Genomic DNA, 133,248 nt, shown 5'->3' with positions numbered 1-133,248 from the left:
CACAATTCATTTGATAGTGCGTCGTACGGGGTGGTTAAAATACAACACAATTAATTTGATAGTGCGTCGTACGGGGTGGTTAAAATACAACACAATTAATTTGGTAGTGCGTCGTACGGGGTGGTTAAAATACAGCACAATTCATTTGATAGTGCGTCGCACGGGGTGGTTAAAATACAGCACAATACATTTGATAGTGCGCCGCACGGGGTGGTTAAATACAGCACAATTCATTTGATAGTGCGTCGCAGGGGGTGGTTAAAAATATAGCAGAATTAATTTGATAGTGCGTCGTACGGGGTGGTTAAAAACAGCACAACTCATTTGATAGTGCGTCGTACGGGGTGGTTAAAAACAGCACAACTCATTTGATAGTGCGTCGTACAGGGTGGTTATAATATATTAGTTCCTCTCCGGGAACCATCACCTTATCGTGGTGGAGAGGTTTGGTTGACCCTGTGAACCTGAGGGCTGAGTTGTCCGGAGGCTTGTGCTCCTGGTAGGGCCTCCCATGGCAAAGTGGTTTCAGGTGAGGGTCTAGACTAAGAATGGTTCAAATACCCCATGGAACAACAAAATTGGAAGTTGAGAAATTTTCAACTTCTGCCGTGAGCAACGCCAGTGACGCAGCGCCGACCGAGCCACAATTCAGTTCGGCAATGCATGACGTCACCCATTCAAAGTAAATGAGAAGTGTTGATGCTGACACCCTGTGTGAATGAACCGTTACAAGATCCAGAAAATTTCTTACAGAATTACTAGTTCTTTTAAACAGCTATAGCGCTTGTGCACCTAACCGAACTTCTAACACGATACAGTCCATCTCACTCATTAAGATCACAAAACTCCTTGTACTCATGTCCTTACAGTCACGTTTTCTAAGGGATTTTGAGCGTTTTCACATCTGGCATCTGTTTGGGACCCTCTCTCTGAGTTTAAATCTAGTGTAAAGACACATCTCTTCAGTCTAGCTTTCACACAATGTGTCTTGATTCTTGCATTCCAGTTATGTATCAGAATAAAGATCAGATTCCAGTTATATATCAGATTAAACACAAATGATTCGTTTTGACTGAATTATGAACAGCAGCTATGATTATTATTCTCCATCTGTTTTTCTGTTTCTACCTTGGGTGCCCATCCCGAGGAAACTAGAGAGTACAGCAGCTCCAGTTTAGATCCAGACTCTGTGAGGACTCACTCTAGATGAAAATTGATGAATTCTACAAATATGGTAATCTCTGTGATCTCATTGCTTTAAAACATATCATTGCACATTAATTTTGTTAAATTGTTTATACTATCTGTATTTTCTGAAATCACCTCTTATAAGAGGTTTTGCCTGGTACCTTAGAAACATGATTTTCCATAAAGCTGTGAATTAAATTGAATTTAAGCCTTAATTCATAAAATAAATTATATTAGTTTAAATTTGAGTCCCTGTGACATTTTCTTCATTTTGAGTCGTTTAAAACTGATTCTTTTTTATTAACTTGACCCGTTTAAGGATACAGCAAGCACAACGTAAACAGAAGTAACTGATGATTTGTTATCAGGTTTGATGTGCCATAAAGAAAAGAAGCACTTTAGTTAACTGCTAACATTATGTGAGTTTAACCCTGAGAAACAGCAGAACATCACCCCAGCGTTACAAAGATCTCATAGAAACTTAAGTACTTCTTTTGTTTCTTCTGTGTGTAATCTAAATGTATTATCAAAATCTATATCTCTTGGCATAAAGCTCTGTATCTTGTGGTCCAAGATGGGTTTTACCCTTTCTCAACCCTCACCTGCGGGATCTAGTGATCCGTCTCGGGCCATAGAAGCCCGTGATGAGGCTTCTGCCCAAAGCGGGAGCCCAGGTCTAAACCCGAGAGCCCAGTTCTTATTCGTCACCCACCAACGAGGATTTAATGGAGGTGGTAACTAACGCCGTGGTAGTCAATGGTGTAATTAGTAACATTCTTCCAAATCTTTATCTGTGTTCATCAGAACAAAGTTATTTATACAGGTATAAAATGACATGAGGGTGAGAACAGAATTTTCATTTTTGGGTGAACTATCACTTTAAGGCGTCAGGACTTACTGTTCACAGGCAAGCCAATCGAGACCATCAGAAGGCTCATGCAAGGTCATTGGGAGATGCACGATCACGGTACTAGTTGACAGGATCTGACATTGGCAGTTTGGGGGATGAAGTCTGTTTGGTTACTGACATTTGTCCAAATATCTTTCTCTGTGTTCATCAGAACAAAATTCTTACAGGTTTGGAGGGTGAGTAAATGATGACAACATTTTTGGGTGGACTGTCCCTTTAAGCATTATTCGTGTTCATTTACCTGAATGGGTCAGAAGAAATCGGGGGGGGTCAGTTGTCCTGGGAAGATATTTCGTGAGGTTTATTGAATCTCTAATAAATCTACTCGGGAGTATAAGAAGCCTTTCGTTTGACAGCTACGTTTTATATCTTATTTCCTTCCATATCTAACAGGAAATGGTTCAATCTATAAAGTTTAGGAGGTTGCTTTAACCCGTTGCTTAGTTTAGGTTTCAATTCCGGATAGTTGTTGAAAAGCGATTAGAGACCTTATTATGAAAAATGACACTTCTGTTGTTCTGATACATCTGTAAGCTTCTTATCTGAAAATATACTCTCAGAATCCGAGAACAAAAACGCCCACAGCCACAAAACGTCATAAAACACACTGTAAGCTCCTTAACATTTTTAACAGTAGCTTATAATGATGCATTGATTTTTAACATTTGTGTCCAAGTCACATCTAGTTTATAGCATCACAGCAGTTACTTGATTCTGATTGGCCAGTCACAACGTTACATTATTGTCAATGTAGCTATGGTGAGTTGCTGTCAGTGTATCAGGCAGTGGAAGTGTATCATTTCCAACAGACTTTGAAATAGTTCACTGATATTTACATGCATGTGCCCACCATGCATTGTTTTCCTAGAAATAAAAATGCCTGTCATCACTTGCAGCTTCAGTGTATTGACTTTTGCCATTTGTTTTGCACCACACTATCTCAACCTCTCATGCCTGTTTGTTTCACATTACTTCATTTTTTCCCGAATCCGTGTTAAATGGGTAATGGGTAGAGCATTCATACTGCACACGAATGTGGTGCAGTGGTCATTTTCATCTATATTTGTGGCGTTGCACACACTGAATGGAAGTTCAAGCACATGGTTTGAGGTAAAAATGAGCATGGACTGATATAATAATTTAGTCATTTTACCACATGCGTGTAATTAAAGTAAAGAGTCACTGTGTTTTCCCAGGATAAAACAAAAAAAGCTAAATAAACTTATCAGGAGTTGTACAAATAACAAATCCAGTTGTTGGAAGCTGTGTTGATGACGTTGATGTCAAGAGATGGTGGTGTAGTTGGTTTCTAGCTTAGTTAGCTCTTAGTTTAGGTTTTTATTTCTGGTGTTTAGGCTTTAATTTTATAAATTGTGTGCGAAGATCTTCATGGACAAAACCTTGGATGTCTAAATTTTCAGAAAATGGAAAAAAAGTTTTCTTTTTTGCTACACATACAGTATGTGTGACAGACAACTTCCAGCACTGCAATTTTTATACTTTCATGTGCTGCTGCCACAGCATTTGCCATAATTCAGCTGTAATACCGATTGGTGCACTTGCAAATTTAAAATGTGTGTTCTGAGTTTGTCACACCATAGAAAAATGTGTTATAACCACCCAACCAAATTTGAATGATACAAAACCTGCCAAGTCATTAAAGTAAGTTATCAAAATCTTGCAGCATAATAGTAATAAAGTAATTTTATTGGCCGATGCCCCGAATGTGAATAAGGACAAAACAGACGATTCTCAAATTTGCATTACATTTAAGAAAATTACTTTATTTAAACACTGAAATCGCCTGGACTGTCAAATTGACAGATAAATGTTTAAGTTGTGTGATTTAAATGCTATTTTACGAGATCCATGATTCTCGAATTTGATTGGTCAAACAGTGATAATTATAGTTCATCTTTTGAAATGTTATATATTAGTATTATATGATACAGTTTTACCAGAAATATATAGGTGTATTTAAGATATGTTTTACTTGAACATTTGAAACACTTTAGTTTGACTAATTTGATTAGAATTAAATAAGTTTGTGTCTGTACGTGCATGAACTCTTGCGCCCAAAGTAAATACTTTTACTGTGTTTCTGAGTGAACACTGACATCTACTGGTTCAATCCAGTTTTGCTCGTCTCTCATATGAGGAGATCAAGCACGAGCAACCAATTACAGTCGTTTGATGTCATGATAACAGACGTGAGATCGACCTTCTGTGGAGCAGCGCAGACCAATCAGAATGCAACATCAAAATACCGCGAGAGGATTCTAAAGCAGGGGTCTTCAACCGGGGGTCCGCGGTGGAACTGCAAGGGGTCCGCTAATTACTGTTCACTCACAAGCAACTTTTTGTTAAAAATAAAGCAGAAATATTGCAACCACTGTTCTCTTTAATCCGCGCGGACTCATTGAAGCTCCCGCGCATTGCAAGTTTAACCTGCGTGCGTGCAGACAAAAACATCCATTCAGGCAGTGGAAGCAAGCAATGGAAGAAACGTTACATCTGCATCATAAAAACCGGTAGGGTTAGAATCAGTTCATTCTCTGTCTCCCTTCCGATAAAAGTACGCATGAACGGAGTTGCGTGCAAATAAAGTGCATTCTCATATGTTTCTGAACTTCTGTTCAAATGTGTTAAAGCTGTAAAGCGCTAATTTGACAGCCAAATGACACACCGCTTCTGCATTCTGTACTCTGACAACTATTAAGTTCGTCTTTAAAATCAATGAAACGGGTACCGTGTAGTAGCCTACTGATGGTGCCCGTCAAACAAGCTGCCCCGAAAATAACGCGGACTCGTTGCATCATGTTGCTCTCCTTGGTCTGATATGATGCTCTGCAGGAAAAAAAAACTCGTGTTCATTTTCGTGTACAGCCGCGACAATGCTGATTCACGAGAAAGACAACGGAGCTCAGAATTATAAAACAGCGGTATGTTCTGCAACACACAGAGAAGCGGAAGAAAAAAAGAATGACACTTAATAAAACGGCATGACTTTACAACAGAATGCATAAAATCTGCACTGATTTCTTTCGCATCCAGATACCTCCACTAGAATAGTCTTTGTGCCATTTACCAGGGTCAGTCATCTTTAATAAAAACTAAGGTTCAAATAAATGTTTAATTGTCCATCTCACAATAAAATGAAAATGTTTGATACTGCAAATCCCTTAAAATAATCAAGCAATCTATAAAAACAAAAATAATACACAGAAGAGTATTTAGCCTATGTGCAACAATAACATAATAGTGCTAATGTAATGTCTTAACATAATATTGCTGTGACAATAGGGTTGTTTCTATTTAAATAGCTCAGTTTACACAATTAGTAAAACGTTGAAGACCCCACTGTTCTAAAGCATACGAAGAAATCTGTTCTCGCGTGATTTTGATGTCATACATCTATCTAAAAGTCTGCTCAGAGTCAGCGCCGCATATGAAGTCTTATAAACACTGCATTTGTTTGATCCTCAGTGATAGTTGTACTGTATAAACCGAAACCTGTTTCGATTAGTGCTTGACAAAAGGCGACATTCAGACTGTGGACGTAGGTAAAAGGTACGTCCACTTATGCCATTCTCATAACTTTGATCATTTTTATGTTGTTTCATAAATGTCACGACATTATGCGTCAGAGACAGGCGCGCCGTTGGCACGGGGGACACGGGATCATAACCCACGCAGTTTTATTCGACTGGGAATTTTATTTAGCAGTCTCACGTGTGCCTGTCTCAGCTGCAACAAGGGTTTTTTATAGTTTTTTTTATAGACTGCCTGGCACAATCAAGCCAACTAAACAGAAATGTATTACCTCTTTTTTTCTAGAAGGCAAACAAGGTCAATTTTAGTTTATGCGTGCCCAGTCTATATGAAATGGCAATTGTCATTATTTTCCCCAGATGCCATGTAGCCATGTTTATGATGGCCTTAAATTTTAAATGATTTAATCAAGGAGATAATAGTTTAAGTAATACACATGTAGCCTATATAATATGAACATGTTCCAATATTTGATGTATATTTTAATTACTGCGACTATTTGTTGCTTTTGCCATTTAAAATTACTGCTGGTAACTGTGAAAAAAACGTTTAATCAGTCGTTCCACGAATTTCATATTTATCATTTCATATTGATCAATTTACAAAATGTATAAATGTTATATTTAAAACAGTATTTCAATAATGTACACCTAAATTTGTGAATGTCTTTTGAATGAAGTTTTTGTGAATGTTACAAGTGCCCCTTCAAAAATATGTTAGCATAGCAAGTAGTATGATGGTGGTACACAGTGAGCCAGAACTTCAGTGGTGGTCTTCAATTGTGTTAAAATAACCCAAAGCAGACTTTACCACTGTATAAATAACAAATAATATGAATAACAAAATGATTGTAGTTTTTTAAATTATCAGCAGGCGTGAGAAAGAGATGACAACATCCCCAGAACCCAGTTGTGTGTCTATGAAGAGTAACAACTCCATGATTCAGCCAATTGGTTTCAGTGATGGAGGAGTGACCTTTGAACCCAGGTGATCTCTTATTGATACACACACATACATACATGTATATGTGGTTTACGTAATGATTTTTGTCACGACTCTGCTTCATCATGTCATGTCTATTCTTGGTCTTGTAGCAGAGTCATGACAAAGCCTTAGGTTTTATGTGGAGAGAGAGATTATTGACCTTTCGTCTTTCCATACTCTCTCTCTCCGGCCGTGTCTCTGTTCCCGCCATCTCGTTTCCTCGTTAACTTTCCCTGAGTGTTTCATTACCCACACCTGCCCTGTGTATTATCCCTAGTTTGTCTTGCCTATAAATGCCCTCATGTTTCTTTGTCCTGTGCTCGTGGATTGTACGGTGTACGTTTGTTGTGCTTGCCTGCATTGATGTCTTCCTTACGTTCCATGTGCTCCATGTTCGCTGTGTCCTGTGTTCCTGTTTGCCGTGTGAATCCCCTGTCTTAGTAAGTGTTTAGTTTAGCCTTTGTCAAGTATTGTCTAGTTTAGTTTTAGTTAGCCTAGGTCCTGTTGTTCGTTTATTATTGTGTTACCTTTTCGTTTACCCCCCCCCCAATGATTATTACAGGAAGTGTCCCTGTAAACCAGGGGTCTTCAACTACTTTTCTTTGAGGGCCAGATTCCAAAAGTATAAATAGGATGCGGGCCAGTTTTTTACAATATCCTCATTTCTTCTGTTATTTTGTATTTCTGTCATATTTTGCATTTTGTTCATTTTATACGTTATGTATAGGTCATATATTAAAACATGCACAGAAATATTGCATCCGGTATTTGTACCTTTTAGTGATATTTAATTCAAAGGGATATTGTCTTTTTAATGTTATTGTATATTCCTCGTAGCGTTAGTTTACTCAAAAATAAAATTACTGTTAATTTATTCACCACCATTCCCAAGATGTGGGTGGCATTGTTTTTCTAGAACAGTGGTTCTCAACTCTGGCCCGCGAGATCCATTTTCCTGCCGAGTTTAGCCCCAACTCTAATCAGTGACTTCAGGAACACACGCATTCAACTTAATGCTGGGCTGCGCAGATTGTTTGGCATTTCGCATTAAAGTACCGCGAGAGCGATTCAAATGCGTACCGAGCAATCTGCACTTGAATCGCTATCGTGGTACTTAAATGTCATACGATGATAGATTTGCGCAGCACCGCATTAAGTTGAACGCATCTATTCCTAAAGACGCTGTTTGTTCAGGTGTTTTATATCATAGTTGGGACTAAACTCAGCAGGAAAATGGATCTCGCGGGCCAGAGTTGAGAACCACTGTTCTAGAAGATAGTCTATTTATGAAGATATTTGGTTGAATTAATGAAAGTCCAATCAATGAAAGTCAAAAACGCTAATACATTCAGCACAAAACTAATCCCTGTCCCTTGACGTTAAACTGGTGTATTATAAAGCGAATCGATTGATCTGCAAAAAACTGAACTGTTATCGCAACTTCGGGTGAATTCCAATTGCATTCATGTGCCCCAAGCACATAGAAGGGCAGATCCTTTGTAGTGCGAGTTCTGGAGGGAGATGAACAGCTGTTTTTTTTTGTAAATTTGGCTGTTTAAATCATACATAATGAATGCAGTAATAAAAACAACACAGTTTTCCCCTTATCCGAGACAACAGTTCACGTGGTGTACCCTTCCTGCATGGACTAAAGATGTGGTATCTCAGGACATGCATTTCTTAAAGCACACCGTTCTTAAAGTCTCCACTTATTTGAAATGTTAAGGCAGGCCGGGTAAAGATGATTGGCTGGCCGCCAGTTGACTAGCCCTGCTGTAAACCATGTTTACGTTGTTATACACATGTCATTACACAAACACAGACACACACAAGATTACAATATAGTCACGAACACATTTTCACATTTTCATAGTATAGTTCATTCATTGTCCCATCACATGTAAAATTACTTTGGTTATCTTTCATTTTATTTCTCTCCTTGATTGTTTTTGCAGCGTGGATAAGTCCATTTCGCTTTAGCCTCAGTGTAACTGTGTCAGGAGTTTCTAAGAGATCCAGTCTCTATCACCTGTGGACACACTTTTTGTAGGCAATGCATCAAGGGCTATTGGGACAAGTCCTGTCAGTCAGAAAACTTCAGATGTCCTCAGTGCAGAATGAGATTAAAAACCCGTCCGGTTCCACAGCCACACAAGGTCATGGCAGCACCCGGTTCTGCTGGATTGGCAGCGAATGATGTCTTGCAGAGTCAAAGACAAACACAAAACCAGCATAAAGAACAAGTATGAGAGTCTGTTTGAGGGAATCAAGCTATGAGAGAATCAAACCCTCCTGAACAGGATTTACACACAGCTGTACATCATAGAGGGAGAGAGTGATGGAGTGAATGAAGAACATGAGGTTTTACACATGGAGAAGAAAAACAGAACACAAGACACTCAGATTTTCTGTAATGACATCTTTAAACTGCAACTAGAATGCAAGGAAAAGATAAAAGAGAGGACAGATAAAATCAAGAGTGCTCTTACAAAAGGAATCGCTGGAATTGGAAAAACAGTCTCTGTGCAGAAGTTCGTTCTGGATTGGGCTGAGGGAACAGCCAATCGGGATGTAGATTTCATGTTCGTGCTTCCGTTTCGAGAGCTGAACTTGATTAAAGATGACCGGTACAGTCTTCACAAACTTCTGCTGGACTTTCATCCTGGACTTCAAGATCTGGACTCAAAGATTTATGACGAGGGTAAAGTTGTGTTCATCTTTGATGGTCTGGAGGAAAGCAGAATTGAGCTGAAGTTTGCAGACAGTGAGAAAGTTTAGACGCGACTGAGACTTCATCATTGAGTGTGTTGATGTCAAAAATAACTATCATGAAAAATCTAAAGAACATCTGTAACCATCAACATTTGTCTTGTAAATAATTGTTCTCAAAAAACAGCTGCAACAATCAACATTACAATTGCCAATGGTCTGTCAAGTAGTTGTTATCGAGTAACCATTGTCGTGGCGAAAAGTCGATCAGCCAATGTAGAAAGAATTCACGAAGACCAGAGAGCCAGGTTTCAAGAGTTTTCAATCTTTATTTGCTCGAGCAATCAGAGAGAGACATACAGAGTTCATCTGATGATGTCCAATGATGTCCAACGAATACATGTCTGACTCCATCTTTTATACATTGTTCTCAAGTTGTTATCACAGTTTAAACCAATCATGTTTTACCTGACATCATCTTCTACCAACCAGGTTTTACATGACATCACTTATTTTTATTAGTCCATCCCCTAATGACTCTTTACAGTTACATTTCAGCCTGCACCTGCTACAGTTATATTTCCGGCCTACCATATTAGGATTTAATCATAGGGAGCACCTTTCAATCAACACATACGTATATCATGTGCTCTTTATCTTGACACCTTTCCGGGGGCTTTCGGACGATACATGATTTAACATTGGTTTTAAAAAATGAACTCCGCGTCATTGGCTGTATGCGATAAGTTAAACTCCTCTACAAAAAGTGTGTGGTTTTATTAAAAATGAGCTCATTGTTTAGCGTAAGAATAAGCAACCCAGCATTCTTAATTAAACTTCTCTACAAAAGTGTGTGTGGCGTACGTGCAGTTCTTGTCTTTAGTGTGATAAGATATTTGGTGTGTACGCAGGTGTTCAAGTGTTCAAACTCATACATGAGTCCCATAGCCCTTGTTAAGATCAGAGAAGTACATGAACTCTATAACTACCTTTAAATATATTATTTTATATAAGAAAACTATTTTATATAAGAAAACTCAGTAATATATTTAGAATATAAGAAAAGTCAATAATATGTCTAGAAAAACCACCATATACCATCAAAGCTGTTATTGCCCATCAGAGTCTTGCAAATACTTTGGAGTAGTTCACTTCAACATTTGCCCCCATTCACTTTCCATAGTAATTTTTATTTCTACTATGGAAAGTCAATGGGGGCCAATTTTGAAGTGAACAACTCCTATAAAACCGACCATCATAAGTGAGAATTGGTCCATCTTGGTCAGAACAACAAATGATCATGTTAAAATGTTAACAAAAAGTTTTGGTTGAAAGTGGTAGAGTTTTAATCGTATATATGGCTGATAAAATCATGAAAAAATAAGACGAATGCTGTAAACATTTGGACTATTGTTAGAATGAATACAAGTAAATGTTAATGTAATCTAATGTAAATGTAATGGCAAGATATAAACATCTTTGTGGCATTTTCTATTCTATTCATCACCCGCCTGGTTAAGATGCTGCATCAAAGCAGCATACTCGAACGCCTTCAGTCTTATTAGGGAGTGATATGACTGCTGTAATATTCTTGCATTATCCAGAGAGACTCAGCAGAGGGCAGTATAATGCAGTATTTGAGCCCCGGTTTCACAGACAGACTAAAATAAATGTTTGAGCTGTCTGAATTTGCTCTGACATTTCTTAAAATATATATCAGTGTCATTGTTTAGTCATGATATCTTTCTTAGCCCTGTCTATGAAACCGTGTTTGACATTAATCCTCATGGTGCATGTACTGGGTTTAATGCAGCATGTTCCACTGACATGCTATATAATCTCTGCATATGTTCCCCATTCTGCCTTTGAGGTACAACATGATGTCCAGATAATTCTGTTGGAAATATGACGGGATAAGAAAATGCACATTAGGTAAATATCACACCCGCAGCCTGCTAAGAAACAGTCGTATAAATACAAAAACTAAAAGAGCCCCCAAACCTAAATACAGCCAGATATGTACTAAACTCCAACTCCTAAACAACCCGGAACCAAACCAGACCCATCTGTTAAACTATACCTGGGACCCTTTATTTCACATAAAATAATCTTTTGTTAATGGATCGCTGGACGTCGTGATAATTAATAAGTGTAATAAAAAGCGCACCAAATCCATGAAGTATGTTAAGAAATAATTTCATACACAGGCGTGAAATAACACGAGGTTGACAAATACAATGGAAGATTTTAGTTCTAGTGTGTGACCTGTAGCTTCAAGGTTAAGACTATTTAACGATCGCGTTCATATAACGTTATGTATTCTAATAAACAGAAAAGGGGCTCGTTGTAAATTAAACGACGAGTTTAAATAACGTACACCTCGTCAATATTACGGTTGAAATTGAATTCCTGTAGCATGTGTGTAACAACTTTACGCCGCCGACGTGCGCAGTTCATACGCGGGATTGGTTGACGTCATTTCCGGAATGTTGTCAGTCAGAAGTCATCACCGTTAAGCGCAGTCGTTGTACGGTTGTGTTCGAGCGTCTACATATTCGATAATGGGTCGGGAATCGAAGTTTATCGGCGGCCACATGTTTTCTGTGTAATGCGGAGAGGAGGAAGTATCGGGAGAAGCAGTTGTTTTGCTGCCGCGGGGATTCGTGTCGGTGAGGTGGGCTAGCTTACTGAGCTACGGTACCTGAGGACAGAATGATTCGCTGGATCCGACAACAGCTGGTATGACGCTGTCACTTTTAAAGATCCGTCAAAACTCACTTTTATTCGTTTGTTTCATGCTTGTCCTAGAGATGTGCTTCTTGGTTTTCTGGCTTTTATGAATCTTTTGTCAGTAAGTTAGCTGCGGGTTAGCAGCATCAGTCTGCCAATTAAGTTTTTTAACAGGTTTAACAACTAACGTTAGTTAAAGCAAGTGATAGCGTTAATCCTTTGTAAAACAGTTGCCGTGCTGGAGTTAATTTAAGTAACGTTATTAACGGGAATATTTTATTTCTGGTATTGGCGAGTTAACAAAACTGATTTTGAATTCTTTAAGTAAAATTGTAAGCGAATGATCCGCTACTTGGCTTTGTCTTTTGTGTGTGTGTGTTTTAATTGTTTTGGAGGGAAGAACGTGTGGCATTTATAGCTCGCGGACTAATTTTGGTAACGTTATGTGCTGCTGCTAGTTTCGGTTTGTTTGTTTGTATTGTTTCTCTCTGTCTTGACACTCCTGAAAAACTGCAAAGCTTGTTCTGCGATAAATATCACAGGTGAAGTCTCGTGCCTCTGACGCTTTTTTCTGGGCCAAGTTTTTGGCAACATGTTTGTTCTTTTAATGTTCACCTTACAATCCTTTGTGCTCCGAGAGTCCTCAATGTTAAACGAACTGTATGAAATTGTTAGATCTAACTAAAATGAACTTATTTCTTTTTAATATTCTGTAATAAAAGTACATTAAGATATTCTAAGATAAGCAACTGCCCAGAAATCTAAATCTCTATGCCCGTAAATGAACAAATGTGTTCATTGTGTTCAATATTTCTGAATGGACCAGTAAACAGGTATTATTTAAACTGCAGCAACTGTATATTTTCTAAGTAGGACCACACCTTTCAGGTGATTATCCAGTTAATGTTGTTTTTATTTAACCCCATAAGCACACGGTAAAGTATACATTTAAACAAACAAACAAATCTGTCTACCATAAACAATATCCATTGTACATATGGGAAATATACTTCTATGGTGTGTGCAGCAATAAGAAAATCGTATTATTGTATGTCAAGTTACATAAATTAGTATAGATGTTTTATAGCTAAATCCTCAAACGTATGTAGAATAAAACTGTTTAGGAGAAGTCATTAGCAGCAACCTGATATTTTATCGTTGAGTATGTTTTTTTGCTTTATTTAAGGTATCTGAAATGTCTGTGTAAAAATGTGAAATTGCAGAATGTGTTGTTTGGTGGTTTTAGTTAATATAATTAAAGGTTGCCATCGATCAATAATATTTACTTGAATGAAGATGATGTCATACCAAACAACTCATCTGGAAAAAATAAATTTCTTATGAGGGTTGAATCGTGGTTATAGGTTTTAACAACTTATTTTAGTTTTCTCCTTAGTTTTTCTCAATCAGATAGCAGCTGCTTGGTGTTAGTAATAGAAGATTGCAAAACGTGTGTGGTAATGCAGTGTTTGTACATCTAAAGGCTGTGTCTTAATGCATTTGGGTTCACTCAGGAAGTGTTTCTAGATCTGGTTTGCCCTCTGTGGTCGTTTTCTTTAATGTGTCTTAGACACTGCTACCCTGTGTCTGCAAGTTCATTTCGATGGAAATATTTGCTGGTGCAGAACTACATCTACGTTTTTTTACACTCATGGTGGGTTTTTTTAGTCAGTAAGGCTCCTATGTGTAATTGGGTTTGTTCTGAGTAATTGGTTGGTTTTCTAACAGAGAGGTATTCTTGAAACGGTGAAAGGAAAGCCTGCCAGGCAATGTACATCAATAGTTCCCGAACTTCCCAAATATGATTGTTTTGAGAAGATAAATTAGCTAGTGGTTTACCATTCGTTTAGTTGAAAAAAATGGAAAAAATATAAGCTCACAAACAGGTGTCAGGTGTTCCGTTGTCAAAAGAACCGGTACTTCAGGTCCAAGTCGGTACCTAAAAATAAAAAAGTTGTCGGTACCTAATTTTCATAAGACCTGGTAGCACCGACGTACCGGGTCAACCGGGTACTGCTGCTCTGTCTGACAGGTTGTCAGTCGAAAACTTTTTATAGACGCAATAAAACGTGATGAGCGGATTAAGCGCGGCTCCGATCCACAAGAGATGCGCACAGAAATACTTCAGATTAAAGTCATATCAAGAAGAAAACAAACAGAGTTTCAGAGGAAGCATCCGGATTTAAGTTAACAAGTTCAAGCGGTAAGTTTCAAATTCTGTTCGCGTTTGCATTATGAATGTTGTATCATATGTTAAGTTAAAGGTTACGTTAAAATAAACGTCCATGTTTGCGTGTTAATTTGTTAGCGCCAATGCTAATCCAGTCAAGTGTCCTTATTAACCATTTAATGCTTTTATAACTATAATGGGGTAAAATAAATGGGAGGACAGGATGGGGTTTACAGTACCTATTTTATTTAGGCCTATCTGAAATCTATGTGCTAGAAAACTATCATACTAACTGTATGACTAGCAGGCCTATGTCTTGGATAGAAAACTTTATTAGGTTTAAAAAGCCACATTTAAACTAAAGAAAAATATATCTGTTGCATTTATTATTTTAATATGCAGTTACCTTAATGTAAGTAATCTTGTGTAAATGCAGTATTAAAAACTGAGGTTTGTTTTAATATTGCATATGCATGTTTGTTCAGTCAGTTGCCTTACTGAAGTTTATTCTATTTGTCTTATACAGCAGCAGACTGAGGAGGATGTTCATCAGCATCAGCAGAGAGCACACAACAGTTTCAGCAACAATTAACTTATACTTCATGTATACAAAATGGCATTGCTTTCTATACATTTATATTAACAATGAGCTTTATTAATAAAATTGTGTTTCAATTAGCATGTGCTGGTGTTTTGCTTTGGTACCGAAATTGGTACCGAGAACAGTGGAATTTTACTGGTATTGGTACCGACTACTGAAATTTTGGTACCGTGACAACACTACTGGACACTGAAATGTTGAAATTCGGAAACAATCGAGTGCCTGTAGATTATTTCTGATAACAAGCAAAAGAAACCGAGAATAACCGTTACTTGGCTAAACTTGTCTCTCCAATATTTGGAATTTAGACTGCGATATCAAGTTCAACCGCTAGATGTCAATGTACCATAAGGTTTCTTTAAAGAGTACATAACATGAGATCATGAAAATCACATTTCATGCACTGTGTAATGTTGGCGTGTTTGTAAATCTGAAGGTGAATGAATAACAAAGTTATTGGCTTGGAAAAAAGGGAGTCGACTCTGAATCACGCAAACGAGTCGTCCCTAGTCCGATTCGCAAACCGCCGCGGATGTACGTCACTACATATAGTCCCCGCCTACGTTTTGCTAGGACTGCCCGTGAAAACTTCACTCTTCTCCCCCAAACACTGTAGCTCGTGAGCCTCATTTGCGGTAGACCAATCACAGCAGACTAGACCATCTGACCAATCACGTCAGACTAGGCTAGCGGAAAGGAGGGGGTTAAGGCGGGCATACACTGTGCGAGTTCGGTCCGAATTTGAGGGGAATTCTGAGTCGGACGACTCCTTTTTGAGTCGGGCCGAATTTATCCTTTCTCGTACGTCGTTTGTCGTCCAGTGTACAGTGGGATTCGAGAGCCGATTACCCTCTCCCGACCGGCAATCGGAAGGTCGGACGAATATCTGACATGTCAGAAATGTTGGTCGCCGCTCGTGAGTGTATCGCACTGTTGAAGCCGAGCTACGAACCGATTTTTCTAAATTCATTATGTTTTCTCTCACTGCGCCTGCGCGAAAACCAAACCATGGCTTCGCGGCGTGTGAAGTGGACAGAAGTGATGGAGGCAAAACTCGTCGAATTATGGTAGCAAAATTCATGTCTTATTGTGTGGAGTCACTTTCTCAAAGAGGAAATGAAAGTCCTCCACAGACATTCTAAGAAGGTCCCGCCCTTCGTATCATCCATTTACATTAAAACATGCACAATTTCAAGACCAGAAATGGCACAGTGATATCAGCTCAGGAAAACAGTGAAATACACGTTTGCTGACTTAAACATACAAGTGAAGCTTTAATATGATGTATTTTTTTGTAAGTAGGTAGGCGTATGTATCACTTTTTGTGATAGTCTGGCTAAAATACAAGATTGTATGTACTGTGAACAGATTATATTTAGCTTGAAGATTTTATGATGAGCCACAATCCATTCAAACGCATAATCTTTCTTCGACATAAAACGCAAAGAGTGAGGTCTGTTGCTTATCTCAAGTTCGCGTTGCAAAATAGATAAACCACATTGGCCGCGTCTTCCAAGCCACCTGCGCATCCATATATGCCGGCGTCTCTCTTTTTTTTAGGCGTTTCGACACACAGAACTGCGAGGATGGCCAAGGCAGTGCGTTTCTTCGTTGAAAGCATGTAGTAAACTGCCACACCAAGTGATCGGAGTTCCCACGTGTGTATTTTACACGCACAGCGAGAGAGCAGCAAGTCGCAGAGCGAAAATCGGACTGCACAGTGAGCACATAAATCGCAAACTTGATATTTACTTCGCATACGGTTTACTCGTACAGTGTGAGTTGGTATTTCACAAGAACTTCACTGAAATCGCACAGTGTATGCCCGCCTTTAGACCGATGAATCGCGGAACGCATCATTTGAGAGTCGGTCAAGAAGTAAGGTAAGAATAATGACCTATTATTACGAAATAATAGAGTTTTTGCACCTTCTATGTACATAAACTTGTTGGACACTCCATAAACCGAAGTAGGACCTTAAAAATCTCTAGTTATGTACTCTTTAAATGCGACAAAACTACAGGTCCCATTCAACAAATTGTTTATTTAATACAATTATCATACAATAAAATAATAATATAAGTTTATATGAACATAAATAACATAAAATATAAATAGTTATATTATAAGACACTAGCCAAACACAGAAGTTAACTTCAGTCCAGGGTGCACCAGAGCCGTTGAATATGAAATTAACGACACAGGAAGAATGGAATGCGGAAGTAACTCCCGTCATGGAGCGTCCGATAGTTCCAAACATTGCACTGAAGCACATTCATTTTAGTGTCTCATAATCCCATTTGCTGTAGAATTGGTGAAATATGTTTTTACATTTTAATGAGTTGGCAGTTTAAATTAAATGTTGAAATCAAACACAAAGACTGATTTTATATTCATAATTACTCCCAAGATAAAATGCTGCTATAAATGTAGTCAACGTTGTAATCAGTGTACACAACGTTCTAGTGTTTCGCAAAATTTATGCAGATACAGTTGCTGTTATCTCTCCCGCTAAAATCCATTTAAATAGGTTAACAGAACGGATTTGTTTGGAACTACATGTATGTCGCACATGCTACGAAACGATCGGTCTGTGCTAGTTTGGCAGGTGCATTATACTGAGCCGATTGTTTGTGTGAAGTGTGTGAACAAACGGTCTGTTTTACGTGGGACTTCTTTTTGCTGCTGCTGTCGTGATTCTGGCTCGTCGTGTCATGTCTTTCTTGATCTTGTGTTAGAGTCACGGCGGGATCCCTTGTTATGTGTGGAGAGAGTCATTTTGACCCTGTCGGCCTTCGATACTCTCTCCGGTCTTTGTCTGTGTTCCCGCCCTTTTGTATCTCTCGTTATTGGTTGTTTATTAGTTCATGCCCCACACCTGTTCCCCTTTGATTTGTCCCTCTATTTAATGCCCCTGTGTTCTCTTGTCTGGTGTTGGATCATTGTACTGTTATGTTGCGTGTGGGTGAGTTTTTGTCTTGTTAGTCTAGTTTGAAGTAGTCCTTTGTGATGTGTTATTAGTTTAGTCTTGTCAGTTTAGTTAATCTTGTTCCTGTTTCTGTGTTTGTTATTTACCCCCACGTGGGTCTTTGTTTTGAGTTTGGTGTAATTTATTAAAAGTTTGTTAACCCCTTACCCGCTGTCTGCACTCTGGGTCCTCTGTCCTTGTCTTCGTGTCCTCACCACCCACCATCATGACAGAATGATCCACCATTGGACCCAGCAGACAGAGGGATCTCAGCGGGAGGGGTCGATGCCGCCGACTCCCTTCCAGGGTTGAATCCGCCGGACTCCCTTAGGGTAGAGGCCGCCGGGCTCCAGTCCAGAGTCGGGACCGCCGGACTCCCTTCCGGGGTGAGACTGCCGGAACCCCGTCCAGGATCGAGACCGCCGGGCTCCCTTCCAGGGTTGAGGTCGTCGGATTCCCCTCCAGGGTTGAGGCCGCGGTGTCCTGTTCCCGCTGCAGATCCCTGCCGCCTCCCAGCTGGTGCCCAGGCCTGTCGAGTCGACTTTTTTGTGTTTTGTCCTTGTTTGCTGCCCAGCTGCCAGAGAGCGCTGCCCAGCCGTCGGAGATGCTGCCCAGCTGCCAGAGAGCGCTGCCCAGCCGCCGACATCCTGTCCTGTCGACATCCAGGCTGCCCAGCGGGATAGCGGTCTCCCAGCCGGCCTCCAGCCGGCGCCATGTCCTGTCCAGCCGGCCTCCAGCCGGCGCCTGTCCGTCAGCCGGCCTCAGCCGGCGCCATGTCCTGTCCAGCCGGCCTCCAGCCGGCGCCATGTCATGTCCAGCCGGCCATCCAGCCAGCGCCCTGTCCAGTCGAGCCGGCCGTCGAGCCGGCGCCATGTCCTGTCCAGCCGGCCATCCAGCCGGCGCCATGTACAGTCGAGCCGGCCGTCGAGCCGGTGTCATGTCCTGTCCAGCCGGCCTTCTAGCCGGCACCATGTACCGTCTAGCCGGCCATCCAGCCGGGCCATGTACTGTCCAGCCGGCCATCTAGCCGGCACCATGTACTGTCCAGCCTGCCATCCAGCCGGCGCTATGTACTGTCCAGCCGGCATTCCAGCCGGCACCATGTCAGTGTTTGGTTTTTTATGTATCATGTTTTTGTCATGTCTTGTATTATGGTTTTTGTCATTGTCTTGTCTTGTTTGTGCCTTTTGGAGCGTCAGGATATCGCTCCTTAAGGCGGGGGTTCTGTCGTGATTCTGGCTCGTCGTGTCATGTCTTTCTTGATCTTGTGTTAGAATCACGGCAGGATCCCTTGTTATGTGTGGAGAGAGTCATTTTGACCCTGTCGGCCTTCGATACTCTCTCCGGTCTTTGTCTGTGTTCCCGCCCTTTTGTATCTCTCGTTATTGGTTGTTTATTAGTTCATGCCCCACACCTGTTCCCCTTTGATTTGTCCCTCTATTTAATGCCCCTGTGTTCTCTTGTCTGGTGTTGGATCATTGTACTGTTATGTTGCGTGTGGGTGAGTTTTTGTCTTGTTAGTCTAGTTTGAAGTAGTCCTTTGTGATGTGTTATTAGTTTAGTCTTGTCAGTTTAGTTAATCTTGTTCTTGTTTCTGTTTTGTTATGTTTACCCCCACGTGGGTCTTTGTTTTGAGTTTGGTGTAATTTATTAAAAGTCCTGTTAACCCCTTACCCGCTGTCTGCACTTGGGTCCTCTGTCCTTGTCTTCGTGTCCTCACCACCCACGATCATGACAGCTGCTGTCTTTCCCATCCATCTTGGTGCGATCATCATTTGTGTGTCTAATTAACGGTTTAAAGCTTTACAAGCATTTTACAACCTCCTTGTGTTTGTGATTGAAGGGGATATGGTATATTCACCCGTGAATTTGTTTGTGTGCATAATGAACATGCACTGAAAAAAATTATACTTTAAACGAACTTAATTAAATTATGGACAGTGGTTCCACACAACAGCAATATGTTATTTCTACTCAAATACTTAATGTATGATGAACTAAACTGAACCGAGTAAACTTAAACAACCATGTCCAAATAATGTCCAAATAACTTCAATCAAATAAGTTCATCCTACTAAAGTATTTAAGTAGAGATAACATGTTTCCATTATGTGGAACTACTGTCCATAATAAAATTAAGTTAGTTTAAGTTAAGACATTAGCTGTTATTTTTAACACACTAAATAAGCTTAAGCTTTTATTGTTCGGAGTTAGCCAGAGTTGTTAAACTTTCGGCATACCCCAAGTACTTGCTTTTTTATTAAAGCAATTTTAAATCTGGTTAGCAGGTCCTCAACCCAAGCACATGCAACCACAATGGTAACCCCCCAAAAACATTAACATACCAGAAACTCTTTTAAATACAAACATAAAAGAGTATTAAACATGAACAAATATCCCTGTTTCATCATTTTGATAAAAGATGTATAAAATAACATTTTATTGCAACTTTTACTCTCCCTATACAGCCCTGTGCAAAGCATGATGGGAAGTGGAAATCCTGTTCCTAGTTAATAACGCTACTTTAATACAACGAAATTAATTTATGTTGTGTTAACTTAATTTATTTTATTAAATTGAACAAGCATCAAATATGATTTTGATCTACTTAACTGAAACATGTTAATTTAAAATGTAAACATTTAGTTAAGCCAAAGCATTACTGTTTTTAGTCTGTTTAACACAATGCAATTGTGATACAATACAAACCTAATACAATGGTGTTAAAACAAAATTAACTGTTTAAATAAAGTGAACAGTATCGTAAAATCATTTTTTTGAGTGTGGAACATGTGGGAATGATTAATCTTCGTTCAGTACTTCTTTTGATGAGTTCAAGACATTTTTCATCTCTGCTTCTACTTTATTCACCGCCGGTACACTTTCTTGCTCTTACCCTCATCCCAGCACTGCCAAATTTCTATTCCTGGTCAAGTGTATCTGATTATCTTCTGTCTGGAATTGTTCTGCCGGTAATGGCGTTATTGCCCTCTCTGTCTAGTACATAATATAATTGTTAAGGTCCCTAATCATTCTTTGCTCATATTCATGAGACATTAATTGTTAAAGTAATTAATCAGGGACATCATATTCTGGACATTTGGAAATGTTGTCTGTGCTGCTTTTATTGCACTTGTTATAGCATTTGCTAGTCATTTTTGTGCTCCCCCTCTATCATTATTCACAAATGCCAATATCATGTTTTACCTCAGTGCTCATCAGAGTTTTGTGCTTTAGAATGGTATATACATAGGTCGACCTATCCCCAGAAGTCACCAACAGCGCGCACGGGCGTCAATGACGCGTGGCTTTGATTTGCAGCAATAGTTTACTTTCTCTGGTTTAACAAGGTGGGTCATCTCGCAGGCTGGCAATAGGACAATCTGACTATGAAGAAGATCACCCAACACTAGTTCCTCATACCTCACCTTCTCATGTTTTATCCTTTCCCCTTCATTCACAAATTTTCTTATTCCCTATTATTGAAATATAAATAAGTTAATATCCTTAATCTGGACGGACATACTAGATCTTGCCATACTGCATTAGTTTGTGGTTACGAATTTGTTTAAAGCCTTGATTTAAACATTTGCATACGTGTTGATGCCTGCTGTCAGTTTTCTTTTAATGGGAAATGTAGACATGGTTGCGTTGTACTGTGCTGTCCCAAACCCAAACGTCTGTACCCGTTTCATTCGTGTCCCCGTGTGAATGTGAGGTGCAGGTGGAAATGTTGTTTCTGGGCTTGCCTGTCCGACACACAAACCATCTTTTCTTATTTCTTACAGGGCTTTGACCCGCCCCATCAGAGTGACACACGCACAGTTTACATAGCAAACAAGTTCCCGCACCACGGCCATTATATTCCTCAGAGATTTGCAGACAACAGGATCATATCATCCAAGGTAGGAGTGAATGTAAAAAGGTCTTCAGCCGAGCTACAGAAAGATGTAAATTTGGAGTTATTTGACTGTCACGTGTGCAGACTTTTCATACTCTGCGAGAGGATTTGACAGTAAAATTCTCCATGCTGTTGTTGTTTTCTCTTTGTAGTACACCATATGGAACTTTGTCCCTAAGAATCTGTTTGAGCAGTTCAGAAGAATAGCCAACTTTTATTTTCTCATAATCTTCTTAGTTCAGGTAAGTCCTGAATCGTGACCAATATCGATGATGATACTGGTTTCCCCATTTCCCTATAATTTATTGAACTTGAAAAGTAGCCCCCAGAAATGTGTTCCCGGATAACACAAAAGAGAAATGATAATGTAATGGTTGCTGTTTTCCATGCAAGTACAATAAATGGGGAATAAAGTTTAAGGTGTTTACTGTTTCTCTTCCCTCCAGCTAACTTGAGGGCTAGTTTTTGTGCATAAATTTTATCGGCCAGTTGTTCAAACTGGATAAATATTTGGAGAACTGTTTGAATGTTGACAATAATGATGAACAAATAGTTTGCTCTCAAACAATGATATTGATTGGCTTAGGATATGTTGTGCACGTGTCTAATAATAAACCACTTGATGATGCTGTTTTAGACTTTTGTGTATTTTTTAAGTTTTAGGTTCCAGTCCTAAATTCTTTGTAACTGCATGGAGGATTATTTATATTAGGGATGCACCGATATGTTAATTTTGGCCGATAACTGATAATTATTTAACACTGGAAGTCGATAATCGATATATCGGCCGATATACAGTATATAAATATTAATATTACATCTTCTGAGACTGAAACAAAAGGCAAAAAGTGGACAGCTGCTTTTATTTGAAAACATTCACTGCAGAAAACAAGGTAACCAATAGTTCTCTTTTTCCCAGAAAATGTTTAACTTAAAACATTACACTAATTAAAGATTCTTTAACTTTTAAATTTTTCTGGTATGTTTATTTAATAAACAAATGATAGATGTTCTTCCAGAGCAACCCAGAAAAGTGTTTTTAATAGCCACATGTCTAACATGTGTCAAGACAGAAAGCATTCAGACAGCAATCGGCTTTAAAAAATATGCTTTTATATATATTTATTTATATATATTTTGTAATGTATCGGCTTTAATTTATCGGCCTAAATTTTATTATCGCCCGATAACACTCAAAATGACCATTTATCGGCTGATACCGATATGGCCGATAATTTATCGTGCATCCCTAATTTATATGAATAGAATATTCATTACTCCATTTAAAGGAAGTCAGTACAGGTTTAGGGCAACAGGAGGGTAAACAAATTATGACAAATTAATTATGTCATTAATACATTTAAGAGCAATCCGTATACATGGATATGCATTAATGTATGTTTACACGGGAATATGTTCTTATAAACAACATTTGATCTACCTTGGTTTACTAACACATGAAAAACTGCGGTGCAGAGACTTGTTTATACATTTCATGTGTGATTATGCAAATGAGTCATACGTTTTTGCTACCAGTGTTTTCTTCAATTGAGCATTGGTTTATCAATGATGACCATTTTTGGGGGGAAAAATGTAACTGCGGATGGTACATTGCACTGTTTCATAATCAGATGTGCTTTCTCCCCCTTCAGTTGATGATAGACACACCCACTTCCCCTATAACAAGTGGACTTCCTCTATTTTTTGTCATCACAGTAACTGCCATCAAACAGGTGAGCCTTTTATCATGGCCACTGCAGAGAAAGATGTGCACACAACGTTGTGTCAGTATGACTGCAGGGTAAAGTGTTGTTTTTGTTTCAATACTCACAAATACAGGGATACGAGGATTGGCTGCGGCACAAAGCTGACAATGAAGTTAACGGAGCCCCAGTATTTGTTGTGCGCAGCGGCAGTCTGGTCCAGACGCGATCCAAGAATATCAGAGTAAGGTCCAGCTGAGGGCATGTCCTCCTTTTGTTGGTAAACTGATAAATATGGATGCGCATTCAAATGACACAACATTATTTGCTTTAGTTCTGATTGTCTGAAAATGGCACAAGGGATACAAAAATAATATTCATTTGTACATTACATGCGAAAGTACATTCGATTACTCAATATTGATTCTCACCCCCCCAAAAGTTTCTCGCAGACCACCACTGTTAATAATATATAGTACGAAAATGTTTATTTAATGACAGGCTGAAATGTGCATGTGTGCAGGTGGGTGATATTGTGAGAGTAGCCAAAGATGAGACGTTTCCTGCGGACCTGGTGCTCTTATCATCAGACCGCGCGGAGGGAACTTGCCATATTACCACTGCCAGCCTGGATGGAGAGACTAACCTTAAGGTCTTTGTTTTCATCTGCTCATACAAATGTTCTGGAAGCTCATACAATTTATTTAAAGAGAAGCAGTATAGTTTGGAAGATGTGTGGAGAATGTATAGACCAAACAGGAAGAATCTTTTTGCATTGCATGTTCTGGTTTTATAAACTGCAGTAGTGGTAAACTGAATGTATCTTGTGATGTGTAGACACACTTTGCAGTGCCAGAAACAGCGGTGTTGCAGACGGTGTCTCGGCTGGAGTCTCTCCAGGCTGTGGTAGAGTGCCAGCAACCCGAAGCTGACTTGTACAGGTATACAGCCCATAGAAATCCACTACAACAACATCGTCCCTCATGGGGAGGGTTTCTTAAAGGGATAGTTCACCCCAAAATGAAAATTCTGTCATCATTTACTCACCCTTATGTAATTTCATACCTGTATACATTACTTTCTTCCGATGAACACAGAGAAAGATATTTGGAAGAATGTTAGTAATGTTCAGTTCCGGGACATCATTGACTACCATAGTAGGAAGAGTTAAATGGTAGTCAAAGGTGCCCGGAAACTCTCTGTTTTCCTAAATTCTTCAAAATATCTCATTATGTGTTCAACGAAACAAATTTTTTTTTTTTAATATTTCTTACTATGGTAGTGGATGATGTCCCAGAACTGAAAATTGCTAACATTCTTCCAAATATCTTTCTCTGTGTTCATTGGAACAAAGACATTTATACAGGTTTGAAACAACCTGAGGGTGAGTAAATGATGACAGATTTTTCATTTTTGGATGAACTATCCCTTTAAAGAACTTTACAATGCTGAAGCATGAAAAAAATCCAGATTGGTGCCATGGTGTCAATTGTACATGCCGTGTGACTCATTATACTCTTTCCTGATTTGTTTTCTCTCAGATTTGTTGGAAGAATAACTGTAACCCAACAAGGAGAGGAGATAGTCAGGTAAGACCACTTTCTGATGTGAAACCCTTAGCAGTATCGAAACAGGTTACAAATTCTTAAGCATTTTTATTAAGTTTTAAATTCTGTGTTGATTTTGGTTTAATTGAAGAGGAGGGTTGGGGTTTGAGATTTACTTTAGTTTCTTACTTACTTTCAGACCTTTAGGACCAGAGAACCTCCTGCTTCGAGGAGCAAGATTAAAAAACACCAAAGAAATTTTTGGTACAACTTGCACAATGTTTTTTGTGTCTTGAGATCAGAGAAACCATTAAATGTTGCATTTGTGGTTATAGAGTTAAACGGAATATTCTGCATTTTGATGCAAAATTAATATCTTGCAGGTGTAGCGGTGTATACCGGCATGGAGTCCAAGATGGCACTCAACTACAAATGCAAATCCCAGAAGCGCTCCGCAGTAGAGAAGTGTGTATTTCATCACGTTCTCGTTTCCTCTTAGTTTGTTCATTGCCTGTCCTTTAATGACCATGCGTCTTGTTTCTCGTGCAGGTCCATGAATACATTTCTCATCATCTACTTGGGTATTTTGCTGTTTGAAGCAATCCTCAGCACTATTTTGAAGTACGCGTGGCAGGCAGAGACAAAGTGGAACGAGCCTTTTTACAACCAGAAGACTGATAAGGAGAAAAACAGCAGCCAGGTCACTACACACAACATTATCTCCTCAAAACACAAACAGAAATCCGGTTACATGTATTGGTATTACAAGTTTAGTTCTTTTATATGTTCACGGTGAGCGCTGACACTACTAAGAACACGTATTGCACTTTGATTGTGAACATCAGTCATTATCACATCTGCTCATTTCGCACTTTGAGACGCGTGGTTCTGTTTTCTTTACAGATTCTGAAATTTATATCTGATTTCCTGGCTTTCCTGGTGTTGTACAACTTCATTATCCCCATTTCGCTGTACGTGACTGTTGAGCTGCAGAAGTTTCTGGGCTCATTTTTCATCGGTTGGGACTTGGATCTTTACCATGAAGAAAGTGACCAGAAAGCTCAAGTAAACACATCAGACCTCAACGAGGAGCTCGGCCAGGTGTGTGCGAAGCTGTCCTGCTTATAAACAGGCCCAAATGAAATCTAACACTAACATCTGTGGCGTAAAGGATTTGAAATTCTCCAAAAGATTTAATAAACAGATTAAAAATGGAAGAGATATGGGACTATCTGTGTGCATAGATTCAGTCTCGTCCTGCTTGTTAAATACAAGAGAGGGAACATGTTTGAATGTGCGATTGGAAAAAAAAGAATAATGTTTTGTCCCAGGTGGAGTATGTTTTCACAGACAAGACGGGAACTCTGACCGAGAACGAGATGCAGTTCAGGGAATGTTCCATCAATGGCATAAAATACCAGGAGATCAATGGGAAGCTTGTCCCTGAAGGAATGACAGAAGACACTCCAGACGGACCTGTGTCTTGTCTGGTAAGGTTTAATCTCATGACAATAGCAGCATAAAGTAACGGCGCACGGATAAAAATAACCAAATATGCCATTCAAATGATAAACGTGGAATTTAGAAAACTTAAAACCTTAAGTAAATGATACATTACAACAAAAGAAATGAAATTTGTCAGCCACTACAACTCTTTCTTAACGTATCTTTCAGAACAGAGAGGAGGAGTTGTTCCTGAAAGCTGTCTCGCTGTGTCACACGGTACAGATCAGTTATGATCAAACAGATTTACCGGGAGACCCATTCTCTCACGCCAATGGCTTCACACCTCAGATGGAGTATTACGCCTCCTCTCCTGATGAGAAGGCACTCGTGGAAGCCACCAAGAGGTGAGAGCACAGCTGTTTTCATAGCTGGATCAGGTCGTGCCAGATTACTACATTTGTAAAGACGTGTAACCTCTTTTACTGATTTGAGATATTGTTTACCAAAGATAAACGTCATTATTTTATCACCTTAAATCTTGCATGTTTTTTTACTTCAGGATGGGTGTCACGTTCACAGGAAGCAGTGGAGAAACCATGGAGATTAAAACAAGTGGAAAAGCAGAGAAGTAAAGCTCGCTTCTGCATTTACTTTAGATAAATCCCATGTTTGCATGGTAGTAAATGATGTTATCGCAGCATTCAGAGTTGTTTAACAGCTGTCGCTCTGCACGCAGGTACAAACTCCTCCACGTTCTTGAGTTTGATGCAAACCGCAGGAGAATGAGCGTGATACTGCAGAAGCCCTCAGGCATGTGCTTTTAAACACGTATGTGCTGGTTATCGGATAGATGCGCCGGTTGAGGAGTTAACCTAATCCCATGATGTCTCTCAATAGGTGAAAAGGTGCTGTTCACAAAAGGAGCTGAATCGGCCATCCTCCCCTACACCACGAGTGGAGAGATCGAGAAAACCAGAGTCCACGTGGATGAGTTTGCTATGGTGAGATTGTTTAACACGCTCTCTGATTTCTATGGCTGTCTGATTCTGTCTGTAAGTTACAACACAATAATAATGGACCCAAGCACTAGGCCTGTCGTGATAGCAACTTTTTGTTTGGCGATATATTGCACCAGAAATAATTGCGATATTATTGTCATTTTATAAATATGTTAAGCCACTGCTTAATTGTAAAATAATAATGCAAGTGCACCCTTTTAAAGAACAAAACCTTTGAATAGAATATTTGGACATTGAAATTGGATTGTAAATAATAACTGGAGTGTAAATATGTAAAATATGTCAAACTTCCAGTCCTTTATTATAATTGGTTGATTTACGTTACAAGCAGTTATGATGAAGTTTAGGGCAAGCAGAGCTCTGGATATGTGAACTCTGGAGAGGGCAGCACGATTGTACTGTTTGTTATAATGTGGCCGTTTGAAAAACAATGTCTCTTTATCTCGAACGACTTTTTGAGTGGTGTTCTATTCGTGAAGTGCCCTTCAAAGGAACAAAAACGCTGTTTGGAATTCGACGGAAGGTTTTTTCGCATTCATTCATACGCATTCATTTGTCTAACGTTTTTTCACATTTGCGGAAATTGGTCTGTGCGACCGTGAAAAAAATATTTGGGCACACTGGTGCGACTGGCCCGATCTAACTCATAACCCATTGAAATACAATCAAATAAAAAACCTATGACTCCCAAATGTGCCTCCATGAACAGTATATAACGTGACATTATGCACCGCGATCGGCCGCTTTTCATGCTAGTGAACTGAGCTGCGTTTCCTGTTATGAGAAAGGAAAATACACTTACTTGTGCATCCAGTGTCCAAGCACAAAAACGCGTAAACCAATGAACAAATGACATTTTTAGTCATAGGAATAAACTGTTTTTATGTGCAATGCACCGCAACAGCCAAGTAACCTTCTCCAAATGACAGTTTGGTAACCACATACTGTGAGAGCTGGAGTCGAAAAGCGGAGTAGCCAATATGAACCCGCCCACTATGATAAATATTCTCAACGAGTTATTACAGAAACAATTTATTAAAGTATTGTTTTTGTCATCTTTGCCCCCACCACTCTTCAAAACAAAGTTACGCCACTGTTTAGTTGAGAATTGGCTGCGTCTAATCTTCCTATAAATATAAAGCGTTTTTGAAACTAGAAACATGAACATCCACTGTTAAACACCCAAAAAACATAATCAAAGCTTCAAAAACAGCAAAAGAATGTCTCCTTTAATATATTTTAATGGTTCCCTGCGTGTTTCTGTTTGTCTGTATTCTGTGGTGGACAATAGGCTACAGTATAATAAGGTTATTCAGTTAAACTTGGTGCAGTGATATGAAACTGTAATGTGGTTGACAGATCTGGAACTACTTTATAGGTGTGCCTTCCTGAAAAACAATGCACACCCTTAGTATGTTTGCCAGCCAATCACAATGAAGCATCCGTCCTTCGGATGAGACGTAACCGAGGTCCTGACTCCCTGTGGTCATTAAAGATCCCATGGCACTTCTCGTAAAGAGTAGGGGCGTAACCCCGGTGTCCTGGCCAGTTCCCCTCCACTGGCCCTTGCCAATCATGGCCTCCTAATAATCCCCACCCTCAGAATTGGCTCTATTTCTCCTCTCCACCTACAGCTGGTGTGTGGTGAGCGTACTGGTGCCGTTGTACTGTGGCTGCCGTCACATCATCCAGGTGGATGCTGCACACTAGTGGTGGTTGAGGAGAGACCCCCCTCATATGATTGTAAAGCGCTTTGGGTGTACAGCAAAACACAATAAAGCGCTATATAAATGCCTCATTCATTCATTCAACAGCAATAATAACCAATAAGCGTAGTTTATCATGCTTTCCCATACTTTGTGCATGTCATACGGGGCCAAATGAATGTTTCTTTAAAAAAAAAACTTCAATTGTCTGTGCTCCTAAATTGTTAAATTAAGGAGCACAAGTGCTCCTAAATACATAAGTTACCATAAAGCTCTGGGGTGGGAGGATTGCGGCTTTGACATCAGTCCATGACAATTCCGAACTGGCTTTATTCATCAGTAAAACACAATATAACTCCTCGAGTCTTTTCACCTGCCCCTGTCCGCCCCTTGTGTGCGACTGCGTGCGCGTGTGATTGGGTGTTTGACACAGGGCAGCGCTAATAGAGAAAGCATGATCGGATAAGATGTTAATGTCAATCATTTTTATGTAAACAAACGCATATATAAACTCACTGGCGATATATCGCTTCACCAAAAACTACCAACGTCAAGTTAATATAGCTCTCCTGTAGCTCAGTGGTTAGAGCATGGCATTAGCAACGCCAAGGTCATGGGTACGATCCCAGGGATTTCACATACAAACAAGTGTATAGTACAATGCAATGTAAGTCGCTTTGGATAAAAGCGTCTGCCAAATGCATAAATGTAATATATATCGCGACAGGCCTACCAAGCACATGAGGATTATGCTTTTTAGTTGTTAGTATTAAAGTACTTTTCTTCCCACTGGAGATTGGGAGAAATTTGGAGTTTCTAACTCAAACTCTGTAATTCCCCCGACACATTTCAATAGTTGTATATGCAACATCTTTTGTAGAAAGGTCTGCGGACGCTGGTGGTGGCCTGCAGAAACTTCAGCGTGGATGAGTACCAAGAAGTGGACAGGCGGCTCCATGAAGCCAGAACAGCTCTACAACAGAGAGAGGAACGGCTAGCCGAGGTCTTCAACTTCATCGAGAAAGACCTGGAATTGCTGGGAGCCACCGGTGTGGAGGACAAGTGAGTCATCCGATTTGTGTTCATTCAGTCTGAAGGCTGACGTCTGTATTAAAATTCATGGAAGATGTAAAAACACTACTCGAAGTTCGTCTGGAATTTTGAATGATTTGCCTCGTACTATTTTTGTTGTTGTTTACACACATTGTTTAGCTAACGGTTTTAAGTATAAAATATACACTTGTTGTGGCCTTATAATAAGCTTGTTCGCAAATGGTGACAAACTCTAATAAGAGTTTAAAAACACTCATTAAACTTCATTTAAATCAAATAATAATCAAATAGGTCAAATCTTCTAATACAATATAACTTCAAAATCCTACATAGATAATATTTTAGGCAAGGTTTTTTTAAAAAACATTTTTCAAATTTCATATGAGAACTTCGACTATTAAAACAATCATTTAAGGCCTAGACCATACGTACATGGGTATTTCCTTCTTCGTTTAAAAAAATCCCATCTACACGAAAACATGTAATGAAGCGTTGTCAAGTGCATGCCAAACCAACAGGTGGCGGTATCACCATGAAGCCGTGTTGGCCAATCAGAAGCCAAACAAAGAGAGTGCGCGCATTCTAACGATATACACCAAAACTCTGTTTTTTCTAAAAATCTTCACCCTGGCAGGAGTTTTCAGGAAAGTTTGGTTTCAGTGACTGGGTACTGCGTTTGCGTGTGGACGAACGGCTAAACCGCACAGAAAAGGCTGTGGTTTTGAAAATACCGTGTTTGTTTGGACAGGGCATCAACTTGCTCAACACTGCCAGTTGAGCTACAGGTTAATGGATGATGAATTACATTTTTTGCTTACGTTTACATTTTCGGCTAGGTAATACCTCAGTCGATATGACTGTAATATGCAAAATGTAATGACTGTGACGAGAGCGTGATTGCACGGTGAGCAGGAAGTCAGCGGTGAGTCAGCGTTCGGCTACTGCTGCTGCTAATGTAGTTTGACATGTCGTGGTGACTCATGCGGCTCTCTGTGGACTGAAGGCCAGCCATGTGAACCGCAGCACAATATAAAGTCATGCAGGGAAACAGGAGCGTGTCTGTAATCGACTGTCATTGTGATTTCCACGAGCCTTTTCACTATTCTTTAAAACCTGTAGCCCCAAAGAACTAAAGCCTAAAACACGTTCTCCACAGTGTACTCATTAAGCATCTTCAGTCGAATCTTCACTATATTTATTACAAAGCAAACACCTGTTTTAGTGACCGAAGAACCAATGAGGTCGGTTGTTATAAACGTGCCGCCATATTTAGCGAAATTGAAATGTAAACAAACAAGCAAATCCAAGTGCTCAGTCTTGTTATTTTTGTTAATCGTTAGTCAGTACTGTATTTTGTGGTTGTATGTAAAATGACCGCAATAAATCTTTCGTCCAGGCTGCAGGATAAGGTCCAGGAGACGATAGAAGCCCTGCGATTGGCCGGGATCAAGGTGTGGGTTTTGACGGGCGACAAACACGAGACGGCTGTTAGCGTGAGTCTCTCCTGCGGTCACTTCCACCGCACCATGAACATCCTAGAGCTCGTGCAGCAGAAATCAGACAGTGAGTGTGCCGAGCAGCTCCGCAGGCTAGCCAGGAGGTACAGTAGAGTTTTTTTGGGATTTAAGTCACAATCCTCCTATCTATGCAATGAAATCAGAAGCAGAATGGTAAAATTAGTTGTGGCGGTTTATTGATGTTTGCGCAGGATCAAAGAAGATCACGTGATCCAGCACGGGCTGGTGGTGGACGGCGCCAGTCTGTCTCTGGCTCTGCGGGAACATGAGAAACTCTTCATGGATGTGTGTAAGAACTGCTCGGCTGTGCTCTGCTGCAGAATGGCACCTCTCCAGAAAGCCAAGGCGAGTGACCTCGTGGACGCCCGTTCACGGTTCACATTGTTCTTTTATGGCCAGGGGTCGCGTGTCTTCGGTCTGGGCTAAATTGCCCCACACTGGCCTGTTGTTTTCACCGTGTATGGTGTTAATGGTCACTGTGTGTTTGGCAGGTGGTGAGACTTCTCAAGACTTCCCCGGAGAAGCCCATAACATTAGCCATTGGAGATGGAGCCAATGATGTCAGTATGATCCAGGAAGCTCACGTCGGGATCGGTAGGAACAGCAAACATGGCTTTTAAGTTTGAGATGGAGAGAGATACTGTTTGCAATTAAAATGTTAATTTTCCGTTAGTGAATCGCATCCTTTGGCAGTCAAGCTAACAGAAATCCATTCCACGCAGGTATCATGGGGAAAGAAGGAAGACAAGCTGTGAGAAACAGTGACTATGCAATCGCGAGGTTCAGATTCCTTGCCAAATTGCTGCTAGTGCACGGACATTTCTACTATATTAGAATAGCGACCCTTGTGCAATACTTTTTCTACAAGGTACGGTTTCCGTCAGCCATTTGCGTGTGCTTCATGCGAGATGTGATGTTCTTATGAAAGTGTTTGTTTTTCCTTGTAGAATGTGTGCTTTATCACCCCCCAGTTTTTATACCAGTTCTTCTGTCTGTTTTCACAACAAGTAAGTGTCTCTTCATCTTTAATGTACTGGTGTCCTGGCGTCACTTGAATTGTTAAATTCTTTTTCTTTCTTCAGTTGAACACAAAGAACGATTTTTTATGTACAGTTTTTATGTTTTATGTTTATGTATTGTCATTTTATGTACAGAAGTGGGTCCCAAAATGTTGAAGCTCCAAAAAGCACATCCATCCATAAATAACACAATGTAATACATTCTTTAAAAAGTTGTCTCGCTAAAATTTGTACCGTTTCTTTAAGACGAAAATCACATACATTTTTTTTTACCATCGACGGTACTCACAAAAAAAACCTAACAAATCTTTTCATACATTTCGGTATTATTACTCGTACGCAGAAATGACAAGGTACTGGCATAACACTGAGCTCAAAACAACAGTTTAACATAACAATGGCTAAAAATGAGTCGTCCAAAACTTCAGAAGTGTACATTTGATGTTTTTTTTGTCTTTTATGACTGTTACTGTCCTCACAAGCCAAGTTCCAGACGTAGTCATCCATCATCGCTTCATCCCACCTTCCCTGTGCTACAGAAATGTCTAGAAGTTTCTTACAGCGACAATTGGAAAATATTTTTTTAAATATGTGAAAATTTGTAGAGTTTTTGTTTATTCGTAATGAGGGGTGTAACGATACTTCGTATTACGATATTTCGCGATGCAAAAATGTTACAATGCGCATCGTAGAGAGATGGGGATATTTTACGATATGATGTTTAAGTGTATTCGTTGAGCGGTCAAGACGCTACCTACTCTGCGCCAGCATGTCACGTGTGCTTATCTCACATATGCGGTAGAGAAAGAAGCACAAAACACAATATGTGTCTCCAAGTGGTTTACAAAGCATCATATTTTCCTTCACAATCGCCGTTAAAACACAGCAAACTTAAAGCGTGACTGCAGGCGAGTCACCCCGAAACTCATTACAAAGGCAGCACAAACGTTTTTAAATGCCAATGGTAATTTATCCGCTAACGTGAGTTGCTGCATAACGTGATATTGCAACATAAAGTAAGCCAGAAGAAACCAGCGCTGTTCCGATCAGAGAAGCGATGAAGTGAGTCGTACTTTATATTAAGAGATCGAATGACATGCTAAAAAACAAGTATGTGATTTGCATGATTGAATAAATGTAATACAGATTATGTAATATGTATTTTTGAGAAGCAAAGACAGCGCAGCTTCAAAGAGAAATGAGCCAATAGCGCTTGAGCGTGAGCTCTGTCAGAGCGTTTCATTGGTTGAATGTACTGAATGAACACGCCCTTCACTGAACGAACGAGTCAATTGAGGCAAAATGAGACTGAATGAACTGCTACATGTCGCTCATGGTCTAATATAATCTGTGTTACAACAATGCATATACAGTAGTTACTCAACTTTTCTGAAAAATAAAGGTAATGACCAGGTTTAATTTAATTCCAAGGTAAATTATGTCGAAACAGTTAAATCTTTGTATGGAACATTTAATTACACCAATTAAATGATTTAATACAGATAGATTTTAGTACACTAATATAATGTAGATTTTGTCGACAAAAAATAGACTAAAACTATGATAAATTGGGATGACTAAATCTAAATTGCATTTTAGTCAAAAGACTATGACTAAAACTAAATAAAAATTTGCTGTCAAAATTGACACTGATCTTAATTCTAATTTCAGTTAAGCCTTAAAATGTTAAAATTCTTTATTAAGTTGTATGTGCAACAAAATAAATTACTGAAATTGTTAATATTTTGAAAATAAATGTTATTTGAATTTCAGTTTCATTTTTGAATTTTGTTCAAAATATCGAGATGTGTATCGTATCGTGAACCCAGCATCGAGATATGTACCGAACCGTGAGCTGAGTGTATCATTACACCCCTAGTCGTAATTAATGATATAAGCTCAAAATTTACTTATGCTAAACATACACTAAAACATTGATGCTACATGAAAATAAATATTATCACAATATTTAGCAACACAGAATTGTTCAAAGAACTATACAAATGCAGGGCGAAACAACAATTTGTTACACTGTGTAATCCAAATGACTCCAGTGGGTTTCAATAATTTTTTTAAAATACAAAGCTAAATTTCATCTGCAGTCCCTGGGCAGAGATACAAATGCTGAGGAACTGTAATACAGAGAACACTAATACACATATTACAGTACATTATCACAATCCCATGACTGCAAAACATTGTTCTATAGTAATATTACATCTAAAATAAAATAATCACGAAATATTCATTGATCACAAGCTTGGTTCATCTTTAACCATATTCGTTTTCTAATATGGTTAATATCTTCTGAATTGAAACTATTGGGTTGTGAAGTGTTAACTACCCAACCTACGCCACAATTCTGGTTTTAATGCTTCTACATCATAGAAAAAATACTTAAAGTACATAGATAAAGAAATATTTATTGTCATGGATAAATATTTGGATTCTGGAAATGTACATCTACAAAGCTCTGGAAGGCATCATTTATCATGTGAATGTCTTTTTACACACACACACACGTATATATACAGTATATATATATATATATATAAATAAAAGAATTTTACTGTGTTGCTTGGCTCTGCATGACTGAAGTGTGATTCTGTCATTTGCAATGTGGGTGCTTGACATGTTTGTGGTGTTTTACAGACTCTGTATGACAGCGTGTATCTGACGCTGTATAATATCTGCTTCACCTCTCTGCCCATACTGGTGTACAGTCTGTTTGAGCAACTGGTGCATCCACATGTGCTGCAGAGCAAACCAGCACTTTACAGGTACAATACTCAATACATACTCATTTACAAATGTATTTGCCATCACTGTTGAACAGTTTAAAGCCGCAATAGCCTATCATTTCAGGTCAGGTACGGTAAATGAATTTCTGTTTGTTCATCAGAGACATCAGTAAAAACTCCCTCCTCTCCTTCAAAACCTTTTTGTACTGGACCCTCCTGGGCTTCTGCCACGCCTTCGTTTTCTTCTTTGGGTCTTACATCCTGATGGGAGAGGACACCACGCTGATGGGGAACGGACAGGTCAGGACTCCTTTTAGTGCAGTTTAGTTCCTCTCTTGTTTTATCTCTTAAGCTCGCGTGTGTCCATCTCAGTTCTGTTCCGTTTCCGCATGACAGTCCTTTGATATCAATTTTTGAATTTATATCTATATACGTCCGTGGATCAAAGTAGCTCGAAGCGTTTAAGATAATAAATGCGCTTGGAGATTAATAACCATTACACAGCCTTCGTGACTATTGATCAAATCCTTAAAGTAATGACACTGTTATCTGGCACAGAGATAACGTTTACGATCTTTTTTTTTATCCATATTCTCTTTTTTCTGCTCATGTCTTTCTCTTTCTTGCCGTGCCTGCTCTCAGATTTTCTGAGCTAACAAGCAACTGGTAAGAATTGAGTAGTTTCCAGCTGATGCATGTGTCTTTTATAAATGACCAGCTGTCTGTGTGAGTGTCTCTCTCTCTCTCGGCTCTCTTTTGCTTTCTTTCCATTGCTGCCAATGCCATCCTCAATTCCGGGGGTTAATTACGACCAGATCTTGACTTTTGCTCGACAGTAAATGGCTTCCGACAAGCCAGATTTGAGACATGCTTGATTTTGCATCAGTCGAAGCACTTCAAACTTTTCAAATGCCGGTTTCTTTCTTGCAGATGTTTGGAAACTGGACTTTTGGCACTTTAGTATTCACTGTGATGGTTATTACGGTAACGTTGAAGGTAAATTGGGCTCCGGCATGGGACGTTTTTGGATTAAATGTGGGCATGACGTTCATTTAATCCGTTTCTTCACAGCTGGCCTTAGAAACTCATTTTTGGACGTGGATGAATCACTTCGTCACGTGGGGATCCATCGCCTTCTACTTCATCTTCTCCTTGTTTTACGGCGGCATCATCTGGTACTGTATGGCTATCTTGCTTCTTCTGCTTGTCCTGTTTTTTTATTTGAACTAATCGTAGTTTGATTTTCTCTCCGCGGTGTTAGGCCGTTCCTCCATACACAGGACATGTATTTTGTCTTCGTCCAGCTACTATCCAGCGGTTCGGCCTGGTTTGCCATTATCATCATGATCATCACGTGTCTGTTTCCTGATGTCATCAAGAAAGTGCTTTTCAGGCACCTGCATCCAACCAGCACGCAGAAATCTCAGGTGAGCATCACGTTTTCAACCTTAATATGAGCTCGGAAAGAGTTGTCAATGTGAATGTTGGTATATAAGCATGTGTTTATAAAAAAAAGATTTAGTTCATCTCACCACATTACTTCTTACCACACAGCCACCATCACTCGAACACGCTCATGAGCTTAATGAGACATAGGACACATCATTTGAAAGCACTGCAACATCGTATTATATGAGATCTTGGCAGTGGAAGCGCTCTGGAGTCCTGCGGAGATGGTGGTGCAGGAACAACACAATGCAAGGATGATAATAATGAATGATGACAGGTTTTAGAGCCGCTCACTGCACCTGTGTGCATCCTGTAAATTTTGTTGGAACACTTGGGAAGGATATTTCCTTACTGACATAACATTGCTACAGTTCCTCATTGGGGTGACGTTATAGTTCTTTTTGGAGTAAGATGCTTTGATTTGCATTGTGTCTGTACTCCAGATATGTGTATTGACCTAGGATCAAAGTCTACGCTACATTTGACACCTAAGCGAGACAGTAGCTGTAGTTGAGCGATTCATTTCACAGCAGCACGGTTCTGTGGCATCAGCACACGCCGTCCTGCCGTGCATTCTCTCTGCATCCGCTGCCTGTTTCCTGTCTTCAGCGCGTGAGTGTGTTTAACCGCACATGTGCTTTTCTCCTCTGTACTGACTCTCTGTGTGTGTGTTCTGTAGATGTACACCAACCGTGAGGCTATAGGTGATGACTTCATCGCACTGCAGCCTCTGTCCAGAGCCAAAAATCCGCTGGGCAAAATTAGGTAGAGTAGGACAGATACTCTCACTCTGCATGCTGCGGAAAATAAACTAACCAGCATTTGAGAGAGCAGAGAAAAGAGAGCAGTTCACATTGCATGCGTACCCCACCACCCACAAGTGCATGCAGGGCATGTTTGGAGATACCTTGTATTACAGCCTTTTAGTTGCTTTATTGTTCAAATAAATGAATGGATTGCATGATCCTTGAAACAGTTTCCTTTATTAAGCCTTTAAGAGAAAGCAGGGACAATGATTTCGAATCTAGCTAGATCAGTGAAAATGCTTGTTCTTTATTTCAGCCGGATGGAAAATGAACAATAACTTAGTGAAGTTTTTGCAATTCCTAAATGCACAACATTGTCCCCGGACATAAATCTTCCATTTATTTGTTTGGTTGGGACTTTTTATTTGAGGATGCTTTACATAGGCATCGTAAGTAACTTTCAAATAACGTTTCTTTCAAAAAGTGCATAAGAGACTTGACGCGCAAGTTTTATGTAAGCATTTTGATGACCATAAAATTAGCCATTTTTTACTTTGATATAAAATAGGTAAAAAATATTATAGCTGATATAAATAAGAGTTATTATAGTTTTGTTCTTTAGTTTTATTGTATTTTATTAATATTTTTAATTAGCTTTAATTTTGAGATTTTTTGTTTTATTAGAGATACACCAATATATCGGCAAATAATCGGATTTATAATCGGTTGAAAAAGCTTTTTTTTTTTTTCACACCATCGGCTATCCGGCGATAGTTTAAAAACAGCTGACGATCAGGGCCAATATATCCTGTCAATCAAAAGAGGACCGGAAAATGCAATGAATTTGTCGTTATATGAATTAATAACATTCAGAAAGTTAAGAAATATTAATTTAACCTTTAGAATTTAGTTCATGCGAGTTAATATAACCATCAAACTATCGGTATCGGCAGATATTACTATCGGTATATATCGGCTGTAGGTAAATGTGGAGAAATTTAGTATCGGTGCATCTCTAGTTTTGATGTTCAAATAAGTAACTTTTTTTGCAATTTTATTCTATGCTTTTGTTATTTTTATTATTTAGTTATTTTTATCTTGCTATATAAGATTAATTAATTGTGTTTTATTTTTGTTTATTATTATAATTTTAGTGCCTTAAACTTCAGTTTATTTCTGAGGCAAAATTGACATTTTTCGTTTACAAAAACGTGCTAATATTTTATTTGATTTCAGAAAACGTTTTCAGAGTTTTCATTTTAGTAAAGTATAATAACCTTGGAAGCGTGAACAAGTATTTGGCCCACTTGAATTGAGTTAAAACATTTGTTTATTTATACTTTTTGCAATTGTTTTATTTAAAATTGACGTTTCTCTTGACGTCAGATGTGTTCCTCACAGCGGACGTGAAGCATTTTAATGATCGTTCACCTTTTTTTCGAGACTTACTGCGTTGTTTGTCCTTCCAGATGGAGGAGGCTAAGATTTCAGTCAGCTCAGAATATGACACTGCTCAAATCAGGAGCAGAGGGGAGGACAATCGGCCACTGATCGCTGCTTCTCCTCCCCCCACCTCTGTTGCAGCCCGCCCCTTTCCCCTAGGTAGTACACCACCCGCTCGTGCCCCCAATCATCCTGTCATGTGACACTGCTTCTTCCTGTCATGCAGCTAGATTTAATATATTTTCATTTGCTGGAGATTTTGCTGTTCTCAAGTATGCATACTTTCATTGTCAAATAATCATCATCATCACGGATTGAATGAGCAGCTCTCATTTCCATCAAAACTGTAACATTAACTAACAGCTGGCGCTAATAGTCGATATTACGGCTTTTTTGAGTTTAAAATCATGTTTTGCCATTCTGTATGCAGTTTTTTATGGGTTATTACATTGCAATATCTACATGTCAGCGTGTGCAGATCTGCGGCAAACGGATCGTTCAGGTTTTTGTCTCCCTATCAATGCCATTTTCACCTCCAAAGCACAAATTTGTTTTTGGGAGCTTATAGTTTCATTTGTTCATTTTGAATTGGAATTCCATTTTATTTTGAAGCATAACTAACACGTACAGTATAAAAATATCAGTGCAGCTTTTAAGGGCTTTGCACTAGAGCTTTTTCTGCACCTGGTGTAAACATATGAGGATGTAATTCTAGACCCCTGCAGATATCCAGGCAGTTTTTTCCTGTTTGGACTGAGAAATGAACACGCGTTACAGATATAACTAATACAATTGTGATTGTGGATGCCAATCGATCACCAGTTACACTTTACCAGGAGGTGTGTATATCTCTTTATTTCATCATTTATGCATCAGTCTAAAACCCTCTTACAGGAGAACATTTAGTCTTTGGACCGGATTATAATTTTGCAGTGTGTGCTGATGTGGGCCTGGAGGGATGTTGGTATTGGTAGTTTGCATAATGCCTAGTCAGGGTTACTGTGAATGAGATCAAAGAATTGACTTTCCTCTAGACCCCGCGATTCTGACTGCACCCACTTACGGACCTTCCCGGATCATCTTTGGCCATTGCAGTTTTGTTTGAACCACGTAGGCCTGGTTTGCAGTGAATTAAGATCCCACTTTGTTTTCATTTACTGTCAATTAAACATAGCGATTAAAGTGGTTTTAAGCATTCTTGTTTATGGGCAGCTTCAAAGAAAAGAATGAACAATCGGAAAAAACCGCAAAAGTGAAGTAGTAGTTCAATCAGAGAGCCTCCCCTTAGTTTTTACTGTGGGGTGTAAATAGCGATGTATCTGTATACCCAAAACACATCTTAATATTACACGCAAATGCGGTCTTCGAGCTGTAATTTAAGAAACCGTACCAGCCTTTAATAATTTAGATGGAGGCCAAATCTATGTTTTTGGATTCAAAGAGACAGGATCATTTATCACTTTAATGTATTCAGTATTCATTTTTTCTTGCATGAATCCATGCCCTGCTTCTCTTGATTTTAAGCGAATTGCTTAAAGATATGCCTTCTATTTTTTGGATGACCAGATGCCCTATCATTTACTGGGATCCTTGTCCTGTATTTGAGTGCTTTTCACATGCAAAGTACAAAATAAGGGTATAAAATATAGGTATAAGATATATCCTTCAGATATAGGGCTGTCAAACGATTAATCGCATCCAGAATAAAAATTTGTGTTTACATAATAGATGTCTGTGTACTGTGCATATTAATAATTGTGTATTTATAAAAACATACATACACGCATATATTTACAAAAAAATTAAATTATAAATAAATATATATATATATATATATATATATATATATAGTAAAATGTTTTGGTAAATATAAATACATGTAAATATTTCTAATTATACGTGTGTGTTTATAAATACAAAATTAATATGCACAGTACACAGATTGGATGCGATTAACTGTTTGACAGCCCTAGAAATAAGATATATACTTATATATAGCTTCTTTTGACTCGTCTTTTCATTGCATCTACACGTGAACCAGCAGATGTCCTCGAGCGCAAGGAAATAGTGAAATGAAAATTTAGCCAAGCAACTGGTTTACGGCTGCAGCTATCGATTATTTTAGTAATCGAGTATTCTACTGATTTTCCATCGATTAATCGGGTATTTGGAAAATAAGTACTTTTTCTTTATTAGAGAGCAATACTAAATATACAAGAGAAAATAAGACTGGTCTCTTAAAATGAACAACTAATTTGTTTCCTTTTTAGAAAAATTTATATATTTATTGCTGAAATTGCATACATTCATATCTGTGAAAACTAAACCCATTTAGTACATTCCATTGCCATATTACATTCAAAATGCAATATAGGCTTAATACAAATGTATAAGAAACATTAATAAAAATAGAAAGAATAATTTCAAACGTAAACAACTAACTTCAGCTTATGCATGATGCATTTAGTTTATCTAAATTAATTTGTTTATTTTTTACTATTAAATAGTAATATATTTGTCCACATAAAAATACCGAGTTAACCGGACTTTTATTTTGGCAGGTCGTCGGAAGACGCTTATTTTTTAGTGTTGGCTTCACTCAGTAAAATGTTCTGAAATAAACTCTTCGAGCAACTCTGGAGATGAAGTTCATGTCCTCATAAAGTGCAGTTCATTCACTCAGACACTCAGAACAGACAGATGACATGTGTAAATAACATGATTTGGCATCCGCTAACGTTAGTCCGAATCTAGTTTTATGGACTCAATGCAGCAGGAAAACAAGTTGCACTCGCAAAATAGACTAAAACTAAGTAAAATAGCATTTCAATAAGCTATCACTTATTTATCAGCATGAGCCATACGTGTGAGCGTGTGAACAGACTAAAATGCGTGCGTCTCACGGTGAATGAGTGAGACTTGAGAGCACTGTAACATGAATAGAGTTTAGCGGGATGTGCGTCAGTAATAACGGTCCGTGGGGAAACGCAGTGCTCCGTGTGTACTGTAGTAAAATGGATTAAACGAGGCTTCGAGACAACAAAAATGGCCTCTGATTTTTTGTATTCGTTTCAGCCCTAAATTGGTTAATTTGGTAAATTTTGTGAAGCAATTAGGTGTAAAAATTCAATATGCATACATGAAATAAAATAAACATTATATGACACAAAATAAATCTTAAATAAAATATATACATTTTATTTTTTTACTATTTTTTCGCTACAAGTTGTTTTTTTTAACTTGTCATTGTGTTCTGAATTAATTTGTGGTCAGATTTGTCATTTTGTTTTGTCATTTTTGTTTTGCTTCCCGTCCATCTTCCTATTTTGTACTTTATATGTGGAAATTGTCTAGTATTTCATTTGTCTTGCTGAGTTGGGCGATCGACGGTTAAGCATCTTTGACACTTTTATTGAAAAAATACATTGCAGAAAAACATTTGCACAACCCAATACGAGACTGTCCAGGAAAAAGTAACCTGCCCACCCTGTCCATTACGTAGTACAGGCATGCATTTGTGTTTATGTTTTTACCTCATTCTCTCTCTCTCTGTCTGTTTTCAGTTTATTGAGGCCAACCAGGGCATCGGATGTGTGGACTCCATGTGCTGTTTCTCAGAGGGGCAAAACTCATGCACCCGACTGGGCCGGCTGGTGGAGCGAATGATGGGCCGCTGCGACCCCTCTCGGGCCACCAGGTGCGAGCTTTCTCTTTCTAGCCTATGCTGTAAGCACATCTCCTACAAGCTGGAGCGAGAAGAGCCGGCTGCACCGGACGAGTGAAGGCCGGCACCGCACTTCAAGCATTCCCTAACTGTTAAAGCATAGAGTTTAGGAAAGAAACGGGTGCATTCATTTGCCTTGAACCTCTAAGTGAGACAGTAGGGTGTAGTTATGTACGCTATGTGTCATAGCATACAAACGAACTGTTTCATAATTCTTATATTTTTGAGTTTTTCATGGTCTTTGCCTCATTTCGAGGTGCGTCGTTCTTTGGTGTCGTCGCTCTGTGTGTCTTTTCTATGTGGCAGATTATACGATTTGCTGAATATTTACCATACAGCTTGTGCCTCCATTATATATCAGACTTTGTATCCGTCTACTTATCAGACATCCAAGTATATGCTTGTGGAATGTTGTACTATAATGACCGAATCCTTGAAACATCCTCTCATTGTGTGTTCTGAGTTGTCGCATCGCAGTGTTGCATCTGTGTCTTTGACTTTGCCACGTGTGCATTTCTCTCATCGGAGGGAATTTGTGACGGCATGCTAGCTACTGTAATGCACTTTTAAGCATTTCACGTAATCATTTCAACTGTCTGTATCCGTACTTTGGGAATCACGGTGCTTCCGGCGCCACGTAGAATTCCCGTTCCAGTTGAAGCGCTAGAACACTGCCATTGAAGAGCAGGGTGTCAGAGATGACCTCTGATCTGACTAGCCAATGTCAACTGTAGATACAGCATCCGTCTACCGTTGGTCCGATTGGCTCGACTGTAGCAAAGTGAATAAATAAGAGGACCACATTATGATCAAGAGAGACACTGGAAACTGTAGTCTTCGAGGGGATTTTTGAATCATTTCTGCCGTTTTTGTGTTAAACTTTAAGCCTTACGAAAGAGAAAGACGATTTGCATGATGGCAGCTGTAGGGATGTGCTGTTGAGCGGTCAGTGAATGCCAGAATGTGTGTTTTGCAGAATATTCTTAGACACTTTATTCAGCTTTATTGCTGTTTGTTTACTTTGATCTCAAATTAAAATGTCTAGACAATGATATATGTTTAGTTCAGTGGCTTTTTGCATTTGTCCACCTTTGTTGACCAGTGGTTCTCAACTGGTTTCTCACAACCCAAATGGGTTCAGGTCCGGCAGTGTTTTTCCAGTAGCTTCCCATATTTTTTTGTTAATAAATAGTGTGTCCAGTCAAACTAATACAAATGATATTTTGATAACCAAGTATTTTAATTTGTTTTAATGGTAAAACTTTACAATAAGGTCCTATTTGTTAACAATTCGCTTATGTGTTAGCTAACACAAACTAACAATGAACAATTCTTCTACAGCATTTATTAATATTAATTCATGTTAATTTCAGCATTTACTAATACAGTATTAAAATCAAATGTTGTCACTGTTAACATTAGTTAATGCACCATGAACTAACGTGAATAACTGTATTGACATAAACTAACATTGACAAGGATTAATATATGCTGAAAAACTAAATTGTTAGCTAATGCAATTACTAATGTTAACTAATATAGCACCTTATTGTAAAGTGTTACCGTTTTAATGTTTTTACATTTATTTTAATCATAACTTGTTAGAAATTTGTCAGATTAGGCAGATGACAACATATTACTTTTTAACAATAGGGATGAGATCATGTGACGTGTATAAAACTAAATACAAAAAAAGTCAAATAATGATTTCCTACAGAGATACACTGACAATATTTATTTCCTGTTTTTTTTAAAATAATTTGAAAAGATATTATGTGAGAAAGGCTATTTAACAGTACAATGCTGTCAAAATAAAGGTTAAATATGATATCGTCACTGTCCTTCTGAAACCTTGAATGTCCAAATTTGCCGTTTTTCTGGAAATAGAAAAAACATTGAATTTTTTCCTTACTGTCTTATCCAAGTTGGCAAGCACTTTTTTGATAGTTTTTATTGGTTAGATATTTACAAAACCTAGTGACAAACATAAATTTTGACACATAGTAATGATTAATGGCAAAAAAATAAAATCACGAAATATGGAGATGGGAGGTTTCAAAAGCACAGCAGTGCTATATGGAAATAGTTTGATTTGATTTATTTCATAGCAAAAATAATCTGATTCCAGTCCGTGCTTTTTATTTTATTCATTGAAAACATAGTCAAACAAGTCACTTATTAAAATAAGCAAGTGCCGAATATCAGTATTGAAATTGGCCAGTAGAATTATAATAGTATCATATACTTCGATATTAGTATCATATCTCACAAATCATACTTGCGTTGTAAAATCAGTTGAGAACCACTGTTTTAAACAGTGATGGTAATTTATCTACTATGGTACGCAGTCAGTGGTATATAAATGCAAATACACTCTCTCATTTAACATCTGTACCCCTTCATAAGACCTTAAAACGGTTGTCTTTCTTCTTCCTTACACGTGATCCAAAGATAATCGCATTACTGTAGTTACCAATGTACACTTTCTCTTCTGTAGCATGGGTCTATTTATAATCCGGCTGTATTGTAAGGGCATTAGTCCTAAAAGCAAATAAATTGTATGAAGACATTAAGCGGGACAGGTATGGCGTTTGAGAAACTTTTGGCCTGCTCAAGGGCTGCCATTCTATTTACATATATATTATATGCACTTTATAGCAAACCTGTATACACAATATTTTTCTACAGTCTATAGATTAATGTCATCGGTTAGTTTCTATATTTACTGTAACGTAACCTTGTTTCATATAGGTACCTTATAGTATGCGTATGGAGAGGTTATCATTTCTTTAGAAGAATGTACAGTTATATATTGTCAAGCCCGTGGAAGGATGCGTTTATATTTGTGTTTGGTGTCTTAACTATGCACATTAACCCATGTTACACTAACATCTTGCATTCATTTTCCATTGACTTTGACTGTTGCTTGCTGATCTTCATGCGCTGAGTTCAAAAGCTTTGGAGGATTTATATAGTAGGGATGCACCGATATAAGAATTTTGACCGATACCGATAACCGATCGTTACTTTTTTGATAAAGATGATTATCAGTTTTATATTTATATTGTTTAGTCATGTTTATATTAAAAAGCGCTTAAAGTTGTAGCTGACCAATGGGGGTCACTTATAACCATACAATGGCCATATTTGCGTTGGCCAATACATCGGTCTACCCAATTCCCAATACAATTCCCGATGATCTGGCATAAAACAAGAGTTCACAGTTTGAATAGAAATTAAAATAAGCATTTTTCTCTGCTCCTGATATCAGCCAATTCTAACTGATTATTTCTAGTCTAATGTTGCCAATGTAGTCACTAAAATACACTGTATTGTGCATCCCTAGTATAAAGGTCTTAAAAAAGCCTTTTAGTGCCTCTCCATCTTCCACCTCTCAAATATATGTCAGATTGTAAAGCAGATAGAACAGGAATGGTATATTGTGCACTTGTCCAAAGCATCCACACTGTCCCCCCTCATTCTTCCCCATTTCCTTGATGCTTCCAGATCATGGAGGGACTCGGAGACCTTCTCCAATGACCGAAGCATCTTGACGCTCTCGCCCATGGAGGTCTCTCATTGTTAAGGACACCCATGCGCCAGCCCAAAAGGAACCGTTTGTGAAGTACGAAGACACCGAGCCGTTCCCCCTCCCCGCTCTAGTACAATCACCAGCCAGTCATTCATAGAATACACTGTCTCGCGGCTCTGATTCTCTGAGCATCAAACGTGACCAGCGACAAAGGATAAGCAGCGATTTCTCGAACTAACCAAAGGATTTGTCTCATTCGAACGATTCTGTTTCCGACGGTCGTAAACCGTGGAAGCGTATGCAAAGGGCCGCCGTCTTTCCTGAGGAAAACCAGGGGTCTGTTTGAAAGCCATAAATCCCTTTTAAATGCCTGATTTTCAAGGTATTACATGTATGTTCAGCATAAGTAGCACTAGCTCGCAAACCTGTAGCCTCCTTTAGAGTGAAGAGAACCTAAGATGCCTACCCAACCTGTCTTGGATTGTGCAGATGATGCAAGAATGTTGCCGATGGGGAAAAACTGACATATCATTCTTAAACTCACTCACTTTAATCTTCATATGCCACGTGCCTGCTTTTTATTTCTTGTGTGTCATGCACGTTTGCTAATTTTTCATTTCTAACCATTGTCATTAGTTCATTTTTTGCTTTGTTTTTCGTTTTTCCACTTACGTTGCTAACCACTCATTAGTTTGATTTTGTGTGTGTGTGTGTGTGTGTGTGTTTAACTGATTTAATGGAATAATCTTCCTACATGGGCCGTGGGTTACTGTTACATGAATGCCTAAGCATCGAGTCAACCGTTTTAAACTTGCTTAATCAACTATGCTGACGTTTTTGATATTCGACTGCATGCAACGCTTCGGTCGGTCTGTCTCTGTAACTCGCAATGGAGACGTGGGAAAACTGGACTTTGCTAATCTCAGCTTGGCGAGTGTTAACTAGGCCGTTGGGATTTGTTTTTGCTGCAAGGACCTGGATCCTTCAAATCTGGTGCCGTGACCCGTACGGCAGTTGAATGATGGGACTGAAATTTTGGAACTGTTTCGTTGTGTCATACTGTGGATTAGTTTTGTTGCTTCTGTTTTTTTTTTATGTCTGTGTTGGTTGATCGAACCTAAAATGACTCATGAACACAGGTCAGCTATTTCAAATTCTCATTTTGAAGTGTTTTGCTATGTGATGTATTGAATTATATAGCAATTCAGAATGACATTTTTCTGAAGACATTAGCAATACGACTCGATCTAGCTGTGCTGTCAGTCATTCATTTTGCAGTTTCATGTTTTTCTGTTCTCCTTATATTGCATATGTTTCAATGCTGATGTTTATGAAAGTTCTATTTACAAAATAAATACATTTTTTAATTTGTGGTGTCATTTATACTTAACAGTGAAAAGCATTGGTGGGGTGGTGCCAAGCGAATGCTTTTAGAAAGAATTGACAAAGTATGACATTGACAACACGAATGTTGTTTACTATTTACAGTACACTAAACAGCATGTCTGGTTAAACACATCACCATTGTAGTCAACAATCATTTCTCTTCCACCTGAGTGGGTTTGTTTTGTTAAAATGCAAATGCATATGCTTAAGAATGAGAGATGGAATGACGGTCTACAGTCATCTGTGTTTGACCCGGAAAACAAACCAAGCATACAGAGCGTTTTAAACAGTGGCCATACAGAAAAATCGGGCAAATACGGCTTCATCCACCAAACAATGACATCGTTGTACAAAAGAGCCACGGGACCAGAACCAAAGAAATTAAATCAGTGACTGAAATGACTCAAAAGATTGTTGTGTTAGATTAACGAGTTTATAGCTTACTATAGATTTCTTTTTCTACAAGACACCAAACAGAACAACTGAAATTTTTAGTGCTTCTTGGGGATGTGTGGAGCCAACAGTCCCAGTTTTAAACATCCATCATTTCAACATATTCCTGTGACGTCACACTAAATGTATTGCAACGTTACTCTGCCTCATCTTTCTTCTCCTCCATCTCCACTAATGCCGCGTGCCGGTTTGCTTGTGAGCCCTCCTTAAAGAACACCTTCTTAATGATGCCTGCTTTGGGCGCACGGATGGTGTGCTGTGCAGAAACAAACGAGTCACAAGTAGTGGATTATGAAATGCACCTAATAAGATATGGAAGTTGAAGCCTCACCTCCATTTTCATGGCAATCATCACCATTAAAGGATCTCCTTTCTGGACAGAGTCTCCAACCTAGACTAGGACCTACAAACAAAATACAACATCAGTTACACTAGTAAAACTGTACATCGCTCACATCTCTCACATTGTAACTGGATTGTTTTAAATTATGCATAAATGTAAAACTCATAGATACATAGATGCCTCGTGAATATGAAACGTTACTGTGCAGTTGTGTAGACCCAAATATTATAATGGCTAAACCGACAAAATACAACAAGGTGAGAGCAAACATGGCATTCACAAGTCACTATGGTTCAAATGTTGTCTGGTACGGCCGAATATGGCTTCTAGGTATACACATCTACTGTATGGTAAAACTCAGAAAACCAAGACTTTTGGCTAACTATTTTTGATACAATGCGGCAGAAATCCTGATAATATAATTTACTAATTCAGAAATCCTGCATCAAACCTTTTCAATAGTGCCTGTCATGGGTGCAACAGCACCTCCCTGTGCACTGGAAGCACTAACACCGGCCAGGAACTTGGGCACAGGGATGCTGATCTGGGCACTACCCTCCTACAAAAGAAAACATAGCAGACCATAAAAAGCCGTTCCCTCCGACATGCCACAGGTGACGAAGCACCACTGATAAACACAACCAAACCCACCATAGAAAAGATGTGTACTGTGTTGTCCAGAATGACCAGTTTGGGTCGGGACAGCACTCCATTGACAGAGCACCACAGGTAAGTCACATCACCCTCCGTCTGAAGCTCTCCTGACACATGAAACACCTGACCTTCGGTCTGACAACAAAAAACATTTATTTCTGCACGTTCATTTTTTTTAAAGCATGACACTCCTTGACTATAACTGAGACTCGGTTCTATTCCTCAAACGAGCTTTTGATTTGACAATACGGTTTTGCTAATACAATATACATCCACATAGAGGCTCATAATACATCGTCAACATTTAAAAACTGAAAATATAAACGTACCTCCATGCTGTATGTCCCATCTGGATTGTATGTAACAGATATTGCCACTTCTGCAAAAAAATCAAATGTGTTCATAAATCAACCAAGTGAAGCAAGCATTAACTTTTCTTGCATTGTTATTATCATTTTTATGTTCACCCCAAATTCTTATAAGGGGAGGTTTCTGACTTTGATTAACGATTACTAGGGCACATAAATAAAAAATGACCTACACAAATTTAAAAAATATTATAAATCTTTATAATAAACACTGCAATATTACATAAAAATAAGAACTGTCCATTTTGGTTTTATGGTGGAATAGTTCACCCCAAAATGAAAATTCTGTCATCATTTACTCACCCTCATGTTGTTTCAAATCTGCATGTATTTCGTTGTTCTGTTGGACATAAAAATATACTTAGAATAATGTAGAAAACCAAACCATTCTGGGGCACCATTGACTACCATTGTCAATTTTTATCATGATGGAAGTCAATGGTGCCCCAGAACTGTTTGGCTACAAACATTCTTCCAAATATCTTCTTTTGTGTTCAGTGGAACAATACAATGAACATAGGTTTGAAACAACAAGAGGGTGAGCAAACGATGACAGAATTTTCATTTTTGTGTGAACTATCCCTTTAAGAGCCATGACAATAACAAACTCAAAAAAGTGAAAAAAAACAAAATAAACTAAATTAAAAATAAATGTCACGACTAGCTTTGTTTTTTATCATCAAATATCAAATTGTTGGGAATTTGTTTGGCCATAATAATTGTAAATCTGATATTCTGACAGCCTGACAGTAAAACATACTGTACATTTTTCAAGGACAGCATATGTTGTACTGCTACATTTAAAAAAAAGCCCATGTAATATGAAACATTGATGCAGTCTTGTGGAAAAACTAATGAATAAGTACTTTCAAGGTGAAATATGACCTGACTCATACGCTCTGCTGGCATATTTATGCTCCAGTCTGCTTTTCTGATGATCAATGCCATCACATTACCGCTCATACATAATGCAGAGGATATGCTGCTATTTCAGGAGAATAACCTCACAGTCTTGACATGTAGAAGAATGAAGATGTGTGCTGCCTATTAATAGCCACACCCATCATGCATTCATTCAGAAAAATGTCAAATAAATCTGTGAAATTTTTAGCCGGGACATTTAATCAAAGCAAAAGAGGATCCCCTGAGCTTGGAGCTCGAACCCTGACCACACCAACAACATACAGTTAGGGCCATAAATATTTGGACAGAGGCACATTTTTTGTTATTTTAGCTGTGAATCAATATGTTTTCGAGTTACAGTTTTATAATAGATATTGTGTTAAAGTGCACACTATCAGCTTTATTTAGAGTGTATTCACATCCAGATTAGCTGAAGGATTTAGGAATTACAGCTCTTTAATATGAAGCGCCCCCTTTTTTCAAGGGACCAAAAGTAATGGGACAGGTGAATAAAACAGCTTTTTATTCAACTGTCCCATTACTTTTGGTCCCTTGAAAAAAGGGGGCGCTGTTTTATTCACATGTATGGGCTTTTCCTTAAATAATTTTGTCATAAATGAAGCATGTTAAAGGTCTGGAGTTGATTCTACATGTGGTGTTTGCATTTGGAAGCTGTTGCTGTGAACCCACATCATGGGGTTCAGGGAGATCTCCATGCAAGTGAAACAGACCGTAGTTAGATTTTAAAAACACTACACATCCGTCAGAAAGATGCCAGGAACATTAAAAGCGGCCAAATCAACAATTTGGTACATTCTAAGAAAAAAACAACACACCGCTGAGCTCAGTAACAAAACAATCCTGGGCATCCATATGAGATCAAAGTGGTGGATGATGACATTATCCTCTCCATGATAAAGAAAAACATCTTCACAACTTCCAGACAAGTGAAGAATTAATCCGGATGCTTCTGTCTTCCGTTACATCACCAAAAAAACACCAGTGACCCAGTGCCTGAGGACGTCATGCATGGAAATGGAATCACACTGCCTGAACACTATTTTACTGAAGATGTTGTATGCTCATATCATGAGATATTCCAAGCCTTCTCCATATCTTTTATTCTTTTTAGTCTTATGCAGGCTGAAATTAATTTGATCTCTCCAAAAAAATGCTTTCTAGAGCTTGTTCGGCTATTTCATAAGTCTAATGTACCCATCCTATTCTTGAGGCTTTTGCACCTTGTTGTGAACCCTCTCTATTTTTTCCTTGTATTCTCTTTATTGTTTTGATTGACAAGCATTGACATATTTACCTCTTGGAGAGTGTTCTTCACTTGTCCGGACGTTGTGAAGGTGTTTTTCTTCATCATGGAGAGGATAATGTCATCATCCACCACTTTGATCTCATATGGAGGCCCAGGATTGTTTTGTTACTGAGCTCAGCGGTGTGTTGTTTTTTTCTTAGAATGTACCAAATTGTTGATTTGGCCGCTCTTAATGTTCCTGGCATCTTTTTGACGGATTTGTAGTGTTTTTGAAATCTAACTATGGTCTGTTTCACTTGCATGGCGATCTCCCTGAACCCCATGATGTGGGTTCACAGCAACAGCTTCCAAATTCAAACACCACATGTAGAATCAACTCCAGACCTTTAACATGCTTCATTTATGACAAAATTATTTAAGGAAAAGCCCATACATGTGAATAAAACAGCTTTTTATTCAACTGTCCAATTACTTTTGGTCCCTTGAAAAAGGGCTTCATATTAAAGAGCTGTAATTCCTAAATCCTTCAACTAATCTGGATGTGAATACACTCTAAATAAAGCTGAGAGTGTGCACTTTAACACAATATCTATTATAAAACTGTAACTCGAAAACATATTGATACACAGCTAAAATAACAAAAAATGTGCCTCTGTCCAAATATTTATGGCCCTAACTGTAATACTGTCTGTACACAATGTGTGTATATATTTGTTATACAAGCAAATAACTAAAACAAAATCAGACTTCTATCTAAAGCGCCTCTACCTGCACACTTTTATCAGTATGCGTCTTTCCTGAGATGCTGTTCTTCCAACGGAGTTATAGGAACACATTTTATGCTTATGATTAGCATTGTGTGTCCATTACCTCAAGCACTTATGTGTTCACAGGAGCATATCAGTCATTGGCTGATGATGTCATCATGCCGCAGCTTTGCTTTGCTTTGTTTGTGTGTTTATTAGAGCGTAAACACTTACTGTTGTCCCCTAGCTGCAGGGTCAGGTTCCTGCAGTGCAGGACGTTCAGTCGTCTCCCGTTACTGGAGGCGAATGGAGAGTAAGTGTCTGCAAAAGGATACTACTGGTTAACAACTATCTATTTACTAGAAAGCTGCCATTATATTTCAAATACAGCTTTTAAACAACTTCAATTGTACAGGAATACTTCCTCAAGCATTCTCAGCTTATGAATCATGATTTGGACTTTAAAGGCGTTTTCTAGATGAGCAATAGACATAGTTAAGTACATTATTTTGCATTTTTTCCCAAAAGATTACACACAGCATCTTTACAGGCGTTTTCCAGATGAGCAATAGACTTCATATTAATGGGTTTACTGGATTTTAATTTCTCCATATATAACTTGGACAAGGAATTAAAACTTTCTAACATAATACATGTAGGTAAATATCTATTTGTAATGTCTCACCATTGGATTGGTTTCTGTAGCTGTCAGTGTGTTGTTTTTCTCGGAGCAGTAAACCCAGGGCAGCCTGACATAGCATCTCTCCAGACGCTTTCTGTGCTGCTGGGAAGAGCTCATCATAGTGCTGCTCAATGAAACTGGTGTGAACGTTTCCTGCTTCAAACGCTGGATGTCCTGATAGACTCAGCAGGAACTCGATATTGGTGTTTAGACCCACAATCTGTATTAAAGAGAGATCAGTCAGTGTGAGATATTACTATACAGACATTCAATACTGAGCTGAAGTCTCCATTCACACCAACTACAAAGATTAAAATCAAGTTCAGATCACAACATTAATGATAAAGATACAAATCAGTTCACTTTAAGAATGTTTTTCCAGCTGCTGACTGACAAAACATTTGTCACCCAAATCGAAATCCATTTGAATTTAATGAACTTCTGCATTTAAAGTGCAGCGTGTGAATAAACACTATAATAAACATGATCATCTTTGTGTGGACGCAAATTAAGTTGTCTTTCTTGATATGAACAAGCCTAAAAATGCCCAGTCCTATCGTTTTTATTCTTTTATTTGTTGGTGTATGTTTTGCATTTGTTGTTGTTTATGTAAATAAGTGTTTTGACCTGTAAAGGTCAACCTTATTGTTGCAGTCAGAATGTAACACCAATAATATCACTAATACCATAGGCTGAAATATAAAACCCTAACATCTAAACATTCAGTCTTTTTCGTGTTGTTTTAAATCATACGTGTTGTCACACGTGCGTATGATTTGTTTTTGAATCACAAAGGTGTCTTGTTAATGCACTTCCTGCAATATCACTTTTGGTATGTATTGTGTACAAATGAACATAAAGCAGTTTGGGTTTTTTTTGTTAAAAAAATCTTGTTTTAGATGTATGAACATATAGTTTGCTTACGTTGTACTGGCGTAAGCAGTATCTGAGTTTCTTCAGAGCAGCGGAGCGATCTTCTCCCCAAACCACCAGCTTAGCTATCATGGGGTCATAGTGGGCCGACACCTCATCACCTTAAACACGATAACAACAGATACTGTATACATTAATCAACAACTATAAACATGTCTAGAGTGACACATGTAATTATAATAATTATTAAACAATAAGGATAAACAGTTATGATATGTGACTGTACAGATGAACAATTCTGAACTATTGTTTGCATTGCAAAAATATATTGTCTGAAAAAAATGATGTGTTATTTATATTATATTAAATTTTAACGCACTGTATGTGTCATGGCAGTGTACATTGCACTACCTTTAATGAATACAATTTTAACAACTTGAGTAAAACAGTACTTACAGTTATGTGAACTTGGGAGTCAAAATGTGGGGGTCAATAAATATTGCATCACAATGCAAAAAGCTTTTCATTAAAAAAAATCATTTTGGTTTTCATTTTAGAATAAATTGTAACCTGAACATGTCTGTCTTTGTGAGTTCAACTATTGAATGTCTAGGTACATCAGATCAATAAGTTCTGTAAAAGCAATCGTTACACACAATTCAACGGGAAGTACCTTCTCGAACCCCCGTCTCTATCCGTGTGCACTGATCTCCCTGCGGGGTGGACAGGTGGAGCAGCGGCCCTGCTCCTGGCATGAAGTTGTTATTGGGGTCTTCAGCGTAAATTCTGGCTTCAAATGAGTGACCCCTCAACAAGATCTCTTCCTGAGAGAGGGGCACCTTCTCGCCCGCTGCCACCTGATGGGCAGAGCCAACACGTAACGACAACTCATTTTCATAATAACCATTTCAGAAAAGAAATACATTAGCTGCCTTGTGGAAAATAAATGTATAACTGTGATCCCTTGTGGAGAACTGCAAATAATGATAGTTTATTACTTTGCAAAGTGCTTTTTTTATTATAAGCCTATTGTTTTTTATTTTAATCAGTCTGAATGCCTACAATATGCAAATGATGCCATATTGTAGCCATACTGCCCTTCTCATACAGCGAGAAACGGGTTGCACTCTCCATCCACAACACATTAATGATCTGTGGAGTTGACGTATACGGCCATATTGTTGCTTGTTTATTGTCTTCGTTGTCAGGATGAACAATATCCTTATTACCTCCATATAATGGAAATGATGAAAATCAACAAGCTCCATTTTGTTTTACCCCAATATTAGATATTACCACAGCATAAAGCTGATTCTGTACTTCACAAATTTCACAAGAACAAAATCTGAAAATGTAGCTCTAATCTCAGAGTTTGGCATCCTGCACTATCCCTTTAAACAATGCTGCCATTTTCAGTTTGGTCTGTAGATGGCGCCATTGGCCCTTGTCTCACCCGCAGCTGCCACTCCACCAAATCGGTTCCTGTGATCATCTCTGAAACGGGGTGTTCCACCTGCAGACGGGTGTTCATCTCCATAAAGTAGAAATTGTGCTGGGCGTCCATGATGAACTCTACAGTGCCTGTTAAAATAATGTTTAAAATAGTACATACATACCATCATATTTTGCATAACAAACTCCACATGGTTCTTTAAAAACATTCAATCTTTTTTTATTATACAGTAAACAAGATCACATGATTTCCTTCATGTTTAACACTGGCCAACTGAAATGCATAAAAAATCCTCACCTGCTCCGACATAGTTGACGGCTTTAGCCGCCAGCACCGCTGCCTCCCCGAGTCTCCGTCTGACCTCGGGACTAATGCCTGGCTGTAATGACACGAACACAGCCAACAATGTCACCAGCAAAATAAAATATATATTAATAAATCTGTCACGTCACTCCTATGTGATGAATAATCGTCTCTTTGTGTAACTAACTTCTCATCTTAACAATAAGTAGAGGTCATGAGAGATCATAGTAAATATGCCACGGTTAAATATATCTAATGTATTGTACGTTATTGTAGCCTAGAAAAATCTTAAGATTTGAGAGATGTTACATTAACAAAGTTCATCCTGCCGACTACGCCAAAAAAGTCATATCAACAGGATGTATGAATGTAACTGATGTATGACGTCATTCGTACCCCTGGAGCTTCCTCGATGATCTTCTGATGTCGTCTCTGAACGCTACAGTCTCTCTCAAACAGATACACCACGTTCCCATGCTGGTCACCAAACACCTGAACCTCTACATGTCTAACGCAACAACACAAATCCTCATATATCACACTGTAGAAGATCTCAGGGCAAGAACTGTTTGGGAATTCAGCAAACAAACCAGACCTGGGGTTTTCAACAAACTTTTCGATCAGCATGACATCGTCATTGAAAGACTTGCGGGCTTCTCTTCTGGCGGACTCCAGTTGTTCATGAAAGGTTTCTTCTGAGAGAGCGATTCGCATTCCCTGCGAATCAATGAAGCACAGAGACGTCAGGAGAACGAATAGTGTAACATTACAAAATTAATCTTGTGTACAACGTCCAGCTCACTTTTCCACCGCCACCACGGACAGCTTTGATCATCACGGGGTAACCGATCCTTGCTGCCTCTTTTTGAAGCTTTTTATCTGATTGGTCCTCTCCATGGTAACCCTCGATGATAGGCACGCCAGCAGCTGACATAATGTGTTTAGATGTGCTACGACAAAAATATAGATTTCATTTAAAAGAAACTAGAAAGAAATATCAAGACAAACTTTGATGTTTAGAGCTTCTTATTTGCACCTTTTGATCCCCATGTCCCGAATGGCTGATGAAGGCGGACCGATAAAAATAATGCCTTCCTGTTTGCACAGTTCAGCAAACTCTGTATTTTCAGAGAGGAAACCGTATCCGGGATGAACCGCCTTCCCAAAAAAAACACATCTAGTTCATTTTTTTACATTTGAAGTCGACTGTAACACTTATGTTACACAACGTATCTACTCATTGAAATACCTGTGCACAGGATTTCTTGGCCACGTCTAGGATCCTGTCCATGCGTAGGTAACTTTGCTGAGAAGCTGCAGGTCCGATACAATACGCTTCATCTGCCTATTATTGCAGTGAGATTGTAATATATGACAATACTACTCTGTCAACTTCTCTACTATATAGCAATGACTACAGAAAAAAGAAAGTAACTTTTATATTTTCTCACCATGGCAACATGCATGGAATGTCTGTCTGGATCGCTGTACACGGCAACAGAGCGAACACCCATCTTCTTAGCTGTCCGCATTACCCGGCAAGCTATCTCTCCTCTGTTAGCGATAAGGACTTTCTCAATCCTGCCTATACAAATATGAACAAAGACAAATATGAACATCCTTGCACATCTCAATGACAGTAAACTAATTGGTTCCTATGTGATCTTACCCACGGATGCACATCTGACCGATCCATTAGTCCAGATCAGTTTCCTAAAGCCAAGAGAACATGAGATCTGAGTAGATCAACTTTATTTATTATATTACTTTGAGCTGTTTAGTAAACAGTGTGAACAGATTGGGTTTGCTACTGTCAAGGGCACATAGATCTACAGAGGTGACCTCTCCATTTCATGCAATGCAATGCATATTAAGCACTAAAAAAAAACTTTTAGACAAACTCTTCAGAGTTAACAATATATGTTAAATTCACTATCCAGAGTTTATCCGCATTGTAAAAATAACTGCATTTAAGTTTTTTCTGGTTTCTCATCAGATTTTTCAAAAGCTGTTTGTTTGCTTGTTTCATATAACGCAATATGCATCAGTTTTCATATGTCTAATATGACAATATGTTAAGCTCATCTCTTCAATCACTAATAACAGATCAATGAAGTATAGATAAATATTCACATTTAAGTTAGATAAAAACATGTTCTTCCCTACTTTACAATCATGTAACGTTAGGTGTGCACTTAATAATATTGTAGAAATGAACTTACAGCAGATGTTTGTTTAAAGTTCTGCTCGTGTGAGTTGTCAGAAACACTGTAGCCATGTTCACTGTGTTAGCATTTAGCAGTAACGTTAACAAACGATTCGTTCGTCTTAAAACGTCTGGTTTATTTGATCTATTTCATGAATTTCACAGCTATATAATCAAGTCAAATTAGTCAATACTTAACTGAATAATAACATTCGTTGTCATAATGAAGTAGTTTATCAATTTAATATGATATTTGTGGTAATTAGTTTAGCCAGAACAGACAGAAGAACGGTTTAACCTTAGCAGCTTGCCGTACTTTCGGCAGCCAATCAGAGCAGAGAGTTGGGAGGCGGAAACTGACGAATGTGTGCAGGTATTGTGGGATATGTAGTATGTCGAAATGCTCTAGACTAGAGGTTTAACAGTTTCTAACAGTTTTTTTGTTTTTAACAGAAAAGCAGTTAAAGAAAAGCAGATATACCGTCAAGATCTCAAACTTCTGCATTTTCACAACACATCGCTATAAAATAAGTAAATAAAATAAATACAAACAAAAAATTAAACTAGATGAATTCATTAAATTACAGCACATTAGGGAAGGTGGGTTTTATTTTAATATACAAAAAGCTCACAGGAAATAAAACATAAATTGGCCACAATCTTAGCACAGCATTCATTCACCTTTAGAGCAATATTCCACTTCCACTACTCCTATAGTGTGCACTATAGTGCCTTATTGTATCTACATTTTATGTATACATATACAGTATATTACACTACCTCTACTTACTAAATTATCCATTCGCACAAGTGTACATACAATCTGTTAATATGTATAGTCTACTATATACTACCCTGTACAATGTCTCCCATTTTCTGTAAAATAGTTTTCATTTTATATATGCACAATTTAGAATCTTTTAGACTGTAAATCGTATTATATTGTATTGTCATTGTGTTGAATGTCTGTACTAGATGCTTCCAACACCAAAGAAAATTCCTTGTGTGTGCAAGCACACTTGGCAAAAGCTCTTCTGATTCTGATTCTGATTTCTAATGACAATTTTCTTGTATATTCACATGCCCTCTTTTTTCTGTATTCTGCTCATCTCTTTCTATGCCACTGTCTGAGTGCAACACACTGCGATGAATTAAGTAACTTTTTTTTATCTCAAACACATACAGGTAAATAATTGTTTGCATACAATATGCACGTTTACTTTTGTTCTGTCAACTATTACTTAACGTTTAATTTCAAAATATCAATGTTAAATAAGGATTATTCGGACAACTGTGATATCTTTTTGTTAAACTACAAGAATGTGTTTTATTTACCCCATCTGACCACCACAGCAAAAAGTATACTGTGTTGATCATGTTAGTCAAGTCAACTAATTATTGCAAGCTTGCTTTTTTAATTTGTGCAAACTAAGTTTACTCACAAATTTACAGATACAGTCGTTTTGTTTTGCATCGCTGTTTAAGGAAGAAGTTGTGAAAAACTGTAAAAAAAAAGTTGTCATGGGTGCATAATGTAGGCTAAATAATGATAAAAAAAAAACCTTCTTGCTTTCCTGTCCTTATATGCTAAACATGAAGTTTATTAAACGGCTTGTTCTTAATATGATTTTTTAAAAGTTTCATATAATCATAATTTAATTTATTTCAGAGGCAAGGTTAAAGCTTTATAATAATTGGGTCTTTATTTCAGGCTGTCACAGAAACCTCACAGTAAACAGCAGTCTCTCCTCTCTCACCCACAGCACCAAACATGAATTTTTACATAATAAACCATTAGCTAAACAGTCTTCACGTAACATCCCTGCATGTAAACAGCAGTGAATCTCTTATCCCCCTTTAATACTGTGTCTGTCTTTGGTTTACTCATTCATTTTTGTGTTAATGCCCACATTTTTACATCTTGCACAAATGTATATTAACAATCTTTCATATACATTAAAAACGAAAATATTTAGAACATGCTGAAGGCAAACAGTGTTTCAGAGGAATCATCCAGAAATAAAGCAACACCAGAAGTTGTTAAAACACTTATATCAGCTTAAAATAATTTCAAATAGTTACAGAGCGACATTCATTCAGTTAAAAGTTATAGATTTGTAAAGGTACAGTAATACAAATTCACTTCTTAACCTTTATCAAACTATAGGTCAATAATTTGGAGTTTGTTATAAATTCAGGCTTCATAAACTTTATTACTTGGCAAAGTATGGCTGCTAAATGTGCTTTCTGCCTGCTTTTTTATTATGAAAAAATCCACAAGATTTCATTTTCAATACGTTCTTACAGTCTTTTGTGTTTATTTGCAAGAGGCATTTTGCTGATAATCCTTTCAAAATATATTTGACTGCATTTTAGTTATTTCTCTACAAATCAAAATTAGCCATCAAAGGAGGACTAGTGAGCAACAGTACTGTTTACTAAAACGATATAGTCAAACAATATAACATGATGAAATCACGAGATAGTGCTTAGTATAACGCACATATATAGAGCATCAGAGCTGCTCATAGCCTTGCCCGCGCCGCTCACGGACAAGCAAATAGGTAAGAATTGCAATGAGACAAACTGCTGCAGCTACAGCCCCCAAGATAATCGGGATCATCCGTCTGTTATAATCCGCCCAGCACTCAACCTCTGAAATAAAGTCAGAAAAATAGTGTTTTCTTTGATGAAACAATATAAATCATGCATGCATCCTACTGTATTATTTAAACCACACTGCTGAAAAACCAATGGTTCAATTGGTTTCTATTACAAAGACCATTAAAACCATTACACAGTTTCAATAGGCATCTTATTTTGGGTCTTATTTAATGGTGTGTTATTGATTGCCATCTGCCAGATAACATCCCACCAAGAAAACCCAACACATTACCAGTAGAAACCCACAGAGACCTTTAAAGTTTCTAATAAAACCAGTACAGTTCCCATTATAACCAATAAATCCGTTACAAATGTGATGTTTCTATAGTTTTTTTCTTAATGTAAATGTAAGACTTTAAAGGGATAGTTCATCCAAAAATGAAAAATCTGTCATCATTTACTCACCCTCAGGTTGTTTCAAACCTGTATACATTTCTTTGTTCCAATGAACACAGAGAAAGATATTTGGAAGAATGTTAGCAATTTTCAGTTCTGGGACATCATTCAATACCATAGCAGGAAAAAAAATGTGTTCTTTTGAACACAAAATAAGATATTATGAAGAATTTAGGAAAACAAAGAGTTCTCGGGCACCTTTGACTACCATTTAATTATTCCTACTATGCGTCACGGGAATGAAAATTACTAACATTCTTCCAAATATCTTTAGCAATTTATACAGGTTACGAAATGACATGAGCGTGAAAAAATGATGACAGAATTATCATTTTTGGATGAACTATCGCTTTAATGTAAAGTAAGAGTTTTTTAGTTTACATGATTTTAAAAATTAAATATATTTGTTCAATATTCGACTGTATGGAGGATTAAATGTACACATGCATAAAAGGATATCCACAGTACCTTTTCCAAAGGCTCCATTATTCAGATCAAACGCTTGAATCTGCAGCGGTACGAGTTTAACTCTGAAGAAGTCTGCCAGTATCAGCGTCGTCTCAGTATTGCACTTGAAGCTCAGACCATTGGTGGCTTTGAATAGCTTTTCATGATCCATAACTCCAATGTACGTTTTGTCTATTGAGTGTGTGAAAAAGGTCAATGGCAAACAGTAATTCCAAGAAAAAACATTGTTACATTAGTAATGTTCATTTCTTTTTTGATAAAGCACCGACTGATTTATTTTAACTATGTGCATATTTTATGCATCTTATTTTTTGTATTTAAAATGCTTAAAAATACATATTGTGTCTGGACGGGATGATAGACTGTAATTAAAATCTAGTAGCTTCAGTAGATTCTTTTATTTATGCAAAACATGTTTTTCTTTATTGGGACGGCTGGGGAATTTCGTGTAGTTCATACTTACTTTTGCAATTTTTACAAGGAGGGGCAGGTTTCAGATGACCTTTAATGGTATTCACATATGAGAAGCTGCCTTCCTAAAAGCACAGTTAAACACATGCAACACATAAATACATTAGCGTGTTGGGATGTTTGTTTAATAAAATAAAATGAACATTGAGATCTTGTGATGAATACATTCAGATGAATTAGACCTTCTTGAAAACGAACTGTAGATTTCCACCATCAAAGTCCAATGAGAGCAGAGATTCACTGACACCACAGTATCCCGTGGCTCGTGTTAAACTGGGATTGATGTTGAAATAATACTTCTTCTGCAATGCAAAACACAATCGTACAAAATGACTAAAATCTAAATTATTCTTTAGGGTTGCATAAATGTTTCAAAAATACAGTAACTTTGAGGCTATACTGTAAAAGAACGTCAGAAAACAGAAAAGACCGTAAATTTACTAGAAAAACAGGGAAAACATGTAATTTTACAGAAAACATGTTATTTTACAGTTTATTTCTGGCGCCCGGTCAAAAACCGTTCAATTACAGAAAAAGACAGCAAATTTACAAGATAAACAGTAAATCAATTTATTACATATCCTTATATCCTGTAATTTTACAGGAAAACAACTGTTATTTACGGTATATTTCTGTTGCTCCAGCTGGCAGAAAATTTATGTTCTTTTTACGCATTTTTTTTCAAACAGCAATAGCTGACAGCTTTTCAGAATATTGATTATATGACAAAATACTTGATACACATGAATGTTCACCGAACCGTTGGCGAACCGTTATCTGGTTTGCCACAGGGTTGTTCATAAACCAAATGTGAGTTCTCACCCCTTCAGCGTACATGCTGAGGAGTCAAGTAAAAGTGCTGAGACTTTAACAAACTTACTTTGTTCTCTCTCACAACATACTCCACTCCCAGACTGACCCGCGCACACACTTTACCCTGACGGTTCCTCAAGATGTATGTAAACTGAGGCGGGATGCTTTCTTTGGGCTGAAGAACGGGACTGATGGAGACGTTGGTGAGGGGAGGCCGTGCATCACTGGTGATGCTAACAAGACCCTCTTCTGTAGCTTCTTTAGTCATAGATTCAATAGCATTTGAGGTGGGAGGACTTCCTGTAACCACAAGGCAAAAGGCCAAGTGTTAACCAGAGATGAGCTGTCACGAGCATCTCAGACAGCTATTACTTGGGTTTAGTGTGTAAAAAACTGAACAGAGATATAAAAATACATATTAGATGCATACACTGTAAAACTTCGCTGTAATTTCGCAGCAGGTTTGCCAGTAATTTACTATAGATTTAATGTACAATTTTGTTTTAAACATAAACTTACATAGTTTATATATTTTTCTTTCATAAAACAAGACTAAATATCTTGAGTCACTTTTCTTGTTATGTACATGTATCGTAATAGAAGTTTAAATATTTTTACAGAAAACAAGAGAAACATGCTTAGGAAGAATGTAATTTTTTTGCAGTGTTACTGTGCTAATGCCAGTCTCTTCTTGCTCATTTTGAATCTCAAAAATCAAACAGAACATAATTGGAAAGTTTATTAAGTAGTAATTAAATCTACAGTAAGTTACTGTCAAACCTGCTGCAAAACCTACAGCAAAGTTTTACAGTGTAGGCCTATTCGTTTCAATATTCAATTCAGATGTTTTTGCAATAAAAAAGTAAATCAACTCACCTTGACAGTTGAGGGAACAGAGCACGAGAAACAGAAGGATGATGCGACTTGAGCGAATCATGTTGACGAAGTGTTTATGGGTTGCAGAAGCAGTTGACTAATGCACACACGTTTGTGAGGGAGGATCTGTGTGCTTTGATGTCATCAGCTACTATTGTGTGACATCAGGATAGTACTATGCATGATTACTGCATGATTATTTTACAAAAATGAATATAATTTATTATATTTTGTCAGTAAGCGGTATGCGGCCATTTAAGAAAATGCTGGGTTGTTAAAAACCCATGGTTGAGTCTAATAGGGACATTTTCTAGATTAATTTATATTTGATATATTTATATAATTTATTCATATTTTAACCCAGCCATGGGTTTAAACAGCCCGGCTATTTTTAAAGTACACATTTATTTTCAGTGTGCCCCTTAATTTTAATTGTATTTATTGAGCCAAGATGTTGCATATAGGCTACCTCTAGTGTTTATGTGATGCTGAAAAATTGGTTTAATAATGTGTAAAATTAGAACAATTCTTTGATCTGCCTGTTAAACTTTTATTGTGTTTTAACCAAAATTTGTTTATGAAGGAAGCATGCATTACAGTTTTTGTCCATTGCTTGAACACTTTTTGCAACACTTCGGCTCATTGTGTCAAAACTTTACACACAAGCACACAAGACACAACACTGGGAAGTAAACCATTCACATCTATGTCGAATTGAAACTCTGCTATCAAAACCTAACAATCCTTTGTCAAAATCTCACTCTGATGGCAAAATGATACACACTTGCATCATATGAATACACTTTCAGATTAGCAGCAACACACTAGTGTACTTTATATAAAAAACACTGTAGTCTTTAATGTTCACTGTTTTTATTCAGTTCATCAGTTATCATTCTGTGAAGCTCAATGCAACACTTACAGTTTTTGTTATGTTTCTTCTCCAACAAAGGTTTTCACAACAACCAAAAATGAAAGTACCGAAAGGTTACAAATGACATCACCTCAATACTGTACATCACAGTACTACACTTTACAGTACAGTACAGTAAATGCAGTAACGCAAAAATAAAACCAAAAATACACTACTGTAAATGAAAAACAGGCCAATTGTGTGTGGGTGGGATTATGGATCCTGCCGTCTGTTTGGGTCTGGCCACGGGATCTCATCAACATCACAAGCGATATTTTCTCCTGCTAAGCAACGGGGAAAATATCGCCTTGTGTGCCGAATCCATCCATGGATTGACCTTACCTCAATGTCTCCGCATGCCTCTTCCATTGCCTGTAGAAGAGGCGTGCGGGCATGTGGTTGGCGGTCATATACGTGCCATCTCCAAGCGGAAAAAATAGGGTTTAGAAATGGTCAGAATAGAATACAGTCTGGAGTAGAGAGTTGAGGACATACCTGTTTTCCAGTCTGAATGTCCTTATGATGGATGCAACTGTGAACCGGCTTAGATGTGGGTGGACTCTCTGCCCAGCTTCCCTCATTGTCAGGCCATGATTTGTCACATGATCCACCAAAGTTGCTCTAATATCATCTGAAATACTGTTCCGTGCATAGCCTCTTCGACCACGTCCTACTCCACTCTCTCTTTGTCTTCCTCTACCTCTTGCTCTCCCTGCCTCCATGCTTGCAAAGTTCTCAAAATGGCTCAACTGAGGCCTATTTATGGCTGGCTGATTGGTGTTCAGTTTTGTAAGTAAGATTTTTCAGGTGTGTGTCTAAGTGTTTTCAATCACCCAATGTGTTTTGTATTTTGAATAGATGTGTTTTCCCAATGGTACCCATGAGATTTCATTTATGAACGAAGTGTCTTATGTGTGAAATAGTGTGTAGTGTGCAGAAGCAAGTGTGTTGCAGAATTGCAAATAAAGTGCAAAGCAACGCTTTTGTTTAAGGTATGGTTACACTGTGTTTAAGGTATAGTAACAAAAGCTTCAAGTTTTGTTACTTTGGTCTAAGCATGTGTCTATAGTGTTCAAGCAATGGGCAAAAACTGTAAACACCTTCAAAGTACATGGCTTTAATTATATTGTTTTTCTTTTCTTTTTTTACAAAAGATTCTACTCATTCGACAATTGGGCCTTCATTGCTGGATCAGATTCAATTCATTTGTTGTCTGCTGCTTGCTGCTATTTCATACTTTTTGAACGAGACCAAAAGTTTTACTTTAAAAAAATTTGGAGAATGTATTATGAAATACATGGTTTAGCTCCTCAGTACTTGAATGAACTCCTTTTGTATTACAGTCCTTCACGTGCATTACGCTCTCAGGCGTCCTGTCAGTTGGTAATACCTAGAATTTCAAAATCAAGTGCAGGTGGTAGATCCTTTTCCTATCTAGCGCCTAAACTTTGGAATAGTCTTCCCTGCACTGTCCGGGAGGCAGACACACTCTGTCAGTTTAAATCTAGACTAAAGACGCATCTTTTTAATCTTGCATACACTACTCTTCCATAATATAAATCTTCTGAGGGTTTAGGCTGCATTAGTTAGATCAACCGGAACCAAAAACACAACTGATGTACTTGTTGCATCAAAGAGTGCAGAACAGTACTCTACTCTCAGCCAGTCTTGTCTCATTGTTCCAAGGTTACCACAGGAGCAGGATGCAGTTCATGGCCAGACCTGATGGTAGAGCGGAGAATGGGAAGCGGCGACCTGACAAGAGCTGAGATGATAGAGCTGGATAAAGAAGGACGCGGTCACCTGACACGTCTTCACCACAAAATTTCAAATGCTATTAGATTATTAATGATAATCTTAAACTATAATTTATTATTAGTAAGTTTATTTATTTTATTTAGCCTTGTTGTGCAAGCTCTTGGAGCTTGTGCAGAGGCAGCAGCTTTTGCCAGAGGGGAACTGGAATCCCCTGGTTGGGCCTGGGTTCTCCTGAGGTTTTTTTTCTCGATTAGAGTTTTGGGTTCCTCGCCACCGTTTGCATACTGTTTTTGCACTATTTGCCTGGCCGGGGGGGCTGCTTTAGAATTTTAAAGTTTTACTTAATTAATATTGCATATAGGAATTTATAGTCTGTTATATTTGACCTGTGCTTCTCTCTCCTTTATCGTAAATGTGTGCTCTCACTGTGCGTGCGTGTGTGTGTGCGTGCGTGTCTGTGTGTGTGCGTGCATGTCTGTGTGTGTGCGTACTTGTCTGTTTACGCGTGTGTGCGTGCGCGTCCGTGTGTCTGCGCATCCGTGTGTGTGTGTCTATGTCTATGTGTGTTAGTACGTGTGCATATTGTGTGTGTGGAGTGTTTTGTATGTGGGTATGTCTGTCTTCTGTGTTTTCACCCTTTTCTTGTTTTTGCAGGTTTAACTTTAATTGGTTTGCTTATAGTCAATATGTCTCATATACAGCTGCTTTGTATCAATGAAAATTGTAAAAAGTGCTATATAAATAAAGTTGAGTTGAGAATGTTTTAACAACCTCATTAGTAACTACACAACATTTCCTGTACAACACATTTCAAAACACGTTATTTTGCAATGTGTTGTAAAATGATGAAAAAGTACACTCGCCTGTTCACACATAACTGTTTGTGCTTTGTTAAGTTTTCTTACTTCCCTTCACACTTGGGTAAGTTCAAGACATGTTTTGGTTGTTACAGTTTCTTATCTCTCTCTTTTTGCTGTGCGCTTATACAATTAAATGTTTTAGAAAATGCTTAAAATGCACTGAATTAATCACTATCCATGTTGCTATAATATAAACTGACATGATCCATTTGTGGAAATATTATCTCAACAATAATCCCAGTCAAAAACTACAAAGTTTAAAAATTCACCTGCCAAACAATGTACAGTATTAATAAATGCATAAATGCACTATAATAACAGCATACATCATGACACAGGTAGATAGGCCTATTTTATTTCAGGTCTTCAGTCATCTGGGTTTGCCCTGGGTTGCCATGTTGGGTTGCATGCTACATAATGGCTTAAGGGTGTCAGATGTTCAGTACGATTAAAAGCTTAAAAACGTGCCAAGTTTTCATGCATTTTACATTTTGGGGATGGGGCGTTTCCAAGTAAGCTGTAATGAGCTGTAGCTGATTTGGTAGACCTACCTGTCAACTTTTACATCTCTTACGGTCTCAAGTATATACCTTCATAGAGTATCTTGAATCATTGTCCTCCCTTAAAGCATTGAGATACGTCAAAACCTTTGGATAAAATGACTGATATTTCTGAAGCCTTTCCACTGCCTTAAAGACTGGACACATTTGTCATCCATTCAGTCGTCTTTTCATTTAGAACTTCCCAACTCAGCAGGCACCTGGAATCTGACATTGTTTGACAGGTAGCATGCAGAGAATATACCTGTTATATATGACAAAATGGGACTTATTGCTTAAACAGTTTCTTATGTAGTCTATAATCTAAGTGGCCTACATTGGCTCATTCACCTTAGATATTAAACATACAATTTTTTACATCTTTTATCAAAAAATTAGTGTTTGTGAAGTTCTAGCTATTAAAGTTGATATGGCTGTATTATATATAGATAATGATGTATGAAGGAATTATAGCTCAACTGATTCTGATGTCACAATGTTGTTTTGTGTAGGCCCTAGTCGATAACTGATGAGAAGTAAAAGCTTGGCGTGCCACTACAAGGTCTATTGCTTTCTGTGCAGTAACACCGCCATCTGGTGGAAGTACAAACATACTGCACACTCAGTCACTGTTAAACGCTGCTGTCAAAGAAGCTGTACATTTTATATGCAAATATCTGCTTTGAATAAAATATTAACGAATTTTGTCAATGCTTACTATAAACTCTCAAAAAGTATGTGTTCATTATTAACACACTGTGTTATGCTTTTTACCACATTATGGCCCGGTTTCATAGACAAGGCTTAGCCTAAGCCAGGACTAGGCCTTAGTTAATTTTATTCAAATGCCTTAGAAAAAAATGTACTGGTGTGCATCTTGAGACAAAACAATGGCACTGACATATTTTAAGATATGACAGGGCGAGTTATTTTCAGTTAAGACAGATCAAAATTCATTTTAGACTGGAACTCTTAAGCCTTGTCTGTGAAACCGGGCTATGTGTCATTTTAACACATTATGGGGTGGTTTCCCAGACAAGGATTATCTTAAACCAGGACTAGGCCTTAGTTAAATTAGGATAATTAAGTTGTTTTAAAAAACATACTTTACAAAAAAAATATTACTGTGTGCATCTTGAGACAAAACAATCACAGTGATATATTTTAAGATATGTCAGTGCAAGTTGTTTTCGATCAAGGCATCTCTCACATTTAAATTAGTCTGAGACTAGGCTTAAACCCTGTCTGGGAAACTGCCCCCTTTGTGTTTAAATAGTGTATTAAATGAATAAAAGACAACTCATAAAATGAGTTGAAAGTAACTCAAAATTTTGTGTGTTGTCCTTAAGCAATATTTACATAATCTTCAGTTCTGCATATAGATGGAAGCAGACTTTTAAAACTACCTCTGGGTTATAAACTACTTAGTACTGTACACTACACAGAGAAATCCCTCTTATAACATGTTTGCTTTTAGCACTTTGGCACTTGCGAGAGCAATACAAAAACTGAAACACATAGGGTTCAGTATTTACAGTAGTAACATGATATTGAATATAATAAGTTACACGAGACCTTCATTCTTAAGACTTTTTAGCAAAAGAACTGGACAATCACATATGTGATGTTTGGACATTTATACTGCATGCTTTATCAGTCAATGTACATCTGACTCCTTTCCATTCATTTGAAAAAAACGTATCCAGATTTATTAAGATCACTTTGTAGGCTGCATGCCACTTCTCATCTCTGTTAATCACACATCAACAGGGCTGCTATCCCATAATTCAATTGTGTCTTTATTTTACCTAAAAACAAATGTTCCATGTGCGGACAATAGCATTCCAAATATTTTCCATTATAAATTTACTTACAGTAAATATACAATGATCATATTAATTTACATCACTTTGTTTTGTGGAAAAAATGCATTTGGATTAGTTGTGCAACAACAGGTTAAAGGCACAAGGAAAATGCAAAATGCATCGAACAAATAAACAAATGAAAGCACATTTTTAGAACTGTCGATACAATTACAAAGTCATGGTCTTTGCTGGTTGAAATAAGCAATGGTGGCTACAGTATACATGGGATTCAGAACATTGACGTTAATAACTTCCCTGAGTGTTCTCGTGATTCATGAAAAAAAAGTACATCATCAGCATACACAGTCTGTGCTGTGAATCTTTTTATGAATGAGCAGCTCATAATTAAAACAAATATTGATTCCGATCAAGATGTAGATCTCACCAAAACAAAAAAATCTTGCAATCATTTATTTACCTTCATGTCGATCAAAAACTGTACTTGACTCTTTTTTTCCTGTGGAACACCAAATAAGATATTTTGAGAAATGTGGTTTTGTCTCTATACAATGGAAGTCAAGGGGGCTAATGTTGTGTTGTTACCAACGTTTTTTAAAAAAAACTTATTTTGTGTTCTGCAGTCATACAGGTTTGAAATGACATGAGGGTGAATACATTTTTGGGTGAACAATCACATTAGAAGCACTACAACTTACTACACTTAGCTCTGGTTACTGTCTATAACCGCTGACTGTCTGAATTGTGCATCGCTCTGGAACCAAATCCTTTCCACTTCTTCTTTCCCTAGTTCCCAAAGCCGGCAGAGGTGCAGGAGGCCGGTCTTTGCTGTGGTCATCAAATACTCCTCATTCTCTGGCTGCTGTGTGACCGTGTACCGTGCCAGAACCAAAGACTGACAGAAGCGACACAGAACCAGCAAATAGAGACAGTCTCTTTCTGCTTCGTTGAGACGAAAAACACTCTCCCATCCCGCCAACACCGGCCCTCCGACATTTATCGGATCGGGGTTCTCGATCATCATGTACATGATAGAGATGGCCAGCTCAAATATGAAATACCCTCTGCTCATATCTCCAAAATCAAGAATGCCAGACATCTTGTACTTCGAAGGTCCGTCGGGTTCCATCAAGAGATTGTGGTCGTTGAGGTCTCCGTGGTTAATGCCTGCGATGGGAAAATGAAAGGAATACAAATTCAAGATCTTTTTTATATAAATACGAAGAAATGTTAAGGTGTCAGGCTCTAAAACGTACAACATCTGATAGCTTTAAATAAAACTGAAATCATCGTTCACTAATAAACTTCACACAATGCAACATTTCTGTATTTAAAAGTATACTTTAATTGAGTTATAGTGCTTTTTAAAGCTTGACAGCCTTTCCTTTAAATTGTTGTCATTAAGTTTGCATTAACTCTGGAGTGTGTATATCAAAATAAATAATAAGTAAATCAAAAGTCGTACACTTGCGAAACAATGACAGTTTGGGTACGACTTGGGTGTCGTACTGCTCCAAAACGGCTTTAATAATCTTATGTGCAGGATTCCCGTCCATCACATAAAGATACTGATTCAAGAGCGGAATACTGGATAGACTCCATATAAACCCTTCTCTCTGAAGACAACTAATGTTTGGGTGCTCCATCTACACAAAAACAACAAACAATTATCATATACACATAAAAATCCTTATATGAGCAAGAAATGACTAGTTCACGTAAAATTGATGACGTATGTCAATGTTAGAATCTACAGTGTGTATACATTTTCATTGTAATGCACACTATATTGAAATTAAATATTGTAAATACTTCGAAATACTCAACATTTTTCAACATCCATATCACAATATGGTTTGCAATAACAGAGCATTCTTTTCCAAAAAGGATATCAAACATGCTGATTATATAATGTTCAGTTTAATGTACATTTGTGGTAAACTATCATTTGAAATGAAGGTCTGTACCTGCAGTAGAATTGTATCCAATGTAGCTGCCATCTTCCCAACCTCATACAAAATCTGGGGACTGGGGGTGACTTTGGCTATTGTAGTTCCAGGCAGGTAGGTGAGCAATCGCACCAAATATTTCTGCTTGCCAAAACCACAATCTGTCAAAATGTTTTCGGTTAAGAACCAAAAAAATATACTGTAAATGACAAAACATACAATGCCTTGTTACTTTTTTTACAGTAATTGACAGGTTTGCTCTTACCAAATTCCTTCAGGCTCATGAGCTCACCCGTCAGGGTGGGCAGAGCCGTTTGAGCTGGAAGGCCGTTCTGATGTAAGAAATTCATAGAGTGAGTTTGTAGATGCATCAGAGTGACGTTCTGACTGTCTGTTGAGTTCATAACCTTCAGCACGTACTCTCCACCTTCACTGGAGTCCACATAAAAGTTCTGGTCATCATAACTGGGCAACGGGCGAATAACAGATGCGTTCAGACCATACAGCCTACGGATTACCTCTGTGACCTGGGAATGGCTGAGGTTTGGCTTTGATTCTTTGGCTAACATGGCTGAGGAGAAAAACACAACCTTACTTTTGCCTTTAATGATAAGACGAACAATACATTTATTAAGAATTTATCATGCATATTGTTGAGAGAGCAAAAGTGTGCTTTGTGTTTTAAAGTAGTACATTGTTTTGTTCATGGAGCAGAAGAAACGGAAAAAATACACTTGACTGATTTTTTCTAAAAACCTAAATCTAAAAGGCATGAAAATTGTTTTATAGATGATAATAAAATACTGCCCAGAAGTTTAGGATCATTTGAGTGAAACCTTTAACAAACCTTTTGATCGGAAGGCATTTCCCAAAATGACTCAAATGGATTTTGTAGACAAATATACTGTGCAAAATATTTGTTAAATTAACAAAACTAACATTTTATTTAAAGGCGTGATATGGCGCGAACACGTGTTTTTATGTGTCTTTGGTGTGTTATAAGTTGCCCATGCATGTATTAGACACTTAAAATTGCACAAATTAAAGTGTCGGAACCATAGACTATAAAATATGGACGTAGTGTCCATGACGTCACCCGTAGGTGTGTGAAGAGTAAAAATAAAGCCTAAAGTAGGCGGAGCCGGTCGTCGCCATCTTGGCATGGCGTGTCAGTAATCAAAAATGGGCAAAGAGGCAGGATGGAGGGGGTGGAGCTGACGTGCCTGGTTGCTGAAACAAACCACGCCGCCAAGCTCGACGTATTGGCGGTTGACATTTAAACGTTTACAGCGGTTAACAGCTTACTCTAGACGTAAATTACCTGAAACTACACAAAAAATGTGCATGTGACAGCTAAATGGACACCTGTCACTCAAGTGGCCACGCCCTTAATTATGCAGAATAATTTTAAGGCTTAATATAGTCTAAACGGATGAGTTATAAAAAAATTCACCCCCCTCAGTTGTCATGAAGGGCAAGATTACCTATATTGACCAAAATATTTTTTTGTAACAGGCTGTAAACATGTTTTATTTGTGCTGTAATGTTGGCCATTTTAACATGGGGCTCAATGAGATTCTGCTCTGTTTTGGAGCCAGCCTCTAGCGGCCAGTCGATGAATTGCAGTTTTAGTCACTTCCGTGTTGGTTTCACAAGAGAGACCGGAAGATTGCCCCTTGGTCGGAACAAAAGTACGGGATTACTTTTGTGTCAATAAAAATGAACGCAAACTTAAAAAAACGAACAAAAACATACAATGAGAAAGAAAAAAAACACTTTGATAATGAAAACAATAAACTCGATTGCAAGAATGTGACATGATTTTCAAATAAACTGCTATTTTTCTTAACACATTTCTAAATTTCGTTTTTGCAAATAATAGTTTTGAATTCACTGCTAGATTTTTCATTTGTGCTTTTCAAGTTTTCGTTTACGCTTCTCAAGTTTTCGTTTGCCTCTCTGGCACATTACTCACGTGTAGGCGGGACTTATGGCCACTTTACGCTGATTGGCTAGTGAGTTTTTGTTTGTTAGCTCCCTGACAAGGAAGTCAATACTGAAGACAGTACAGTGCAATGAATTTTAGAGAACGATCTGTTATCTTTATTGTTTGCACTTAAAACTACTTTCTTATTTACTTAGTATCAGTGTTGGGCAAGTTACTCTGAAAAAGTAATTAACTACTAGTTACCAATTACATATTCAACAGTGTAATTAGATTACTGTACAAATTACTCTCTCCGAAAAGTATTTAATTACTTATTACTAATTACTTTCTATGTCCTACATCAACCTTGATTAGTTAAGTGATTCAAGGATAGACATGAAACGGCTCTTTAATTCACTCAAATAAATAATATAAATTAGAGTATCCCCTTACTTTACTTTTTCAAAGGAAAAGTAATTTAATTACAGTAACTAATTACTTAGTAACTAGTTACACCCAACACTGCTTAGTATATTAGTAATTGGTATTTGAAGTTGGTAAGTCATGCGCGGTGTGGATCCAAGCATCTTCCTCATCATCGTCCTCCTCACCCTCAGGTAAATGAATGTAATACGCCTTTACCACACTTGCGCGTTCGCAAAGCGGAAGCTGTAAGTAGTAACCTAAAAAAACTTCCGCCTTTGTTGTTGCGTTCCTAAATGTTTGAATAGTTCGACAAAACAACCCTATATCAGTTTTCATTCTTTTCCAACTGATGAAGAAACGAAGAAAAGGTGGATTCATGCTATTCGGCGGGATGAAGGCAAAACTTTTACTGTTTTGAAAGGGAGTACATACGTATTCGGGCAACACATCACAGAATCTGACTACTCATCAACAGCCGAGCGTAAATGCCTGAAACGTGGAGTTATACCGTCCAGATTCGAATGGAACAACTGGGGGAGAATTCAAATATGGGCAAACAAAAAAGAAATATGCCTTAATGTACCTGTCACGGTCACATGTGGAGAAGAACCCAATTGCAGGCAGGCAGTGATGAAGGGGTTAACAAACAAAACTTTAATAACAAATGAAACACCCACGAGGGGAAAAAACTAAACAGAGGCCAATACAATAAAACCAAAACTTCCCACGAGGGGGCAAGACAAAACAAGGTCTAAATAATAAGAATAATATAAACAACAAATACAAACACTAGACGGGGAGCAGGAGCAGCAACAGGAACAAGGCAAGAGACTGGGTAAGAACAGCAAGCAAGAACAGGGTACAAGAACACTCTGCCACAAGACCAAGAAAACCATGACAAGATAAGGCAGAGTCGTGACAGAAGACCCCCCTTTAATGAGCAAGGGGTATACTTACAAGACAAGACCGACTGGGTGACAGACAAAACAAGGCAAAACAATGAAAACAAAATCAAGGGCAAGCATGACAGGACAACAACAGGATTAGGGTAGGACATCAAAAATAATAAACATGGGAGGGGGGTGGGACAAGACAAGGGTTCATAAGGGGAAGTCCAAAGGGGGGAGTCCAAAGGGGTTGGGACATGGGGGAATAGTCTTAGCCCCTGGGGGCGCTCGCGTGGGTGGAGTCCCCAGAGGCTTGGTTGTGGCCGACTTGGTTGTCGGCCGGCTGGACAGGGCTTGACGCCGGCTGGAAGGCCGGCTGGAAGACCGGCTGCTGCACCGGCTGGAACGCTGGCGGGGACGCCGGTTGCACCGGACTGGACGCCGGTTGCACCGGGCTGGATTCCGGACTTGACCCCGGCTGCACCGGGCTGGATCCCTGCTGCATGGGGCTGGGCGCATGACTGGACATTGGGCAGGATCCCAGACTGGACACCGGACTGGACGCCGGCTGCACCGGACTGGGCGCCGGTTGGATCACCGGCTGGGACGCCGGTTGGATCACCGGCTGCACTGGACATCAGACTGGACACTGGACTGGACACCGGCTGCACCGGACTGGACACCGGCTGCACCGGACTGGACACTGGAGTGGACACCGGCTGGGATGCCGGCTGCACCGGCTGGGCTGGATCCCGCGCCCCCCTCCATTGCCGCTTCTTCTTCAACCGGACTACATGGCCAGTAGCCGGTTGCGAGGTAGCGGCGGGGGGTGTGACTAGCTCCGCACCGGAGGAGTCCGCAGACATCTCCCAGGATGCCCTCCTTTGCCTCTTGCCTTGGAGGCCGGTAGGAGGTGCCAAATCTGCCCGCTTGCCGTGGAAGGAGCTGAATCCCCCAGGGTCACGGTGGCCAGGACGCAATCCTCCGGGACGGTAGCCAGTGGGTGGGATACCCAGTCTGGCACAGTGGGCCATGGTTCATCCCGGTTGACCACGTACCTGACCATGTCACCAAAGTACAGGGAACTCAGCATCCTCATCTCACTGGGCTTGAGGGGTTCGGTGAGACAGCCATTGAAAATTACGGTAAGTTCCTTCTTACCGAACCCCGTCTCTGCCGCCGCATCCAGGAAGGTGCGGGCAAACTCCCGTACCCCCCGATCCCCTTGGCAAAGTCCGGCCAATAAACGGGTCTGGCGGGCTCGCAGGGAACCATCCATACCTGCTGGGTTCGTAGATTGGCTCGTCCGTTCTGTCACGGTCACACGTGGAGAAGAACCCAATTGCAGGCAGGCAGTGATGAAGGGGTTAACAAACAAAACTTTAATAACAAATGAAACACCCACGAGGGGAAAAAACTAAACAGAGGCCAATACAATAAAACAAAAACTTCCCACGAGGGGGCAAGACAAAACAAGGTCAAAATAATAAGAATAATATAAACAACGAATACAAACACTAGACGGGGAGCAGGAGCAGAAACAGGAACAAGGCACGAGACTGGGTAAGAACAGCAAGCACGAACAGGGTACAAGAACACGTACAATGAATACAACGGACGAGCAACAAGACAATGAAACATGAGGACTATTTAAAGGGAACACAAACGAGGGATAATAACACAGGGCAGGTGAGGGTAATGAAACACGGCCGGGAAACAATACAGGAAACGAGAGGGGCGGGGCCAAGGACAAGACACGAGAAAACACATGGAATGTCAAAAAGATAAACACCCCATGGCTTTCTCACACTAAACCAAAGGCTTTGTCACGACTCTGCCACAAGACCAAGAAAACCATGACAAGATAAGGCAGAGTTGTGACAGTACCACCAATCAAACGTGTTATTTCTTTACTCAGTTTTTTTTTAAATGTACTAAGTTTACAGTTTAAATGGTACCAAAAAATGAAATGTGAAAAGTTGCATTTGATGTTGCAAAATTTGCTTTTGTAATGAATGTACATTTATAAGTACATATTTTATTACATGAGTTGTTTTAAATGTGCTTTAATAACAGATTTTATACAGATGTGTATGACTATTGAAAGGCATGTGACAATAAATAATAATTTTGCTACAATGTCTCATTCATTTGTACATCATCAGCATACATTTTAATAGTGTATATTTATAACAAATACAAGATGTAAACACAATATTAAACATTGGCAGAATCTTTAAAATAATAGTTGACCCAAAAATGACATTTATGCCATAATTTACTCACCATCATGCCATCCTCTAAACACATGAACTGGGGCTTAATGGCACTACAAAGCTCTAAATGGCAGTCGTGGCCTAATGGTTAGAGAGTCAGACTCGTGACCGAAAGGTTGCCAGTTCGATTCTCAAGGCCGGTGGGTAACGACAAGGCACCTTACCCCTACTTGCTCCCCGGGCGCTGCAGTGATAGCTGCCCACTGCTCCGGATGTATGTGTGTTCACGACTCTCTGGATGGGTTAAATGCAGAGGTCACATTTCGGGTATGGGTCACCATACCTGACAAATAGGTCACTTTTCACTAAATGGGTTTGGATGAAAAAATGAGGACATGTACACCTAGGATGGCATGTTGGTGAGTAAATCATAGCATAAATTGTTTTTTTAGGTCAATTATTCCTTTAGCAATAAACAATAACCATCTAGTCTAACACCTCTTAGAGGTAAGATACAAATTCATGTGTATATTAAAGAAAAACAAGTCATAACTTTTTGGCTTCCTCACGAGTAAATGATCCACTGCTTCAGGGTGGATTCCCTGTTAAAAAAATAATTATTGAGATCATTTTTATAAAGTTAAAAAGCTTCTTTTTATGCTTACAGGTCAAACTTATGCCCATGGGCAATAAAAACAAAGGACAACACAGGTTGTCATAATTCATGCATGAAGTAGTTAAAAGCTACTTATTATACCTGAGTCCTGTGCCAAGTCTGTAGAGCGCTTGTGCTGGGTATAGTGGGTGGCACCGTCTTAAGTTTCATCGTGCTATAGTGTGCACTCTGAAACAGCAAGCCAACCAAATGGTTCCATAGTTCTTTCCCAGCCACACAGGAACAGCAGAAAGTGCTGATGACAGGAGGATTTTCGTCGACTTTAAATGAAATCTAAATAAACAAAATCACATTATGAACATTATGTACCATTTAGAAATACAATATAAACGTAAAATGAACTGACTGCAATGGCAGTCCTTTATTTTTATTATTTAACCCTTTTCAAACAAACTGCAACCGCAGTTTAACATGCTACAACTATATCACAACACAGTATCACATTAAAATAAAAGGCAACGTTATTGTTTGCATCTTTGTACAGTAAGTTTTATATGTTACGCATTTTCGTCTAAAACAGTAATGGTTTAGCCAGCTAGGTAGCATGTAAGCTAATACGACAGAATAAACAAATGGTAAATTTTAACTTACCTTCATAATTAAAGATGTAATTTTCATAGAATTTATATCCCTTCTCAAGTTTGGATACCTTCGTCTGTGAATGATTTTCCACAATCTTATGAACGTCGTTGATTTGAAAAAGATACCGCAGTGATGTTGTAAACTTCAGTGAGTCCATTGCTCCCAGAAAGCGGAAAACGATTTACGCTTCTACTCACCACCGGAAGTGACGACAGGCTGACCGTGATAAAGGCCTATTCAGATAATACAGAAAATCGCTAAAAGTTTTATTCCTGTACAGTAGCAATTCTGTCTTTACTTAGGTGGTTCATTGTGTGCTTTATATTTTTGTCAGGTATTATTTTATGACTATTAAGATTATTTTCTTAAAAAGGAACGAACAACTTGCATTATAACATCCAATAAAGACACATTACAGATTATTGGGTTGTGAGAAATTAAAGTGGTAAATGAAAACATTGCTGCATAGTTACTGTACAGAGATTAAAACTTTTAGCGATTTTATTATCTCGGTTACATAAATGTACCTGAGGGTGACTTGTGTCCTGCTGAGGAGATGATGTCGCTCTTGCATAAAGTCTCCTTTTAAAGAATTAAGTCCACTTATAAATCAAGTAATGTATCTTTCTTTTTAAACTCATGGTAAATGTACAGTATTATACCCCTTTCTTTGCATTCACAGAAAATACACCTCATAAAACCGTACCAATACATTCAAATGACATTTATGTTTTTTAAACGCTACAACAAAACACATTCATAAGGTGACACAATTAGAGGCCTTTAGAATGTTTTATTAATTTAGTCTGCCTCTTGCAAACAACAATTTCATTCTGAATTTACACACCTACATAAAACAGGTTTAAGAAAAGTAGAAGAGAGACTTCTTAAAATATAAACAAACATTTAAATATAGAAAACTACACATAAAATGCCACCACGATTATAATATAATTTATAAATATAAACTGGAAGCATAACTCCTCAAATAATCATCAAAACTCACTAGGCATCTCGTTTTCCTGATATCATTGTAATTATAAATTATAGACTGCTGTCTTGACGGCCTCTAAACCAACCTAAAGTTGCATGTGAATATGGCTAGCTATCTTGTATTTAATCGACGTTGGCTTGTTGTTACAGCTTGTGATAGAGCCTGGAAGCATGTCCCACTTTTAAGTGCGTGAATGTTGGTAACCCTGCTAATATACTAACAAAATAAGAAAGTAATTTAAGTACAAACCCTAAAACAATACAATACAATACAGAAAACCGCAAGCAGGTTGCTCGCTAATCCGGGCTCTCGCTAAATCCTTGGTATTTCGAGTCTGACGTCATCACGCAACAGTGTTTTTTTGGCGATTTTAACAATCATAGGCACTGTCTTCAGTATCGACTTCCTAGTCAAGCAGCTGTCAATCCAAATCTCACTAACCAATGAGAGTAAAGTGGCCATAAGTCCCGCCCACACGTGAGCTTTGTGCCAGAAAGGCGAACGAAAACTTGAGAAGCGTAAACGACAACTCGGAAAGCACAAATGAAAAATCTAGCAGCGAGTTCAAAACTATTATTTTCAAAAACGAAACTTAGAAAATTGTTAAGAAAAATAGCAGTTTATTTTAAAATCATGTCACATTCTTGCAATTGAGTTTATTGTTTTCATTATCAAACTGTTTATTTTTCTTTCTCATTGTATATTTTTGTTCGTTTTTTCATTTTTATTGACACAAAAGTAATCCCATACAAAAGATGCGTTCTATCTAAAAGCGAATGCACACCCAGACCTGCCTGAAACGCCTCCATCAAATATCACCAATTTATTTTAAAAACTACAAAATTATTTTAATTAATTATTTGATGGATAAGTTGGACCAAATTGTTACTTCCTTATTCATTTACATTACTACTACTACTACTAATAAGTAGTAGTAGTAGTAGTAGTAGTAGTAGTATTAAAGAAAGGGTTGGTGTTTATGAATTCATATACACATTTGTACAGTAGGCTATATCAGAAAGAAATATATGTACATCACAATATTCTGTACACCCCCCCCCCCCCCAACATTTCAATCTTGTGTAGCATATCTTATCCAAAGCATGACATGATTTATTATGACTGCCTGCAATGTGCTCATTTAGATTCCTAAACACTTTAAAAGGTTACACAAACTTTTTTAAACTTTTACTTTAACAAATCAAGCATGCAGTCATGTGCAAGATACATTATGATTCCAGTTGTCCTGGAAGTATTGCAAGGTAAATGATTGATTAAATTGTTTATAAAAGTGTTGTTGAACTCCTGTTCCTCTGATGAACATTCATTCGACACGAACCGCGTACAGTCAGTGCATGTAATAAGAAATAATAGTAATAAATAACGGACCGGTAAAAGAGTTAAGTGCATTTATACCTGGCAGAGGAATATTTCTCGGCTGGTCGCAAGACATTTTGTTGGAAGTCGTACTGCACTGAATATGCCAAAACTGAAAATCAAATCATATAGCAGTGCTTTTATTATAAATGGAGGAAAAAGCAACCATCACGCGACGGAAGTCCCGCCTTCTAGTAAAAAGAGCCAATCGTCAATTGTTAAGGCCTGACGATTCTCTGGGGGGAGGAGCTCTGCGCGAAACATGACACGACACAAACACGGGCCCTGACACAAACACGGGCCCTGACACAAACACGAGCCCTGTTCCAAACGGCGCACTCCGGTCTTGTGGACCTCCTCCGAGTCCACACTTGATGACGTCAGGAAGTGCAGACCTATAGGGCACTAGGTACGAGTCCACAAGGGTACATGGGATGCATTTCGGGACAAACTTGAGGTCATCACGCCGGAAAGAGCAAGCGGTGCTTTCTAATCACTCTAGTGTTGATATGCCACCCGAGCATTATGCAATAGATACTTATGTTTGTAATGCATTCAATTGTCATGACGTCATGAATGTATATTTATTCATTTGTTTACACTACACTTAATGTGCATAATGTGTTCTTAATATGCATATATGTTGATATTTAATATTTCTCTATAATACAGAAGCTGTGTTGTTCAGCCTTACAGAGCCCAGAGCAGGGGCGTAGCCAGAACTTTTTTTAGCGGTGGCCAGGTAAGACCCAGTGATTTTATTAGGGTGACCAAAAAATCCTTACAGACAGAAATTCTTTAACTTCTACTGTAATTTACACCAATTCGTCATTACACATAGTTTGTTGGTCAAAAACATACACAAAGAACGTAAAGTAAACAATTTGTTTGCAAGCTTTCATGTGCTAACATTATTTTAAAATAATTTGCTAGCTATCATTTGCAGTAAGTTAGCATTTTTTGTAGAAAATAAACATCGCAGTACCCCAACTTAAACCTTCGCGAAAATGTAATTAATGAATGAAATCCAGTTAAACAAGGCTGATTTTACTGACCTGCTCCTTTATGGGATTCCTTTTGTGCCAATAAGAATGAACGCAAACTTTTAAAAAACGAACAAAAATATACAATGAGAAAGAAAAAAACACTTTGATAATGAAAACAATAAACTCAGTTGCAAGAATGTGACATGATTTCTTAACAATTTTCTAAGTTTCGTTTTTGCAAATAATAGTTTTGAATTCCCTGCTAGATTTTTCATTTGCGCTTTCCGAGTTTTCGTTTACGCTTCTCAATTTTTCGTTCGCCTTTCTGGCACATTACTCACGTGTGGGCGGGATTTATGGCCACTTTACTCTCATTGGTTAGTGAGATTTGGATTGACAGCTCCCTGACCAGGAAGTCGAAACTGAAGACAGTGCAGCGGATTAGAGAGCAATCTGCTTGCGGTTTTCTGTATAGTATTGTTTTAGTGTTTGTACTTAAATTACTTTCTTATTTTGTTAGTATATTAGCAGGGTTGCCAACTTTCACGCACTTAAAAGTAGGACACGCTTCCAGGCTCTATCACGCCGTAACAACAAGCCAACGTCGAGTAAAGACAGGATAGATAGCCATATTCACATGCAACTTTACGTGGGTTTAGAGGCCGTCAAGACAGCAGTCTATAATTTATAATTACAATGATATCAGGAAAACGAGATGCCTAGTGAGTTTTGAGGAGATATACAATAAAGTGTTATGCTTCCAGTTCATATTTCTAATTTATATTATAATCGTGGTGGCATTTTATGTATTGTTTCTATCTTTAAATGTTTGTTTATAGTTTAAGAAGTCTCTCTTCTGCTTTTCTTTAACCTGTTTTATGTAGGTGTGTAAATACATAATGAAATTGATGTTTGCAAGAGGCAGACTAAATGAATAAAACATTCTAAAGGCCTCTAATTATGTCACCTTATGAATTTGTTTTGTTGTAGCGTTTAAAAAACATAAATGTCATTTGAATGTATTGGTAGTGTTTTATGAGGTGTACATCCTGTGAATGTAAAGAAAGGGGTATAATACTGTACATTCACCATGAGTTTAAAAAGAAAGATACAGTACTTGACTTATAAGTGGACTTAATTCTTAAAAAGGAGACTGTATGCAAGACAGCTCAGCTGGACACAAGTCACCCTCAGGTACATTTATGTAACCGAGATAATAAAATCGCTAAAAGTTTTAATCTCTGTACAGTAACTATGCAGCAATGTTTTCATTTACCACTTTAATTTCTCACAACCCAATAATCTGTAACATGTCTTTATTGGATGTTATAATGCAAGTTGTTCGTTCCTTTTTAAGAAAATAATCTTACAGTCCATAAAATAATACCTGACAGAAAGTATAAAGCACACAATGAACGAGCTAAGTAAAGACAGAATTGCTACTGTACAGGAATACAACTTTTAGCGATTTTCTTTATTATCTGAATTACATTCATTTACCTGAGGATGAGGAGGACGCTTGGATCCACACCGCGCATGATTTACCAACTTCAAATGCCAATTACTAATATACTAACTAAATAAGAAAGTAGTTTTAAGTACAAACAATAGAGATAACAGCATGCAGATCGTTCTCTAAGATTCGTTGCACTGTACTGTCTTCAGTATCGACTTCCTTGTCAGGGAGCTGTCAATCAAAAACTCACTAGCCAATCAGCGTAAAGCGGCCGTAAGTCCTGCCTACACGTGAGTAATGTGCCAGTAAGGCGAACGAAAAATTGCGAAGCGTAAATGAAAACTCGGAAAGCGCAAATGAAAAATCTAGCAGCGAATTCAAAACTATTATTTGCAAAAATGAAACTTAGAAAATTGTTAAGAAATGTCACATTCTTGCAACTGAGTTTATTGTTTTCATTATCAAAGTGTTTTTTTTCTTTCTCATTGTATATTTTTGTTCGTTTTTTAAAAGTTTGCGTTCATTCTTATTGGCACAAAAGGAATCCCATACTCCTTCTGCTGGCGATGAACTTCAATGGTACACAGTACACTGTCACGAAGCAGTTAGCAGCTGTTCAGCTATAACGCCCAGACTGTTTGCGTCAGTGCGTCAGCATATGACATCATATTAACGCAAGAGTAATGTACTCGCGTTACTTTCAGTGCATACACTAAATGATCTGCGCAGCACTCCGTAAACTCCGACACACATCTTAAAGAGTAAGTAGCATGAGATCATGAAAATTACATTTCATGCAGTGTGTTATGTTGCCGTGTTTGAAAGTAAGCTGTCTGCCAAGTTGTAAGTCCGAAGATGAATAAATAACAAAGTTATTGGCTTGTAAAAATGGGAGTCGACTCTGAATCAAGCAAACAAGACATGAGCTAGTCCGAGTCTCTAAGCGCCTCGTATCTACGTCACTAGACAGTCCCCTTGCTACGTTTTGCTGGGACTGCCGCGAAAACTTCTCAAGTGACAACATTAAGTGCTTCCACCTTTAGTTTATGAAGGCGTGGTTTCTGTTATTCGATTTAAAGATCCGATCACACGTAGAGGTTTTTCCAGACGCTTTTGTTTTGCATAAATTTAAAGTAAGGTCACACAAAAATATGATATCATCATCAAGGAACCACAGCTTAAAAACCTTGGCTTCACTAGTCCGTCTTATTTCAACTACCAAAGGAAGAACTTCTGAGGGAACAATGGTTACAATTCATTTTTCAAACGATACCAAAGGAGTATAACCCCAGGGTTTTACTGTGCGCGCGTCATTTCACCGAAGATTGCTTCAATAATCTTGGCGCGTTCACTGCAGGATATGTGAAACAACTATCCTTGAAAGAGGGGGCAATACCAACCTTATTTGGACCTGTTAGCTCCACCGAATCACAACCTGTAAGTGTGACTATTTATTTTTGTCTTAACTTCAAGAAATATTTGTGTACCTTATGTCTGTGTTTAGCTAATGCGTATAACGCTATCATTAGCATTTACCGTTATTTATGGGGTATTACAGTTTGTTTATCTTGCTATTAACTCGGCTAATTTAATTGTCCAATCTATTAACTCTCAAAGTATTTATTTCAAAAACTGAGTCGAGTACTATCTGTATTGTAATAACATCTGAAGATACGAACACCGAACACTGTATGCCGTGTCAATTAGTCCAAGACACATGATGAACGCGTTTGACCAATCACAACAGACTACACCATCTGACCAATCACATGACACTAGGCTAGCGGATAGGAGGGGACTAGACGGATGAATCGCGGAACGAATCATTTGAGAGTCAGACAAGAAGTATGGTAAGAATAACTGCCTATTATTATGACATAATAGTGTTTTTACACCTTGTATGTACATAAACTTGTTGTTGGACACTCCATAAACCAAAGTAAGACCTTAAAAATCATATGCTACTTACACTTTAAAACTTATTCGCACAACAGAGGTGGCCAGATAGGTGGCCATCCATCATTCAGGGGTAGCCGTGGCCACCCGTGGCCACCCATGGCCACCATGTAGCTACGCCCCTGGCCAGAGACAACTAGATATACTGTAAATCTACAACAAAACATGGTTTATTACCTTAAGTAAGAAAATGCACTGCATTAAAATATTGTATTCTTGAATAGCTGGCTTAATAGAAAATAAATAAGCAATAATACGAATAAGTAACTAATTAATAAATTAAATAAAAAATGTATCCGTCATGTTTACGTATATGTCTGACATCCACGACACTCCTCCCATCCGTTCTGTGATTGGGCGCTCGCAAGGATTCCTGGGTAGGGATACTTCAGTGGAGTCTGCATCAATGCGGGCTTCGCCGAAGACCGCATCGAGGGCACAAAGGAGGCGTTCGCGAGCAGACTTCTGAGCACTAAAAAGACAAATGGGACACCCTACGGACTCGTAGACTTGGCGAGAACGCGCAATTTAAGTCCACGAGACCTCAAGTCCACATGAAGTGCGCCATTTGGGACAGGGCCACGGACGTTAAGAACACTTAAAAGTGAAAGTGGCCTGTCTGACATGATACCCATTTGGAATCGAATTTGCGATCTTCGGGTGATTTTAGCGCAATTTAAGCTAACTAATGGACTTGTGCCTAGTTCCACACATCTCGGATTCAGGACATTTTCCACTTCAAGCCAGCAAACATTGTTGTAATGCTTTAAATGTTTTAATATTACTAAATACTTTAAAAGTTACTAAATTCAGATGTTATGTCCAGGTTTGAAGTGGAAACTATTCTAATACCGAGTTGTCTGGAACGCAGCATTGGTACACCGTTCAACGCGCACCTGCATATTATTTATGAATAAAATACTGATAAAAACAACAATACATAATATGTATTGGATATAAATTTAACGTTGAATACATTATTTCTTATGAATTGACTTAAATAAATAAGAAAAATAAATAAATACATAATGTTGATGTACAAATATAAAATACATATAAATATATGAGATGTTAATACTAACAGTGCAAAAGTAATTCAGTAAATAAGAAAGAGCTGTCTTAGATAGCTAAAATTAATTTACATTGACTGTGCATTGACACATTAGTAATTGTTTTGAAGCACAATATTCAGGTAACAAGGTTATGGCATACACCAGCATGAGGACAGTTTTTTTCTTAGGTGAGTTGCTTGCAAATTGTGCAGCGTACACAGAAAAATACATAGAACTTAGCCTAAATTATGCATTGAACATATTTCAGCGGTTTAAAGCTCAAAAAGACACCTTTATTACTTTGATGTCCCTTTTCATGCTAACTGGTGTGTAGACAAATATTACTTTATATTATACACATCGCATTATGAATATAACACGAGTGACACAATACAAGGTTCCAAATTGGGGAGTAGTGGAGACAAAGCAAGTGTAGAAGACCAAAAACCACACAGGGCAACCAGCTCTTGTAGGTTTACTTTCTGCCAAAACACTAAATTCCAACTGGGTCATCATTATGCAATGACATTGATATAGGTTATAATACCCAGTGTCACAATTTTTAAATATAATAACTTTTGAAAAGTTGCAAAATGTTATGATGAATTGTAAATATAAGACAACAATTATCAATAAAAAAAGTATTTTTAGTAAATGTAACATAAGTGGCGGTAGTGTATGTAGGATTAAAAAGGCATTTGGAAGGCACTTAGGGCCCACACAATGAAATTAGAAGATGCAAAATAGATGTTTAATATCAAATATTGTTAACGTTTAATATTTTTAAAATAATTTTAATTAAAAGATTAGTTGTGAAGCATGTGAGCTTCAAAGTGAGCCTACATTGTAACTACAGAAATAGAGGTCTTTTTTAAATACTTGAGTATAAAATTTATATATTTTTCTTCTAACATTGTAAGTTATATTGTGATATGACGTATATTACGTATGTTTACATTATATAATAACTTAAAATAAAATGTATTTTTTTAATATATGGTGTTTAGTGAAGGTCATTTATTTGTTGATGGATTATAACATTTTATATTTTGTAATCATTTTTGTTATATATTGATTAGTTATTTTATTCTTATTATTCATGCTGTTATTTAGATTTGCTTAATGATACTTGAGTATCATTTATTGCTATGTCGTGTTATTTCTGGGAAAATTTTGGAAATGAGTGCACCCAAAAGCATCAAAATTTTATAGCTGACAAAAAACACACTGCTCAGAATTTATACCGAAATGTTTTTTTAAACGTTGACATTTGTTCCAGCACACACAGATGAGGGAGTGGGAGAGAGGTCTCAAAGGCTTGAGTAGGAAATGAGTTGGCGTAAAGCGGCACGATATTTCTGAATATGCAGCGGAAGACATTGTCAGTGGCGTGCGTGCTGGAGCCAAAAGCGAAAGAGTAACTCTGTATGTCAAAGGGAAATGTATATTTTTCAGAGGCGCTCATCTGCCTCAGCATCCTGTGGTTGCCTGTGAGGTTCACAGCAGGCCATTAATGCTTGTCATTTTACATTTATGCATATGCCTGCGGCTGTTTTCCAAAGCGAATTGCAGGGCATTTAGGGTACATTCGATCGGTATTCATGTTCTCTGGGAATAAAACCCATGACCTTTGCGCTGCTAACACAATGCTCTGTAACTTATATGAATTTGAAAAGGAGAAAGATATAGACTTAGACTTAAACTTAGAATGAGGTACAGATTCAGTGCCTTTAAATTTAATAATGAAAACAGTGTATTTTTTAGTTGTACATTGGCGATACGGTATCTGCTATTTCTCTGTGTCATTTAGTTTTATTAGGTAAATAACCTGAAATGGACAAAACACCTTTGGAGACACACATGTTTTAGTCATCGTTTGACTGTTTGCAGAACACAAATGCATGAACATACCAATTCTGTTATTATTGACTGCAAGTCACTGCATACCTGAATGATTGTATTTCCTGCGGAAATTTGTTGATGCTGCCGATGGAAAGATTTTCCTTAACGATGATCAAAATGTTTCTCACACGAAACTGTTCCAGCTTCAGAATCTGAATGTATCATATGAGTCATGTGAACTACATTTATCCTCTGTTTCACTTTTTTATTTATGTCAACTACTTTTATGCTGCATTTCTGTTGAGGTCACCATGAACTGTGCAAGGAAATGAAAATGAGAATTTGATTAAATAATGACAGATTTTTTGTTGAACTGTTGAACAGTAGCAGACCACAGCTCACATTGTGTTCTGAATGAACTGGACAGAAACCTGACACCTGATTTAATTGAATTAAATTTTTGTGAGCTTTAATCCGTTAAATATCACCTCTAAAAGAATCTACAATAGTTGCGGATACTGTCCAACTTTACTTTTCAAATATATTATTAAAGATGTAACCAAAGGATCAACAAAATATTAATAGATAAAACTCTACTCAATGTATGCATTATTTAGAAATATTTATAAATACCAAGTTTAGTGTTTTCTCAGGTTTGTATCATACACCCCATATTTTAATAGTCTAACCTAAGGGGTCATTGAAAGCAAATATTGTACAAATATGCCCCCAGACATGACTTTTGGCCACTTATGCCACAGATCTAAAATAGTTCCCAATGGTAGAAGTGACAGACCACATTTCTTGTTGATTTTGTTCTTCTAGACACTGAACACATACATTTGAGAATTTAAAATTTAAGGATGCCATATTGAGCATTGAATCGTTGGTCAATGGTGTCTCCATATTGGGAATATCACATGGAAATTAACAGAGGAGGTGCAGTTTATCTGGATGAGAAGCATAAGAACGTTTACATTTCTAAACATATATCAATAGTTTCTGATGTATGTGCACAAAAACTTTTTGCCTCCACTTTGGATCTAGATACTCACACATTCATAACTCTATAGACCAGTGGTCACCAACCTTTTTTGAGCCCATGATCCCCGACCTCGGAATTGTTGAAAGGCAAGATCTACCACTCAAAAAATTGAAAATAAAAACAGCCCAGATTGAACCTCCAGCTTGAGGCCTTTTATTTAGCCTATAATTGTGGATCTATTTGAATGATATGAAATTCTTTGTTCCACTTTTCTGATGCAACTAAGCAAACTCTGTAACGTGTAGAGTTGCCACTTTCAGTGTGCCAAAATGAGGTGAAAAACACCAATTCAAACACCAGTTCAAGGACTTTAATTCACACATGACAGCTTGACATTAAAACGAGATTAAGAATAAATTTAACAAGACCCTAATTATGTAGGTATTTACTGTATAAATATTTGTTATTTATGATGCATTTATTTGGTTTACTTTTATTAAGTAAATACAGTATATAGATGAAATGGAATGTTATAAATAGGCCCTAATAATAACAACAACAACGTCAATTATTTATTTTTAAGCATTTATAAAATTATTCTTAACCTCGTTTTAATGTCAAGCTGACATGTGTGAATTAAAGTCCTTGAACTGGTGTTTGAATTGGTGTTGTGTTATAGTCTCTGTGTACTGTTGTTGCTGCTTCTGTGTACTGGATGCTCCTGTCACCAAAACAAATTCCATGTATGTGCAAACATACTTGGCAATAAAGCTGTTTCTGATTCTTTTACCCGTCTAATAATGTCTTGGTAATAAGTATCTGTTTCACAAAATAGCTAAAGGTCTGACAATGTAGTTCGGAATGGGCTATCATATTAGGCTAATTGAAAACATAAATAGGATATCAGCAGATGTCATCTCCCGCATCTCTGAAAACTGTGCAGTTTACCATCACTGACAGACCTGCGGATCATTCACAATTACAACTTTGTGAATAGACTGATGTTGTCTTTCAGACAAGCTCAACATTAAAATGCGCTGCTTTCTCACCATATCCCGTTGCTCACATTCGTAAGTTATATTCGCTGAAGACAGAGAGCCGCGACTCCAGATACGCGGACAGTATGAAATGCGTGCATCATCCGCGCTCGTGGCGCTTGCTTGCGCATCCAGTGTCAAAGCACAAAAACGCGTACAACAACGAACAAGTGGCATTGTTATGTCATATGAATAAACTGTTTTTAAGTGTAATGCACCGCAACAGTATAGTGACCTCCAAATGACAGTTACGCCACTGCAGGCGCGAGTCATTTTGCGTGTGATCACTGACCACCAACATTAGAAACACTGAAGAGCGATCACGCGCAGTCGCGCATCACAATGAAATGTGATTAATGATAACGGTCGCATTAAAAACTCACGCAGGGAATCATTATTTACACAGCCATGAAAAGATTAATGCAGAACTTAAAAACATACAACCGCTGAATGAAGAAAAAGAGAGATGCGCTTGCAAAACTGAACATTGATCAGTTTCATTTTCTTATTAGCCTACTTTCTATTGTATGGGAGGAAATCCTGCCAAATTTAAATAAATAAATTAAACGATGAAAATGAAAATGAAAACCAGATTAGCAATTTCATTATACACAACTGCGTGCACAATATGTGCCAAAATGAAAAATAAAATGAAATTATTTTATTTTCATTTTTACACTGACAATGCGTTGTCCCTGTCAAATTGAAAAAGAAAATGCAATTGGTGATTTGACATTTCATTTTCACTAAAATCTCGAGGCAAGACTGCCAATTTGAAAATGAAAAGGCAAATGTGAAAAATAAATTGTAAAAACATTTTTTACAAAGGTTTTATTAATGTTCACGCAATAATACTGACACAATTCAAATTAAAATGTAAACCTTGATTTTCATTTTATTTTATTTTCTCTTCTCTTTTATTTCATTTTCGTTTTCGTTTTCGTTTTCATTTTCTTTTTCTTGTTCACAGTCATGCAAATTACATGTTAATTAGTGGGTGTGGACGAGCGTCTGCATTACTGGGAACGCCCACAAAAACGTCATATCCGTTTATTCGAACGAACGTGTGTAGACCTTTTCAGGCGCTTGGCCTTAGCGCTTTGTAATGATGACGATGACTGTGCCTGGTGCAATACCGAAAATTGTTGTGTGGTGTTCTGCATCTCTGATAAGTTAACAGACAACAAACTAAAGCATTGGAGAGCCCGTATCTCTAGCGTGCCCTGAAACATGCCGGAGCGCGATTGTCCCCCTCCGCCGCTGACCTGCTCTTACACTGTACATTACCATCCGCACCCGAGCACGCTATCATCATTACACTGTGACTGCTTTTAAGAAAACATAAACAAAGCGATCTTTCTCAGCACAATAGAATCCATCGTAATGTTCGGTTTGAGGTTGATAAGATGTGTTTAACTTCACGCGCGCTGTGCGCAGACCAATTCGCTTATGGTATCACAAGAGCGGCTCATATGTGTTTAAATCAGCCCCGCGTACTTCATTCATTATGATTATGAGCCAATCGTTATACAAAGTGCTGCACTATGTTATGAAGCATGTTTTAAATGATGCGCCTGTTTAAATTCCTTGAAGTTCAGCTGTCATCAAAAAACATCTAATACGCACACACTATTAATTCATTCGAATGGTTTTTTTTGTCCACGGCGCGGTGACACAGGCCTGCACTTATAAGTGTTGTAGGTATAGATGTTTTTTGATGACAGCTGAACTTCAAAGAATTTAAACAGGCGCATCATTTAAAACATGCGTTCATAACATAGTGCAGCACTTTGTATAACGATTGGCTCATAATCATAATGAATGAAGTACGCGGGGCTGATTTAAACACATATGAGCCGCTCTTGTGATACCATAAGCGAATTGGTCTGCGCACAGCGCGCGTGAAGTTAAACGCATCTTATCAACCTCAAACCGAACATTACGATGGATTCTATTGTGCTGAGAAAGATCGCTTTGTTTATGTTTTCTTAAAAGCAGTCACAGTGTAATGATGACAGCGTGCTCGGGTACGGATGGTAATGTACAGTGTGAGCGCAGGTCAGCGGCGGAGTGGGGACAATCGCGCTCCGGCATGTTTCAGGGCACGCTAGAGATACAGGCTCTCCAATGCTTTAGTTTGTTCGTCTGTTAACTTATCAGAGATGCAGAACACCACACAACAATTTTCGGTATTGCACCAGGCACAGTCATCGTCATCATTACAAAGCGCTAAGGCCAAGCGCCTGACAAGGTCTACACACGTTCGTTCGAATAAACGGATATGACGTTTTTGTGGGCGTTCCCAGTAATGCAGACGCTCGTCCACACCCACTAATTAACATGTAATTTGCATGACCGTGAACAAGAAAAAGAAAATGAAAACGAAGACGAAAATGAAAACGAAAATGAAATAAAAGAGAAGAGAAAATAAAATAAAAATCAAAGTTTACATTTTAATTTGAATTGTGTCAGTATTATTGCGTGAACATTTGTAAAAAATGTTTTTACAATTTATTTTTCACATTTGCCTTTTCATTTTCAAATTGGCAGTCTTGCCTCGAGATTTTAGTGAAAATGAAATGTCAAATCACCAATTGCATTTTCTTTTTCAATTTGACAGGGACAACGCATTGTCAGTGTAAAAATGAAAATAAAATAATTTCATTTTATTTTTCATTTTGGCACATATTGTGCACGCAGTTGTGTATAATGAAATTGCTAATCTGGTTTTCATTTTCATTTTCATCGTTTAATTTATTTATTTAAATTTGGCAGGATTTGCCTCCCATACAAGTGGGCTATGTAGTGCCCTTGTCACATTTAGGTAGCCAAAGCAGCAAAGATACTGTACACAAACCTTGGACAGCAGCGAAGAACAACCATTCACAATGCTGAGGCATGTGGAGGAAAATAAATATTGCAGATCGATACGAGTTAACCCCTTATAATGCAGAGCAAAATTGCAATAAAACCCCTCAGATTTTAACTTGTATTTACTTTTGGCTTGGCTTCACAGGCAACATGTTTAATTTTGTCAACAGCTTTGAACTTCACTTTTATGCTTAAGCATTTGTTTGCATTTGGAAAACAGATAAGACCAGTAATCATTTTGGTATGCATTTCATTTAAAGATTATTATTGTGAGAAATCGTATGTTATGAAACCCGTGACCTTGCTTTTCATTTAAGTTTTTCTTATATTCATCATTATGTAATAGCAATTTTGTGATACTTTTATTCTTGTGAAATACATTTTATAACAATGCATGCACAGTGTTAACTTGCCATTGCAATAAATATGAACTCAGTTCATATTTATTATTCACCAAGCTTGTTTTGAAATGAAAACAAGTTTAATCTGCAAAGGAATTAGAAATACTGTAACTTGTAACATGTTTGTGTTTTTACCGGATTTAAATTGTTTGCGCCTGTCCTTGTTTCCCCTGTGTTGGTGAACTTTTCTGTTACTTCCTGTTCTGTGCCATGTTTTGTAGTCCTTAGTGTTAATTAGTTCCTCCAGGTGTGTCTTGTTAGTTTCTATGTATATAAGCCCTAGTGTTTCCTTTGTTTGGTGTTGATCTTTGTTTCATGCTTTGTTTTTGTGCCTCCTTCGGTCTGTGGATTACCTTAGTTTGTTTTATCTTGTATTATTTTCATTAAATATACACTGCACTTGGATCCGCTTCTCTGCCTGGATTAGTCATCGATACAACAATGATTTATAAAGATGCTTTTACTGTAACCTCATTCACTCAAGAGTTTGTACCTGTGGTCGGTTAATGTTGACATGTTCTTCCAGTCTGCATTATTGATAAGATCCAACATGGGTGTCATGACAGGACAGACACAGATTCATTTATGCATTAAGCAGGTACTGTTTATATTTTCCATCTGTTCAGTGACAATAAAATCACTTCCAAGTTCCCAACTTCAGACGTTTACAGACACCAAACTCAGATTCCGCTTTCAAATTGTGTATTAAACAAACTATGGATGCATTTAAACATCATGCATTATATTAGTCGTACTTTGCACATTATCCTATTCTATTTCAAATTGAGAACATGTGAACATTTTGACTTAAACACCCTCTGAATAACAACTTTGAGATGACATCACAAAAGTGTGTGCCACTTTATTGTGGTTGTTATTGTTTCATCACAACTTCATAGAAAATGTGCTTCATTATAAATGTCATCCCAACCCAACTTAATCCCAAAGGATTATTTTTTGGGACGGGGTTTTGAGTTTGTTTTTGTGTAGCGATGGAAGTCTCGAAACTAATTAAACACAATGTGTCGTTACTAAACTATTAGAACAACAAAAGACATTGCAGACATTATACAAGCTATTTAAACGAAAGAGCCGTTTACAGATTTTATTATACCTTTAGTTCATCAGTCACATCCAATTGTTCACTGTGAAAATTAACCTTAAGAATACATAGCAATTTTGCTTAATGGCTAATGGACTTCTCAAGCTTGTCAATTTGCCCTCAGCTTCTTCTGCATACTAAACTGGGCATTATGGAAGGATGAAGTCTGATACAGCAGACAAAGATCTTTTCATTTGGACGAACTTTCCAGGTTCAGGTTTCTTCAGTCTGCTCGGGCTTATAGAGATAGTGGCTCATCAACTCTAATACTATAATCAGCTGACATCCATTTGACAATTATTAATTAAATGTACAATTATTAGAAGAAGAAATAATGAAGCCCCACCCATAAAACAGTCACTGGTGCAAAAGCAGGTCATACTAAAACATATGACACTGCACAAAATCATCCAAATTTGACCATTTGCTGTGAGATTGTGTTGGATCAGCCCAAGACAACAGATCTTCTGCAGACAGTGTGTGCGGAATCTACCGATGGCGAAACCCACATACACACGCTGTGAATGTAATGCAGTGGAACACGGACACCTGCTTGAAAAACTATAGACCGGTTGCCTTGGCTTCTGTTATGAAGAGTATTATGAGTCATTCATCTCATATCCATGACTCATTCCCTGCCATGATGGAATCTGTGTCTTTCCAACTTGTTTATAAGCTTCAGTTCTGCATCATCGATGCGGCAGCTACAGCATATTGTGTGACGTGCTGTGAAATTAATCTGTCCTCCCCAGCCTATTACAATGAGTTGAGGAAATAGTGTCCCCTCACACCACGTTGACTACCGTTTCAGTGGAAACAATGATGTAGATTTACTTTGAAAAACATACGCCTGTGTATAAAATTCACCTTAGTGGAAGATAGTGTGCTCTCTGTGCACCCTGTGCTCTCTTAGCAATAAACGTTTGTGCAGTGCTCGAATTGAATTATGCCTTGTAGGGGTCCCCACCATGGGATTGTTTTTCTTAGTTGGGACCAAAAATCTTAAAACTGATTTTGAAATAGTTTTAAAATAGTAGATCATTCATTTACAATAATTACCATATATCTTATCTGCAACAAATTGTAGATTTGTCATTATTATTCTTTTAAAAAATTATCTGAGGACCCCCTTATTCCTTTTTTTACCTGTTATAGGGGATCCCTAATACCTCTCTCAATTCGTGCACTGCTTCCAATTACTTATTTTTAACATCAGTGTTCAGAATTATTCTGTTCCGTTCATGGCTTTGCCATTTGGAATCAGCATTTAGAAGTACATTTACATTTAGTCATTTAGCAAACGCTTTTATCCAAAGCGACTTACAAAGAGTTCAGGGAGCAATAAAGTGATATGTCATACAGGAGCAATAATACAAAAGGTGCTAATACCAAGTTACTAGTTTCAACAAAAGCCAGAACAATACCTGTTGAGAGAAAGTTTTTTTTTTCTTTTTTTTCATTTGCCTGTCAAGTATTCACAGAAGTGATAGTAAATGTAGGACTGTATGACTAGGTATACTTTTTAAACCTATTCATTTTATTTGCCTACTTCAAATGTAAAAAAATCATAACTTTTTACGGGTCTGATCCCACAGGAAATTGTTACTATTTTACGAGGTAACTTATTTGTATCAAGTTGTCTATTGTGAATTGTACAAAAACATGGTTATGGGGAAAAAATGAAATGAAAAATGTACTGTCCTGATGCAAAAAGCAAATCGGCTAAAAGGCAGGAATAAGCCTCCTAAAAATAGCTATGAATTGCAGTGAAGTTATTTTGAGAATGTGTCTTAAAGGTGCTTCAAAAGAGTGTTCACAGTGATAGAATTTTTTTTTTCCCCAAAGAGACATTCACTCAGGAGGTGCTTATCACAACCATTTCTTTCTTCATTTTTATAATCTAAAAAATATTTTTCCACTACAAAGAATTAGAATTAGAGCTTTATCGCAAAGTATGTTTACACGCACAAGAAATTTGTCTTGGTGACAGGAGCTTTCATATCAGAAGAAAGTACAGACTGTCAAGATAAGTGGGTGGTGAAGACACAAGTACAGAGGACCCAGACACAGACAGCGGGTAAGGGGTTAACAAGACATTTAATAAAATATAAATACAAAACAAAGACCCACGTGGGGGGTAACATAACAAAAAAGGGGAATCTACAAGGGGACAGGACTAAGACTAATTACACCTAACAAGACTAGGATTAACATAAACTACAAATGCTTACACTAGACTGACACGGAACAGGCACTCACCATACAAACGACAAGCACAATCCAGCACCAGACAGAGAACAAAGGGGCATTAAATAAGGGATAAATCAAGAGGGCACAGGTGTAGGGCATGAAACCAATAACAAGCAATAATGAGGAGACGAAAGGGCGGGAACAGAGACGAGACACCGGAAAGTGGAAGACCAAACAGGGCCAAAACGCCTCTCTCCACATAAAACAAGGGATCCTGCCGTGATTCTACAGTGTATAGACCCCCTGGTCCCTACACTGATTTTCTGAAAGAGTTTGCGGACTTCCTATCGGACCTATTGGTTAAAGTTGATAAAGTACTAATTGTCGGAGACTTTAATATCCACGTAGATAGTGCTAACGATGCAATAGCAGTGGCGTTTACAGAGCTATTACACTCTTTTGGAGTAACACAACACATCAATGGACCCACTCATCGATTTAATCATACACTAGACTTGATTATATCTCACGGAGCCGATCTAACCAATATAGATATTATACCTCAAAGCGACGATGTCACTGATCACTATCTCATAACATGTACACTGCGCACTGCAGAAATCAGCCGTTTAACTCGTTATCGACAGGGTAGAACAATTACCTCGACTACTAAAGAAGAGCTTGCCAGATCTGACTCCTTTAATAACCATACCAATAAATACAGAATCGCTCGATGACATGACCAGCAAATTGGGTACTATTTTCTCTAATACATTAGAAGCTGTCGCACCTATGAAGTCAAAAAAGATTAATGAGAAAAACGCAGCACCATGGTACAATAGCACCACTCGCGCCCTTAAAAGAGAAACACGTAAACTGGAGCGCAAATGGAAACAAACCCAATTAGAGGTCTTTAAAATTGCGTGGAAAGAGAGTGCAAACTGTTATAAAAAGGCACTAAAAGCAGCAAAGGCTGAGCACCTCCGTAACCTCATAGAAACTAACAAAAACAATCCAAGGTTTTTATTTAGTACAGTTGCTAAACTAACAAATAAACAGACTTCACCTGACCTGGGTATTCCGCCGCACCTTGGTAGCAATGATTTCATGAACTTTTTTACAGAGAAAATCGAAAACATACGAGACAAAATAGTAAAAACTCAACCTCCAAGTCTGTCCTATAAATTAGTACCAACCATCGCCCCAAAAGAAAGGCTACAGTGTTTTTCACCTATAAAACAGGAAGATTTAATTAAACTTATTGCAACATCTAAACCTACAACTTGCTTATTAGACCCCATACCAACTAAATTATTAAAAGAGTTATTACCCGTTGCAATTGAGCCCATTTATAACATTATCAACTCGTCAATTAATCTAGGCCATGTCCCAGGAGCCTTTAAACTGGCCGTCATTAAGCCTCTTATCAAGAAACCAAACTTAGACCCCAATGAACTAGGAAACTATAGACCGATTTCAAATCTCCCTTTCCTGTCTAAAATACTAGAAAAAGTAGTGTCCACTCAGTTGTGCTCTTTCTTACAAAATAATGACATACACGAAAAATTCCAGTCAGGTTTTAGACCGCATCATAGTACTGAAACTGCACTCGTTAAAATTACAAACGACCTGCTTATAGCATCAGATAAAGGTAACATCTCACTCCTAGTCCTGCTCGACCTTAGTGCTGCGTTCGATACTGTAGACCATAAAATACTTCTAGATCGCTTACACAATTATACCGGTATTCAGGGACAGGCACTACAATGGTTCAGATCTTACTTATCAGACCGACATCAATTTGTCCATTTAAATGGGGAATCATCAAATCTAACGCAAGTAAATTATGGATTACCTCAGGGATCGGTTTTAGGACCCTTGCTATTCTCCATATACATGCTGCCCCTTGGAAACATTATTAGAAAACATGGAATTAGCTTCCACTGTTATGCAGATGATACTCAGCTATATATCTCATCAAGACCAGATGATTCCTTCCAACTATCCAAATTGGCAGAGTGCATCGACGATATAAAGCATTGGATGACTTGTAATTTCCTTCTTTTAAATTCTAATAAAACAGAAATATTACTTATCGGACCAAAGACACGTGAGCAGAATATTTCGGATTATGACCTGCAAATTGAAGGCTGCACTGTTACTCCAACAAATACAGTTAAAGACCTTGGCGTTATATTAGACAGCAACCTGTCATTTAAAAATCACATCTCAAATGTCACAAAAACAGCCTTCTTCCACCTTAGAAATGTTGCCAAATTGCGAAATATTTTATGTGTGGCTGATGCAGAGAAGCTTATTCATGCATTTGTGACCTCAAGACTTGACTACTGTAATGCACTGCTTAGTGGTTGTCCTGCAGCATCAATAAACAAACTACAGTTAGTTCAGAATGCAGCTGCCAGAGTTCTAACCAGGTCCAGAAAATACGATCACATAACCCCAATGTTATCAACCCTTCACTGGTTACCCATTAAGTATCGTATTGACTTTAAAGTTCTTTTAATTACTTATAAAGCCTTAAACGGTTTAGCCCCTACCTACATAACAGAGCTTCTACCACACTACAACCCATCACGCTCTCTAAGATCTCAAAACTCCAGACTTTTGATAACACCTAGAATAACTAAATCCACCAAAGGGGGTAGAGCTTTCTCATACGTAGCACCTAAACTCTGGAATAGCCTCCCCGATACTATTCGAGGGTCAGACACACTCTCCCAATTTAAATCTAGATTAAAGACACATCTTTTCAGCCAAGCATTCACTAATACATAGCTAATGAACAGCAGCTACGCTAATTATTCTCTTTCTGTCTCTGCCCTCGCCTCGGGATGCCCATCCCGAGGTAGGGAGAGATTCCGCCAGACCCAGATGAACGTCATATGCCCATCCACAACTAGAGATTACGCCAGCTACATCGGAAAATCCCGTGCCATCCTCCTGCGAGAGCCTGCGGACTGACTGACCATCCAGCTCCATCCAAGGCAATTCCATCACCACCCAAGAAAAAGGCGACCATCTGGCCGGCCCAGCTCAGACAATTCCATCCCCAGCCGAGAGCAAAGACGGACTACCTGTCACATAAATGCTAAATTTACAATACTTGGTATTTAATGCTAAACTTACATCACACGACAGCAGTTTGAAGTTATGGCTGCACTCAGTGACTTTGATTGGAGGTAGCTGGGTGGGTGTTGTGGGGAGTGGGGGGGCTTGTTGGTTGTGGTTCGGGGCGTTTCATTTGTTGGGACTGTGTGGATCTGGTCTGGTTGGTCTTGTTTTGTGGTCGATGTCGGACAACAGAGGAATAAAGTTAATTATGCCATTACTACTTTTCCCTGGTTGTTCCTCTGTTGTCTGTTGTTGATCGCGGAATGAGACCGGGTTGGACCTGCACGGTTTCGGCGGGTGGGGCTTCCTGGGTCGCGGCTCGTGGGCTCTCCCTGTTCTTCGTGGACGTTGCTCGGTGGCTTTGGTCGGGGTCACTGAGTGCAGCCATGACACGTCAGAGGAGATCTGGCCCTCCCGGCTGAGCCTGGTTTCTCCCGAGGTTTTTTTTTCTCCATTATTCAGCATTGGAGTTTGGGTTCCTCGCCACAGCAGAGCAGTGCAGTGTTGGCTTGCTCACCGGGAGACTGCATTTATTTATTTATTTATTCATTTATTTATTAGATATTATTTATTATAATGATCTTGCTTGGTCTATAAACACCATGCACTGTGCTGTGTTTTACCTTTCTGTGTTTTTCTTATTTGCTCCTGTAAAGCTGCTTTGGAACAATGCACATTGTGAAAAGCGCTATATAAATAAAATTGAATTGAATTGAATTGAATTCTGCCACAAAATCAAGACAGACATGACAAGATCACGACACAGACATAATAAGAATTTGTTAAAAAAATAAAATGAAATGAAATAAATTTAATTGAATAATAATAAAATAATAATAATAAAATAAAAAATAAAATAAAATAAAATAAAATAATAGAAAAAAGAAGAATAGAATAGAATAGAATTGAATTGAATTGAATTGAATACAATACAATACAATACAATTAAACTAAACTAAACTAAACTAAACTAAACTAAACTAAACTAATATAAAACATACAATAAAAACAATACAAGAAGAAGAGAAACACATTTAAAATATGGAATATAATACCATAGTACCATAATTTAAAGACAATTGAGAATTTGCTGTTTGATGTCTTTCTCTGCAATTTGCTGACCTGATGTCTTTCTTATCTTCAAGTTATAACTTGAGGAAATTATGGAAGTCTGTTTTGACTGTCAGACTTGAATGTGTAAAGCATAATTAATGTGCTCACTTTTGTTCATTGCTTCTAGGATCAAACGTGTCTGTTATCTTACTGATTATTTCTTGACCTTTTGAAATGACACAATCCAGATGTTGAGCTGCCCTGATCATTTAATAACAAAATGAGCAATAAATGTGTCATCATCAGTATTTGATAAAAGAGGTCACGTCCTCTGACTTGGTGTGTGACTTCACACTTATGTGTTTAATAGAACTGGATATTGGGTTTTAATGAAATCATAATTAATCACTGCATATGTAATTAACAGTCTTAAATAATGGCAACTCATGTTTGGGCTGTAATGACAGAGACACATACTCATTGTGCTTTTACACTGTTAATAGATTTATTCATGTCAGTGTTTATTCTTGTTAGTATTCATGTGTCCCCCCTCTGTGCCTTCTGCACAGATGTATGCAAAAGCTGATTTTAAAAAATTCTTAAAACGCACATGTCCCATTCCACACCATTTAATAAATAATTATGAATCATTTTCATCCTGGTCAGTCAGCCTAAATCTTTCTAATATTAATATATTTTTCATTTCTATGTTACTGTACAAAAAAGAAACATGTTGAATAGCGTAGTGGGGCAAGTCCTCCCTTTAAAGGGTTATAAAGCCCTCTATTTTCAGGACTTATCTGTTTTTTTTTTCTAACAGAGAAGTGAAGTGGAAAGAAAACACCTGTCAGCTTGCTTTAATGCTGTTAATGGTTTGTCACAAATAACGTTACAAAGAAAAATAATTGTCTGAAAATATTTTTTTCTTACAATCAAAAACTGTCCTCTATCATTTTTGCAGCAACTAAGGTTTATACCATAGTATGTCATTTTTATTACATATGCAGTGATTGTATAGGTGCATAATATTTTGTTGGAAAAGTAAAAAGCTTTGATAATTGCCTTTGATGCTTTTCAACTGAGAACACACAAAACAAACTTCTACTTATAGTGGTCGACTGTTTGTATTTAGATAGCATTCTCCATATTGGATTCCAGTAGTGATATGGCCAGGCATTAGCTATTGATCTATTAAGCCGTGGTAACGATTCATAAACCCCAGACTCCTCAATGCAACACAGCGGTCATGTGCCATCAATGTACTTCATTAAGTAGTTGTTTATTCTAAAACACCAAAGCAGTGTTATGACATTGGCATGGTACAAGCTTTCCTCGTTTTTGATATATTCTTCAATGTTTGCAGGTGATTCAAAACAGTCTGAAAGGATTATTTATTCTCAAAGAAAGGCTTTTCAAAAGATCTGTCAGAAACTATTCATTTTTATTTTATTGTCACCATGCAGACAATGTCACCAGTCAACATGCTATCATTTTAATGGACCACTCTTAGTGATATGGGTTCAGGGCAGGTCAACTCTGCCCCACATATTGTCCAGAACACAGAAGCTGAAAAATGAACTATATGTGCAATGCATGCAAAATAATTATATTGCAGAAAGGTTCTGTAATTATAGCTATGGTTGATTTTTCTGAATTACTTAGAGAATGCTATTAGGAGCACTTTTACATTCTCACACCTTGGAAAGGTTATCTCTAAATGAGAGGCCAGTGAATGTATATAATTGTGTCATTAATGAGGTGCAGACAATGCTGCAGGGAACATTTAAGTGAAATACTATAATTAGATTACAAATGAACTCATCAACGTATATGCATGACCTGAGCAACCTTTGCAGATATCTTCCTTTTGTTTCGCACAGATTTGAATTCTGATTTACATCAGCATTATCAGAATAAGTGTGCTCAAGTGTGTATGTGTTATGACTTACTTAATGAACAGTAATTTTCCATGTTTTACATTACCGCTTTGAGAAACATTACCTGCACTATTCAGTCTTCGAGCCTGTGTATTCCTCAAAGTTTAGCAACATTTAAGTTACTGAAACATGCTGGTAATGAACATGGTTAAACATAAATAACATTATCAGGCACATCATAAAAAACAAAATCAATCTACCTTATGCCAGAATCATTGAAGAGGCTACGCAGAGATGCTGATCCACAGCCATGATTATGATCTAAACACACAGTATGACAAACTCAACAAACATCACTATTTAATTGTATGGCAAATACAATATCATGCAAATGTATCCTTGATGTGTAATGGCTATATTATTCTCGCTTAGTTTTGAGTTCCAGAGGTCAATATGTTATAGTACAATAGCCTTACACATGTCAAAAAGTTCATGACCATTTTCCTCATGCAAAGCTGAGAAAATAATTAGTTACAAACTTGCTTAGTAGCTCCACTGGTACAGCACTGGGTGTACAAGCATTAAAAATGATTCTGCAAATGAGCTGAAAGAGTTGTAGAAGCAAACCAAAATGTGTGTTGCTTTAGCAGTTCAGTTTACCTTGTAATTTACCTAAAAATAGTTGCACATTATTTTTTTCTGGGGCCCAAAAAAAACATAAAATACTTTTTTATGTGAAGTACAATGACATGTTTTTCATGTTTTTTTACACCAAAGTAGAATTTGCAGTTTATTTCTGTAATTAATTTTTTTCCGCATTTAAAAAATACAAGATAAATCAATAAAAGTACAGTCAAGTTTCTTCTGGTTTTAAGACAAGACTCCAGAGTTAAGATAGTTTTGTTTTCAGTTTTATTTTGTTTGCATTTACATTTTTTGTTTTTATGTTAATTTCAGTTCTACTTCCTTTCATTCCGGACCGCCAGAGCGGTATCCACCTAGTGGAGTCTTTCCTTGGTGCTCATATCTTTGCAGAGTATATATATCAAAGTCGTCACCGCCGTGACCATGACGCACAGGCGGACAGCCTATAATAAAAGTCCGTCCTCACGTCATGTCCGTTTTCTTTCCTATTCTTGTCTTCTCTGACAAATAGGAACTTGTGATTCAATTGTCCTTTTCTATAAATATATCTAAATATCTAGGTTATACTGTATGTTGTCGCTCTTGCCATTTTTAAATAATCTGTAATTGTTAAATAGGCAAGTTAATTCAGGCTTTGTTTGTATTCCTACTGCTGAATGAATCATGTCTTGATGCACTTCAAACCTTAGCATATTTGATATATAAATGTTTGTCTTTACAATTCCTCCTTTGCTAAACCAATTCCTTGACTGAAATTGATGTTTTAAATAACTCATTTCATGGATGTGATCTTGAAAGATCTGGTGGAGAACTATATTTGGTGAGCTTTACTCATCAATATAATAACGTTAGCTAAAACAAAACCGCTACACGACCGTTGTCTATCCTGTTTGGGACCTGAACATCTTAAGCAAGCCCTTTCAGATCCTTGTCCTAAATGTAGTGTTATGCCATTAGCCATTCGCGAAACTCGCCTTGTGCGTAGGAAGGCTGAGTCGAATGGTTCCCTACCCCCAAAGGGCTCAACCTCTTCCAAGCATGTAGCTAAAAGAAGGATGATGGAAGTTGATCCACCTCCTAAGAAAAAAAAGGCGCCCTCTGCGTTGGAGCGCAGAGTGGATCAGCTGGCTGAAGGTATGGACCAAATTCAGGCACTAGTGACTTCTATGAAGCAGTATAACGAAGTGCAGCATTTTGCAGGGCATAGTACGGTTGCTCCTTACACGGTGCAAAATTTTGATGTGGTTTCAGTGGCTGCATCAGACTTGTTCTTCGATGAACAACCAACTGTAGTGGACAGTGTTGTGAGCCCAGTATCACTGCGTTCAGGCAGTGCGCAAAGTCCAGATCACAATGGTGAGCCAATATCAGTAGCAAATTCCTTGCGTGCCAAATTGAAAGTAGCTTTGGCAAGACTCAATCTTGACATTCCACCTATTGCAACCACTCAGGTTTCTAACCTGTTTTGTCATGCTTCTAGTCAGGAAAATGAATTAGTTGTTCCACAGTGTGGTGACTTTATTAAGGAATTGTCATTTGGCTTTAAGAGTGCATTGACTATGCAACCTGATAAGTTAACACGCATGCTTTCTAGTATGGCAGATGCAACATCAATGGGATTGGCCTCAATGCCACCAGTAGAAGCTGTAGTGTCATCACTTGCTGTGCAGGCTGATGAAGCGTTGCGTTCTGAGTCACGCTGTCCACAGCCAGAATATAAACGGACTGATAAGCTTGTACGTAAGACTTATAGTGCAGTTGCAAATGTTGGGTGCATTTCTAATACTTTGGCACAGTTGCTGTTGGTACTTAATGTCTCACTACCTTCATCTGACAACTCAGGGTGTGCTGAAATATTACAAGCTTCTCTCCAAGCTGTTGGAGCAGCCACATCAGAATGTGGTAGTGATGCTGCTCCTTAAGGAGGGGCTTCTGTCATGGTTCTGTCCCACCTTGTCTTGCTTTTCTTGACCTAGTGGCAGAACCATGATAGAACCTCTTGTTTTATGTGGAGAGAGTCAGTTTTGGCATTCCATATACTCCCTCTCTCCGGTGTGGCGTCTCTGTTCCCGCCCTTTCGTCTCCTCGTTATTGTTTGTTAATTAGTTCATGTCCTGCACCTGTCCCCTCTTGATTTATCCCCTTTATAATGCCCTTGTGTCTTCTGTCTCGTGCTGGTTCATTGTACTGTGTCGTGTTTGTGTAATGTGGTGAGTTCCTGTCTTTGAGTTAGTTAGTTTATTTTGTAGTTGTGATGTGTTTTAGTCTAGTCCTGTTAGTTTAGTTAGTCTTGTTCCTGTTTCTATGTTTGTTACTTTACCCCCACGTGGGTCTTTGTTTTGTTGCTTTTTATTTATTAAAGTTTGTGTTAACCCCTTACCGCTGTCTGCACCTGGGTCCTCTGTCTCCGTGTCTCTCACCACCCACCATTCATGACAGAATGAACCAGCCCTTTTGGACCCAGCAGACAGAGGGATCTCAGTGGGAGGGGTCGATGCCGCCGGACTCCCTTCCAGGGTTGAATCCGCCGGACTCCCTTGGAGGGTAGAGGCTGCCGGGCTCCAGTCCAGAGTCGGGACCGCCGGACTCCCTTCCGGGGTCGAGACTGCCGGAACCCCGTCCAGGATCAAGTCCGCCGGGCTCCCTTCAAGGGTTGAGGTCGTCGGATTCCCCTCCAGGGTTGAGGCCGCCGGTGTCCTGTTCCCGCTGCAGATCCCTGCCGGCCTCCCAGCTGGTGCCGAGGCCTGTCGAGTTGACTGTTTGTGTGTGTTTGTTCTTGTTTGCTGCCCGGCTGCCAGAGAGCGCTGCCCAGCCGTCAGAGATGCTGCCCAGCTGCCAGAGAGCGCTGCCCAGCCGCCGACATCCTGTCCTGTCATGTCGACATCCAGGCCTGCCCAGCCGGTGATAGCTGGTCTCCCAGTCGGCCATCCAGCCGGCGCCGTGTCCTGTCCAGCCGGCCATCCAGCCGGCGCCATGTCCTGTCCAGCCGGCCTCCAGCCGGCGCCATGTACTGTCCAGCCGGCCATCCAGCCGGCCCATGTACTGTCCAGCCGGCCATCCAGCCGGCCCATGTACTGTCCAGCCGGCCATCCAGCCGGCGCCATGTCTGTCCAGCCGGCCTTCCAGCCGGCGCCACTATGTACCCCTCAGCCGGCGCCAGTACTGTCCAGCCGCCTCCAGCCGGCCCATAGTCCAGCCGGCCTTCCAGCGGCGCCAGTCTGTCAGCCGGCCTTCCAGCCGGCACCAGTATGTCCAGCCGGACTTCCAGCCGGTGCCATGTACTGTCAGCCGGCCTTCAGCCGGGCCATGTCTTGTTTGGATTTTTTTTTCTATGTATCACGTTTTTGGTCGTGTTTGTATAGTTATGTTTTTTGTCACAGTCTGTGTAGTCTTGTTTGTTCCTTGAGGAGCATCAGGATGCTGCTCCTTAAGGAGGGGCTTCTGTCATGGTTCTGTCCCACCTTGTCTTGCTTTTCTTGACCTAGTGGCAGAACCATGATAGAACCTCTTGTTTTATGTGGAGAGAGTCAGTTTTGGCATTCCATATACTCCCTCTCTCCGGTGTGGTGTCTCTGTTCCCGCCCTTTCGTCGCCTCGTTATTGTTTGTTAATTAGTTCATGTCCTGCACCTGTCCCCTCTTGATTTATCCCCTTTATAATGCCCTTGTGTCTTCTGTCTCGTGCTGGTTCATTGTACTGTGTCGTGTTTGTGTAATGTGGTGAGTTCCTGTCTTTGAGTTAGTTTAGTTTATTTTGTAGTTGTGATGTGTTTTAGTCTAGTCCTGTTAGTTTAGTTAGTCTTGTTCCTGTTTCCATGTTTGTTACTTTACCCCCACGTGGGTCTTTGTTTTGTTGCTTATTATTTATTAAAGTTTGTGTTAACCCCTTACCCGCTGTCTGCACTTGGGTCCTCTGTCCTTGTCTCCGTGTCTCTCACCACCCACCATTCATGACAGGTAGATCCTTGGGTCTTCTGACACAGCTGAGAAAACAGGTGTGGTTAGCTCAAACTCCATTGCCAGAATCTGGTAAGAATATTTTGCGCCAACTTCCACTTGTTCCAGGACAGGTGTTTGGTGCACAGGATCAGGAAGTGCTAGATGGACGTCTCATGGCATCTGAAATGCGTTCAAAGCATTTAAGGCAGCAAAATACATTTAGGCGCCCTGCTCCAAATTTTCAATATGCACACAGAGGCTTTTATCCTCATCAGCAGCATAATACTGGACTTTTGCAAGGTAGAATGCAGGTACCACCACGCCAGTTCAGACCACCTCCAAGATTTGATGCTCCAAGGCACAATATCACATCAAAGACCCAGCCCTCTACCACTGCTGGGCCCAGTCAGCATTGTACCTGAAGGTACATGGTCAACGGTGGGCTTTTTCCTCCCTCTGCATTTAAAATGCTGGGAAGAAATAACATCAGACAGATGGCTGTTGGACACCCTGTCAACAGGGTACAAACTGCAGTTTCACCGTCAACCACCCACAAATACAGGGGTCCGCCCTACATTGGTGCGGAACCCAAAACATCTGATTGCATTAGAAACAGAAATAGAGTCATTGCTACAGAAACAGGCCATAGAAATTGTGCATGGCCCAGACCAGCTAAACAGATTTTTCTCCAGGTATTTCCTGATTCCAAAAAAGAATGGGGGAATTCAACCCATTTTGGATTTGACCTTTTCACATGCTACGGATAGCAAATGTTCTACGTGCGGTGAACAGAAACGATTGGTTCATTACCCTTACCTCGACGACTGGCTAATTTGTGGCCAGTCTCAGCATCAGCTGAGATTTGTTATTTTTTTGTTTTATTTTAGTTTTAGTTTATTATTATAATTTTAGTGCCTTAAACTTATTTCAATTTTTTCTCTGAGACAACGTTTCAATATTTCATTTAGTTCCAGATTTTGCATTATTTTTATGGCCATATTTTATTTGATTTCAATAAACAGAAACGTTTTCAACGCAACCTTGCAAGACACAAAGTTCAAATAAGACAAACATGCAATTTGGTTTGATTATTTGACAATATAATATCCTATATATTATTAACCATATTTATATTACATTCATCGAACTGCACTGGTCAACATGACTTGCAGTACCCAGATGACTGTGTGTTATAACTTTTGAGTGTTGTTATCTGGGAATAACAGACCTTGGAATGTCATGACTGGCCAATCGGAATCAAGTATTTTAGAGCGCAATGTAATAACCATGGTTAATACAGTTATGTTTGCAGCAATCATAGTTTATCAAAAATATTTATAGAAAACTAATAAATAAAAAAATATGTGACCCTGGACAACAAAACCAGTCTTATGAGTCAATTTTTCGAAATTGAGATTTTTACATAATCTGAAATCTGAATAATTAAGCTTTCTACTGATGTATGAGTTGTCAGGATCGTACAATATCTGGCCGAGATACAACGGTATAAAACTGGAATCTGAGGATGCAAAAAAAATCTAAATATTGAGAAAATTACCTTTGAAGTTGTTAATCAGAGGCACTGTAACAGGCCATCCACTCATAAAAATAAAGTTTGTATATATTTAGGGTAGAAAATGTACAAAATATCTTCATGGAACATGATCTTTACTTAATATCCTAATGATTTTTGGCATAAAAGAAAAATCGATAATTTTGACCCATGCAATGTATTTCTGTATTTTTCTATAAATGTTCCCGTGCTACTTAAGACTGGTTTTGTGATCCAGGGTCACATATATACAATACAAAATACAGTAATACAAATGGTAATCAATATAGGTAGAAATACATGGTTACTATACCTTTACTAAAATTAAAGCATGGTTAATTTCCTAAGACTGGTCCTCCAGCACTGGAGTTGAATGGCCCTGATTTAGGCTAATGAAGCCAATCAAGGTCTCCCCTGTGTAAGTGCTGCTTGGAAGTAAACAATGCCAGGTGGTGACTCTCAAGGAATGGAATTGGATAGCACTGCCTTACAGTTCTCTGCATTTAAAAGATACTGTATGGACAAATCAAGGATGGAGTTTAAAAGACATGTTTAAAAGAGGAATGCTGAAATGGTAAACGCGTATGGCTTTGCACTCCATTTGAAAGGCTTCAGTCATATACTGTAGCCACTTATAGATGTTGACTGAATGAGATGCATATACTACTTCTGATGTAATCACACAAGGGCAAATGACATAAACTTTCTGTCAAATCGTACCTGACGGCTCAAGAAGAAAAAATGACTTTAAGCTTACATAGAAAACAATTTTAAATGATTACATTGTTGGACCCCTTCATCCAAAGCGACCTACATTCAAGGTTAGCGTTTTGTACGTTTGGGAATCAAACCCATGACCTGAGCTACAGGAACAGAACTTGGGAATGGAAATTTGTTCATAATTGTCTAAATAAAATCTATTTAATGATTTTGTCCCTGCACTTTGATGTCTAGATGACTTGATAACTTTTATCTGTTAATAGTATTTGTGCGATGTGCTGTGTGTTATTGTGTGCACAGGTTATCCAGACGTCATTAAAAATTCATGAAATGCTATTGAAATGAAAGATGGAAAGATTAAAACAGACAATGAGAGATGCTTTTTATATTTGATTAAAACCTCTTCTCAGTAATAAATGCAGAATTATAAATGGTGTGCTGCATTGTTAGAAAAGAAAATGGATTTAATTGTGTTGCTAAATTTAGTTTTTTTTTAGTCTGCGCAATTACACATCAACTGATACATTCACATTACAACAATATCATTGAAATCAGACTCTCACTCTCTTGTTCTTAAACACAATAAAAGTTTGTGTTACAGCATGAAGAGGGCACGATAAAACATGTGCTTGTATAGGGTTAAAGAAGAGAGTGTGTGTGAGAGAGAGAGAGAGAGAGAGAGAGAGAGAGAGAGAGAGAGAGAGAGAGAGAGAGAGAGAGAGCATAACTGTGTGTGTGTGTGTGTCTCTCTTTCTATAGCAAATGAAGCACTGAGCTCTAGGAAAAGCAGACATGATGATACACCATCCTTAACAAGATCATCAGCTGCGAGAGTGAATCTTTACTTTTCATCTGAATGTCATTCAATGTTTCCAAATACCGGACTGTCAAACCATAAGGTAAGATAAATTCCTTAAATCCACTCATACAATTTCTTCCAATTGAGCTTTGTGTGATTTAATGTTTATATTTGTTTGTAATGCACTTTAAATTAATAAAAAAATAATTGCAACTTGCAGAAATCAAATAGTTAACAGAGAAGCTTTCTTGGTGATATTTATATATTTTGTATGTAACTTTCTAATCAAAAATACCTGTGGCTTTTAGGAATATTACTTTTTGTATTAGGGAATAAGTGTGTATCTAATATCTGTTAGGTTTTAGACTGGATGATCTTTCTTTAGTGACTATCTAACAGTAATTTGTAAACTAAGGATTATTTGTTTAAAATGCTGATATACATGATCAAAATGAAGGGTTGTTTCAACCCATATAATATGGACAAACCCAATTGTTGGTTTAAATTAACCTAAAAAACTAAAAAAAAAACATATTTGAAATAACCGTTTAAAGTTTTTTTTGAGTGTTGGTATTGTATAAGGTCACAGTATGTCTAAGTCTAAGTTCTGTCAGCATTACCCTACAGTCATGTACTTTACAACCAGTATGATCATTTCTTTAGAATGTATGATATCATTATCAGAATATCAGATATTAAATTGATAATGAAAGCAAATTTTCAAGATATTAAATGAATAACATTGCTTTTTGGGCTGCAACAACGCAGAATAGAAAAAAAGTAGTTTAAAATTTGACATTTTTGTTCATCACAGCTATTATAAATTATAAATTTTTGTGCATTACAGCTATTGTGGATCACCATCCATTTTTATCATTTGTAATATTGCAGCCTTTTATTTTTAGTGTAACATTTTGTTTAATGAGCTATCCAGGGGGTGCGTTTCCCGAACTCACCGATTGACCACCATAGTAAGATGCATCGTTTGAGAAACTAAGTAGCTACTCGCGACTGTTTCCCGAAAACACGTTGGTTCAGCAATATAGTTGATGACGTCACTTAGGGGATGGTGTAGGCCCTAATACCGTCTTCTAATTAATCTTTTCAGAACAATTTAATGTCACATTATTGCTGTAAATAATGTACGTTCTGAAAACGTATCACATTATTTCTGTAAATAATGTACCCTGCATCTGAAAACGTATTTTTGCTGTCTGTTGTTTTATTTCACGATATTTAATTCATTCATAAGTTTCCTCCTACGTCACTCCGCCCAGGGATTCCCCAGGGTCCTATAGAGCATGTGTGCTCAGACGCATGCACACTTTTCAAAAATGTCTATTTTCTATTTCTATTATTTCTATTTTCTTGACAAACCAAAAGATGTAAAATTGAATTTGTATATATTTAGAATGATGGATATAGAAAGCACTGCATGCTGCTTGTTTGCTTTGCTAAAACGCATGATGCATGCAAGTCTACATGTCATAATAATAAGGAACTATGATTCTCACAACAGCTCTAGACCTGTAGTTCCAACCAACTTCCAACTTTGCAATGCTGCTTGCGATTAATCGTTGGATCGATGGTTTCGGCAAACACTTAAATCATTGAACTATGCTGGAACGACGGAACTCGCGACATAGTTGGCTAGCGATGCTTTTGTGAAACGCACCCCAGGTGCAGTCTAATCTCTATGTAAAGTAATTTGTGTGTTTGTGTTGTCATTCTGGGAGGACAGAAAGTCATGGGTTTGTGTAAGTGTTTGTCTTGTTATTGTTTACCGACTACTTTGTGTTAAATGGGTTTGAATGATTCAATTAACATTAGTACACTGTAAAAACTGTAATATTCTGACAGCCTGGGCGCCAGGAACGAAACAAAGTAACATAAAATAACATTTTATGTTTTTCATGTTATTTTACACCAGCTTCTAAATTTGCAGTTTAGTTCTGTAATTTAAAGTCCAAGTGAAATGAAAAAATACAATGCCTATTTTTTCATGAAATATTGCAGCGTTTATTTTAAATAGTTTATCAATGTGGGTCATTCTCTTTTGAAAAATTTGTGTGCCCTCATAATCTTCAATTCCCTTTCTGTCGGTCTCTCAATGTTGTGTCGAGCCGACATGTGGGGTTTGACTTGAGAACCTATCATCTTCTGATTATTTAGAAAAGGTCAATGAAATTGGCGAATGAAATTTGCATGCCTTCGATCTGATGATCACGAGTTGGATCTACACTGATCTATTTCTGCTGGATTCTGTACGACGTGGTGCAGCGGACTGTCCCTTCCTGCAGCGACTTCCCCTGGGCGTATGCCTCTGCAGTTCTGGAGGTGTTCGAGTTATTTTCTTGTTTTTTTCTTTTAAATGAGCAAATTTATCCAGTGTGGCATGGCCTGCTGTTCTTGTGGGTGCAATGCGCTCATCGAGGAGGGGGACGGACACAATGTCTGCCTCAGGTGTTTGGGTCTCCGGCACGCTGAGGCAGCCTTTGTGGATATGTCCTGCCCGCACTGCGGGCGGAAGGCGAACCAGACGTTGCGGTCACGAGTAGCTGTGTCTTTATGGACACAGCCGCCACCTCGTCTGCTCCCCGTTCCGAGACCGCAGTGGCTACGGCCCTGCCGTCCGCTACGGCAAGCACCGGGGGTGATATGGGGATTATCGTGAGTGTTAATCTGTCAGCCACAGGCTCACGGATCGTTCACGCCCAGTCTTGCTCGTCTGACCGTTCCCCAGGAGACGGGAAGTGCATGAGGAGCTCAGTAAGACGTGGAACACCCCCCTCACGGCCCGTTTCCGTCAGACCAGCTCTGTCGCCCTTACTTCCCTCGATGGTGGGGAAGCCCGGGGCTATGTCGATGTTCCCCAGGTGGAGCGTGCTGTCGCAGTGCACCTGTGCCCGCAGACGGTGGCCACCTGGAGAGCTCGACCTAGACTCCCATCCAAAGCGTGTATGTTTTCGGCATCCCTGGTGTCAAGGGCTTACGCTGCTGCGGGCCAGGCTGCCTCCTCCCTCCACGCCATGGCCATCCTGCAGGTCCACCAGGCCAAGGTGTTGAAGGAACTCCACGAGGGTAAGACCGACTCAGGGGTAATGCAGGAACTCCGCACCGCCACCGATCTCGCCCTACGGGCGACGAAGGTGACCGCGCGGGCCCTGGGTCGGGCGATGTCCACTATGGTGGTCCAGGAGAGACACCTCTGGCTGAACCTTGCGCAGATGCGGGACGCCGAGAAAGTTCGCTTTCTCGACGCACCCATCTCGCAGGGTGGGCTGTTTGGTGACACCGTCGAGGACTTCTCCCAGCAGTTCTCAGCGGTGAAGAAGCAGCCCCGGCCCTCCTCGATGCCGGTTCCAGCTCCAGCGCCCCCTAGCCAGGCAACCTCCCGGAAAAGGTTGTCGAACAGGAAACCACCACCCCGTCAGCAGCCGTCGCGGAAGCAGAAGCGGCCCTGATGGGAAGACCCCAGGGAGATCGAGTTCACCATCGGGCCCGACCCCAGCCACTCCATCGCTGGTCAGTCAGTTAGGGACGGTTCCTGCCCCGTCTCACCCTCGGCACGACGGTGGACGCAAACTCGACGTTGCATCACGGCGAGGCGCAACGTTGAGTATAATCACCAGCCCTCAGCACTCTCAGTCAGACAGTGCGTTGAGCTGCGTAATCGCCAGGCAGGAAAACCAGCAGAGCAGATCTCCTCCCCGGGGGCCTCCCCACGGCGAGGGATCCGTACTGCTAGCCATCGAACCACCCCCCGCGGGGACGATGAAGCAGATCGAACCCCTAGTCCCCCTGTCTCGGTTCCTGGGAGCCTGGCTTCGGCTTCCCAGGCCATCACGGTGGCTAGGGAAGACGATCCATCTTGGCTACACGATCCAGTTCGCCAGACACCCGCCCAAGTTTCGGGGCATCCTTTCTACCTCAGTCAGAGGCAGGGATGTGCCCGTGCTTCGGGCCGAGGTTGCCACCCTTCTGGCGAAGGAAGCGATCAAGCCTGTCCCTCCAGCCGAGATGTTCAGCGGGTTTTACAGCCCGTACTTCATTGTCCCAAAGAAAAGCGGGGGGCTGTGCCCCATCCTAGATCTGCGTGCCCTGAACAAGCACCTACACAAGCTGCAGTTCAGGATGATCACCCAGAGTCTGTCAGATGTCAGGATTGGTTCATGGCAATCGACCTGAAGGACGCATACGTTCATGTCTCGATCCTCCCTCGGCATCGGCCGTTCCTACGGTTCGCTTTCGAGGGGCGGGCATATCAGTACAGGGTCCTCCCCTTCGGTCTGTCCCTGTCTCCACGAGTCTTCACGAAGATCGTGGAAGCCGCCCTCCTTCCCCTCAGGGAAAGAGGTGTGCGGGTACTAAACTATCTCGACGACTGGCTCATCTTGGCGCACTCGCGAGATCTGTTGTGTACACACAGGGACCTGGTGCTCCGGCATCTAGATCGTTTGGGGCTACAGGTCAACTGGGAAAAGAGCAAGCTCTCCCCCATGCAGAGCATCCTCTTTCTCGGTATGGAACTCGACTCGGTCTCCATGACAGCACGGTTAACTACCGAGCGTGCACAGTCAGTGCTGAACTGCCTGAACCTCTTCAGGCAGCCAGCGGTCCCCCTGAAACTATTTCAGAAGCTCCTGGGGCACATGGTGTCCTCGGCGGGGGTGGTCCCCCTCGGGTTGATGCACATGCCACCGCTCCAACACTGGCTACAGAGTCGGATTCCCTGGAGTGCGTGGCACACCGGCAGCAGGCGTATGGTCATCACGCCTTTCTGCCGACGCACCCTGACCCGCTGGTCTTCAATGACCTTTTTGCGGACAGGGGTCCCCCTAGGGCAGGTGTCAAGGCACGTCGTGGTGACGATGGATGCCTCCCTGCAGGGTTGGGGTGCCGTGTGCAACGGGCACGCAGTGTCGGGCGGTGGACGGGCCCCCGCCTGCGTTGGCATATTAACTGCCTGGAGTTGTTGGCTGTGCTACTTGCACTGAAGAGGCTGCAGCCTCTCGTGCAGGGCAAGCACGTGCTGGTCCGGTCGGACAGCACAACTGCCATGACGTATATCAATCGTCAGGGTGGCATTCGCTCACGGCAGTTAACACGACTCGCCCGACGCCTCCTCCTCTGGAGTCAGCAGGTGATCAGCTCCCTGCGAGCCACACACATCCCAGGTGACCTGAACCAGACAGCCGACACGCTCTCTCGTCAGTCGACGCCTCATGGAGAGTGGCGACTCCATCCCCGCGCAGTCCGGCTCATATGGGAGCAGTTCGGCCAGGCGCAGGTGGACCTGTTTGCCTCCCCGGATTCCACCCATTGTCCGCTTTTGTACTCCCTGACCGAGGGACCCCTCGGCACGGATGCCCTAGCGCACAGCTGGCCGCGGGACAAGCGGAAGTACGCCTTCGCCCCAGTGAGCCTCATTGCACAGACCCTGTGCAAGGTCAGGGAAGAGGAGCATCAAGTGTTACTAGTTGCGCCTTATTGGCCCAACCCGACTTGGTTCTCAGAGCTGGTGCTTCTGACAACAACTCCCCCCTGGCCGATTCCCCTGATGAAGGACCTTCTTTCGTAGGGGAAGGGCACGTTATGGCATCCCAGGCCAGACCTCTGGAACCTCCATGTCTGGCCCCTGGACGGGACGAGGAGATCCTGAGTGGCCTACCCCCGGCTGTGGTGGAGACCATCACCCAGGCAGCTGTACGCCTTTAAGTGACGCCTCTTTTCATCCTGGTGTTCTTCTCGAGGAGAAGGCCCACAGAGATGCTCGGTCGGGAATGTGCTGTCCTTCCTACAAGAGAGACTTGAGAGAAACCTCTCCCCTTCCACACTGAAAGTGTATGTAGCCGCCATCGCTGCACATCATGAACCAGTTGCTGGCAAGTCTCTAGGACAGCACGACCTGGTCATTAGGTTCCTTGGGGCGCGAGAAGGCTGAATCCGCCTCGTCTGCACTCCGTACCCTCTTGGGACCTTGAAGTGGTCCTGGCAGGCCTCCAGAGGCCACCCTTCGAGCCCCTGGGAGAGGCTGCTCTTTCTCATTTTACGATGAAGACGGCCCTCCTGGTGGCGCTCACCTCCATCAAGAGGGTAGGGGACCTACAAGCATTCTCTGTGTCCACGGACTGCCTAAAATTCGGGCCTGGAGACTCTCACGTGATCCTGAGACCACGGCCTGGCTACGTGCCCAAGGTTCCCACCACTCCCTTTCGGGACCAGGTGGTGAACTTGCAGGAGCTCCCCACTGGGGAGGAAGACCCAACCCCATCCGTGTTGTGTCCAGTACGCGCGCTGCACCTCTACTTGGACCGCACACATGGCTTCAGAAGCTCTGAGCTCTTTGTCTGTTTTGGAGGTCAGCAGAAGGGGAGGGCTGTCTCCAAACAGAGACTGGCGCACTGGATCGTGGATGCCGTCGCTACGGCATACCGATCTCAAGATCGCCCCTGCCCATTAGGAGTGAGGGCACACTCCACTCGGGGTGTAGTCTCCTCGTGGGCACTGGCTCAGGGCACACAGGGCTACGCCCAACACCTTCGTGAGGTTCTACAACATCCGCGTGGAACCGGTGTCAGCCCGTGTCTTACTGGGCAACAGGTAAGACGCCGACCGGTAGGGCGTACGCCTTCCCCCCTTCCCTCTAGGTGGGTCAGTGCGCTAATTCCGCCTCCCTTCTTCCCCCCACTGGGTGAAGAATAGGCATTCCTTCCATCACTAAGCACCTTCCTGGGGGCCGGGCAGAGCAGAGCACTGCCCCCTTAGGCCGGGGAACAGTTGAGTTATCTACCGTATAGCTCTAACCGGACCTAGTGCTCCAGACGTGGTAACCCCCCCCACTGGGTGGTTCCGTCTGATGTATCCTCATGAGTCGTCCCCCCACCTCGGCAACCCATGACTTCCCTAGGTGGACTCCCACCTTGCGGTTAACTCCTTCAGTCCGCACATTTTCCCATGAGTTCTCCCCTGATGGTAGGACCGTGTTGGTGTCTCCACTAATTCCTCCCCACGGTAGGTAGTGGTCTCTGTAGCGTTTTTCCCCCAGGGGGGAATAATGCTTACCCAGTGGCCCTTACGGTGCCGGGCGGCTTCTCTCTGTTACAGAGAACCTTTTCTTCAAAAGCTCTGGGACCCCCTACCTCTCCACTGGACGGTTACAATTTCGCGCTAGCACTCACGTCTGACTCGCCCAGGCCAGTCAGCATCGCTCCGCTAGAGATAGTGAGACGCGGCAAATTCCATAGGAACCCCATCTGTCGGCTCGACACAACGTCGAGAGACCGACAGAAAGGGAACGTCTCGGTTACGGATGTAACCTCAGTTCCCTGATGGAGGGAATGAGACATTGTGTCCTTCTTGCCACAACGCTGGCCACCCGCCGCAGCGGTCGAGGGATGCTCTCAGGCTCCTCAGACCAAGAGGTGAATGAATGCAGCACGCCGTCTTCCTTTTATACCCGGATATCCATGGTGGAGTCCGGCATGGAAATTTCATTCGCCAATTTCATTGGCCTTTGCTAAATAATCAGAAGATGATAGGTTCTCAAGTCAAACCCCATCTGTCAGCTCGACACAACGTCTCGTTCCCTCCATCAGGGAACTGAGGTTACATCCGTAACCAAGACGTTAAAGATAGTGTATCACAGGTAGTTTCTGCCAATCTCATATTAATCTTGAGAGCCTATTGCATACGTCGTATTTTCGAAGAGTATTTAGTTTGATCAAATTTATAAAAGAGAGATACAGCTGTACGATTATTTCCGGCAAAACACAAGCTGCTAGAGGTGGGACAAGTGGGGAGAGTGGGATGGAACTACAGCACGAGCAAGGAACACATCATCCCTTCGTGTTTTGTACATTATGCACGTACACGCCGATTGCCAACAAAACACAGACGTATGACTTAGTTTCACTAACCGCGTGCAGTTCATGTCCGGCATCTTTTAGCACTGGGGCCGTGCCATCTATTAGTTGCAAACGATCTTCAAATCCAGCATTATATCCACAGTTTTTGTTACATCCATTAATGAAATGCCGTGAACAAACAGACACACCTAAACTTTACTATCACAAGTGTAGCGAGCTGCAGCGCATCTAGCCCATCTTCCGCAGCGCAGATAACCTTGATGGTAAGCCGGTATCGCTCGTCGGTTGGTTCGTGGGCGGACTCTTTCGTCTTCGCCTTGCTGTGCTTTTGGCCAATAAAAAGGAATAGGATCCCTTTGACCAGAGCCATTGAGAGAGAGAGTTCTGCCAACGGAAGTCCAAAACGCTGGAGCGTCACGTGATTTATGGAGCCTTCAGATATTTCCTGGAAGTTATGTTTTCTCTTTAAATGCTTTATTTCTTTCATTTTTTATTCATTAAATGGCTTTCGTCTTTAAATGGGTTAGAAGTTTACCTCAGTTGGTCTGTTAGTCGCAGCTCCATATGCGTTACAAGTAACTTCCGGGAACTATTGAGAGCCTCTATTGCTGTGCAAAAACTGTTCCATTGGAGTCAACGGAGTTGACGTGACTCTCTCTCAAATGGCTCTGCCTTTGATGACACAGGGATCCAGAATTAGAAAAAACTTTCCGAAACAATTTGGAGTGCTTGGGGAGTGTATCGTTAAGCATGTGAAGCCAGCACGTTTAACAGTGTAAAGAAGTCAGAACGCATGATATAGCATGATACCGATCTTTAAAATGTGAAAATGCACTTCCTTCCTGTAATGACTATCCATCTTAAATGACGTATGTTAAACGGCTTGGGCGGAGCATCCATTAACTCCTCCCCTTCAACTGTCAGTCTGCTTCCAGTTCCATTTCAAAATGCAACGGTTGTTATATAAATCCAATCAAATCGCAGAGAAAGACGAAAGCCATGCCCACTATTTTTAGCATAAGAAATTCCATTTCACTTGGAAATGTGTCAAAATACGGAAGTAAAAAGGATCGCAACTTCCGGATAACGGGGAATTTTTACCGCAGTTCAAAAATATGTACAAATTCTGGAAACTAAAACTGTAAAATTTTGTAAAGTTACATTTTTCTTACAGTGTATCATGAGTGAATACATTTTAAAGAATATTTTGAGGGCTCTGAATAACCAACCTTGCCTGTAACAGCTCTGCACACTCTTAGAGTGATACTCAACCCAAAAAGGAAAATTCTGTCATCATTTACTCACCTTCCAGTTGTTCCAAATGTGTATAAATTTCTTTGTTCTTTTGAACACAAAGATATTTGGAATAATGCTTATAAGCAAACAGATCTCAACACCCATTGACTGTCAAAGTTACGAAAAATTACTTTTTAATTTTTTTTGTTCTGTTGAACACAAAAGAAGACATTTTGAAGAATGTAGGACAGCAAACAGTTCACTTTTGATTACCATTGTTTTTATCCTACTATGGTGGCCAATGGGCGTTGAGATCTGTTTGGTTACAAGTATTATTCCAAATATCTTTCTCTGTGTTCATCAGGACAAAGAGATTTATACACATTTGGAACAACTCGAAGGTGAGTAAATGATGACATTCACAGTTTATGCAAGAATTACTTATTTTTTGCTTATTTTTTGTGAATATTAATGATTTAAATATACAACTCTAAATGCAAGATCTTTAAGATCACAATTTTAGTCTAAACGTTTGACTATAGTCATGTGTTTCAGTTAGGACTGCCTTTTAATGTACATTTACTACAAACACATTTAACGCATTTACAACAGAAATGGCCTTCCTAAAAGAAATGACTTATAATATGGAAATATGGAATCCTAACAATTCTCCAGAAGAATTGGCCTTGAAGAGTGAACAGAGTTATTGGAGATATAGACCTTTCCTCTCTCTCCACGTCTCTCCAAATTGAATTGATTGTTTCATTAAGTGCACAGTGAAATGTAGCCTCACTCAAATAATAGTCTCATTTCTCTACCTGCATTTCATTTTATTGTGTATCATCATTGGAAGACACATAGGCGTCATAGAAATTATTAAGGGTAATCTATTTTGTGATAATGTCCCATTTCTTGTGTGTCATTTATTCTGGTGGTGCCTGTCCTTTTTGTAAGTCACCTGTCTCATTTTAGTAGTATAAGAAAAAAAGTTTTAATAAAAAATCTTGTGTGATTTCTTACTGTAGCTCCACTTTGTCAACAGAAAACATCTCAACAGTTCAAAAGCCTTTTATTTTTATAGGCTTTTAAAATTCAGTGGACCTCCAATTTTAATCTCACGCTCTCTCGTTTTATCACTAGGTATACAATGATTTCCAGCTCAAACTGTTCCTCTACGGATTCCTTAATGTCCAGTTGTGCTCAAGATGTTCTGTGCAACATCAGTGTTGTGCTAAACCTTAGCCATGAGGAGATGGATGAGTATTGCCTCGACCAAGATGAGTACCTGGAGAAACATCTAGGTCCTCGACGTTCTCCCGTGTTTCTGCCCGTTTGCATCACCTACCTGATCATCTTCCTAGTAGGGGCGGTGGGCAACGTTCTTACGTGCACCGTCATTGCTCGCAACAAGGTCATGAGGACACCCACCAACTTCTACTTGTTTAGTTTAGCTGTGTCTGACCTCCTCGTGCTTCTTCTGGGAATGCCGTTGGAGCTCTACGAAATGTGGAGTAACTATCCGTTCCTTTTGGGTAAGGGCGGCTGCTACTTCAAAACCTTCCTGTTTGAGACTGTTTGCTTCGCATCCATCCTTAACGTAACAGCGTTGAGCGTGGAGCGCTACATCGCTGTAGTTCACCCGTTCAGAGCCAAATACGTTGTGACGTGCACTCACGCCAAGCGGGTGATCTTGAGCGTGTGGAGCACGTCCATGTTGTGTGCCGTTCCTAACACCAGCATCCATGGCATGTTTACTCTTCCTCTTCCCAAAGGCAGAGGAACAGGTCACGTGGCCAATTCTGCCACCTGCATGCTGGTCAAGCCACGTTGGATGTACAACCTGATCATCCAAATTACAACACTTCTGTTTTTCCTGCTCCCCATGCTGACCATCAGCATGCTGTATCTGCTCATTGGCATCCAGCTGAAACGAGAGAAGATGTTGCAGGTCATGGATGCAAAAGCCAGCCTGGGGCAAGACAGCTACTCGAATGTGCGCAGTCAGCAGCAGAAAACACGACGCCAGCAGGTCACTAAAATGCTGTGTAAGTAGGTCAATTATTACAGTTTTACGCATTTATAACTGCGCCACAGCTGTTTGTGATGTAATCGGCTGATGACATTCGGATTTGGTGCAGGTATACTGTATGGAGGTCTTTTGATCATTATTAAAATGTGAGGGGTGGACTATTCACAGTTGCAACAGATTTCAAATTTATACCCGCCCATCAAAATCTGGCTAGATATTCGTCTTTTTTATTAATTTTTTAAATAATTGTTTACGTTGGTGATTCATTAATAGAAAATGAAACAATTTGAAAACTAAATGCCAATTCACACATCTGACAAACGGCAACAAACTTTTTATTTAAAAATTAGAATGACAGTGTTTGTTAGCACTTGTTGCTGTTCGTCGGTTCAGGATAAATTAGCCTTAAAGGCGGGGTGTCCGATTTCTCTTAGCCATTGTTGATGTTCAGATCACCCAAACAAACACACCCCTACCCCCATCTTTCGCTTTCGTCAGCGCTGTGCACTGTGCACCTGCTGATTGGCTTCAAGGTTGTTTTGGTACTCGGCCCGACTCAGTTGTCTAAAGCATAATTCAGAAATTGGTTACCCCGCCTTTAAAACTTGATAATCGGAAAAAAATTCTAATTGAACAAAAATACCAAGAAAAATGTGATATTCAAGAGCAATTTCATTTACTTGTCTATTCCAACGCAATCTCACAGCAAAAAAAGCTATTTGACGAGGTGGCTAATTTTGGCTAATTCAAAATATTCTAAAGATCTTATTCTTACGATCGCTATTAGTACACTTTGATTTTGCACCAGTGACGTTAGGTTTAGGGGCAGAGTTTGGGGTGGGGCTTCAGTATTGCTTTTTTATAATAATTGTACGTTTTTGTACGATTCACAACGTAGGAATTTGTACTGTATGAATTAGCCACCGAATTCATGTGAGATCAGGTTGTCTATTCACCACATTCTTGAATTAAGATACTGTACTTGAGGTTCCATGGACCTGTTTTTTTTCTTTCTAACAATTTACATTTAGAGACAACAAATATGAGAATTTAAGGAGAAAACAAAACAAGATAGACGGAAAGACAAAACTGTTACACAGCTCTGGTGGCTAGTTCATTTTATTGAGAATGATTTGATACAAAACACTTACCTTTAAGCACTATTTGTCAAATTCAATAAATACATTTGAAAATGTCAGCTGCATTTCAAACCTTATTAAACATTTCACTGGGCTCCTTCAGATGTTTATTCTGAAACCACTAGACAGCTCTACTGTATATTTTAAAACGTTTTGTGTGGCTTACAGACTCACAATAATTTACTTAAAACTTCAATGTTGTATGTATTCTGGACAGATTCAAGATGTTTCTATAAAATGTCTCACAACTAACATGTTCACATGTTAAACATAGTTATATAGTGCCATCTGTGCTTTGGATAGGCTATAAAAGAGATGCAAGACAGACACAATTGCAGTTGTTGCTTGTAATACGGGATCATATCATATCGAAAGAGCTGTGTTCAGGGACGTTACTAAAATTCATGAATCCTGAATTATGCAACAAAATTTTTTTTTGTCTGCGACAAGTTGTAACCCTCTGACGACAGCCTGACTGTGTACCTTTTATAAAATCAATGCAGGACGTAATTCATCCCATGTTTTTACATACTGTGTATAATACATACATTGTGTCCTCAAAGTGGGATAATAATATAAAACCCATTTCACAAAGACTACCTAGGATGCTCATCATTAGTGCCATGGTGCTGCATTGCTTTTGTTACAAAGATTCACACATCCAACACAATAGAAATCCGCTCTTGAAATATAAGACACTGTTATTATGTAAGCCTGAATGCCAGAGGGAAAATCAGTGGGTCAGTCTTTCCCTGTTAATGAGTACAAACAGCTCGATATTGTCAAGCATTGCAAAGGTCTTGTTTGGTTGCTGACCTGAAGTGGGATGCGGCAGGTGATAAACATACAGCTGAAGACACAGAGAAGAAATGTCTTTTATTAGGCTTCTCTTAAGACTGATGTATGGTGTAATCTATCAAATTTTTTTATTCAATGTGAATGTATTTCTATAGTGCTTTTTGCGAATTGTTATTATTTTAAAAATAAATAGTAATTTATTATTATTAAAAACATTCATAAACTGCATTTTACAATAAAAAGTATGTTCTATATTAAATATATATTCAATATTTATAATAAATAAATCAATATTTTAATAGATATTAGATATATATATATTGAATTATATTAAATATATATTAAAATAGTTATATATGTTATAGTTGATCATCTTGAGTGTGGTCACCCTTTATCTAGAATTTGCAGAAATGTTTCCTATTCATGTTTTCTTAAGATCTTACCATGTCTTTAAACAGTATTGAAGGATTTCACATCTGATCTCTTATACGTTGCTTTTTCTTCATAATTTAGGATAAGCCATTGATTTCAAAAGCATTTGAACATTCAGACATGACAAATTTCACATGTAACCAGTTATCTCCATTTTTCTCAGTTGTACTAGTGGTCATGTTTGGCATCTGCTGGGCTCCGTTTCACACCGATCGCCTGATGTGGAGCTTCATGGACCAGCGATCCAGCGACCACATGGAAATCTTTCAGGTGTACGAGTATGTTCACGTCATTTCCGGGGTCTTTTTCTACCTTAGCTCGGCTGTCAATCCCATCCTGTACAACCTGATGTCCACCCGCTTCAGGGAGATGTTTAAAGAGGTGATGTGTCGTCGTAAATGGCATCCAGCCCCGAGGAAACGCTCTCTGAGCATGACCAGGGTCACTATGCGCAGCACCGTCAGTGAGATCCCACCCTGTAATGGCACAGTTGCTACAGACGGAGAAGACTAAAATGTATATGAATGCCAGGAAAATAAGACCACCTCATCCTAAGAAAACAACATGAACTTTGATTGTATTGTATTAAGCACTCATTGCGTTCTCAGTTAAGCTTCTGTATGCTAAAAGCTGCAATTCGTAACCTTTGTCTCTCTATCGTGATCTATGTTTGAAACAATTGTTGGTTCTTTTATGTACTTATCTTTGTCTGTTGAAGTCAGCTAACATCAAACTGACATTTCCAGAGAAACGTACCAAACTCACCGCTGTGAAAAGGCTGGTGTAGGAATGACATATTTTTGTAGGCAAACCCGGAAGTTAGCTGCACACTAGGTTCTTCGACCGAAAGTGGACGGATTTTCCCCATAGACTTCTGAAAGATCACAAAAAAATAAGATCTGTAATTAACAAAGGTTTATGATACTTACACGTTTTGTCTATCAAGATCATCTTTACAAATTAACGAAGTATTTGCTATTTTTGATTCTACGGTCGCTCGATATCAACATCAGCACCACCAAGCCTCTGACAAACTTTATTAAAAACCTTTTATTATTCCCTAGTAAGTAGGGATGCAAGATAGGATTTTTTTTGGCCGATACGATACCGATTTTAACAAACAACTATCGTCCGATACCGATAATGATATTGGTCAAATGCATAGTACTTTACAATACTAGCTAGCTTTATTTCTGCATTAAATTAATTTGACTGAACATGAATTGGATCCATTTAAAATTTTAAGAGAGGCACAAGTTAAGATAAAAATACAATAAGATGTGTAATAATGTGTAATGGCTATAGGCTGTCAGTGTATGGTTCTTCAACCTCTCCATGGTAACAGCGACTTCTCTGATTTGTGGATTTCTACAGAACACGACTGTTGTATTGTATTGACCTACTGCTATTCAAACCTCTTGTTTGACTATTTAAAGCTTCTTATTTTATTTTATATATCTATATATTTCATAAAAGTCACATCCGGTGGCAATAGAACCTAATTTACCATTTAATGTACTGCCACCGTGGTAGGTCTACATGTCATGGTATGTCATAATAACCATGGCTGGGTTTCCCGAAACCTTCGTATCACAACGTCGTTCATAAGAAGATATCGCTACCACTCTTAAGGTATAACTTAAGAATGACGTAGCGTTAAGGTTTCGGGAAACCCAGCCCATGACATTAAAATTAAATGTATGCAGTTATTCTTGCTAAATTAATAGCATTGCAAATTGATACATTATGTTTTCTGACCATCCTGACAAAGAACATTTATATCAATGTGTGAATATGACAGAATGTCATCTTGGAGAAAAAAGAATTTCAGGTAAGAAACACAAAATTATTTTATTCTTCAGATTTTCAATGAGGAGAAGCAATGTGATACTCTTACCTAAATAATAACTGTGCTTTACTCCCTTTTATCTTACTGAGACAAGTACATTATGCCTGGATATACTGATCAAAGCTTTTGAGGCAATTTAGTATTCAAAAGATATTGTTTTCAATTCTAGATACAGTGGATGACAACATTTATGGCCACTGTTGGAAAATCCCAGTTACCACGGTTACCCATCACCGAATAACTCTTTTCTCCTTTAGGAGCTCTATATCTCATTATTTTCCCCCACATTAAGATTCTGACCTTTTTATTAAGGTCTCCAAGGTTTGACTGTGGCGTCATGTGAAACATTTCTCTGCATAATGTTTATTTTTTGTTTGGCAGAGTTTGATCTGCAGAGACATGTGGTTGTTATTATCACACCCATGGGCTTTCACTGCTAAAATCACTGTCATTGTGGCCATCACATTGACTGCTTTTCAGCACCACAAACATTGTTAAAACAAAGACATGTGGACAGTCAAAGAGAAAACCTAGAGGGCAAAATATGACAAGTCCTTTCTATACGTTTATACTTACATTTCATATTTTCCCCTCTTTTGCCTAAGAAATATGAGCCCATGACTATATTTTAAGATCACCAGAGATCTTTACTTTTCATACACAAATAATTAAAAGATGACTGGTTTGTAAAATTGGGAATTAATGGTATTCGTGGATACTCCTATTATACATTAGAAATATATTGAAATGCAATTTCACATAAGGTCAGTTTTGGGATATGCAGCAGCTACTAGAAGATGAAAACACTTCTAGACAGTGATGACATTTAGGCCAAAGTAATCTATGCAGGGTTGAAGGTCTTTTCTGTATATTCTCCAGCAAAAAAAAAAAAGAATCAGGCTAGTGGTGATGAAAAGTTAATGCTTAGTCAAAGTACTAGAATCCATTATAGCCGTAGCTTCAAGTAAGCAGATACATTTTACGAGTCCCCCTACCCCCCAGAGCGTTCAGTCATGATGTCAATTCAAAGGCCAAGCTATAAAGCTAATTTATTTTGAGTGTCTTTTATAAATAGGTTTTTGGAATAGTGGGTTTTGATTTATGAGTAAGTAAAGGTTAAACTTACTTGAACAAGCTTGCAAGATGTCTTCCATATCAGTGGCATTATATGCATGGTTAACTACACTATTAATTATTATTATTTAAGTTAGTAAGCTATAAGTTATTATAAGTTACAGGGCTCGACATTAACTCTTGTCCACTTGTCTGAGAAAAGTGAATGTTTTGTATGGGCAAGTGAGAGAGAACTTTACTTGCCCGACCGGACAAAAAACAAAAGTGCTACGAAAAAATCGGCCTGTGCTAAGAATAATAAGAATAGCGCATTAGACAGAGCTGTGTGTTTGTGTGAATTGTGGTTTTTCGTTGTGCTTGTTTGTGTGTGACAATAATCAATGGTGCAGCGCACCGAGTCCACGTAGCCTAACTAAAATTGTAAAATAATAATGAAAAAACAGAACTAGAAAATATACAGGTACATCTCAAAAAAATAGAATATCATTAAAAAGGTTAATATTTTTGTCACTCATTTCAGAAAGTGAAACCTATATATTATATAGATTCATTACACATAGAGTGAAATATTTCAAGCCTTTATTTCTTGAAATTTTGATGATTATGGCTTACAGATAATGAAAACCCAAAATTCAGTTTCTCAGAAAATGAGAATATTACATAAGATCAATAAAACAAAGTATATTTTAAATAGAAATGTCAGGCTTCTGAAAAGTATGTTCATTTCTATGCACTCAATATTTGGTTGGGCCTCCTTTTGCATGAGTTACTGCATCAATGTGGCGTGGCGTGGAGGCAATCAGCCTGTGGCACTGCTCAGGTGTGATGAAAGCCCAGGTTGCTGTGATAACGGCCTTCATCTGCATTGTTGGGTCTGGTGTCAATCATCTTCCTCTTGACAATACCCCATAGATTCTCTATGGGGTTCAGGTCAGGCGGGTTTGCTGGCCAATCAAGCACAGTACCACCATGGTCATTTAACAAGCGTTTGGTGCCTTTGGAAGTGTGAGAGGGTGCCAAGTCCTGCTGGAAAATGAAATCAGCATCTCCATAAAGATCCTTGTCAGCAGAAGGAAGCATGAAAAGCTCTAAAATTTCCTGGTAGATGGCTGCGTTGACTGTAGACTTGTTTTTGGATCTCTTTCAAAAGATGGCATAACGGCACTCCTTACTTCATAACAGTGAAAACATGGCCTGCAGAAAAAACTAATCAAGTCGTGTCATAAATTATGGAAAAACCTTCAATTGCAGGAATTATTTTGTGCAAATGATGGAAAATCTCAATAACGGTAGGAAAAGTTTTTAAAAATTATGTAATACATGGCTATAGAAATATCATTTAATTTGCTAATGTATTTATAAGTCACAAGTTCAAGGCTGTAATAGTGTATTACTTATGACAGGAAATCAATAGACAGCATGGAAAAAACATTGTGTATATAATGTCAAGCAAGAACTACAGATTTGCATGTGTGTTTTCATATACTATTTGAGAAAAAACTTTGTGACATGGGTAAAGAGCACTATTACATAAATGTCCATGTGTCCAATGTCCTTTCATTTGCATATTTAAAATGAGCGCCAAACAAACCACTAAACACTTGCTTATGAAGCTTACAGCTTTATTTTCTTTTCTTAAAATCGTTTTGTAAACAGGAAAAAACTTGCAACAGTGTGAAACCATCACACACCCCCAGTATACATGAAAATGTAAATACCATAATATCGAAAGTTGAGTTAAATTGAAATCCACCCTGGCTGTTCACACTGAACGCACTGAAGTTATTTTTCACACATCCACATAAAATGTTAGGTTTTATGTGAATCCACATATAGTTAGTAAGTATGTAGCTATAGAAACACGTGGGTGCTCTTAGAAACCAACCACTACTGTAGAAACCATCCAAAAGTACAATAAAAGTATATACTGTACAAATGCCAAACACAAAATGATAATACAAATATTTATATAAAACCATTTTTAACAAACCTTTAGATGTTTTCAGTATCGTCAATGCCAAAGAAGTAAACATGAACATAACTGAAATAATAGTAAGTTACTATAATAAATAAAATAATATATTTGGTGATCTGAGTCTTCTGTTCCATCAGTAATAGTAGACACCAAAAGCAGCTGCTACACAGAACAAGCTGTCCTAAAAAGACATAACTCAAAAATATGAGAGGGCAGGGAACAAAAATCACATCTCAGAAACATTTTCCTGCAAGTCAGGTCACACTTACATTCATATACATCTCTTGAGCGTAGCTGTCCGTGTCTGCATCCCAAAAACAGCGTGCAGCCATCCTATGAACAAAACGCATTCAGTGAAAAATCTTTATACATTGGCTGGACAACTGTAAACACCCTATAGTAAGACTTTGAAACTATATTACTGGACACGATTAACTGTTTAATAATGCCAGTCACTTCAGGATGAGATTAAATGGAGATCAAATGTTAGTCTCCTGAGTCTCACATATTTTTCTGGAGAAAAGAGTCGTAAATTTCATAAATGTCTGCATTAGAGTTCATTAAATCTATGAAAGAGCAACATCTATAGAATAATCTTTAAAGATCTATAAGCACTGAAGAATGTGAACATGTACTGTAAGCGTTGCACTTACTTGACTCCCTCTCCTCGCTGCTCTCCAATAACCACCTGCACGATGAGCTTGTATCTTTCAAAACCAAGAGCTGTTCATTTACAAAACAACACATGCAGTTATAATGTATCTGTTTATAATGTATCTCCCTATACTGTATATGTTTTCACATAAGTGTTTGACCTTTCAGTTTGTTTTTAATCGAGTCTGCTAAAGATCTGGACAGTGTGGGGATCTCCTCTGGGTTATACTGAACTCCAGACAGCTCTTCTCTGAGGATTTCCCTCATATACTCTTTTGCCACCCCTGCCTTAAACCTGCGACAGGAATAATGTAACTTAATAAGTCTGGTGTAAATATTATCGGGTAAATACAGTTTAAAAGAGGAATAAAACGCAAATATTGTGCAAAGTAAGCGGTTAACGTTACTAGGTTTTAAACACGTCATTATGTACAGCTTAGCTGGATGCTGTAGCTAAAGTTAGCATTCAAGCATTTGCAAGAAAAGCGAGTTTGTCTTACTTGTGTTTATAATTCGGTCTAATAAGATACGAGCTCGCGCTAGTCTCCATGAATGAAATAAACGTAAAGCGTTCCGCATACAGACGTTAAACGCGTGGTGAGATTTCAGCGTTGTCGTTGTCATGATAACAACCTGCTCGGTAACATCCGGGAAATGGCCTGGCATCATGCGCAGAAAGTGGGTTGTGCTCATGCGCTGCGCATGTTTGATCAAATTATGACATTGGAGTACCGTGAGAGAGACTGAGAAGCGTACAGAGCAGTCTGCTCTCGCGGTGTTTGATGTCATACCACGATCAATCTGCGCATGTGATCTCTAAGCGCTTGTTTGTGTTTAAAATACGTTTTCAGTGTTCATACAGTAAAAAAGCAAAAAAGTGTGTTAAAACATAATAAATTTAAACAGGGAGGAGATTAAAATAAGACTGTGAAGTCTATATAATCATTATTCTTTGAAATAGTTGAATTAGTAATTAAATTAATGAAATTGTTGAATTAGTAATTAAAATTTTAATAAGAGATTCAAAGATTAAAATGAAAGACTTTCTACACCCGCAACTTAGTTGCTGACATGCGACCCATTAAAAGTGTGTGTGTGTGTGTGTGTGTGTGTGTGCATGTGTGCGCGCTTATATATGCCATCTTGTAGCTTTGTTATAAGCTTTTGAACCTTTTGAACAATTTTGAACTCTGTTTTGTGGTCTTTAATGCAAAAAAAATAATGTCTGCTAGAGAAAGACCCAAACACTTCCTCTGTGGGTTTGTGAAACTTGGGGTCGTCTGCTGGTGGTCTTGTGGCGAGATTGTGATTTGCCAATTGAATAGGATCCTGAAATCTAAAATCTCTCCAATTTCTCAACACAAGCGGAAGTTAAAAAAGAAGGGAAAAAAACCTGCCATGCTGCTGCAAGAGAATCTGTTGAGAGTCTTCCTGTCTGTACCTCCCCCTGAAAGCCAAAGGTTTTCTCATAAACAACAGTAAAGCATAAATCAGCAGAAACGAGAAAGAGTTTGCGTCTCGTGTGGTTCCAATTGCTGTCACGTCTACAGCATGAAGTGTGACCTCAAAAAAACTCTCATACAACTTTTATTCATGGTGTATTCGATTCTTAAAGGTAAGCGACTGTCACAATTATATCTTGGTTTTGCCTTTTGCTCATTTATCATTTATTGATACTTTCATTCAAACTTGTAAAAATCTATTTCTCTTTTTAAGACAATGCTGTTGTTGTTGTTTTTTCTTTGTAATTGACAGCTTAAAATAGAGACAGTGGGCCAAAAGATGTTTTGGGGCATTTTTGGACAATTCCTGTCACAGCATTGTAAAACTGAATGATAAAAACAATTGGCATCTGCAAGCAAACTATGCTAAAGCTTCAATTAACAAAACTTTTCCATTTTGTGATGATTTTAAAGCACCAGGTGTCAGAAAATTGTAGTGGACGTATGAAAACGTAATAAATTCATCAAAACATAATTTGATTGAAAGGCTTCAAAGAATTCTAGAAAAATGCAAAAGAATTTCCTCTGACTCATCGAAAATGTGACTTAACACACAAAACAACCGTTAAGAGTTTCAAAACGTTTGCATGCTGTTTTGGTGATAAAGAGATAACATGTAGATTTATTTAACAATAAAAATGTATAATGATGCATGATTCATTGTCCTTTGATGGAGTGCTATGTTGAAGTGACTGTGTTTTTTTTTAATTTTCAGCTGAATCTAGGTATGATAATAGTATAACAGTCCATGGTATAACAGGAGAAAATGTGACCGTTAACTTCAAGTTTGAAGATCCTGGTATCAATAGTCTTTCCAGCATGCCTCTTCTTCACAAAAATGACCAAAAGATTGGGAGTTGCAAGCAAACTAGCAAACATTGCCTTGCAAGATTTGTACTCAGCGATGTGGATGATAACAGTACTGCAACATTATACATCATAAATATCACATTGGAAGATGAAGGAAGATATCATGTCTCGCTGCATTTTGATGGGGCCAAACCTCTGGTTCTTAGTAATAAAATCACTTTTGCAGTGAAACCACGGAATATAACAAACGGTAGGTTTTCACTTGAACTATAATGTTGTATTGAGGAAACATTAAATGTGTATTAGACAAGTGTACAAGTGTTAGAAGTTTTTTTTTTTTTTTTCAGAAAATAGGACATCTTTGAATACAAAAGGCGATATCATTAAACCGGAGACATCCAAAGCACAAACCTTCTTCATTTATATCAGTGCATCAGTCATTTTATTTATATGTTTATGTATGGCCCTGCTGTCTTGGCTCCTTTGGATCTACTCAAGAAAACAAGGTATGTGTGCTAGTATTTATGCGAGAATGTAAATTGTTTAAAAACATACATTACCCTTTAAAAGTTTAGTGTCACTTGACTGAGGTGTTTTTTTATGATCCTAAAAGTCAATAGAGTCAATAAAACAAATTCTGAATAAAACTACAAAAAAATGTTTTTGAAATCCATGACAAGAAACTGGACCCCCCAAAAGAAGCCAATAAAAGCCCAGAATAGACGTGAACTTAATGCAATGCATCTCAGAGTGAGATCTCAGAGTAAGTTGCTTGATAAAATGACATTTTGTTTTTGCAAATTTTAGACTAACGGTGACTATACCGAAGCTAATACAATGTCAATTCTAAACATAATTTTGATTAATTTTGTCAGAATACATTTCCCTTAGTTTGTTATTGTATGTAATTCATGTAGTTTATTATTGTAAAATGTGAAAATATAATGTGAGAAAAAGTTAAGAGAGCACTCCAGTTTTTCCTTTATTCAGCATTTTTTGCATGTATTGTGTCAATTCCAATCCAGTGTGTTGAATTTTCAACAGAAACAGACCTAATATCATAAAATCACCCACCAGCAATGTAAAACACTGAGAGACGAATGAAAGTTGAGAAAAATCATGCATATTCCATTAAATATTCATTTTTGAACTGATCCTAAAATACACTCAAAACATTAGAATTGTGTTTAACATAAATATGAACTTTTTCAGCATTCATAATCTACAAATATTGCATCTTTTTTGATATTTCGACCATATTGTATACTTGGAATTTGTGGGAAATTACTGATTAATGATCATTTTACTTAAACACGTACCTGTAAATTGTAAATTCAGGTAAAACCGAAAATATTTTTTACGTGGTCACTTATTTTTTCCACGGCTGTAGGATCACTATATAAAATATTGTAGAACTTGTACAGCAATGACCCTAAACTTTTTAAATAACAGTGTTATAAAAATGAACCCAGATGTTTTTTATGTTTCTGGTCATGTGCTTTTTTTAATTGGAAAAACTGGTGACAACTAAGCACGGTGCTTTTATTAACACATATGCATACATAATAAATACCTACAGTTTTTTCGCAAAAAGAGCCACGCTGACGTATTTCCAACCCCCCAGGCACATTAGTGGCAATTCTGTTTGAAGTCTGTAAATGGGCACACAAGATCTACA

General features: G+C 38.8%; 9 protein-coding genes and 1 long non-coding RNA gene across 17 annotated transcripts in view; 5 read left to right on the top strand and 5 right to left on the bottom strand.

Moving 5' to 3' along the window:
- LOC130549221 (serine/threonine-protein kinase pim-3-like) overlaps positions 1-1,930 on the top strand; it is a 12,130-nt gene extending 10,200 nt beyond the window's left edge. The window contains exon 11 of the mRNA XM_057326441.1: positions 1,763-1,930. Coding sequence (XP_057182424.1) covers positions 1,763-1,930 — 168 coding nt within the window. The remainder of the gene's footprint in view (positions 1-1,762) is intronic.
- A 9,893-nt stretch (positions 1,931-11,823) lies between these two features.
- atp11b (ATPase phospholipid transporting 11B (putative)) lies at positions 11,824-47,708 on the top strand. Of its 5 annotated transcripts, none has more exons than XR_008962136.1 (31): positions 11,824-12,082; positions 21,601-21,717; positions 21,866-21,955; positions 23,366-23,446; positions 23,553-23,660; positions 23,940-24,068; positions 24,254-24,357; positions 24,958-25,005; positions 25,163-25,227; positions 25,347-25,428; positions 25,513-25,663; positions 25,867-26,064; positions 26,295-26,453; positions 26,638-26,813; positions 26,969-27,037; positions 27,146-27,219; positions 27,307-27,410; positions 30,015-30,196; positions 31,584-31,787; positions 31,896-32,049; positions 32,196-32,298; positions 32,427-32,572; positions 32,652-32,711; positions 35,376-35,503; positions 35,626-35,764; positions 36,395-36,460; positions 36,536-36,639; positions 36,726-36,891; positions 37,593-37,678; positions 39,129-39,261; positions 42,666-42,776. XR_008962136.1 is itself a non-coding variant. In XM_057326245.1 (31 exons), the coding sequence occupies exons 1-30, from the start codon at positions 12,056-12,058 to the stop codon at positions 42,766-42,768; spliced, it is 3,423 nt and encodes a 1,140-aa protein (XP_057182228.1). In that variant the 5' UTR covers positions 11,824-12,055; the 3' UTR covers positions 42,769-42,799; positions 46,334-47,708. The 5 variants fall into 5 exon arrangements, 3 of the variants coding, with proteins under 3 accessions (XP_057182228.1, XP_057182227.1, XP_057182226.1); XM_057326245.1 differs by lacking the exon at positions 39,129-39,261 and adding an exon at positions 46,334-47,708 and having other exon boundaries at positions 42,666-42,799; XM_057326244.1 differs by lacking the exons at positions 37,593-37,678; positions 39,129-39,261 and adding an exon at positions 46,334-47,706 and having other exon boundaries at positions 42,666-42,799.
- A 113-nt stretch (positions 47,709-47,821) lies between these two features.
- Positions 47,822-58,305, bottom strand: mccc1 (methylcrotonyl-CoA carboxylase subunit). Of its 2 annotated transcripts, XR_008962138.1 has the most exons (19): positions 58,012-58,305; positions 57,459-57,502; positions 57,241-57,374; positions 57,039-57,134; positions 56,826-56,947; positions 56,592-56,739; positions 56,385-56,506; positions 56,186-56,297; positions 55,784-55,865; positions 55,487-55,614; positions 54,707-54,890; positions 54,085-54,194; positions 53,164-53,380; positions 52,713-52,799; positions 49,524-49,573; positions 49,192-49,329; positions 48,992-49,099; positions 48,529-48,600; positions 47,822-48,453 (listed from the first exon to the last, which is right to left on the bottom strand). XR_008962138.1 is itself a non-coding variant. In XM_057326247.1 (17 exons), the coding sequence occupies exons 1-17, from the start codon at positions 58,065-58,067 to the stop codon at positions 48,986-48,988; spliced, it is 1,944 nt and encodes a 647-aa protein (XP_057182230.1). In that variant the 5' UTR covers positions 58,068-58,305. The 2 variants fall into 2 exon arrangements, 1 of the variants encoding a protein (XP_057182230.1); XM_057326247.1 differs by lacking the exons at positions 47,822-48,453; positions 48,529-48,600 and having other exon boundaries at positions 48,986-49,099.
- Positions 58,306-59,529: 1,224 nt separating this feature from the next.
- On the bottom strand, positions 59,530-63,744 carry lamp3 (lysosomal associated membrane protein 3). Its single transcript, XM_057326250.1, has 6 exons — positions 63,684-63,744; positions 62,875-63,107; positions 62,177-62,296; positions 61,987-62,059; positions 61,524-61,694; positions 59,530-60,650 (listed from the first exon to the last, which is right to left on the bottom strand). Exons 1-6 carry the CDS (start codon positions 63,742-63,744, stop codon positions 60,511-60,513), a joined length of 798 nt encoding a protein of 265 aa, XP_057182233.1. The 3' UTR covers positions 59,530-60,510.
- Positions 63,745-69,469: 5,725 nt separating this feature from the next.
- Positions 69,470-80,823, bottom strand: hykk.2 (hydroxylysine kinase, tandem duplicate 2). Its single transcript, XM_057326249.1, has 5 exons — positions 80,650-80,823; positions 71,791-72,096; positions 71,544-71,686; positions 71,042-71,222; positions 69,470-70,743 (listed from the first exon to the last, which is right to left on the bottom strand). The coding sequence occupies exons 1-5, from the start codon at positions 80,684-80,686 to the stop codon at positions 70,280-70,282; spliced, it is 1,131 nt and encodes a 376-aa protein (XP_057182232.1). The 5' UTR covers positions 80,687-80,823; the 3' UTR covers positions 69,470-70,279.
- Positions 74,577-78,360, bottom strand: LOC130549094 (uncharacterized). Its single transcript, XM_057326248.1, has 3 exons — positions 78,249-78,360; positions 77,739-77,930; positions 74,577-77,583 (listed from the first exon to the last, which is right to left on the bottom strand). Exon 3 carries the CDS (start codon positions 75,797-75,799, stop codon positions 74,630-74,632), a length of 1,170 nt encoding a protein of 389 aa, XP_057182231.1. The 5' UTR covers positions 75,800-77,583; positions 77,739-77,930; positions 78,249-78,360; the 3' UTR covers positions 74,577-74,629.
- Positions 80,824-80,904: 81 nt separating the features above from the next.
- Positions 80,905-86,036, top strand: LOC130549097 (uncharacterized). Its single transcript, XR_008962139.1, has 3 exons — positions 80,905-81,019; positions 81,283-81,352; positions 84,410-86,036. It is a non-coding gene; the product is annotated as an uncharacterized LOC130549097 (long non-coding RNA).
- A 24,140-nt stretch (positions 86,037-110,176) lies between these two features.
- nmur1a (neuromedin U receptor 1a) lies at positions 110,177-125,403 on the top strand. 2 transcript variants are annotated; one of them, XM_057325960.1, is made up of 4 exons: positions 110,177-110,304; positions 119,673-119,709; positions 120,449-121,353; positions 123,870-125,403. In XM_057325960.1, the coding sequence occupies exons 3-4, from the start codon at positions 120,456-120,458 to the stop codon at positions 124,217-124,219; spliced, it is 1,248 nt and encodes a 415-aa protein (XP_057181943.1). In that variant the 5' UTR covers positions 110,177-110,304; positions 119,673-119,709; positions 120,449-120,455; the 3' UTR covers positions 124,220-125,403. The 2 variants fall into 2 exon arrangements, with proteins under 2 accessions (XP_057181943.1, XP_057181942.1); XM_057325959.1 differs by lacking the exon at positions 119,673-119,709.
- A 1,409-nt stretch (positions 125,404-126,812) lies between these two features.
- On the bottom strand, positions 126,813-129,912 carry dynlt2b (dynein light chain Tctex-type 2B). 2 transcript variants are annotated; one of them, XR_008962099.1, is made up of 6 exons: positions 129,759-129,912; positions 129,420-129,553; positions 129,258-129,327; positions 128,874-128,937; positions 128,620-128,785; positions 127,177-127,823 (listed from the first exon to the last, which is right to left on the bottom strand). XR_008962099.1 is itself a non-coding variant. In XM_057325919.1 (5 exons), exons 1-5 carry the CDS (start codon positions 129,806-129,808, stop codon positions 128,738-128,740), a joined length of 366 nt encoding a protein of 121 aa, XP_057181902.1. In that variant the 5' UTR covers positions 129,809-129,912; the 3' UTR covers positions 126,813-128,737. The 2 variants fall into 2 exon arrangements, 1 of the variants encoding a protein (XP_057181902.1); XM_057325919.1 differs by having other exon boundaries at positions 126,813-128,785.
- A 765-nt stretch (positions 129,913-130,677) lies between these two features.
- Positions 130,678-133,248, top strand: part of LOC130548982 (uncharacterized) — a 4,445-nt gene continuing 1,874 nt past the window's right edge. Inside the window, exons 1-3 of the mRNA XM_057326088.1 lie at positions 130,678-130,873; positions 131,476-131,820; positions 131,918-132,076. Of these exons, the coding sequence (XP_057182071.1) occupies positions 130,810-130,873; positions 131,476-131,820; positions 131,918-132,076 (568 nt within the window). The 5' untranslated portion in view covers positions 130,678-130,809. The remainder of the gene's footprint in view (positions 130,874-131,475; positions 131,821-131,917; positions 132,077-133,248) is intronic.

The sequence above is a fragment of the Triplophysa rosa genome, linkage group LG25, assembly GCF_024868665.1.
Source record: "Triplophysa rosa linkage group LG25, Trosa_1v2, whole genome shotgun sequence".
Taxonomy (NCBI): domain Eukaryota; kingdom Metazoa; phylum Chordata; class Actinopteri; order Cypriniformes; family Nemacheilidae; genus Triplophysa; species Triplophysa rosa.
The sequence above is the reverse complement of the archived record's forward strand: the minus strand, read 5'-3'. Positions and strand labels throughout refer to the sequence as shown.

Excerpts from the sequence above, each read along its gene's own strand:
- nmur1a (XM_057325959.1), top strand. The coding sequence starts at position 120,456 with ATGATTTCCAGCTCAAACTGTTCCTCTACGGATTCCTTAATGTCCAGT. Across the intron at positions 121,354-123,869 it reads GCAGGTCACTAAAATGCTGT|TTGTACTAGTGGTCATGTTT; the intron begins GTAAGTAGGTCA and ends CATTTTTCTCAG.
- mccc1 (XM_057326247.1), bottom strand. The coding sequence starts at position 58,067 with ATGGCTACAGTGTTTCTGACAACTCACACGAGCAGAACTTTAAACAAA. Across the intron at positions 56,740-56,825 it reads CGGGACATGGGGATCAAAAG|CACATCTAAACACATTATGT; the intron begins GTGCAAATAAGA and ends TTTTTGTCGTAG. Across the intron at positions 49,100-49,191 it reads CAGTACACATCTTTTCTATG|GAGGGTAGTGCCCAGATCAG; the intron begins GTGGGTTTGGTT and ends TTTCTTTTGTAG.
- lamp3 (XM_057326250.1), bottom strand. The coding sequence starts at position 63,744 with ATGATTCGCTCAAGTCGCATCATCCTTCTGTTTCTCGTGCTCTGTTCC. Across the intron at positions 62,060-62,176 it reads TACAGTTCGTTTTCAAGAAG|GAAGGCAGCTTCTCATATGT; the intron begins GTCTAATTCATC and ends CTGTGCTTTTAG. Across the intron at positions 60,651-61,523 it reads TAATGGAGCCTTTGGAAAAG|AGGTTGAGTGCTGGGCGGAT; the intron begins GTACTGTGGATA and ends ACTTTATTTCAG.
- atp11b (XM_057326243.1), top strand. The coding sequence starts at position 12,056 with ATGATTCGCTGGATCCGACAACAGCTG. Across the intron at positions 21,956-23,365 it reads TCATAATCTTCTTAGTTCAG|TTGATGATAGACACACCCAC; the intron begins GTAAGTCCTGAA and ends CTCCCCCTTCAG. Across the intron at positions 25,006-25,162 it reads CAAGGAGAGGAGATAGTCAG|ACCTTTAGGACCAGAGAACC; the intron begins GTAAGACCACTT and ends ACTTACTTTCAG.
- dynlt2b (XM_057325919.1), bottom strand. The coding sequence starts at position 129,808 with ATGGAGACTAGCGCGAGCTCGTATCTTATTAGACCGAATTATAAACAC. Across the intron at positions 129,328-129,419 it reads GATTAAAAACAAACTGAAAG|CTCTTGGTTTTGAAAGATAC; the intron begins GTCAAACACTTA and ends GTAAATGAACAG. Across the intron at positions 128,938-129,257 it reads CAGCGAGGAGAGGGAGTCAA|GATGGCTGCACGCTGTTTTT; the intron begins GTAAGTGCAACG and ends TTTTGTTCATAG.
- LOC130549094 (XM_057326248.1), bottom strand. The coding sequence starts at position 75,799 with ATGGCCCACTGTGCCAGACTGGGTATCCCACCCACTGGCTACCGTCCC.
- hykk.2 (XM_057326249.1), bottom strand. The coding sequence starts at position 80,686 with ATGTCTTGCGACCAGCCGAGAAATATTCCTCTGCCAG. Across the intron at positions 71,223-71,543 it reads TGGATACAATTCTACTGCAG|ATGGAGCACCCAAACATTAG; the intron begins GTACAGACCTTC and ends GTTTTTGTGTAG. Across the intron at positions 70,744-71,041 it reads ACTGTCATTGTTTCGCAAGT|GCATTAACCACGGAGACCTC; the intron begins GTACGACTTTTG and ends TTCCCATCGCAG.